Source organism: Lytechinus pictus, chromosome 16 (assembly GCF_037042905.1).
Source record: "Lytechinus pictus isolate F3 Inbred chromosome 16, Lp3.0, whole genome shotgun sequence".
NCBI lineage: Eukaryota > Metazoa > Echinodermata > Echinoidea > Temnopleuroida > Toxopneustidae > Lytechinus > Lytechinus pictus.
In genome coordinates, this window is record NC_087260.1 from 24,890,485 (window position 1) to 25,012,314 (window position 121,830).

At 35.8% G+C, this 121,830-nt stretch overlaps 5 protein-coding genes across 5 annotated transcripts; 4 read left to right on the forward strand and 1 right to left on the reverse strand.

Moving 5' to 3' along the window:
• The first annotated feature begins 12,403 nt into the window (after positions 1–12,403).
• LOC135156949 (uncharacterized) lies at positions 12,404–25,000 on the forward strand. Its single transcript, XM_064110969.1, has 5 exons — positions 12,404–12,428; positions 12,757–12,820; positions 13,805–14,109; positions 19,124–19,221; positions 24,893–25,000. The coding sequence occupies exons 1-5, from the start codon at positions 12,404–12,406 to the stop codon at positions 24,998–25,000; spliced, it is 600 nt and encodes a 199-aa protein (XP_063967039.1).
• Positions 25,001–26,842: 1,842 nt separating this feature from the next.
• LOC129279520 (uncharacterized) lies at positions 26,843–41,751 on the forward strand. The gene is made up of 10 exons (XM_064111397.1): positions 26,843–26,911; positions 27,500–27,543; positions 28,115–28,597; positions 30,156–30,394; positions 33,337–33,453; positions 34,035–34,185; positions 34,935–35,064; positions 35,828–36,120; positions 38,970–39,052; positions 39,734–41,751. The coding sequence occupies exons 3-9, from the start codon at positions 28,150–28,152 to the stop codon at positions 39,011–39,013; spliced, it is 1,422 nt and encodes a 473-aa protein (XP_063967467.1). The 5' UTR covers positions 26,843–26,911; positions 27,500–27,543; positions 28,115–28,149; the 3' UTR covers positions 39,014–39,052; positions 39,734–41,751.
• A 4,897-nt stretch (positions 41,752–46,648) lies between these two features.
• On the reverse strand, positions 46,649–49,069 carry LOC135156950 (uncharacterized). The gene is made up of 2 exons (XM_064110970.1): positions 48,923–49,069; positions 46,649–48,004 (listed from the first exon to the last, which is right to left on the reverse strand). Exons 1-2 carry the CDS (start codon positions 49,067–49,069, stop codon positions 47,354–47,356), a joined length of 798 nt encoding a protein of 265 aa, XP_063967040.1. The 3' UTR covers positions 46,649–47,353.
• Positions 49,070–50,352: 1,283 nt separating this feature from the next.
• On the forward strand, positions 50,353–73,249 carry LOC135156951 (uncharacterized). The gene is made up of 8 exons (XM_064110971.1): positions 50,353–50,433; positions 55,065–55,262; positions 57,080–57,231; positions 57,788–58,054; positions 58,630–58,740; positions 61,135–61,541; positions 72,521–72,709; positions 73,014–73,249. The coding sequence occupies exons 1-8, from the start codon at positions 50,353–50,355 to the stop codon at positions 73,247–73,249; spliced, it is 1,641 nt and encodes a 546-aa protein (XP_063967041.1).
• Positions 73,250–103,275: 30,026 nt separating this feature from the next.
• On the forward strand, positions 103,276–112,434 carry LOC129267890 (serine/threonine-protein phosphatase 6 regulatory ankyrin repeat subunit B-like). The gene is made up of 2 exons (XM_064111641.1): positions 103,276–107,923; positions 111,457–112,434. Exons 1-2 carry the CDS (start codon positions 103,346–103,348, stop codon positions 111,598–111,600), a joined length of 4,722 nt encoding a protein of 1,573 aa, XP_063967711.1. The 5' UTR covers positions 103,276–103,345; the 3' UTR covers positions 111,601–112,434.
• The last annotated feature ends 9,396 nt before the right edge of the window (positions 112,435–121,830 follow it).

The following is a 121,830-nucleotide window of genomic DNA, read 5'->3' on the forward strand; positions in this document are numbered from 1 at the left end:
GGCCATCTTGGATTTGACATGAAGATGACCTTATATTGCAAAAATAATAGAAATCGATTCTACACATAGTAGAGCGGATTAGCCGAACAATTGTGCAAATTATGACTAAAGCATGAAACTTTCACAAGTATTAGTATATTTTAAAGATGGGAGGTAAATTTATAAATGCCATTTTCGGCCGTTGTCATGGCAACGGATTAATTTCTCCAAAATAACATGCATTCCCATGTAAATGGTAAATAAACATGATATAGATGACCAAAATGATAATTTTCAGGCTCCCAATTGAATACATATGAAATTTAAAAATATTCAAGATCATCAAGAAAGTTCCAATTGGTCCGTTGCCATGGCAACGGCTTGTTTTTCCCCAGAAAAATAAATTTTTTGATTAAAAAAACGTTGTAGAATATGATTTATCTTTAATTTCCCCTAACTTTACAGTGCTTATCGAAGATATTTTGGTTGCTAAATGTGTAAATTACATTTCAAGCCATTGCCATGGCAACCAAATAACATCTAATTTACAAAAATAACATGTTTGACAAGACAATGGACAGGTGGAAAATACAAGTGTAATTAACTTAATCTGTATGCTTAAGATTTGACCCCCTCATTTGAACAAAAAATACAGAAAGTGTTCTGCAGGAGTTCTTTATAAAGATACAAATTAATGTTGCCTTGGTAAAGCTTGAATTAAATTTAAAAAGAAACAATTTTGCAAAGGACCTGTTGCCATGGCAACATCTTATTTCCCTCTAGAAAAGTAAAAATATTGCTAAAAATGTAAAATACATGTATAGTATGATCATCATTCCATTTTCCCTAATTTCAAGGTACTAATCGAGATATGTTTGTGACTAAATTTTATAAATATAACATCTTAAGCCATTGCCATGGCAACCAGATAACATCTAATAAAAAAACTAAAAAAAACATAGATGATAAGCTTATGAACAGGTGAACAATACAATAAAAATTAACATGTACATATGCGTAACGTTTGACCACCTCAATTAATTTAGGGGAAAATAATACAGTCAGTGTTCTGCATGAACTAAATTAGAATGATAAACATTGATGTTGCCTTGGTAATACTTGAATTCAACAATAAATATCAATATTCAAAATGGCCTGTTGCCATAGCAACAGATCATTTAGTACCAGTTTTGATTAAAAAAGGGACTGTAGAATCTGATTTTTCTTGCATTTCCCCTTATCTTTGTGTGCTAAACATCGATATGTTTGATGCAAAATGTATAAATAACATCTGAAGCTATTGCCATGGCAACCAGATAATATCTAATACAAAAAAATAGTGATTTGGATGACAAGATTTTGGACAGGTGGAAAATACAATTACAAATAACTCAATATGCGAAAGGTTTGGCCGGTCATTTAATTTTGAACAAAAATTTCAGTAAGAGTTCTGTATGAGTTCATCAGAATAAAAAAATTATGTTGCCTTGGTAATTCTTGAATTTAATGATAAATATTAGTGTTTCAAATGTCCCGTTGCCATGGCAACAGCTCATTCCCCCCAGAAAAGTATCATCTTTGATAAACAAAAAAATTGTAAAATCTAATTTTTATTTAATTTGCCCCAATTTTAGGGAGCTAAGCATATATATGCTTGCTGTAAATGAATAAATAACATCTTAATCCATTGCCATGGCAACCAATTAAGATATAATTTTTAAAACAAACTAACACAGTTGTAATGATAATGGACAGGTGGAGTGTAAAGTAAAGATTTACTTAATCTACATAAGGTTTGACTTTGACCAGTCATTAAGTTTTGAACAAAAAATAGAGTAAGTGTTCCGCATGAGTTCATTAGCATGATAAAAACTAATGTTGCCTTGGTAATGCTTGAATTTATTGATATTAACGTTTACAAATGTATGTTCTATTCCCATGGCAAGGGTCATTTTATTCCCCCTAAAATACCATCTTTGATAAAAAATACCTTGTAGAATTTTATTTTCCATTCAATTCTACTAAGTTTAGGGTGCCAAACATACACGTACATCTCTGTTGTTTAATGTATAAATAACATCTTAAGGCATTACCATGGCAATAAAATAACATTTAATTTACCAAAAAATAACATGGCTGACAAGATAATGGACAGGTGGAAAATACAATAAAATTAATTTAATATGCGTAAGGTTTGACCTCTTTTAATTTTTAAATCACATTAAGTGTTATGCATGATTTCTTACGATATGTTGATTTGGTAATGCTTGAACATAATGATAAATATCAATGTTGCCAATCGCCCTTAAAAGTACAAATTTTGATAAAAATAAAATGTTTATTTTATTTCCTTTTCCCTTGTTTGAGGGTGCTGAACATAAATATGCTAAATTATAAGCACCATCTTATTTCATTATATATACATGGCATCGAAATAAGACCTACAAAAATCATATCAGACTTTTTGGGGCTCAAATAAATTCCCGAAACTCTAATTTCGAGGCTGGTCAATTTCGTTCAAAGTATTCGCAGGCTGCCATTTTGAAGAAAGCGTCTTGGTGTGATTTGTGCTTTAAGGCCGTTCATCATATCAATATATAAGGGGATTATAGGCGTTGATAAATCAAAATCAAAAGTCTATCTGAGGAGTTGACATGGTCTTGAGCTCCTAATCAATGTGAATACAGTAAATCAACTTTTACATGGAAATCATTAAAATGTTGCTTTGTCTGACTGTTTTAGCATAATACTTGGCTCGAAATTTGATGGCAAAGAATTATCAAGTATCATCTGCTAGTACGCATTTTAATTTCTGCATATATCAGAAAATTGTTACTTTTTGAAAATTTCCATCATTTCTTGAAAATTGCAGAAAATTCAAAAAATTCCCTTCAAATTCCCGTTTATTCCCATGAAAAGATTCCATCAAGAAAATTCCCGGAAATTCTGCAACCCTTCTCCCCCCAAAAAAAATCATTACCAAGAAAAAAATAAAGAGAAAGTGAAAGAGAGATGGATAAAATATGATTATTTTACGAATACTATACCCGAAATCTTTTACAAAATTTTATTTTTGTAAAAAAAAATGAAAAATTTCGAAAGTTTTACTCTTTCGCTGGGCTAGCTGACAACTTTTAAAAATAAATTTTACTCAATACATCATATCTGGACCCCTCAAAATTACACTACAGATTTTGACGAAGAAGATTTTGAAATACTGTGATAATTTTTAAATTAACATAATTATGAATCTAATCAACATGAAGTATAATCTATTCACTGCTAATTTTACATTATAAGTAGACTTATCAAAATATCTAAATTTTTTAAGATACCCTTACTGGTTGAAAGGTTGACAAGAAAAATTAAGTACTCCAGGGTAACAGGAAAATCCAAGATGGTGCCCTCACTGGCTGCCGTAGGCTAAAAATCCACAACTCATCCATTACTTGATAAAATGGCTTTAATTTGTTTTTTATTCATTGGTTATTATCAAGGATCAATAGTACATATAGGGCCAAGTTACAGGGACAGCCAGTGGTCTGGAATGTCCAAAAACATAAGATGGCTTCAAAAAAATGAATCTAAAATGGTTGCTGATACCTAAAGCGGACGTAGCTCATTTCAATTTGGCCTAGGGGAAGTGATTTTGACTTTAAATCATTGGTTTCAAGAGTCTAATAATATTAGGACAAGTTACAACGACAGTCAAGTATGTCCGAAAATCCAATATGGCTTCCGAAAATAATTATAAAATGGCTGCTGGTACTTAAAAAAGGAATAGCTCATTTTATATTCACCTGTGAGATATGATTTTGGTGTCTAAACTATGATTTCAAAGGCGAATAATACATTCAGTTTCAGTTTCAGTTTAGTTTATTTCATTTCCATTTTCTGATAATAAACATAACAAACATATATATACATATGTATAAATGTACAAAACAAAATAAGTGTTATAAGTATACTTCAATAATCAATTAACAAATTCGTAGGAAATAGATGAAATGTATACAATTTTTGTTCAAGATACATTTTGATGATTAGACAAATTATAGATTACAGTTAGCATGTGAAAATGAAAATGAGGGACTTATTAAAAAGCGAAGCTTGTAATTGTAAGCCCCTTAGGATAAATTTGTAGTAATCTTAATCGTATGTAATTAAAAGTAAAGTAAGACAATCTAGACCATATATGAAGAACGGCAAAATAGGTTTGAAGGACATTAGGACAAGCTACACGGACAGTCGGTGGTCTTGTATGTCAAAAATTCCAAGATGGCTTCCAAAAAAGATATAAAACAATGTCTAATGTTGCTTACAAATAAACATAGTTTGTTGAATATCTGTCTGGGGAATATGATTTTGGTGTCTAAACCATACTTTAAAGGGTCAAGTAATGCATTAGGACAAGTTACACGGACAGTCGGTGGTTTGGTATGTTAAAAAACGCAAGATGGCTTACAAAATGGGGTCTAAAGTTGACTGTTGTTACTTAAAAATTGGCAGAGCTCATTCTATATCCGCCTGTGAGATGTGCTTCTGGTGTCTAAACCATATTTTTAAGAGTCAAATATAAATTAGGACATAGTTTGCTCAATATCTGTCTGGGGAATATGATTTTGATGTCTAAACCATAATCATAAAACCATGGTTTAATGCATTAGAACAAGTTACGAGGACAGTCAGTGGACTGGTATGTTAAAAAATCCAAGATGGCCTCCAAAATAGGGTCTAAATTGACTGTTGGTACTTCAATATGGACATAATATAGTTCATTAATAATATACATTGGGGATATGATTTTGGTGTCTACACTAGTATTTAAAGGGTCAAGTAATACTGTACATTTGGTCAAGTTGAAAGGACAGTCAGGTGTCATTATTGTGTAAAAAAATTCAAAGATGGCTTGAAAAATGGGGGTTATAATGTTACTAAAAAATGGACACCTGGGGATATTATTTTGGTGTCTACACTAGGGTTTCAAGGATCAAATTATACTTTGGGACTGGTTACAATTGTCCATTTTGCCTGAAAATCCAAGATGGCTTCCATAAATGGGTTCTAAAATGACGACTGTTACTTTGAAGTGGATGTAATATCCACTTGTGAGAAATAATTTTGGTGCCTACATTCAAAATGCAAGCAGGTAAGAGTTGGCAACAGCACCCATTGATGTAATTTTAGAATCTACCTTGGATTTTGGACAAAATTGATAACTAACCATCCTTGTTACTTGTCCTAATGTAATAGTGGACCCTTCATACCACATTGTAGACACCAAAAATGTTTCTCACATGTTGATGTATGAACTCAGATAATTTCTGAGTGATATAAGTCATTTTAGATGCCATTTTGAAAACCCTCTTGGATTTTTAGGATAAAATTGACAACTGGATATCATTGTAACCAGTCTAAACATATTTTTTAAACCTTGAAACCAAAGTGTGAACACCAAAATAATTTTTTCTTGGTGGATTTTAAATGAACTATGTCAATTTTTAAGTAACAGACTCCGATTAGACTCCAATTGTCGGAAGCCATCTTGGATGTTTAGACACACTGGATTACTGACTGTCCTTGTAACTTGTTCCAATGTACATGATGTATTTACTGACTTTTAAAACCATGGTTTAGATATCAAAATAATATGCCCTTGGCATATATTACACGAAATATGTCCATTTGTTAGTAACAGGAGCTATTCCATTTTTGGAGGCCACCTTGGATTTTTGGACAAACTTGACCACTGACTGTCCTTGTTACTTGTCCTAATGTATTATTTGACCCATTTAACCATGACATAAACATATTCCAGGATATCAAACAAACTACTTTTTTAATGCAGCAACAGCAATTTTAGACTCCATTTTTGGAAGCCATCTTGGATTTTTTTATATAATGGACAACTGACTGTCCATTCAACTTGTCATAGTGTATTATTTGACCATTGAAACCATGGTCTAGACACCAAAATCATATATCTCAGATTGATAGGAAATGACCTATATGTCCATTTATATATCAACAGCCATTTCAAACTCCATTTTTGGAAGCCGTCTTAGGGTTTTGGACACGTCAGACCACTGGCTGTCCTTGTAACTAGTCCCAATGTACTACTTCACCCTTAAAACCATCGCATAGAAACCAAATTAAGCCACTGAAATTAGATGTTATTTGGTTGTCATGGCAATGGCTTAAGTTATTTGTACATCAACAGCAAACATATCTATGCTTTGCACCCTAAAATTAGGGGAAATTTATGACAAAATGCAGATTTTAAACTGTTTTTTGATCAAATTTTGTGCTTTCCTTGGGAAAAAAGAGTCGTTGCCATGGCAACGGCCCATTTGCAACATTGATATTAATCATTAACTTCAAGCATTACCAAGGCAACCTCAAATTTCATTATTCTAATGAACTAATGCGAAACACTGTCATCTTTGTTCAAAATTAAATGACTGGGTCAAACCTTGAGTTAATTGTTATAAATTGCATTTTCCACCTGTCCATTATCATGTCAACCATGTTATATTTTTTCAAATTAGATGTTATTTGGTTGCCATGACAATGGATTTATATGTTATTTGCATGTTAACAGCAAACATATCTATTCTTACCCTAAAGTTAAGGGAAATGAAAGAAAAATCAGATTATACAGTCCTTTTTTAAAATCAAAACTGCTAATGTTCTTGGGTAAATGATCCGTTGCTATGGCAACAGGCCATTTGGAACATTGATATTTATCGTTGAATTCAAGTATTACCAAGGCAACATCAATGTTTATCATTTTAATTAGTTCATGCAGAACACTGACTGTATTATTTTCTCCTAAATTAGTTGAGTAGGTCAGACCTTACGAATGCACATTAAGTTAATATTCATTGTATCTTTCACCTGTTTTTAACCTTATCATCCACTTTAAAAAAAAATTAGATGTTATTTGGTTGCCATGGCAATGGCTTAAGATGTTATATTTATAAATTTAGTCACAAACATATCTCGATTACTACCTTTAAATTAGGGAAAATGGAATGATGATCATACCGTACATGCATTCTACATTTTATCAATATTTTTACCTTTCTAGAGGGAAATAAGCTGTTGCCATGGCAACGGGCCCTTTGTAAAATTGTTCCTTTTTAAATTTGATTCAAGCATTTCCAAAGCAACATAATATTTTATCTTTATAAAGAACTCCTGAAGAACAATTTTGTATTTTTTGTTCAAATGAGGGGGTCGAAACTTAAGCATACAGATTAAGTCAATTCCAATTGTATTTTCCACCTATCCATTGTCTTGACAACCATGTTATTTTTGTAAATTAGATGTTATTTGGTTGCCATGGCAATGGCTTGAAATGTAATTTACACATTTAGCAACCAAAATATCTTTGTTAAGCACTGTAAAATTAGGGGAAATTAAAGATATATCATAATCTACAACTTTTTTTAATCAAAATTTTTATTTTTCTGGGGAAAAACAAGCCGTTACCATGGCAACGGACCAATTGGAACTATCTTGATGATCTTGAATATTTTTAAATTTCGTATGTTTTCAATCGGGAGCCTGAAAATTATCATTTTGGTCATCTATATCATGTTAATTTACCATTTATATGGGAATGTATGTTATTTTGGAGAAATTAATCCGTTGCCATGGCAACGGCCGAAAATGGCATTTATAAATTTACCTCCCATCTTTAAAATAAATCTTATGGCATATACTAATACTTGTGAAAGTTTTATGCTTTAGTCAAAATTTGCACAATTGTTGTGATTTTTGGAGCTAATCCGCTCTACTAACACCCCTAAATCCATAAAAGGAGTTATTCCTCATCATTTTGGGGCATGGGGTTCAGAAGTTAGGTTTTTAAGATGGCATGTGGCGGCCATTTTGGATTTATGCAAATTAGCAAAATTGCCCAAAAGGGCAACTTTGGGCAACCAAACTGAATTTGTTCTAGGACCCCATAAAAACACGAATCAAGAAAAAACCTCATCGGAAAAAAACACATTTCTAGGCTCGAAAATGTCAAATCGACTAAAAGGACTTGGTTACGAGCATGCAAACCCTTTTGCCTTTGCAAAATTAATGACTAAATGTTATATTTCATCCATGGTTTGTCATTTACATGCATAGGTATGGATTTTACCGGTAAGCATCGATCAAGATTGGTTTGAAGAAATAAATAACATTTTGAGGAAGGATCTTCTGTGATATATACATCCTCCCATGAATGATCAATTAAAACCAAGACCCAAATTCACGAATTCCGCTATCACGTAAAGAACGCACAAATTTCTTTTTAATCTTATTTTGCAAGGACAAATTTTCTGAAGAAGGGCACCACAAAACACAATTATGATTACTCATACGTATTGGTGCAAGGATATGTGGATCTCTAAAGTGATTATAACAGTTGGAAATGATTTTGTTTAAAATATTGTTTCCTCTAGTTTTATTTACAATTCAGAAAATCAGCAGATCTACAAAGCCATCACCATACAAAAAGTATCTCTTTGCAAAAAGTGATTAACACTTGTAGCTATAAGCAATGAATAAGCAACGATACAAAAGAGGGACGTAACCTATAAAATAGTTTTAAAGGACACTTGTATTAAGATACTCTAAACCACTATTTTCTGCAATATGCAATAATTCCTTTTACAGCTCATCGCCTCAAAGCATATGTCAATGGAGACGAAATGCAATCTACAATAGAAGAGAAACACGTCGAGGTCACCATCTATGATGATTTTATGATTAATGGCAAGATACAACTTTGGGTACCATTCGATATTCACCGTCACGCCACGGGGAAACTGATGGCTTGCTCCCCTTTCCTTCCCGTTGATATGGTACAGGGCAATGATGTAACACTACGGATGTACATACACGAGGACATACCTTACATTGCTGAGGTAAACACTAATCTCGACTGTGAACTGTTTCTGAAAATCACTTAAGCAAAATATTCATATCTAATTGAGATCATATTGGTGAATAACTGCTGATGATTGGTTAATTCTGTTATGAAGTTCCAGAATGCTGTGTTCTAACCATAGACTTATAACGGCGAGTTTTTGTGACATAAAAACACAATGAGACGCATTATCAGTGATCAGTGGCGTACCCAGGATTTTCCAAAGAGGGGGCAAATTAGTCCGCTAAAAAAATTGACAAGCCAAAACAAAAAATAAAGAGGTCTCCAACCACAAATAAAGGACATTCCGTACCAGTATAAAAACATTGACAAGCAAAAAAAACACAAAGGTCTTCCTTCAACCGCAAATAAGGGACGTCTGGGATCAGTTGTGACTCGTCAGAGGGGGGGGGGGGGGGGCAGGGTTACGTCCCTTGCATGAGTTGTGACTCGTCAAGGGGGGGGGCAGTCTGCCCCCCCCCCCCTTAGGTACGCTAGTGTCAGTGATTTAGAGAAAATCGCACCCTGTAGAGCATTTCAAGTCAACAATTTTAACTGATAATTGTTAGAAACGTGCATCTGACTGGTGGGAGTAAATTTCCATCAGTAGAAATCACTACATGAAACACGCCCCTATTTACCTTTCCTTCCGAATAAAGATAGACATCGATATTGCATTGCTTATCATCATGTATTGCTACTTTAGATCAACGCATTAACCAAACACTGTATAATCAGGTATAATCACAGTTCAATAAATAATACAGTAATATGCCCCTTCCATGCCTCAATCCTGCCACAGCAAATCACACAATTAGTTTCTTAATTTTGACTTGCACTTATCCTGACTAGTAAACGATTTGATTATTATTATTGTAATCATTAAAATTATTTTGATTATCATATACGATTACTGTTAATATTATTATAGATATGATTCTATTATCATGATTTTTATAATTATACTTATTTAATATCATTCTATTTTTGTTTTCGTTGCTTTTTTCCCCTTTTACTTTTTCGTTTTCATTATTATTCAAAAAGAAAATCAAGGAAGAAGAGGGACATCTGTTAAACCGTCAGGTACATCCTAAAAGATGTTTTGCCCTTGAACCTGAATCAAGGGACCTACAGATAGAATGCAATGGAAGAAAGATGGTAATTTATATTCAGGATTTCATTTTTTTTCCTCGTTCAGAGGTACCTTATTCTTCATATTCCTTTCTCATTTTAACAATTCCTTCCGAGGCACATTGAGTTACAAAACAGGTTACATATAAACATGTAATAGACATCAACTGTTTAATCTAAAATGTAATAAAGATGAAATTTCTCTGTAACGTTTTAGCTCTTCGAACATTTGAATTAAATGAACATTGGATTTAAATCGCCATTTTACATAAAAAAGTATCTCTTTCTTGAACTCATACCAAATTGAATGTATATTAAAAGCTCTTCCTTGCATATAAGAATTGTTAATCATTCGTCTTTTTATGCTCATACAGAACCAATTTTTAAGTCTCAGAGGATTTTGAAATGTTATGACTTTTACAATTATGAGACTGCAATTTTTATGTACAAGTGTTATAAATATTTTTTTACCTCAGTCAATATGTAATTATTTTGTTTTAAATCGTAATGTACATATTTTATACAAACAGGGGCAATAATGATTTTCATATACCTAAAGTAAGAATAAAATTATTTCAAAACTCAATTTGTTATAGGGGACCATTAATTTGGAATACTTTATCAAAGGATCTTAAGGATAGTTGCTCTCTTAATGTTTTTAGGAGAAATTGTAAATATAAAATCATCACTACTTATTCATTTTTACGTAATTATTATTCTGATTTTTTGTTTGGGTTAGTTAGGTAGTTCTTTCCCCTTTTCTACAAAAATTGTTCAAATAATTTATTATTTTATTTGGGTCGGCCGTACATAAGGTTAACTTCTTTTTGGCTGCTACCCTTTCAGTATAATACTTTATTTATATCCATGTCTGATTTATTTCATGTTTGTACTATTTGTATTGTTTTTATACTGAGAAAAATAAATTGAATTGAATTGAATTGATAAATACATGACATAGGATTTGTATATTGCATACTGTGCAAATATCATAAACAAATCGCATACATTCGTAATTCCGAAGCTTCGTTATTCCGAATGTTCGGATATTCCGAAGGTTCGTTATTCGGAAGGTTCGTATTTCCGAAGGTTCGTAAGTCCGAAAACGAAATGAGGTTCGTCATTCCGAGGGTTCGTTAGTCCAAAAACAAAGTACGGTTCGTAATTCCGAAGGTTCGTTAATTCGAAAACGAAATGAGGTTCGTAATTCCGAAGGTTCGTTAGTCCGAAATTGTAATGATTAACGAACCTTATTTCGTTTTCGGATTAACGAACCTTCCGAACAACGAACCTTTTTTCGTTTTCGGACTAACGAACCTTCGGAACATCGAACCTTATTTCTTTTTTGGATTATCGAACCTTCGGAATAACGCCACAAATGTTCGGATTAATGAACCCTTTTACGTGTTCGGATTAACGAACATCGAGGTATAGGCAATTTACGTGTTTCGGAATTACGGACCTTCGGAATTACGAACCTTCGGAATTACGAAGTGTAACCAACAAATTAACCAACGTAAACTTGCGATCTTGAATTTTGTATCCAATGAACAACGTCGTTTCGGTAATAGGAATTGTAATTTTAAACATAAATTGCAGAGAATTCTTTATCCTTTTTCCAAAAATTGGCAACAAGATTATATTCTAACATAATATGAACAAAAGTTTCGTCTGCTTCACAGAACACACAATATGTGTCATTAGCTAATTTCCAACGACATTAATTGCTTTCATTATTCATTTTCTGCATCTTATTTTTCATTCTCTAAAAATAAAACTCAAACTATATGTTTAAGTTGATGCCATACATGTTTTATTATATATAAGAGAAAAAGGGTACACAACAAACCATTTCTTTTCGCTGTTTAGTTCCTTTTATTTATTGTTAATTTCGTTTTATTTAGTATTAAATTTATTTATACGCCTTAGGAAACATACAATGTCACAAGATGAAATTTATATCAAAATTCAGTTAAATTCCTTGATTGATATTATCTTTATTTTGTTAAAAGTTGATTCCGGTATATTTTAAAGAAATAACACTGGCTTTACAAACGTAATTTTACATAGAATTTGCTTGTCCTAATGTTTGCTGTAGATCTGCCTTATATGATTAAAATTTAAATGATGAAATACTACTTACTGTACATATCGTCAATGTTTACCATAATTTTACCAGAAATTCAAACGGATCTTGAATATACCCGTTGATTTTAAATATATATTTTCCAGATCATCTCTGCCAATGAGCTATTCAACCGACAGGAGACTCTAGTATCGATACCCGTTAAGACTGGCCCCAATACCAGAACGCAAATGATTAACATCTCAATGTCAACAAAAGAAAATAAAGATCCGATGACGAGCATGGCGTTTATGGCTATACGAACAGGTTTCAAATATTCTTTTTTCTTCTTTCTAATTCCTTACGATTATTGTTTACCAAATCTTAGACAGGTTTTAAAGAATTTTCATAAGGCTTTAAAGAATGAAAAGTAGCCTTTTTATACGTAACTAGTCCTGCGTTCCCTTTTTTTTTACTCTCGTTCTCATTCTAACAAAGAAATTCACTAGTGTAGGATCACAAATGTCAAGGTAGTTTGGATAAACATGTTATAAAAAGTAAGTACCTTTTACCTTAAGAATCCCCTCCCTCTTGCTTTACGTCTTTGTTATTAAGAAATTAACCTTGCTGACGAATTTGTCTGTTCTTTCTTTAGATTTCTCTACTGACAGGCAATCAACACTTGATGAGATAATCAGCGCTACAGATTCTGAGAGCCGGTAAAAATAGAAATAGTTGTAGTTGTAGATATTTAAGCAGATCGTTATAAATCATATAGCAAAATATGAAAAATGAATTAGACAAAGGATTTGTTACGGAGAAAAATAAACTTTTCATACAAATTAAAATTGTTAGCCTGAAGCATACTCAGTAATAACAACATATACAACCATGTACCTATTGCATAATGATCAGGAAAGAGTGAAACAATGTAGGGCCGAGGCGATTGATATAGTTGATGTTTGATATGATTAGAAAAGCAATACCAGTGGAAATATAAACTTATTTGATATTTCCTTCAATCGCTGACCCATTCACTGTTGTATGCCGCATTGTATCTCGGTAAATAAGTGTGCGTAACGTTTCACGCCTTAACTTATAATTTTACTCGATAGCCATCTATGGATAAAACATTTTGGGGATGATGTCACCACCCCCAAAAGTGGTACTTGTACTGGAATTTGTGTTCGTAATTCAAACTCCAAACTTACATTTATTTTGTTTTAGGAAGGGGGCTGAATGGTTCTGTGATAAACCGACTCAAAGCGGAAGATTCCCCGGGCAAAACTGATTGAATCTGAATACTCGGGATATGATCAATATTGCAATATTTCAACTTGTCTTTACCAATGTTTAAAGCATAAATAATACAAACTTAAATTTACTTTGCATTTTCGTTTTACATGTCTTTGTTATCATAAGCATTTCAATGATAGCTGATTATTCAAAGCTGTATAGGTCTACAGGCCAGTACGGGCCACAGAGAAACATTGTCAGTGCGAACGTCCAATACTTGAACAGAAGGCCCCGTCAGATCTCTCATACTGTCAAAAGTTGATCAAAGATGTAAATAACACGTTGTTGCATTATTAGACATCATGTGACATTACCGGTTGTAACAGCTAGGGGCTACTGCTGCGACCGGAACAGGGAAATGACACAAGGTACATTTTAATCTTTTCCATGTGTATCTTTTAACGCAGAGAAAAGGACTCCGGGGTTGAGGATGCCATCGCGGAGGATATGAACACAGATAAGTACTACCATCTAGGAATAGCACTTGGTCTGTCCTACGAAACACTTGACAGCATCCAAGCAAGTATTAGAGGACAAAAACTAGAAGCTGGGGCTTACACTTCAAATCAACGAGCTGCTATTATCATGATCCGCTACTGGAAACACTTACAGTATTCTGACTCCCAAGCAGATCATCATCTGAGAGAGGTGTGGTCATCTGTGACCAATTCAACAAAGTCAATCCCTCCTGTTGAGCAAGCTAACAGCTTAGGTATGCCATGGATGTTTCTTTATTGTATGAACACCGTATTGCTTTATGGTTTAAAGTGCAATGTATACCCATTCCTGAAGACACATACACGTACAAAAATAATGTCATATTATTAATGACTCTTGTAGCCCAGAGAGGCATGGACGTTATAGGTCAAAATAGAATAAAAAACCAAATGTAAAATCAACTTCATTTATCTCTGCACTGCAGTGCTACAAGGCATGCAGCATTTATAGAGTACTTCAAGACTTATTTATTTATGTTATTTTGTCCTCTAAAACTGAACGAAGATCTAGTATTAGAAATATAATGTAATGAAATATTTCATGTTTGTTTATTGTACACATTTTTTATTTGTTATGTGATAACCCATTGGTATTTTTGGCTTCCAACAGTAATATATAAATAAGTCAATAAAACCGGGATTTTAAAAATCAAATAATGCGAGCGCGAAGCCCGAGCTGATTTTTTTTTGACATTTTTACCTAAAGAATGGAAATTCTAAGCACATGTAACTGAAACAGATATAACTAAACAATTGATGCGAGCGCGAAGCGCGAGCGGAAATTTTCGAGGTTTAGACCTACTGAACGAGACACTTTATCCAAGTATTGTAAATCATGACAAGGAAGAGTAAGTGGGGATCTTCTGTTCATTAATAATGCGAGCGCAGAGCGCGAGGAGAATATTTTTATATACCTGAACTGATCGAAAAGGTACATGTTAAGGACTGCTTGCACTAAGCCATGATGACGTTACATATTTCAACAATCAAATAATGCGAGCGCAAAGCGCGAGCTGAAAGATTTTGATATTTCTACAAAAAGAATGTAAAATTTTAATCAATTTGTTTAATCGAGAACAGGATAGGTATATAACTAAACAATTGATGCGAGCGCGAAGCGCGAGCGGAAAAAAATGAGTCACTCTTTTCATGTTTTGTAAATCACGAAAAGAATGAGTAATAGGGAATCTTCCTGCATTAATAATGTGAGCACAAAGCGCGAGCAGAAAATTTTTGATATTGTGATCTGAAACTGGATAATGATTTTAATAGAGAACAAGTTGAGAAACTGAACAAACATGCGCGTGCGTGTTTCATATTTAGACCTAGAATCTAGGCATTCTAAATACATCTTTTATCATGATATTCCGATCTGAAAAAGAGTCAATTTCAGCTCTATATTTCAAGCACTTTGTAGGAAAATTGTGAAGTGGATATGGATCGCACTTAATAAAGAGCTGATATTTTTCATTATTATTACTTAGAATTTTAACATAGGACATGGACATCCTTAGGACATGCATATGAAAATGACTATCTTACTGTTCCTCTTGCTAAGCGGGAGATGAAACAAAAGGGACAATTTAATTATCAAATTAATATCTTATTCATAAATCTGATGATATAATGACCTGAAAACTGGACATTCCAAGCACTTTTGGAATTATAAATAGGATGCAACAGTTAATATATTTTAACCATTAATGCGAGCGCAAATCGCGAGCCAAAATTTTTGGTAAACTGTCATGGAAAAGGGGATTTTAAGTAGTTTGTTGTATATCAATATTTAGAGATACTCCAGGATAGGCCCCATGGAAACTTGACCAAACCTTGTTTTTTTATATAAACAATATTTTCTGATGGTTTCTTGTCAATTCGAGGATGCTGAGCATTTTCCGCAAATTGGCAAAATCCAATATGGCCGCCAAAATATGCAAATTACACACGAAAATCCTAAAATTGTCCGCACATTGGCTATGAAATGCATGAAATCGTGTGGCAGGGGTGAAATACTCTCTGAAAAAATAATTTTTTACAAAATATTTATTTTCCTGATATTCAAAATGGCCGCCATAGGCCCTTGTATACTCTATTATGTACAATATGAATAGGGAAAACTAATTTTCACAAAAATGAGCACTAAACCGCAAAAATTCGCGATATATGAACGAAGTAATATATGCAAATCATCATTACTAACGAGATATATCATTTATTATGTCATGTATGGGAACATTGCTGTATTCTTATATCTAAAATAGCCGCCACTGGCCCAAAGAGTATTATGTACAATGGCAATGGCCGGGGCCAAAAAAATGACGAGGGTGAACACTAAAATGCATATTATTAAGATATAAACGAGTGGAATACTGACTAAAAACATCATTGTTAATATGCCATTCATGTGATAAATGCTGTTTTTTTGAAATTCAAAATGGCCGCCATAGGCCCTTTATTTATCATGTAACAATGCGAATGGAGAAACTAATTTTCACACGAGTAAGAAACATAAAATGCATGTAATTGTGATCTACGAGTAAAATATTGTCTGACAACATGTTTTATAGCATGACATATCATTTTTTTTGTCATGCATGAGATAAATGCTGTATTATGAAATTCAAAATGGTCCCTATAGGTCCTAACAATATTATCTACAATGTGAATGGGGACATATAATTTTGTAAGAATTTGGATTTGCTTGACTATGACATCCATATGATCCTGTTGTATGAGTAAAATTCTATTTGAAAACATATATTTTTTTTAATTATAGCATTTCTTCTGCCATATAGGTGATAAATACTGAATTTTGACATTCAAAATAACCTCTACAAGCCCTAACTAAATTATGTAACATGCGAATAGGGAAACTAATTTTCACAAGAGTGAGAATAATAAAATGCATATAACTGTGATGTACGAGTAAAAATATTGTCTTAAACATGATTTCTAACTAAATACATCACATATTGGTCGTGGAGGTAATAAATGCTGTACTTTGAAATCCAAAATGGCTACTGCCATAGGTCCTTAAAGTATTGTGTACATTGTAACATGGGACATATAATTTTGACAGAATTTGGCTTTGCTTGACTCTAAATATTGCATATAATTCTGAATTGTGATGTAAGGGTGAAATATTGTCTAAAACCATGGTTTCTTACGAGATATATCATAATGTTGTGTAATTAAGGTGATAAATGCTGCATTTTTAAATTGAAAATGGCTACCATAGGCCCTTATCGTATACTATACAATTTGAGTGGAGACAAAATAATGTTCACAAAAAGGGCATATGGCAGCCATTTTGAATGTTGAAATACAGTATTTATCACCTAAATTACATAAGATATGATATATTTTGTTATAAATCATGTTTTCAGACAATATTTCACTCATACATCACCATTTGGCCAATCAAATCCAAATTCTGTTGAAATAATTTGTTCCCATTCACATTTTGCATAATACCGTAAGGGCCTGGAGCGGCCATTTTGACTTTCCAATAACAGTATTTATCACCTTACTGGCAGAATAAATGATATATCTTAATAGAAATTATGTTTTCAGACAATATTTTATTCATAGATCACTATTACGTGGATTTATGGTGCTCCCTCCTGTGAAAATTGGTTTCCCACTTTGCATTGTACATAATACTGTTGATGTCTATGGCGGCCATTTTGAAAGTCAAAATACAGTATTTAACACAAACTTGAAACCTGAATGATATATTTCGTTAGAAAATACGTTTTTAGACAGTATCCCATTAATTTATCACATATATATGCATCTTAGTGCTCACTCTTGTGATTTCTTTGCTCCTCTTTCTCATTGTGCATAATATTTTTAGGGCCTTTGGCAGCCATTTTGAATATCAAAATACAACATTGATCACATACATGGCATATTAATAATATATTTCGTTAACAATCATGTTTTTAGTCAGTATTCCACTCGTTTACTTTATTCTTAATACTATGCATTTTAGTGATCACTCTTGTGAATTTTTTGGCCCCCATTGCCATTGTACGCAATATATACTGTTTGGGCCAGTGGCGGATTTTTTAGATATCAAAATATGTTCCCATATATGACATAATAAATAATATTTCTCGTTAGTAATGATGATTCGCATATATTACTTCGTTCATACATCGCGATTTTTACAGTTTATGGCTCATTTTTGTGAAAAATTAGTTTTCCCTATTCATATTGTACATAATGGAGTATACAAGGGCCTTTGGCGGCCATTTTGAATATCAGGAAAATAAATATTTTGTCAAAAATTATTTCTTCAGAGAGTATTTCACTCCTGCCACACGATTTCATGCATTTCATAGCCAATGAGCGGACAATTTTAGGATTATCATGGGTAATTTGCATATTTTGGCGGCCATATTGGATTTTGGCAATTTGCGGAAAATGCTCAAGGTTACACGAGTGGCATCATTCACATTCGCAATCAGCACCCTCGAATTGACAAGAAACCATCAAAATATATTGTAAATATAAGAAAAACAAGGTTATGCCTCTTCTATCCTGGACTAAGATGCATAACTCGCCAATCAAAATGCGAGCGTGCGGCACTAGCTGGTACGTTTTGACAATCAGACATGAAAAGGGGTATTTTGAAAACTTGATGGAATAGACGAAAATAATAGGTACTTGACAAATAAAATTTTGCGAGCACGCAGCGCGAGTAGTAAATGTTTATATTCAGACCATATAATATAAATTTTTAGAGAGCACTTTTTAATCAATTTGTAAATCAAACAAAATAATGAAAGTTCGATTTCCGAGCTGAAGTATGTTTTGTATATTGAGTTCAAAATTTGATATTTTAAGCTCCAAATTGAGCAAGATATGTAAATCACCTAAAACGCAATGCGAGCGCGAAGCTCGAGCGAAGTTCGAGCGAAGCTCGAGCGAAAATTTTATTATAGGGACATGAAAATTTTTTTTTCATGATTATTTTCCCAGTCTTCCACTCATCTTATTTCATTCAATCGTCTTCGTCCTCTTGTGTTTCCCTTCTTTTACCCTCTATTTTCCTTTCTTTTTTTTTCTTTCTTTCCCCCTTTTTTTTCTTTTTTTTGCTCCGCCAATTGGGGGGGGGGCGGCCCCTCGGGCCCCCCTGGATCCGCCTTTGGTGTGTTGCTAGGCTTAAACAGATGTTGAAATTAATCATAGACACGATATCAATATGTTATCTTTTCTGTAAAGACGGGAAAGTTGGTTCTACTTTGGAAGAAAGCTTTGGAGACAAGCTATCTTACGCACGATCAATACCTGTTCCGAAAGAAAGTTTCTATGGGATAGAGGTGAGTGATCGTAATATGGATGGTAAATACGGTTTCTTCTGAGCCAAAGATTTAAGGTATAAATCTAAATCTCTACACTATAAAGCAAAAAGAGGGCATTAATAGTTAAGGTTGATGACCATTCTCTTTGATTTCCTGTTGTTGGTGCCCGGATAATTGTATGATGAAATCATAACTACCTGAACAATCTGGCAGTATATTACTTTGACAGCCAGCGGCAAACATAGCTAAAGGCCCGGCTACATTATTACATTTGAGCAACCGAGAAACAGGAGAGAAGCATTTACCTAGGTGATATGGTACGCTGTCATTTAATTAATTGCCCAGTTTGTCTAAATTTCACTTTGTCTACTACCCATTTTTTTTATTCACTTTGTAAAATATTAATTTGGTTCATAAACAGTTCATCTAATCATTAAAGGAGAATGAAACTCTTGGAGCAAGTTAGCTTTTGTGAAAACAGAAAAATCAAAAAATAAGATCAACAAAAGTTTGAGTAAAATAGGACTAGCAATAAAAGAGTTATGAGCATTTGAATGTCGAGATCACTAATGCTATGGAGATCCTCCCATTGGCAATGCGACCAAGATCTGTGATGTCACACACGTACAACTCTCCCATTTGGACACTGAAAATATACCACAAAACATTTCTTTTTGCTCATTCCAATCATATGACAAACGATTCATCAATGATATAATGTTGTGAAACCTCTGTACTTGTCATCTCATAAAGAGAACACCTCACCTTGTGATAGACTCTATAAAAGTGAGAATATAAGTGAAATAAGTACTAAAGTAATGAGGGAGTTGTACGTGTGTGATATCACAGATCTTGGTCGCATTGCCGATGGGAGGATCTACATGGCACTAGTGATCTCAATATTCAAATGCTCATAACTTTCTTATTATTCATTCAATCTTCCTCAAACTTTCAACAATGTGTTCCTTTGATTTTTCTCTTTGATATGGATTCAGCTGGTTTCAAGGGTTTCATTCTCCTTTAAGATCAAGAAGTGTAGGACCAAGTAGGTATCAACCAAAATAGGTGAAGCCTAAAAAAAAATTTAGCTAGTAGATGAATACGGATGTAGAAATATGATGAGACCATGTGGGATGACCAATTGGAAAGAAGACAAAGTGAGTGTAGAGTTAAAGTGTTAGTTTTCCCCTCTCTTTATCTAAGGAAAACACACACACCACCGACACGTGTACATTTTAGACTTGGACAGATCACACCACTCGTAGAAGAACGCACACAAACCGCCAACCCACACACACACACGCCAGAGACATATTCGACCGTAGGACCCACACCACCGCCCACCAGTGGCGCATCGTGGGTCACAGCATGGAGGGGGGGGCACCAGCAAAGAAATTTAGTTCACTTTATGGGCGTGCGAAGCGGGCTCAATTATAGCCAGGTATACTGATCTAATACAGACATTTTAAGGACTGACATTGGAATGATATGTATCTGACTGATCAAATAAGTATAAAGTGAGCGCGAAGCACGAGCTGAATTTTTTTCGATATTAAAACCTAAAAAGGGAGATTATTAGAAAAATTTTGTAAGCATGCAATACCCGTCTCACTAAATACACAATGCGAGCTGAATTTTTTGTATATATTGACATTTATGGATTTTTTTAAAGGAATGCATGAGAAGTATAGGCCTACATATCTCTCCAGAGTCGTCCAAGCGGGAGCTGATTTTTTTTTCTAGAATTACACCAAAACACATGAAGCACTATTGTAGTCATTGTAATCATGAACATGATACGTATTTCCTAATTTAATATAGCGAGCGCGAAGCGCGAGCTGAAATGAATTGATATTTAGACCTAAAGAGGGGCATTTTAAGGCTCGTAGGATTTCATTTAGACCATATGGAGGCCTATTTCACGAACCAAATATATTTAGGCCAGAAAAAAGGGATGTTTTAAAAATACTGTTATTAGGAATTCATGAAGAGCTGACGTATCTCATCAATCCACTAATCCGAACGTAAGCACGGTCTTGAAATGTTATATATTCAGACCTTAAAAGGGGACAATCACTTAAGTAGTCATGAAAAGGAAGCTATTGTCACTTCATGAAATAATAAAAGCTCGAAGTGTGAGGAAATATACAGGATTATTCATCTCATTAAACACACAATTGGAACAGCAGGAGTGATGAACACATTATGCCCCTTATATAATATAATATATGTAATATCATTATTTTCTTATTCTCCTCCCCTTACTTCATTTCTCTTTCCATCTTTTTTTTGGCCAGCCGATCGGGAGAAGGGCACGTGCCTCCCCCTCCCAACAACGATCGCATGGTCACATATTCATTAGATCAAATCACTCTTAGAAGAGCGCACGCACAACGCCCACACGTTAACATCTTCATTAGATCAGATCACTCGTAGAAGAACGCACACACAACGCCAACACGTTCACATATTCATTAGATCAGATCACTCGTAGAAGAATGCATACACAACGCCAACACGTTCACATATTCATTAGATCAGATCACTCGTAGAAGAATGCATACACAACGCCCACACGTTCACATATTCATTAGATCAGATCACTCGTAGAAGAATGCATACACAACGCCAACACGTTCACATATTCATTAGATCAGATCACTCGTAGAAGAATGCATACACAACGCCCACACGTTCACATATACATTAGATCAGATCAATCGTAGAAGAACGCACACACAACGCCCACATGTTCACATATTCATTAGATCAGATTACTGTAAGAAGAACGCACACACAACGTGCACACGTTCACATATTCATTAGATCATATAACTCGTAGGAGAACGCACACAAAACGCCCACATGTTCACTTATTCATTAGATCAGATCACTCGTAGAAGAACGCACACACACCGCCCACACGTTCACGTATTCATTAGATCAGATCACTCGTAGAAGAACATACACACACCGCCCACACGTTCACATTTTCATTAGATCAGATCACTCGTAGAAGAACGCACGCACAATGCCCACACGTTAACATCTTCATTAGATCAGATCACTCGTAGAAGAACGCACGCACAATGCCCACACGTTAACATCTTCATTAGATCAGATCACTCGTAGAAGAGCGCACGCACAACGCCCACACGTTAACATCTTCATTAGATCAGATCACTCGTAGAAGAACGCACACACAACGCCAACACGTTCACATATTCATTAGATCAGATCACTCGTAGAAGAATGCATACACAACGCCAACACGTTCACATATTCATTAGATCAGATCACTCGTAGAAGAATGCATACACAACGCCCACACGTTCACATATTCATTAGATCAGATCACTCGTAGAAGAATGCATACACAACGCCCACACGTTCACATCTTCATTAGATCAGATCACTCGTAGAAGAATGCATACACAACGCCAACACGTCCACATATTCATTAGATCAGATCACTCGTAGAAGAATGCATACACAACGCCCACACGTTCACATATTCATTAGATCAGATCACTCGTAGAAGAATGCATACACAACGCCCACACGTTCACATATACATTAGATCAGATCAATCGTAGAAGAACGCACACACAACGCCCACATGTTCACATATTCATTATATCAGATTACTGTAAGAAGAACGCACACACAACGTGCACACGTTCACATATTCATTAGATCAGATAACTCGTAGGAGAACGCACACAAAACGCCCACATGTTCACTTATTCATTAGATCAGATCACTCGTAGAAGAACGCACACACACCGCCCACACGTTCACGTATTCATTAGATCAGATCACTCGTAGAAGAACATACACACACCGCCCACACGTTCACATTTTCATTAGATCAGATCACTCGTAGAAGAACGCACGCACAATGCCCACACGTTAACATCTTCATTAGATCAGATCACTCGTAGAAGAACGCACGCACAACGCCCACACGTTAACATCTTCATTAGATCAGATCACTCGTAGAAGAACGCACGCACAATGCCCACACGTTAACATTTTCATTAGATCAGATCACTCGTAGAAGAACGCACGCACACCGCCCACACGTTCACATTTTCATTAGATCAGATCATTCGTAGAAGAACGCACGCACAATGCCCACACGTTAACATCTTCATTAGATCAGATCACTCGTAGAAGAACGCACGCACAACGCCCACACGTTAACATCTTCATTAGATCAGATCACTCGTAGAAGAACGCACGCACAACGCCCACACGTTAACATCTTCATTAGATCAGATCACTCGTATAAGAACGCACACACACCGCCCACACGTTCACATCTGCATTAGATCAGATCACTCGTAGAAGAACATACACACACCGCCCACACGTTCACATCTTAATTAGATCAGATCACTAGAAGAACGCAAACACCTCGCCCACCATAGCCGCCCACACGTAGACATCTTATAGAGATCTGGGCCCCGTCTTACAAAGAGTTACGATTGGTCCAATCAACCGTAACTCTATGGAAATCCATCAGGGTCAAAAAAAAAATTCTACAGTAATTTGCAAAATGTCCTTTGAAAACAAAGGAGAACACACCAAATTGTCCAGAAATCGATGAATTCATGGATATACATTCATATCTAGAAATTTTTTGAACAAACGTTGCGATTGATCGGATCAATCGCAACTCTTTGTAAGACGGGCCCCAGATCCCCCGTTGAAGAACGCACACACACCACCCACACTGATACATCTTAGAGAGATCACACCACTTGTAGAAGCACACCGCCCACGTGAAGTGTGATCTGGCTAAGATGTGATATGACTTGTAAAACATAATCATATTACACAGAAACCATCCATCTCTTTTACACATACATATCCTCTCAATGCCTTCAAAACAACAAACACAATTGCATATTGAATCAAACATTTTGAGGAAGACAGCGTGGCATAATTATGGTGGAAATTGTCTTGTAAGTTATGAGCGAGCGATGCAAGCCAGCAATACTTTTGCTCTAAAATTGAATATTCAATTTTGCGGTAGATCTTGGATTTTAACAATATCAAAAAGTTGATGTGGTCAACACTTTTCTTTCCCTTTCTCTCATTTACTCCTTTACACTTCGCTACGCTGATCATTGACAGGCACACAAACATTTATAAACGCACATCGGCCTCGAACATGCAGTCGCACGCTTATACACGAACAGCAACAGATATGTACATATTTGGTAAAATTGTTACCACCACGAGGTTAATTATGTGTCCAACCAAAAATATTTTACCCAATTACTGTCCAGTAAGGTTTAAAAAATTAGCAGCAATTACTGTAGAATGGGCAAAATCTTCATCACACTGGATAGATAAAAATGCCCAATGTTGGTTGGACACATAATTACCCTCATGGAGCACTATTACCCAATGTTCTTAGAGTGGTTCTGGAACATCCACACTCGGATACGCATACTCACACCCTCACCCGAATAGACACCCACTCGCACACTCACCTACTCTCTCTTTCCGTCTCTCATCATGTTAACTAGAAAATGATATTGATTAATTTGTATGTTTACTTTTTGTATGGCCGAGACTGATTTTATATTTTTAATTTCAAAAGTACTGATTTATTGTTATTATAATTTAACATATCGAACATACAATGACAAATTTTATGACATCTTCCTTTGTCAAGATCCCTGGTAACCTGAGCATCCTTGAAGCAAGAGGTCCTTGGGAGGAAAGATTTCAGTTTCGGCGAAGTAGAACTCCCAGTATCAGAAGCGACTCTTTGAGCAGGTAGCGAGGAATACACATTTTATTTTTGTTTTTGCTTTTTAACATGTTAAAAGCGTAAGCATCATTTGTAAACAGATAACACTGAGTAAATGATTTAATGTATTGAAATAAGTTCGTACAAAAAAATCTGAAAATATATTGGAAATTATGAAAAACAGATTCATTGGGAGGGAGATCTCTTAGGATTTACAGCAGCAAAGATTGTTTATGTGTTTTTGAAATTCTTCTCATGTAGTATCAGCACGTTGCAAGAGGACCAAGAAGAGGGCTTTCTACGAACTCGTAAGTTTGTTTGTCTCATACTGTAGTCATATTATCACTTGTGAAATAATCAAAAGTGTATTACCCATCTAAAAGAGAAATGTTTAATATTTTACTTCGTACAAAAAAGGGGTGAACAATTAGCTTCATGATCGATGCTTAGGTGAAAATAAAAGAAATACGCAGGTCTGATAGAATGACTCTACCTCGGGTTTGTTTAATAGTGATTTAAAACAATGAACCAATATCATTTTACTAATTTTGTATATCTTTTTTATCAGCTGATGCTTATTCCAGTGTAAGCAGATTGACATCATACTCTAGTCTGATAGGTCTACATGTCAGAAGGCCAAGGTATTCATTGTTCTGAACCAAGATGTTTGGTTACATTTTGTTTGCTTTCTTTTAGAAGTGGTGTATGCGTTCTTTAATCACGCTAATGTGACGTATTGTATACTATAGTGACCGTATTGGTTAAATTCATTTTTTAATTAGGATAGTAACGTATTATACGATGACATAGTGAGGATAAAGACGTGATTAAAAGATTGAGAATAAATGTATTTTCAAAATAATTATAGACCTTTTCGAGTGATTTTAATTTATCTCTGGGATTATTGATGAAATCGCGAGAGCCTCTCAGAATTTTTTTTTTTTTCAACGTAATAACACATTTATCAATGCCACAGGAGAGCACCTCTTACTGGTATGTTTACCTTTGTAGTCTGCAGCCTGCACATTTCCACATATAAAGCTCATCTACGCCCAGAATTGTGTGGAATTGGTCCCATTTAGCGCTTCTACCGGTGTGTGTGTGTGGGGGTGCATGTGCGAGCGCATGCGGGTGTGCGTGCACGTGTGTACCTGTGTTCCAGTGTGGCATGTTGGTCGCACATTTCAAAGGGTTAAAAGTTTAAACTTTTGTAATGTAGGAATACAGTTACTTATTAATTTTGTATTTTTCAGAGTTCCGAGTGTTCGGAGATACCATGAACGTGGTGAAGGAAAAGGTAGATATCTTTTTATATTCCATTTCCAAGATAGAGGAACCTGGCTCAGATCATAATGTAAAGCAAAGTACCTTTTCAAGGTTCTGGTACTCATCATATGTAATCAATGCTCTATTGCAAAACCCATACAAGTACTACATAATGAAATGGTATTCCCGAGGTACTCCTTTTTTGTCATGACTTCTTCATAGTGTATCTCGACGCTAAATAGGAGACACTCTGCTTGCTATACGAGGGTGAAAATGTCGAAAACCTTGTAGGAAGCATTCATGTTTTGCATTTTCGAAACAATCTTTAATGCATTATTTTTTTCTTTAAGCATAAATGAATATAATTTCATTTTCCTAGCTGATAAGATCCTCCAATGAATGAAATGACAAATGGTTGACTTTGAATCATATTCACAATTCATTCGTATACCTAGTACAAGTAAGATTATTTAAGAATGATTAATGAATCGCAAAAGAAAAGTATGGAATCATACAACTCTAAGAACACACCTTTAAAGTTCTATATTTGATCAAACCACTAACCAATGTAATATTACTAATTTTGTATACCTTTATTTCAGCTGATGATTATTCCAGTATAAGCAGGTTGACATCATATTCGAGTCTCATAGGTCTACGTGCTAGAAGGCCAAGGTATTCACTGTTCTTAATCAAGATATTTGCTTACATTTTGTTTGCTTTCCTTTGTATACGTGCTGTATGCGTTCTCTTATCACGCTAATGTAACGTATTGCATACTATCGTGACTGTGTTGGTAATTTTTTTTTATTAATTAGGATAGTAACCTATTATACGATGACATAATGAGGGTAAAGTATTTGACAGATTGAGAATAAATTATTTGAAAAATAATTATAGACATTTTCGAGTGATTTAAATTTATCTTTGGCATTATACTCAGAAAAAAAAAGTTCAACATAATAACACATTTATCAATGCCACAGGAGAGCACCTCTTACTTGTTTGTTTACCTTTGTAGTCTGCAGCAGGCACATTTTCACATATATTGCCCCTCTACGTCCAGAATGATGTGAAATTGATCCCATATAGCGCTTCTACCGGTGTGTGTGTGAGGGGGTGCGTGAGCGAGCGCATGCGGGTGTGCGTGCTCATGTGTACCTGTGTTCCAGTGTGGCATGTTGGTCGCACATTTCAAAGTGTTAAAAGTTGAACCTTTTATAATGTAGGGGTTACAGTTTTTAATTATGTTTCTTTTTTCAGAGTTCCAAGTGTTCTGAGATACCATGAACGTGATGAAGAAGAAGGTAGATATCTTTTTATATTCCATTTCCAAGAGAGACGAACCTGGCTCAGATCATAATGTAAAGCAAATATACGTTTTCGAGGTTCTGGTACTCATTATATGTAATCAATGCATTATTGGAAACCCATACAAGTACTACAGAATGAAATGGTATTCCCGAGGTACTCCTTTTTGTCATGACTTCTTCATATCTCGACGCTCAGCAGTAGAAACTCTGCTTGCTATACGAGGGTGAACATGTCGAAAACCTTGTAGGAAGCATTCATGTTATGCGTTTCGAAACAATCTTTATTGTATTTTTTTTCTTTTAGCATATGTGATTATCATTTCATTTTCCTAGCTGATAAGATCCTCTAAGGAATGAAATGACAAATGGTTGACTTTGAATCATATACGCAATTCATTCGTATACTTAATACAAGTAAGATTATTTAAGAATGATTAATGAATCGCAAAAGAAAAGTATGGAATCATACAACTCTAAGAACGCACCTTTAAACTTCTAATCCTTGATCAAACAGTAGGCCTACATTGACGACTAATCGTTATCAATAAATGATATTAATTTCAAGCAGGAGGATATTCCAAGCAAGACATAGTTAAATGGATGGAATCTGGGGAAGTAAAACCAGCGGATTCAGAACCGGACCGGTCAGCCGCAACGCCTTTAGATGACCAGAAAGGGGTAACAGAACCTGTTCATCGTATCTCGTCAATGAGCGGTCATCATGGTGAAGTCCCAGTTCAAGGCTTTGACAGTCAGGTGAATATCACTGATGATATCGGCATTATTCGGCTTGAAGAATATGGTATTGAAGTTCACGTTCCATCGGGTGAAGCTTACAGCGCAAAAGATATTACTGTGGATGTTATCGATGAGGTTCCACCTGAGTTGCTCACAGTACTGAAGGAAACTGAGGCTATCATTACCGTTGGTGTGAAGATGTCGCCTTCTGATGCATCATTTGAGAGACCAGTAAAAGTGACAATGCCACATTGTGGTGTGTTCCAAAAACCAGAATCTGCTCAAATCGTCACCTACTATCGCAAGAATGGTAAGGTCTGAACAATTTTTTTTACTTTCAAATATCAAAGAAAAGTCATATATTGTTTCATTTCAAATGACATACTGAATATACTGTATGTCTACCTACAAAATCTGATGGTTCTTATTAATATCCCGTCATGATTTTTGTTGTGTTGTATCTTATTCATGTTTCTTTGTATTATCTTTAAATGGAAATCAAACAAAGAATCAAATTTTATTTAACTGAATTGAGTGGTTTTTATATAGATATGAATTTAATCAATCATCAGGCAAATCATTTTACCGAGACTGAAATATGTGAAACGAAATCTCTATCATTTCAATCTTTATCAAGCTTTAACATGCATTGTCATGATTATTTTAGTTAGTGATGATAGTTGTTATTCACTCAATATCAGGGCCCTGGCCCCGAGAACGATTTTTGTCTCGTCTGCGACTATATATGATATGATATTTGATGTGGAGGGCCACAAAGTTCGATTTTGGGACCAATTCTGTTTTTAATTTATATCAGTGATATAGCAAATTCTTCCCCAATTCTTTCGTTTATTTTATATGCTAATGACACCAACATTTTATTATACCACAGAAATTTAGATGAATTGATTACTAGAATGAATTTGGAATTGAAAACTGTATCGTCGTGGTTTAAATGTAACACGTTATCTCTAAACATAAGTAAAACTCATTTTGTTTATTTTCAAACTTTTCATAGGAATAACTATTTTCCCAAAGACATTTCAATTGTTGATGAGCCCATAGATCAAAAAAAATATGTATACGCGGAAGATATATGATATGAATACTATAAAAAAAAGCTATATTTTTGTATAAAATATCATTACAAACTGCTTCCTCTTGTATTCACCGACTACTTTTCATATAATAACAGTTTACATTCATATCCTACACGAATCTGTCAAAATATTCACATAGAAATTTCTAGAACACTACTAGCACATAAAAGACTTGGACATCATGAGCCTGACATATGTAATACATTGCCAGATTCAAACAGTTCAGATTTTTTTCTTCTTTTAAAAAGGTATTATTATTATTGAATAAATATTCACAGAGTTAAATGAACACATTATTTCAAAAACAGGGGAAAAAATATCAAAATAAAACATACATTGTAAGGACCGAGCGTTTGTCTAAGTTTTTGAAATGTCATCATAACTTATAAAGTATGTAGACCTAGTGCATGAAACTTGGATATAAGAGTAATGAAGCATTATTAAACATTCTGCTTGAGTTTCTGGTCACATGGCTAAGGTCAAAGGCCATTTAGGGTCATTGAACTTTGGCCATGTCTGTGATATCTTTTAAAATTATCATTGTAACTTTGAAACTTCATGGAGCTAGTTCATAAAACTTGGACTCAAACGTATTCCGACCATGGGCCTCACAGACCTCTCTGAAATTCGATGAAGTGTCATTCCAGTGGGCATATCCTATAAAAATGCCAGGGCTTCTATTTTCAGAGTTAGTATATCGATTAATAAATTTGCCTTATTTTTTTTCATTTATTGTCTTTGATTTCATCATCATATTTGGACGAATAGCTTCAGACAGTTTTACGGCAATCCCTTCAAGCAAAAAGGGTCTGCAATGCATCGTTAGACAACGAGACCTAGATATCTACCTGAACCACTTCTCAGAATCCTGGATTGTAGCTCTTTTCACATGGGCATTCATTGGAAAACGAGTTATTTGCACTCCTTATATTCCGGTGTCAACCCCAAAGAATGCAAAGCATGTCTTGCGTTTGCATGTACGAGACGAAAACTTCCGAGAAAGAAAGGTAGGTCTCTCCTAATTTTCCTCTTTTTTTTTTTTACTGTATTCATCACATAATTTTATATAATATGACCTTAGACCTCAGCTCATTCCATCTACATGTGGACATTGATCCGCAAGTGTCCGCAACTGGCGTCGATCCAGGGCGATGAGGACTGCTTCGTTCCAAGTTGTGTTCCGATCAGTATTAAGGTTTAATTGTTTTCCACCATGTTAGATGCGGTCTCCCTCTTTTCCCTTTCTCTCCATCTGGTTTCCATGATACAGCTGTCCAATGCTGCTTTCTGGCATCCTCCGGACGTGACCAAGCCATGTCAGCCTTCGTTTTGTCATAACTTGGCTGAGTAACTTTTGGTTTGTTTGGTTCCTTATATCTTAATTTGTAATGTGTTCCCTCCATGAGATATTTAAGATCCTTCGTAAACATTTGTAATGAAAAGCATCTAGCCTTTGCCTGTCTCGTACCGCAATTTCCCAGGTTTCACTGGCATACAGGAGGATTGATAAGATGGTGGCTTCATACACCCTCACTCTAGTTTGTATTCGGATGTTCTTCACTTTTCAGACAGCATACATGCTCCCAAACATTGAGTGCACCTTGCCAATCCTTTAGTGATTCTCCTCTGAACATTTCCCACTGTTACTAATTGTGCTACCAAGGTATGGGTATTGGAATGAGATTGCCTCCTATATTGCCTCACCATCTATGGTTACTTGAGTTGTGTTCTGGCCAATTTCCATTGCCTTAAATTTCTTCATGTTGAATCTGAGACCAATCTTGTTCATTATCTCCTGTGTTTTATCTGTACTCATTTGTAATTTATTTTGTTTTTTTTTTCTTCAAAAAGTGCAATGTCGTCAGCGAAGTCGAGATCAAACAATTTACTTTGTCCATACGGTATACCTGTTTTGTTTTTTTGTTTTTTCGTTTGTTCTACACGTCTCATTCCATAGTCGCTGACAAGGAGGAACAGAAAGGATGACAGGATGTCTCCTTGTTTGTCTCCTGTGTTAATTTGTTGGTACAGCGTTCCCCCTTTCCATATGGATGCAGCTCTTACTGTCTGAGTAAAAACTTTCATGATCCCAATAATTTTGTCCGGAATTCCATAGGATTTAAGAATTGACCACATTGCTCTTCTGTTCACGCTATCGAAAGCTTGTTTGAAGTCAACAAACATGATTGACAGTGATCGTTGAAATTCCCTTGTCATCTATATCACTCTCTTTGTAGTATGTATTGCACCTGTAAAAGATCGACCCTCACGGAACCCAAACTGTTGTTCTCTGAGTTGTGGGTCCACTACCTAACACTTGCCATGATTTTACCTGTAACAGCTAGAAGCGTCACCCCTCCAATTTGCACAGTTTGTTAGATCACCCTTTTTGCTAGCCTTACTATTAGTCCTGTTTGCCATTCTTTTGGTATTTTTTCGTGTTGTCATATCAGGTTGCACAGGCTGCCATAGCTCTGCAATTGCAGTCTCGTCAAAATATTTAAGCATTTCTGGGTGAATTGCATCTAGTTCAAGTGCCTTATTGTTTTTATATCCCTTCAGGGCACGTTTGATCTCTTCTGTAGATATCCCATCAGTGTTGATATCCATATATTCTGTCTCTGTTGTATTTATATCGAATTCCTCTTCTTGGGAGAGTTGATTGATAATTTCTTTAAAGTGTTCCATCTATCTTTGTTTTACCCCTTCTGGTGTTTTAAGTGGTTCACCATCTTACCCTTTACTGACATTTCTTTCACAATCTTAAAACAGTTCTTATGTCATTTCTGGAAGCTGCATTTTCGGCTTCTTGGGCTTTGTCTTTATACCACTTGGCCTTGTCTCTGCACTTCTTCTTCACTGTTTTATCCAGTTTCTTGTATTTTTCTTCCTCTTCTGCTTTCCTAGAACTTAAGAAGACAATACCTTGTTCTCTGTTATTTCCTTTCATCAATGGACTTCCAGGTATCATCAGAGATCCACTGTTCTTTACGGTTCCCTCTTTGAAGTCCCACTGTTGATTTGGTGGCATCCTTAACTACCTCTTGAAAATGATTCCATACACCGTCTAGATCCTCTTCTAGGTCATCTCTTAATATCGCAAATCTATTCTGTAGTTCGAGTTTGATTTTTTATTGTATTTCTTTGTCTTTAAATTTTTCAACATCAAATTGTTTACTTCTTGTAACTTTCTTCTCCTGCCTTATGAATTTTATTTTCAACAGTCCCTTTAGTAGATAGTGGTCACTGTTTACGTCCGCCCCTCTAAAAGCACTGGTATCCTGGAGTAATGATTTCCAGCGCTGGCTGATACAGATAAAGTCGATTCCATTTGTTGTATACCCATCTGGCAAACGCCAAGTCTTTTTTGTGGATGTCTTTGTGCTTAAGAAATGTGTTTCCAATGCACAAGCTATTTTCTGCACACATTGTGAGAAGTCTTTCTCCATTATCTGCGGTACTGTCTCCTGTTGCATGTGGTCCTATTACCTTCTACCATCCTCTCATTGGCTGTCCAATCTTTGCATTAAAGTTTTCAATTACTAATAAAATGTCATGTTTAGGAACATCTTGTAGAACGTTGTCAAGCATCATTCTGATAGAATTCATCCATGTCTATAATATAATATGATAATATATTATATGATTTCAATTTGTCATACCGAAAATGTCCCACTTTCCTTTCTGCGTAAATGTGTTTCTTAACCCATCACTAAAATAACCTAACTTTCATGTAAATGTCTTAACTATCCAAACTACCTATCAGAGTAATAAATTAATGAAGGCCGAAATATACCTTATTATTGAGTTCATTTGATTCAACTTTGCTCTCAGCTCAGTGATCATGGTAATATACTGAATAAGAGGAGTATATAAATAGGGACAAAGATTATGGAGTTTAGATGTGATATTAATTGATTATTTTCTTTATATTTATAATTTCTATTAGATTGAGGAGGGATACAAGGCGGGTACCACAGGAAAGTATTTCTTAGTGAGATGGCGCTCTGGGGGACTACACATTACATGTACTTGCCCAGAAAGTAGCCTGAATGACAAGGTTAAGGTAATCTAACTAAAGTGTTTTTGGAAGTCGATTTGAATGTACAGGGCTTCGTGACATTTACTTTAATCAAAATCCCAATGGCAAATGAACAACTGAAGATCATTGGTGCATACGCATTTTGTTTAGAACGCTTACAAGGCACTTTTTAAAACTGTTATGATGGAATGTTATTACACCTCCTGAATATGTTAGTAGCGTTTTTGGAAACAAACATAAATTAGAATTGCTGGGGATAGTATTTCGATAGACCATACAGAAGTCCAGTATGAATATGCCAGTGTAATTAAATTAATTAATTTATTTTTAATAATTCTTTGAGGAGGTTGTTAGAAAATATGATTTTGCACATTTGCATTTAAATGACATTTTTCTTAATTGCTCTACGCACTACATTGTCCTACTCTTGCATTCGTACTTATGTTGGCATTTTTATTAGGCTGGCAATTTTGACTTTCTTGATACTTTTGGCTAGCCGAGTTTGTTTTCAATGGCATGATAGGTAACACCAGCAAATTCCAGATGTTTTCTACGTAGAATAAATCTGCTATTATTAGTAATTCCTTTCTTTTCTTTCTTTCCAGACCATAGATGGAAGCAAGATTACCCATTTGCCTGAGAACGAAGTGTCATTCATTGTTGATACTCGCAACTCAGAAGATGATTACATGATTTTAGAGTTCATCATAAAACAGAGCACAATAGAAAATATCTTAGTGAAAATTTGCCTCCAAGGTAAAAAAAAAAAAAAGTTTTTCATCCAATTGATTTACCAATATTCGTATATCGTTCACTGTTTGATAGCGGATGCCGACGAGAAATGATTTTATTTTAAACCTTATGTATGTAACAGCACATTATTTATAATTTCCAAAGGAACTAGAAAGTGATTAATAAATATTTCTTTTGAAAGCAATAGACCTGAAAAATTAAATTACTCAATATTATGCTTAAAGGCAATATCTAACTCCAATGAAAGAACAATTAATGAGTGGCTGTCTGTTCGTTATAAGGTGTGTGCCCATTATGATTGTTTATATACATAAATTCAAGGCGGTTTGATAACTGATTCTTTGTGTATCTTAGTTTTATTCATAATTTTTTATCAGAATTATGATCTTTGTTATCATATTCCTATCAATATTTTGTGATTACAATCACTTTCATTATGATTGTCATTATCATTCAATTAATATTTGAATTATCATTTTGTCATTACTGCCATCAATCATATTTGTTTCTTGTTATTATAGGTTATCATTAATTTTGTTACTTTTATTTCTTACTTATTCTTGTAATGTCATCATTTTAATCGTCTTTTGTTAATCCCTCATGAAGTCAATTCATAGATAACTGATAATACATCACAATCATTACGACATGATATTGATTGAAATAATCAGTGGCACATTCATCAAACGGATGTGTCAACTAAGCATTTTCATATAAGAACATGAACGTTTGGATAATATCACTTCTACTAGACCCAGTGGTAGGCGAGACAACTCAAGAGCAAGCTATCTCTACATCTCAGAGACCGGTCACAGCCACATCACCCGGTATTCAGCCTACTCCTAGAGGAGCGACCAGTGACGTTCCTACTTTGCACCACCGGTAAAAAAATATTTTGGGTAAAGTTTTAACCAGCAGGGCAATTATGTGTCCAACCAATTTGGGGCAGTATTTTACCCAATGCGGGATCGGAGCATATTGTCCAGTAAGGTTATAAAATAAGCAGCAAATACTTTAGAATGGGCAAAACTTTCAGCACACTGGATAAGTGAAAATGCACATTGTTAGTTGGACACATAATTACTCTTATAGAGCATTTTTACCCAATATTTTTAAAGTGTACTTTAAGTTTCTTGCCAACCTAAAATATTCATTCTAATAATTGTATCAAATATAATAAGAGGTATCCATCTCCCCCTCCCCATTAGGAAGTATTCGCAGTTTTAGCTGGGATTCTAGAACATCGTAAATGCATTGAAAAAAACCCGTCAAATCACAATGAACAGCAGAAAAGTCTTTGTCGAAAATTGGTGAACCGGGACAGTAGATCGTCTCGAGATTCGGAGCTGACGAAACTTTGCAAATAATGTCGTTTGTCAAGAGTCACCGACGACACTGCTGTTTTGATTTACCGATTTTCTACAAAGAATGGTTTGTCATGAAGGCTTTTGACAATAGATTATCTACGTTCCTGTAAGCGTCTGTGTAGCTGCTGCGAAAATTTCCAACTATACTACGCGCTGGTGAAGTACGTCAAAGACACACTCGAAATCAGCTTGGTCGCTCTACGCTCAAGTTCTTAAATATTTTATGTCGATTTAACGTTTTAACTTATAATACAATATCAGATATTTACTTTGACCAGTTTCTTTCAGGAAGGGTTGGCGGGACATGTACTAAGTGATGCCATATTGCTCGATCTTTCGAGGCGAATTGATTGCACGGTTTATCCAGTCAGTGATTTTGCTGTAGATCTGGGCTTTGATGGCGCCACTGCAACTTCTGCAGAGCAAATGTCAATACAGACTATGGATTCGCAGAGGAGATACAAAATTATTCTTGACAAGTTTGTCTTGAATAATGGAAGGGGTGCTCAGAAAATCATAGATGTATTCAAAGATAAGAAAAAGCAGCTCCTTGTAGACCTTATAAAAGAAGGTAAGCCTGTAAGATTTGCAACTGGAGTAAAGAAAAATCATGTACGTTTATCCCAAAATAAAAAAGCTTGAGTTTAAGAAGAAATGAAAATCGTTGGTTCCCTAACACAGTAAATAATACAATAATAATAATATTGATGACACTAATATTATTGTAATAACAACAGACATTTTTTTATAGCACCATCCATATAAATTATATGTTAACCGGGCTTTAGCTCGAGCTGCCTTCGAGTGCTCAATGCATTCAAGGAATTTATCCTGCCGGGTACCCATTTAACTCACCTGGGTTGAGTGCAGCGAAATGTTGGCAAAAATTTACTCAAGGAATACACGCCTTTGCTGGGATTCGAACCCATGACCCTGACGCTTTGTTATTAGGAAAATTTCGAGATTTAGTCCTATAATATTTACTGAACGAGACACTCTATTCATGTTTTGTAAATCATGAAAAGAATGAGTACTAATAATGCTAGCGCAAAGCGCAAGCAGAAAATTTTTATATACGTTTTGAACTGGCACCTGTTGAAAAGGTAACTGTTAAGGACTGCTTGCACTTAGCCATGAAGGCGTTACATATTTCAACAATTAAAAAATGCGAGTGCGAAGCGCGAGCTGAAAAATTTTGAACTTTCTAAAGAAAGAATGGAAAATTTTAATAATCAGTTTTTGTAATCGTGAACAGGATAGCTATATAATTTAATAATTGATGCGAGCGCGAAGTGCGAGCAGAACAAAATCGAGATTTAGACCTAAAAATGGGCCACTCTGTTCATGAAAAGGATGAGTAATATGAGGTCTTCCTACATTGATAATGCGAGCACAAAGCGCGAGCAGAAAAAATTTGATATTGTGATCTGAATCTGGATAATGATTTAAATAGAGAACAAGTCGAGTATCTGAATAAACATGCGCACGCGTGTTTCATATTTAGATCTAGAATCTAGGCATTCTAAATACATCTTTAATCATGAAATCATGAAACTTTGATATTCCGTTCTGAAAAGAGTCAATATCAGCTTTATATTTCAAGCACTTTGTAGAAAAATTGTAAGGTGGATATGGATCGCGCTTAAAAAAGAGCTGATATTTTCATTATTATTACTCTGAGTTTTGACATTGGACCGGGACATCCTTACGACATGTCATCATATGAAAATGATGACTATCTTCCTATTCCTCTTGCTAAGCGAGATGAAACAAAAGGGACAATTTGATTATTAAATTAATATATTTATTAATGCCTAATAAGGGCGCGAAATCTGATGATATTATGGCATAAAAACTGGACATTTCACTTTGTAATTATGAATAGGATGCATCAGTTAATATATTTTTAACCATTAATGCGAGCGCAAATCGCGAGCTAAAATTTTTGATAAACTGTCATGAAAAGGGGATTTTAAGTAGTTCGTTGTATAATCAATATTGAAAAATATATAACTCGCCAATCAAAATGCGAGCGTGCAGCGCGCTAGCTGATACGTCTTAACAATCAGACCTGAAAAGGGATATTTTGAAAACTTTATGAAATACACGAAAATAATAGGTACCTGATAAATCAAAATTTGCGAGCGCACAGCGCAAGCAGCAAATGTTAATATTCAGACCATAAAACTGACATTTTTACAGAGCACTTTTAAAAATCTATTTGTAAATCACACAAAATAATGAAAGTTCGATTTCCGAGGTGAAATATGTTTTGTATATTGACTTCCAAACTTGACATTCGAGCTCCATACTGAACAAGATATGTAAGTCATCTAACAGGCAATGCGAGCGCGAAGCGCGAGCGAAAATTTTATATAGTGGCACGAAAGATTCTTTTTATTTTCCAAGTCTTCCTCTCATCTTATTTTATGCACTCGTCGTCCTTCTCTTCTTTTTCTTCTCTTTCTTTCCCCTCCTTTTTTCCTTCTTTCTTTCCCTTTTTTTCCTTTTTGTGCTCCGCCAAGAGGGGGGGGGGGTGGGCCCCTCGCCCCCCTGGTCCGCCTACGGGGACAAGGGGCGGGCAAATTTGACAAGCAAAAAAAAGGTTATCATCCGAAAAGTAAGGTCATCTCGTCCCAAAATACATGTTTTATTTCGATTTAGAATGATGTATTTATTACCATCATAAAAAGCCAAAAATAGTAGGGGGACATTTGATATTGTGTCCCCCCTACTATTTTGAGTAGGGGGGACACGTCCCCCCTGGGATTTCCGCCCATGTCCAAAAGGCTCTCTGAGCCCTTGTTTTACACGTGAAGTTATTGAAGATTGGACGGCTACAGACAAAGATTATATCCTGAAATTTTCAGCTAACATTCCATGTTTGACAAGGGGTATCTTTTTAACAATACAAAAATATGGAGATATTTGATTTTGATTGGGCATCGGATCCGATGAAAACAAACTTTGAATTCGGTTTGTAAAGTTAGCCATTACAATAACTCACATTTTCATTTTGTATCCTTAACATATAATCATTTTAGGACATACACATTCATCTAGGAAGGCCTAATGAATAGGAATCGTGACTTCAAATTAAGTGGGATTTACCTTTGCTAACAAAAGGCTTTATTCATGGCAATGGTGCTGACGAGAACCATGATGATAATGATGATGATAATGGTGATGGTGTTGCATTGAATAAGTACCCATTCGAAAATCTAATTGATTATCTCTAGCACCCTGAAGCAACGATCATACATAAATAGTATTTGGGGAGTTAATAATTCACCTCCTGATGTAGTTATAGACTACAATTTTTATTATTAGGCCTATGCTCTTTTCAAGCCATCCTCAGAGAATTTACATTAAGTCTAAAAAAATATTAACTTGAAACATCATTTTGTTCTTTATTTGTAGCCATTGCAAAACAAGATGTACATAAAGAATCTGGAACTATCTAGGAATATGCACTTGTCGAAGATCGGAATGTACAAGAGCAGGTAAATAATATATTTCTTGGGCTCAAATTGAGATTTAAATGTCTGCATTATTTCTTTTGTAAACCACCGCCTTCCGGAGACGGTTCATGAAGTATCATGTTTTCGGATCGGTCCGTCAGTCCCGTTTCAGAACACATTAATTGTCCTATTTAAGTGCTAGTATAGCCCCCTTCAGTCATGATGAGGACCGACAATACAGAACGAATGAGAAACGACTTTTTTTTCTTCAAAGTAACCTCCACTGATAAAACCACATGTTTAAGGATGAATAAAATTTTGTTCCATAGGACAATAAGGAGAAAATTTCAAATTTCATATTATAACATACAAAAGAAATAGTGAGTGCATGGGTAATGTCATCAGCCTTCTCATTTGCATACCGACCAGGATGTGCATACGGAGTGCAAAATAAAGCGAAACTTATATCATGATTTCTTTAATTTGATTTTGATGAAATTTTCATTGTTATGCTTGTTGGATTTTTCATTTGATAATCCCTCACATGACTGGAAAAAATGCGTAGGCCATGCTTCCCCTGAACGTACAAATTCACTTCTATTCGTAGCACGACTCAAGTAGATTAGTTTGAGAAGAAGTGTCGGTCTTTCTTAAGTTGGAGGATCTGATTGAAAAAATATTTGCTCAAATTTTTTAGACGTTTTTTTTTCTTGTATATTTCAGCCCTTCTAGTGTTAGTAACGTAGAAGATATGTATATCGTGAAACTAGCAAAGCTAATTCAACCCCTGATTTTGAGGGGAGATCTACACGTCGCTCTAAATATTGATTACATCATGGCAGAGAAGATCAGGATGGAACATACCAATCTAGTACAGCAGTATGTAAATCTTCTGAAGAAATGGAAACTTACATTACCGAGGACCCTCATATCAATGAATTAAATAAGATCCTCATAGATATAGATGCAGGAGGACTCGTAGATAAGTACACCTAAAGACAGAGACGTATGAACAGAAGAGAGGGGGAGATGGGGGCGGGTGAGGCTGTGTGCGTGGGTGTGTGTGTGTGTCGGGGTGCATATACTATTGAATGCGGAATGTGATGACAATAATTCATGCAATAATGTGCCTATGCAGGTCCCTCTGCGAAGAAATTTCTTCTTGATGGAAATACATTACATAAGCTCAAATTTCATGTGCTACCTTGAATAAATTATATTAATCTATAAAAACTTGGTAATTGTACAAATGCTGGTTGTCACCAATTACTCGGCGAGCAGAGTAACAAGCAATTTTAGCAACGAATATTTTGTTCTTGTCCTAAAATTGAAATGAATAATTTCATTGAAGCACATTTTTACTAGAGTTCTTCTCATGTATATTTTTTGCGAAGTTAGCTGTTTCTTCCTTTCAATTTGATAATAATACTAGAATTTGATTGCGTTTAAAAGAGTAAGGCTGTTTAAAGTGAAGTTTGTTTGTATCAAGTATCGACATGAAATCTTATGAGTAAATGAAGTACAATACTTTGAAACATATCATTTGTTTTCATGAAGAATATAAATATCCGAAAAGCCTAATAGAACTTTAAAACATCTACAAGGCCTTACACCTACTTGAAAACACCTACAAGGCCTTACACCTACAGTCGGTGTAAATTTAATGTATTATAATCTCGAGCAATTGCTCTCTTATGTTTGTATGATATCTTATGATTATCAACTGTGTTCGAAATAAGAGAATTCGAACAAGGAAATAACATTTTTTTTTATTATAACGTCCGAAGTAGCATATATTGTACAGTATTACTTCGGACTCCAGTTGGCAGGAGGCTATTTTTGGTTTTGCCTTTATTTGTGATGAGTTGAGTATACCATGATACCAAAGGCTTAGATCCGGACACTGTCGGACGATAGCACATTTTCATGTACTAGCATGTTTGCGTGTGATTTTCAGGCCTTCTGATAACATTCCAAGCTGCATATTAAATGCTCAAATATTTTTTTTTCATTGGATTCAAGTTTTTAAATCAGGGCCTAAATCAACTCAGTACTTAAGCAAATTACTCGACTATCCTCCCCCAAGCATTCCAAGTAGCTTCTTCATTAGTTTTGTATATTCAATTAATTCAATGCTGCATTGGTCTTTCAATATTCTTTAATTTTCATTCGCATTTGTATGTTTATGTCTGTTTTTTTTTTATTGTAAATACATATAATGCGCTTTGTACCTTCCGAAGAAAAGGCGCTATAAAAATGTCCTTCATTACTATTGTTACTATATCGTTCCATTGTTTATTCATATTTATGTTTTATTATTTTTATGTTTTACTAATTCTTTGTGACTCTATGATACAAGGCACGATACCTTATAATTGCGTATCAGTCCAATTGCCTTGTATCTGTATCGTCGAGTCAGCAAAATACCAGGATTGGAACATCATGCTAACCAGAAGAGCACGCTACGTGTGGAGTGGCTCGAAGTATTAATTGAAATTTAGTTTATTTTTGAAAGAGTCCAAGGAAAATGACGTTGTACCAGGTAGGCCTATATACGCCACCAAAGTAAAATCTGCTCTGGTAATTTCAAATCTCCCCCCTCCCCCCCCCCCCCCATCGAGGGCTTCGTGGATCCGCCCCTGCCTTATCATCGTCTCTTATCCCTATTATCCCAAAGGCTCACAGGCCTAATTCATTTCACATAGACTCGTGTGTTAAAGTGGCACTTAACAAGAATTCATAAAAAAAATAAGGAAAAAATTCGAGGGCTGAATGTTTACTACCAGTGGATAGGATAAATGTCTGACATTCCATATCTGACCAGAAAAGGGTACCTCGACCGGCTCATTTTAAAAATAAATCAGCATTTACGAAGACTACACCTGACGGAACCAAATTCATCACTTGAGAGAGTAAAATGACCCTAATTCTTCCGCCAGTAAAAATATAGTTCCATAGTGGTGAAATATATTTCGAATTTTGAAAAAGTAAGTTCGTAGGTACCCTCCCTAGAATCAGTGTTAGATAATAATAATAATAATAATAGTTGGATTTATAAAGCGCTTTTTGCCAGAGGATACAAAGCGCTGCTATTATTACCCCGGCTTTAGCTCGAGCTACCATCACCGGCGCTCAGTGCATGCAAGGAATTACTCCTGCCGGGTACCCATTCACCTCACCTGGGTCGAGTGCAGCACAGTGTGGATAAATTTCTTGCTGAAGGAAAATACGCCATGGTTACGATTCGAACACACGATTGTCAGTCATATTCATTCATTTTTGTCAATCAGCAATATCAAATTTAAAAATTGAGCAATGGGTTGGCTCGAATGAATATCTTTTGCCTGCCAGTTGTGATTAGGCCCGTGCGACCCCAACTTCATCTTTCTCATTTACGTTCATTCTTCTCTTCTAATGTGTTTTCACTGATTTTGGGGATATAGAATAGAATAATAATGATTTATTAGCAATACATGATTGGCAGCCAGTGGCTGAAATATACATGTGTACAAAATATAAGAACATACATGTACTGTACAAAGATATTATACAAAGAGTAGATAATTTTTTTTTAAGCACTCAATACATAACTTACACAGAAAGATAACACAAAGATATTCGTTATAACCGATCAAGGAGGGAGTTCTGAGTGTAAATGAAATTATAAATCGCATTAAATCAAAATTTGCATAAATAGATAGAAAGAATACTTAGTGAAATCAAGTGCTAAAAAAGAGAAAATCATATTCAGGAGGTCAGTGATTCAGTTTTATTATAACCATTTTCCTTCTCGTGTTCCTATTCAGTGCAACCTTATACATGTTTTAGTTACTCGATCGTTCTTTTCACTTTCAACAATAAGATGTATTTAAACCAACGCGAGACAAAATGTTACACAAGCTTTTAGTTTACTCATAAGCCTTGTATCAGTTTCTTTGTTCATATTCTTTTGCAAAAAAATTAAGTACATTATTTGATAATAATATGCTATAGTCTTGATGAAGATATGTAATTTATGCTTGTATAATATTGTAAATATTTTCAAGAGAAATCAAATTTGTTATCTAAAATCTGACATCAGTTTTTTTTGCTACAATTATCGCATCTTTTTGCGTTAGCGTCATATATAATCATTAGACAAGTTAGAAGACAGTTAAACTCAATCTGTAATCCAGTGGTTAACTGTATTTTGAATATAACATTGCATAGCACCCTCATGCAGTACGTGGTGCTAAAAAGTTAGTGAACTCCACTAGAAAATGAACATAATAAAAGTATTCAAGTTTTGCCGTGTTTTAGCTATTTAATTGTGAAGTCAGGTGACAAAATGTTCCACTCAATAAAGTTTGTTTCTCTGGGCTCGCCGAACTATAGTGTTGTTGTATTCAACAGCATTAATGAGTGTATTTTGTGGCGGGGTTCACTAAACTTCCTAGCACCATTGTGCCTGATTCTTATAAGCGCTCCGTTGAATTGAGTTCAAGAAAGGACTGTTGCTTTTTATCCATTCATAATGTATGCATATTATATTGCTGATTTTCAGTGCATATTATATTGCTGATTTTCAGACTTCATATAATTATAAACTTTGAAATCATTAAGAAAAATACACCTCAATTGTTATGAGTATGTAATTCATAGTTGTTGAATTGTACTTTAAGTTCGAACCTGTACATATTTTTAAATGTTGAATTTGCATTGAATTACCATTCTGTTTATATAATATCGTATTAGGTTGTGATTCACACACGCTTTAATAATGTTTGAAAGAGTTGTATATATCTTCTCTGTCTTTCATAAGTAATGAATTGGGCTTTTCTGTTCAGGAAAGTCATTAGGAAGTCATTTTACGTCCCTACTCCCTATTGAGTATGAATTCTAAAGAACATTTTTGTACTTGCATGTATCTGCTCCTGTAAATTATGTTCACTAATCTGATGTATAGTAATGTTCTTATGTATCATGCGATCGTTGAAAGTCACAGGGTTATCTGATTGTAATTTTGTATCTGTAATTCAATTGTACATATATTTAGGTAGAAATAAAGTTTTCATTTGAGAGCAAAATCCCTTCAATAATGGCTGTTTGTCAGATGTTATTAGGCCATTTTATTGAATATCAATGAACAACTTATGTATGCCAACAATTTTTGTATCACACTAGAACAATGGGCCACATAAGTCTTCTCTCTTAAGCACAAGTCTGCACATAATGACAAATCACTGTAAAGACTGGTGAATATCATGTTTTTTTCTTGTGATAAAATAGTCAAAGGTAATATCATATTTCTATGTTATATAATTTGAATGATCATATCCAACACTTCATGAAATATAGACATAGGCTAGGATATTGTTTAAATATTTGTTTCTATTTTAAAATGATCTGCATATAGAACTTATAACTGTTATTGTTGTATTGCCGTTTAGGTCTTGTTGATGTCCTAGCACATTTTAGAAGCGAAAGAAACGCAGATTATTTTTGTCATTATTTAGCGTGGCCTGTGAGGCCACAAAATTGGATGGTTTTGCAAATACTTTTCTTTTGAGAAGAAAACACGTGGACAAATGATATGCCATTGCTCGCCGTTTAATTCCGTACGAGGCATCAAAACACAGAGGCAATATGCCTAAATAACATAAGAGGTGATAAACCTCAAAACAGTCTGAACAATGTCGTAAGACATAACGAAAAACTACATCTGTGGCATCCTATTAATCTTACTGAAAGATATGGTCACGTGATCGCCAGGAAGGGTAGTAACTCCTCCCTGGGACTGTTGATCACGTGACCCACCCGCAGGATAGTAGTTCCCACGGGTGTTTCCCTAAATCTTGGTAAACAACATCTTTGGAGCATATACTTTGATATCAATATTGGTGATCTGTCAGGTTTCAAACAAATTGTTTCTGAACAAAAAACCTTCTACACTTCTAAAGCAATGTATCATGACATGCTCATCCTTACCATTTACATATAAAAGTCATAATTAGCCACATAATGCTCTATGCTGCCTGTCCTTAAGTCCTACCCAACCTCCCAGCCATATTGTAGGCCTAGTCACTTTAATATGACTATCTGGACAGTGGACCTCTTTAAACCTGAGAATATAATATGTATGACATATAAAAGTATACATCTATCCTATGGCCATCTATTCAACAATGTTGTATATCTGCCTTCTTGATAAACTCGTAAGTGCCCTGCCCAACCTTCCAACCTTATGCAGGCCAAAAAAGTTACCTCCAGATGTCCTTGTTCCTAATCTAAAACATAAAATCATAAAATTCAATATCTCTCCCAACCTCCCAACCATGATGAATGACTGTCTAAATTCTGCCCAACCTCCCAGCCTTAATGCAGAAATCAATGTCTTTCCAACCTACCAACCATGCTGATCTACTGTCGTAACTCTGCCCAACCTCCCAACCATGATGACTGACTGTCTAAATTCTGCCCAACCTCCCAGCCTTAATGCAGAAATCAATGTCTTTCCAACCTACCAACCATGCTGATCTACTGTCGTAACTCTGCCCAACCTCCCAACCATGAGATGTTTAATAAGAATATCATAAATCGTGATACACAAAATTTCCTACACACGGTAATTCTCAACAGTAATTCAGCTCTACGCATGGACTAAGATATCAGCTTGTATGGTAACATATGTGCTAAAGTCACCGCTACACTGCATTGCCTCAGAAATATGCAACCCCCTTAACGATCCCGTGACTAAATTCTGTATTGACGCCGGGTCCTCCCATCCCGATAATATATTACCAATGTACCTGGGTGGGAGTGGAGGGGAAAAATTTGTTGCCTCGAAGGAATTTCAGACTGCAATGGCTTTATTACGTGCACACGTTACTAGTATATTCCACAACGCACATGTTTCCCGCTGTGATTAGATCACATGTTATCCGGTTAGTGATCACATGCACAATCTGTATCGATTTGGACTTTTACACATTATATTCCTCTATGAACCTAACACTTGTTTCTCTCAAAAATTTACTGATCACTGAAAATGATCATTACCTTTTGAGAAGAAAACACGTGGACAAATGATATGCCATTGCTCGCCGTTTAATTCCGTACGAGGCATCAAAACACAGAGGCAATATGCCTAAATAACATAAGAGGTGATAAACCTCAAAACAGTCTGAACAATGTCGTAAGACATAACGAAAAACTACATCTGTGGCATCCTATTAATCTTACTGAAAGATATGGTCACGTGATCGCCAGGAAGGGTAGTAACTCCTCCCTGGGACTGTTGATCACGTGACCCACCCGCAGGATAGTAGTTCCCACGGGTGTTTCCCTAAATCTTGGTAAACAACATCTTTGGAGCATATACTTTGATATCAATATTGGTGATCTGTCAGGTTTCAAACAAATTGTTTCTGAACAAAAACCTTCCACCCAATTAATATTTTTTTTTTTTTTTTTTTTTTTTTTTTTGCCCCGTCATAAGTCGCATGATTCTGGAGCATACATGAACTTGTCATGCTTGCAAATAAAGCTACCTAATATATTGGCATGGAGCTGCATTAAACACTTAACCTCACATGAATGGATGCAAAATGCCTATAAAAGGACGTTCCTTCTAGGGTAAACTAAAGCAACATCTAGTTGATATAATCATCTCAGAACTAAATGCATATAAGATGGAGGATACTGAGCACAATGGCCTGGATAAGGCATTACACACCATTTACAAACATTATCATGTAGCCCTTACAGCAAAACCTTCCAAAGACCATCAGTATCCTTTCAAAGAGTATAAACAAAACAGTATATTTTGCTCTCCTGTCTTAATTATCGTCCTTTCTTTCCCAGTTCGTTTTCGGTTCTCAAATTTATGCACGTCACCACAGGGACAGCCCCGTCTTGCGATTTCTGATCAACTAAGCAATTCCAAGAGTAAATAATGTATTGTACAACTACAATAAACAGGCTTTACCAAGCTGATTCATTCGAAAGAACTGGTTTGTCATAATTGACCTATACACTCTCCCGTGCAGTCCCTGCTTCTCACCCCTAAAATATGAAGAATAAAAAAGAATTGTTCGTCTATCTATTCATTCTATTCAGTTGTTCTTTCTTTCTTTTTACTTCCAAGTGTTATTATCCTCAATCCAGACACGTGCATATCATTATTGATAATAGCAAGGTAGTACTGTTGACGGTGCCCTTCACAAAGCCCGTAAAATGAAGTATGTACATAAACGACTAGAAACAATAAACGTAATAACACTAAGATACATTACAAAAGAAAAAAAACCTTGCCAGAAGCCTCGAGTTCTCAAAATGTTTCTCAAGCTCGTCTCCTCTCCATATCTAAACAAATCCTGCTTCCCTTGCTGCAGTTCTGAAACTGTCAATGAGAATGTCTGAACCCGAATCAGAGAGGTGCACTCTATCTCTATTGAAGAGGCTGTGGATTGTGGGGTCAAATTCATGTTTGATGATGGTGGTATCCGACATCCTGGCTAGTTTCCTCCTAGCGTATTTGTTAAGAGACTTACGAACTCCATCCAAGGCCTCCTGTGAATTAGAGCCTTGCTTGCGACCATAGTAGAAGAGCCGCGGTAACATACCAGACCAGGTGATATGGGTGTGCGGCATTCTCGTGCGTAGATCTTGGATGGCTGTGTCAATTGCCATCCTGCACCGGCAGACATCATACTGTCCGATGTCATTTGATCCTAAGTGGACAATAGCTAATGCAGGAGAAGTGCCGCATCTCAGCCGGTTAGAGACCATCCTGGGGAGATCCTGGAGCGTGGTGCCGCCTTGCCCATGCCAGCGGACCACGATACCTCGCTCTCCAAATTGCTGATAGTTGCGTTGTGAAGCTCGTTCTTTTGCTCTTCTGACCAGGCTATCCCCTACAATCCAGATCCAGTTTCCAGTCCCCTCTGCAATAAAAAAATGAGAGTTCCCGGAAGTAACATGTTCTACACATGTACACAGTGCACTGACATCTTTCTTGTCATATTACATTTATAGCTGATTGGCTATTATCTCTGTTATTGTACTTTGACAACTGATTGTAGTTAAGTTGATAAGTAGGTTAGGATGTATGATGTAAAGAGCTTTGAGAAAGTTTGAAAGGCACTATATGAATATTGAATTATTACTCATTATTGTCATCATGAACTTGGATATCCGTTCACACGCAAAGGGAAATTACAAATATGCACCCTATGCAGTATCCATTGTCTACATTGTTATTAGCCGGCTAGATATATCTTTATTATTATTGTGTTACTTCTGCTTACATACATGTTTAGACAAATTACAAATGTGCTCCCCATGTAGAAACCCACTACTCGGCTAACTGGATTCTACCTTTATTATTATTGTATAGTTATGAATAAATGTAATAATACGTGGATGAAACTGCGACCAAGTATAGCGAATTATAAGTATGCTTCCTGAGTAGTAACCACAGGAACCATCCATAATTGTTTGCCCATAGCTTACATAACCTTCCCACATAGTTAGCTGTGGTAGTTACAATGTCGCAATAGGTCACCTTAGGCTTATGTAACGTAGATAGGCATCACTACGCCATCTACCCATGGTCATAATTTGCTCGGGAGGTATACCCTTTAGGGCTGCCATTGTGGCTGCCCCAATGCGAAAGGAGTGTGTTCCATATTGGTTAGCCCCGACCCCCGACACAAACAGTGCCTTCTTCAAGTTCTTCAATACTGCATTGAACTGATACCTGGAAAGGGGGGAGCCATTCATATAGCAGAAAAGTGGCCCTCTCCCTTTAGGCCGTACCCGTAAGTACGTCTCCATAGCCTTGACAGGGCATGTGCCCTCTGTCTTATTTTCTTTGATTTTAAGCGTGGTACCCCTCCCGTATTGGTCTGTCTTTGAAAATCTAATCTGTACCAACATGAATTGTGAATTTTCTTCCTGACCCCATTGGATATCATCTATAGCCAATATCTTCCTCCCATCATCACTCTGACTCTGAACCGTGAATTCTCCAACCCTCAAGAAGCCAAAGAAAGCCAACAAAAATGCCGCTTGAAACATTATTGACTCATACCTTGAGATTTGCAGCCCCTGGGCGTTTGCCCTCTTTGTTTACCCACTGTTGATGAATGGGGGCAGGGCCCCTTGCCGAACACCACCCCCTACTACGTGGAGGAGCCACAACTCCCCGTTTATCTCCGCCCAGGAACCCCCTGTGGCATGAAATCGGTGCCGAAATTCTATATCGTAGTCCCTCCAATCATATCCGTAGTAGCGTGAAGCAGCAGAACGAATGAGGTGACAGTACTTCAGAATTTCATGAGTGTGTCGTGGATTTGCTGCCAGATAGACGCTCATGTATATTAGGAAGGCATTTGTCCAAATTTCAATGGACATGATTTTGTTTTTGGAGGGGGCATTGTAGGGCTTTAACACCCATTTTCCTTCCTCCTCGGCTATTGCCAGATTAGTTCTCTGTTCTGCTGCTTCGCGCAGTGTGTGGGAGGCTACATCTTGGGCGTTAACTAACAGATTTAGATTCACATACTCCCCCTTCCAAATCTTTTCTTTTATGCTTTGGGGAATAGATACACCCAGTGTGTCACCTACAGGGTTTAACGGGGAATGGTGAGGGTGGTGATAGCCTCTATTCATGTTCTCTGTGTTAGGTCTACGTTCTGTATTGATTATGGTTTGGTTATTTGGCCCTGTGGCCTCATTATCATGGACACAGTGTGAATTTTGAGTTAGGTCAGTTCTTATCTGAACACTAGGAGGTACAATTGCGGGGAAGGATGATGTGAATGGGGTCTCTCGTACCATCCCAGACTGACTTCGTTCTCTAATATTGTGCGATTCGTGACCTGTAATGTTATTATTAGTATGGCCAGGTACGCAGAACGAATCTGTATGATCTTGTATTTGTACTGACATGTATTCAGGTCGAGAAGGCTCACCTGCGGTATTATTACTAGTGCTGGGCCTGGGACAACTCTGAGTCTGACCCTGAGTGGATGGTAATTGCAGCACAGGCCCTTGTGAAGCTGCTGGCCTCTTATTAGCTGAACGGCTGGGTGAACGGCCGGATGAACGACCCTGCTCAACGTCAATGGGTTCTGGCGCTGCTCCTACTGCAGTGGCTGCGGGGGCCTGTCCGGGCTGCGAAATTATTTTTCCCACCGAGTTCTGCACCAAAATACGAACTCATTTGCATACAGCCAATCAGAGACGATTATTATAATGAGTTAAGAGTACGCATGCGCATGCTATCGCCCGTGGATATGTGTGGACTAAAAAGTTTGAAGTTTTAGAAGTTGAAGTTCAATCGATCTTTCTGGACAAAAATGTCCAAAATTGTATTGTGTCACACGTGCTCACATTCGACAGAGGCCGAGCCAGATCCCGAGCAAGTGAGCTGGTTAGAGGTAAGTTCAAATTTGTGATAAGATTGCAAGTTAACCAGAGTCTAGACACCAAATAAGTAGTACTAAAGTTAGACTAGTCTAACGTGTGCTACAGTACATAACCGCAAACCGTGTGAAACTTTTTTCGCGCTGCTTTTTGCACACACAACGTGCGCATATGGGGCCATTGGGGGGACGCGATCGCTGGGGGGACCTCCACCGTCCTCGACGACGCGACATCTGGCCATAGCCGTCTGTTTCGTGGAGTTTTTAAACATTTTAATTGTTTTTTTAATTTCTCATCGTACTCAGACGGCTCACTATATTGTGCAGCCACCATTCATGCAATTAGGTGTGAACAATGCAAAATCATTTTTTGTCTTTAAGTTTTAGTTTAATTAATGTTACAATTCAAACTGCTTCATCAGTTTTCAATCAATTCTCATGAAATTTGGCACACACATTGGTATTGAAGTAAAGATGGACAAGGCACTTTTTATGTGTGTTTCAGAAATTGTGTTGCCATGGTAACAAAATTTTATATGGCAAAATTTAGGTAAAAACCTTGCACTGTGAACTACTTCATCAGTTTTGAACCATTAATGCTCATGAAATAATTATGGCTCACACATTGGCCTTGAGGTAAAGATGAGCAAGAACCTTTTTTTGCATTTGTCAGAGAGTGCATTGCCTTGGTAACCACATATAGCCAGAAATTTGGGGAAAAGTCATTGTGGATCAATCTACTTCTCAGTTTTCAGCATGTGCTGATAAAAGTTGACACAAATATTCATTTTGGGTAAAGATTCATATTCAGTGTTAAAACGGAATCCAGCCTTGGTCATAATGTTTTGTGCATAAAAAAGGAGAAAAATAAGAATGGTGAAAGTTTGAAAGAAATCGGACAAGCAAAATAAAGTTATGGCTGCTTTAAAATTAATATCCCTAAGGCTAATAGTATGTAGAATTCAAATTGGGAACTGGGTAAGTAAATTATGACAAGGGATGAGGACGCAAGGACAACTTTCCCATAAGACTTGTACTTAATTATCAGGATTTTTGGTTTTCTCCTAAATCCATATTCCATTGGGGCTGTAATATAAACCTGGTAGTATAATGTTTTATGTCCACATGAAAGAAAGATATGATTATAGGTAAAACTTGAAAAAAGATATTTTAGCCAATTATTCCAGTACATGGAAGAATGGTCCTTGCCTTACATCACACATATGCAGTCAATTTGAAGTCTTCATGGGTATAGTGATTACCAATGTTTACAACTTTTATATATTCACAACTTTCTTTTGGTTTGTCCGATAGTGTTCAAACTTTGACCTATAAACTTGTCCGATTTTTAATTTTCCTCTAAAAACAAGTGTTTATTTGGGTTGGATTCCCCTTTATAATGTCATAATATAATAGCGCAGGGTATGAATCACCTTCAATATTATTTATAGGTTCTTTTTTGGGGGCAGAGAAGGTCCATAAAAACTGACAACATTAAAAATATAGAAGGTTAAAGTCCATGACCATTAGGAACTTAAACACTCTTAAAAAACACCCCTTCCATTTTTTTTGGGGGGGGGGGCTTTAGAAAATGGCCAGATAAAGAGTAAAAGCAATTTATTATGACTAGGAACTTAACCCCCCCAAAAAAAAATGGGGGGGGAGAAAAATCCTTTACACTTCAGCATATCAATTTAAAGCCTAAAACATTCTGCTTTGAAAAAAAAAATTGTTTCCGGTGTCCAATTAATCAATGTTTTATTTATCTTATACTCAGTCTTTGCTCATTTCAGTTCCTAGTCTGACTTTATTACATCACTTTTTGCACTTTTGAGCTTTACCATACCTTCTTGTTTTGTTTCCTCTCTTCCCCCTCTTTGTCTCCCTTTCTCAGTACATTTTTCTTTGCTATTTTAATTCATTATTATGTAGCAACAATACACCTACACCGAAATATAATACCATGACATTTTTTTTCTTCATAATCTATTAAACTCCATTTTGGCTACACTGTCGATACTATTAGCAATATTTAATGTCTAGTTTTGAAGAAATGACTGTCATGATATTATATTTTGGTAAAGGTACATCAAATTCAAATTCATTTTAACAAGGTTGCAGCATTCAGAATGGAATAACTGTTGATTGAAAAAAATGGATGTAGTTATTTTCAGAAAATCCTCTGTGAAAATCTTAGTTTTATCACTGAGTTTTCCCATTCCTGCAGTTACCACCATCTGAAAGGGATATGACTAGAATATAATTATATTTAGTGAAATAAAAGTTTTATCTACATATAATTCTATTCTAGTCATATCCCTTATAAGTTTGTTTTTACTCAAATGGAAAATTATTTGCACTTGTTTTTATGACAGTCAGAGTTTGCATCCAACAATTTTGCTACTGAAACATAATTTTAATTTCTTGACAATGGGAGATGTAGGATGTATAAAGCGGGGGCTGTGACAGAAATATACTGAAAAAATTAAATGAAAGAAAATATAAGACTAAAATCTATTGTGCACATCTGTATATTTTTTATATGGTATGTTATTGAGTCATGGATTTGCAAGTGAATTTCTAAAACAAGTGCAGAAATTTTTGTCTATATTTATATTTCTATAATTAGTTGCATGATTAAAGGTACACTTTAAAATATGTCAGAAAAAATATACTTGGAGAGAGAGGAAACAGGAGATGGTATGGTGAAGCTCAAAGTCAAGAGTGATTTGAAAGTTTTAAAAAAAGAGTAGGAACAGAATATGAATATGAATAAAAGACTGAGTAGGAGAATATAAATAAGCAATGGTTAATTGGGTAGCGTAAACAATTTTTTATCAAATATGGATGCATTAAACTTCAAATGAATGGTCTGAAGTGCAAAGGACTCTTCTTACCTTTTAAGGGGGGGGGGCATTTTCTGCTAAAAAAATATATCAGCCCCCTATTTTCCGGGGGGGGGGGATTAAGATTAAGTTCCTAGTCATAATCCTTTAACTTTTATGAGGTCATTTTCTAAAGACCCCCCCCCCCCCCGCTCAAAAAATAAGAGTAATGTCTAGCTTTAAAAATACAAAGACCCCTAAAGGGCAAAGATGTAGACTAGTTTGAGCATGGGGAGGTAGAACTACAAGTGGTATGGGGAGGGGTGAACATCTTGGGGAGGAGGAACTAAGGTTTGGAAAATCAGCTGGTGAAAGTAGAAGGGGCGCACATTTCGTTTTGCTTGCCAGTGTTGGAACTCCTCTGCCTTAGCGGAAGCTTAGTTTCACATTCACCCAGTGTACCTACAGCCTATGCCTTGAAGGGATGCGTTTTTTAAGAGTGTTTATTATTTTTAGGTTTCTAATGGCCACCGCCTTTAACCTTCTTTATTTTGATGTCAGATTTTAAGGACCAATCCCGCCCCTCCCCCCAAAACCTAGAAATATTAATGAAGGTGATTAATACCCCCACACTCTGGCGTGAACATTTTAATGCACAGAAGACATTTAGAATTTAATATGAATCATTACCCCAAGATGAATATTTCTTCCAACTTTTATGAGCACTGACTAAAAACAGGGGAAGTAGTTTGATCCACAATTAGTTTTCCTGCATTTCTGGCTATCATATGTGGCTACCCTCGCAATGCACTCTCTGACAAATGAAAAATGCAAATTTCACGAGAATTGGTTCAAAACTGATGAAAGTAGTTCAAATTGCAAGTTTTTTACCTAAATTTTGCCATATAATATGTTGTTACCATGGCAACACAATTTCTGAAACACACACAAAAAGTGCCTTGTACATCTTTACTTCAATACCAATGTGTGTGCCAAATTTCATGAGAATTGATTGAAAACCGATGAAGCAGTTTGAATTGTAAGTTTTTTTCCCAATTTTGATTACAAACAATTATATATTTAACTCGGAAAACAGAGGAGAAGAAGGGTATATGCCTGATAGAAGATATTCCTCCACACCCTGAGCAATGAAACTGAATTTTGAAAGAGCGGAAATGCAGATATATATATCTCTAATACCCCATTGGCTCTAACTCAATTGATTTTCTAAGATTATTCCTTCAGTACAAGGAAAATAGGGCGCAAAAAGGTGAAACTTCTGTGATTTATTTTCTTTTGCTTCTTTTTTGCCATTTATTTAAATTATATAAAAAAAGGATGATTTATTTGACTATCATCCTGTAGCGCTTCATTTTGAATGAACAAGAAACTTAAGTGCCATTCAAAATTTCAAACTGAGGGCACAAAACAGGACAGGAGATGAATGAGCAAGGAAATGAAGTTTAATAGAATTTGACTTTAAAAAATAGCGGGAGAATTAAGTTGCCTATATGGAGGTGATGGTAGAAATTGATATAAATATTTTACCCGCCTGGAGTCGACCCGACCAGAAGTTGCGAAATCAATTTGAAAAAAAAGAAAAAACTTCATATTTTTCGGACTAACCTTACTATGATTCCATGCCCTAATTTGTACATTTAAACTTTAACTGGAAACACACATAGCTGAGGAGGAAAAACAGGGTCAGAGAAAGGGTGAGGGGATACAAAGGAGAACTGCAATATTGCCTTTTAACCGCGCTCAGCGCGGAAGCAAAATTCGATTTAAGGTTACTAACTTCCACTTTTTGTTGAATTGCAGGAATTCTTGCCGGTCAACTACAAACATCATATTTGTAGTGTAAAGGAAGGAGTGGATGGAGTAAACATCACATTGAGGTTGGCTGTTTCGACCGAAGAAGGTGCTAAAAAATGGCTGGAATCCATGCAGAAGTCGTCTTTGGCAACTTTTCGAGTGGAAAGAACTCATCCTTCTTCTGGTGAAAAGGTGTTGTATAAGGTGTGTATAATTATAGGGTTTGGGGTCCTTTTACCTAATCTCATAATATTTGGAGGACTTGAATCCATGGGGGAAGGCTATTATACCCCCCCTCAGATCTTGGCGATGAATGCACCAATCGACACAAAAATCTCAAAAAATCTCATGAAAATTCATGTCTTCTAGTTGAAATACTTTCAAATGATGTATTTCATTATATAAGTGTCTTTCATTGTCATGAGAAATATTACTAATTTGCATAAATTAGGAATATGCATGAGAATCACGAAATTTTCTTATATCTAATGTATTTGGTTGTTCGTATTCTTTTGTATTTTATTGTTTTATTGTCTCACCTGCATAGCAGAGGGAGACTATAGGCGCCGCTTTTCCGACGGCGGCGGCGGCGGCGTCAACACCAAATCTTAACCTGAGGTTAAGTTTTTGAAATGACAGCATAACTTAGAAAGTATATGGTCCTAGTTCATGAAACTTGGACATAAGAGTAATCAAGTATCACCGAACATCCTGTGTGAGTTTCAGGTCACATGATCAAGGTCAAAGGTCATGTAAGGTCAATGAACTTTGGCCACGTTGGGGGTATTTGTTGAATTACCATCATATCTCTATAAGTGTATTGGTCTAGTTTATAAAACGTGGAAATAAGAGTAACCAAGTATCACTGAACATCTTGTGCGAGTTATAGTGCTGCTATATGCTGCTATATTGAATCGCGTGATGCAGGTGAGACGGCCAGAGGCATTCATCTTGTTTTATAAAATAAACTTCTGTAATAACAAAACTTTGGATATGAATTTCACAGAAACTTGTACAAAATGTGAGTTTTTTTGTGTGTCAAGTGATTTCCGACCTGTATATCACTTCTGCACGTACGACAGGTGAATACATCAAAGTATGCAAGACTCTAGAGAAAAAATCATGAAGTTTAAGAGTGAAATTCTGTTCAGTCTAGATGTAACACATACACACAAAAAAAATCAAAATCGGGGGGGGGGGGGCAAATGGCCCCCATTGGAATAGGGTTATTAAGCATTTGCATCAGCCACTGAAGGTGGGTCCGGAGACATTGTGTTATCGGTTGTCCTTCCCGTTTACCTGTAAAACCTCAAGCTCTCTTCTGTAGATGGAGAACTAAATTTCATGACAGTGCTTTAAAATGCAGGATAAATGTACATGTAGCCATGTGACATATTTGTCATGGTGATACATTGAAACCCATCTGTAAACCCATGGGAGAGAGAAAATGTCTTAAATGACAGGTGGTCTTTAATATGACCTGCCCATAAAATATTAAAATACAGGGCAGCCATGGAATTGAATAGGTTACCATGGTGATAAGTTAATTGCTATTCCTCAACTTGAATAACCTCAGAAAAAGTAGCTTTATTAATTTCAACTTTCATGGATCAAATTGTCAATGTTTACCCCATGCTTATTGCAATTTAGATAATTATGGAAATATGCTAATTAAAAATTGGCCTGAGGTTACCACTTTAGTAACCAAGTTATTACTTACAATCATTTAGATCACAAATCAAAAGAAAAAAAACTTGTACATGTACCTATGAACTTTTGCAGGTCATAGAATTATGAATTATATTTGTCTTTAGAAGGCTGTCCAGAGGTTACAAAATGTATGACTAATTGATTTTTAATGACTACGTTAAAATTGCTTGCAACTTGTCATACTTAGTAAATTTCAAGAATCAAGTTTGCACATGTTCCGGGTGTATAATTCTGTCAGCCCTTTTCAAATTTCGAAATGTCTAATGTCAAAATATTACAATTTGCTCAGGCATATTTTACACTCATTTCAGACTGAATTTCGCTGCCAACATAATACCAAACCAAGAACAGCAACAGCTAATCAACGCAGGGGGTCAAAGAACACATCTTGCCCAGCAGGCCTGAGTATTATTGTGAAAGTCAGCACCTTTGAAAGGTCGGATGGGAGAGTAAGGAAGAGCAGGTAATTTCATTTTGCATCCATTTTGTACAGGGTAAGATTGTACTGTTTGAAAATTTTTGCACCATATTTGATTTTACTACTACTCAAGTAAGTCCATTGTTTGACCTGGATAAAATTTCAACATAATTCCTTTCTGTTGTAACAGTAAATATCGAAAAAGGATCAAATAAAGGAAATATGAGTAATTTGCATGGATAAAACTTTAAATTTTTGCTCATAGGCTAATATGGTAACGCATTAATATGGATTTGAATTTATGGAGACATAAGGTAATGTATAAACTTAGACATAAGATTAATCCTGTATCATTGTATATCTTGCATGATCGAGTTTCAAGTCACATGACCAAGGTCAAAGGTCATTTAGGGTCAATTAACTTTGGCCAAGTTGGGGGTATCTGTTGAATTACCATCATAACTTTAAAGTTTATGGATCGGATTCATGAAACTTGGACATAAGAGTAATCAAGTATCACTAAACATCCTGTGTGAATTTCAGGGCACATAATTACTAAAGGTCAAAGGTCATTTGCTCTTTCTCTCTCTCTCTCTATAAGGTCATCTGATCCTCATTTGCCTGATCATCCGATGGTTGTGAAATTCAAGTCCACACATAACCACTTACTGAGGTCTGCAGATGCTTTGAAGCATAGGGATGTGAGTGAAGACGTCAAGGAAAAGTTCCTGGATTTGTTTAGTAAGGGCTACACTCCTTCAAAGGCACTGGCACTGCACAAATACGATCTTCAACTCCAGCACAATGACAACTACGTTTTCGTCAGTGCTGATAGAGCCATCACACCTGATTTGCATTATACTTACAGGTTAGTAGATAGAATGGACTGTTAAGTTCGAAAGTGTGTGATCTGATAATCCATTTTTATATTCAAATTTGTTGCACTTCAAGTATTACTGAACATCCTGTGCAAGTTTAAGGTCACATGATCAAGGTCAAAGGTCATTTAGGGTCAATGAACTTTGGTCAAATTGGGGTATTTGTTGAATTACCGCCATAACTTATAAAGTGTGTTGGTCTAGTTCATAAAACTTGGACATAAGAGTAATCAAGTATCACTGAACATCCTGTGCGAGTTATAGTAGTTTTCAAAATCAGCACTGCTGCTATATTGAATCGTGTGATGCAGGTGAGACTGCCAGAGGCATTCCACTTGTTACAGCAAGGTACTTATTTCTACAAGATTATTGGTCATATAGGTCCTAACATGCAGAAGCCAAAACAATTGTTTACTCCCTTCTTTCCATACCTGACATCAAAATATAGTCCCATTTTGATCGTATCCAGCGAGGGGATGTGACACTTTCCGGGGACACTTTGTGTTATCCTTGTTGTAAATTGTGTTTCTACATTTTCTCAACATGTGGTATTTTTTCCTTTCAGGTTATACTACCAGACATTCAAAAAGGAGTATGGTGAAGCCAAGGGAGAATTCGTCCTGAAAGAGTTGGAAAGGAGAATCAAGGATGGTTCGCTCGGGGATGGTGTAAAATTGTCCCTTGTTGGGCCAGAAGGATCACAAGCTGCCATTGCCATAGTTACACCACTAATGAGACGCGTCCATAAACTAATTAAACATTCAGCCGAATTAGTATTTATTGATGCCACTGGGAACATGGACCGCCAAGGATGTAGAGTTTTTTTGCTCTTGACCCACAGTTCTTGCGGAGGACTACCACTTGGAGTACTAATTACAACTAGTGAAAGCACAGAAACAGTGACAGAGGCACTGAATTTGTACAATTCACTATTGGATGACAGTGCATATTTTGGGCGTGGGAAGTCTGGGCCTGAGCTCTTCATGACAGATGACAGTACGTCGGAACGGCAATCACTTCATGCTGTCTACCCTAATGCCAATCTACTCCTTTGTGTCTTTCACATACTTCAAGCATATTGGCGTTTCTTGTGGGAAGCTAAGAATGCAGTTAGGAAGGAAGACAGGCCACATCTGTTTTCTTTGTTGAGGAACATGCTGTACTGTGACACTGTTGAAGCATTGGAGGCAAAGCACGAGGACATCATGAATGATGAAACCTTGGAGAAATATGCAAATGTACATAAGCATTTGGAGGACATCTATGCCAGAAAGATGACTTGGGCTGTGTGTTACCGAGCTGACCTGAACATTCGTAACAATAACACAAATAACTTCGCAGAATCTGCCATGCGCATAATGAAGGATCAGATCATTGAGAGGACCAAGGCCTATAATGTGATCCAGCTAGTGGACTTCATTGTCACAAGGCTGGAGACGTATTATGAAAGACGGCTTATCGATGTCTGTAACAACAGATTGGACAGGGTGCTCCAGTCTCGGTTTCTGCCAAGTATTGCCACTGGATCTGAGATTGATCCCAACAAAATCGTGAGGTTTGAGGACAGTCAGAGTGTGTTCTTCGTTCCTAGTGAGACGGATGATACAACAACATACATGGTGGATACTGCTCTCGGTGTGTGTGATTGCAGGAAAGGAATGACAGGTAAGACTTAATTTCATTTTTGTCACCACTGTAAAGCCCAAAATGTTTGTGTGCCCAAGATTTGACAGCAAATGTCTTAACCCTAATCCCATCGTGGGAGCTAGGGGCATTATGACCCCCCTGTCGATTTTTTTAAAGATAAATCTAGATGGATTATATTTTGACACCAAAATTCAAATCTGTCCGTTTTTGTCTCACCTGTACAGCAGAGTGAGACTATAAGGGCAACTTTTCCGACGTTTTTTTAAATGACAGCATAACTTATAAAGTATTTGGACCTAGTTCATGAAAGTTGGGCATAAGGTCAATCAAGTATTAGTGAACATCCTGCTTGAGTTTCAGGTCACATGACCAAGTTTAAAGGTCATTTAAGGTCAATGAACTTTGGCCAAGTTGGGCGTATTTGTTGAATTACCATCATAACTTTGAATATTTATGGATCTAGTTCATGAAACTTGGACATTAGATTAATCAAGTACCACTGAATATCCTGTGCGAGTTTCAGGTCACTTGACCATGGTCAAAGGTCATTTAAGGTCAATGAACTTTGGCCAAGTTCGGCGTATTTGTTGAATTACCATCATAACTTTGAATATTTATGGATCTAGTTCATGAAACTTGGACATAAGAGTTTAACCAAGTATCACTAAACATTTTGTGCGAGTTATAGTAGTTTTTAAAGTCAGCACTGCTGCTATATTGAATCGCGTGATGCAGGTGAGACCGCCAGAGGCATTTCACTTGTTTTTTATACGCACTGTTTAACGGGACCTACAATGAGAGTACACTGTAATTGGTAACAAAAACACAAAAACATATTTATGGGGCAGTATTTTGCAGGAGGGAACCAAAGCCCCGGTGGAAACTTTACATGAATTAGAGTCATCCTCTCAATCACATATTAAGATGTACTGATGGGTCTCTATATAGCTCTGCATGAGTCTCATCTGATATTATATATGGCTACTTTGACATTCTTTCTCTCTGTTTTTACAGGTGGCCCATGTAAACATCAGTACCTAGTTGTCAAGAAGTTCAACATCCAATGCTGCTGGAACTTCATTTCTGCCAATGATATATCAATGAGGAAACTGTTGTACGAGGTGGCTACAGGCAGAGCAAATGCCCCAGAAGAATGGTTTCTGTCTTTGAACCATCAAAGTGGAGAAGAACAAGCAGAAACCAACTTGATAATGGAGTCCATAAGCAATGCAACAAATGAAAATGATGGTGCTGATGACGACAGCATGGACTCGATGAACGATGGGGTAAACAGAAATGAAGGAGCTGTCTGCACAGATGTTGAGATTTCAGACAATGGACACGATGCTGTTACCAATCCACGGCTAGCAAGTTTACACTTGCAACGCTCTCTTCAAAACCAATTTGATACACGTGGTTGGACATCAAAATCAAGTGCTGAGGAGAATGGAAGTGACCCAAAACTCAATGAGCTACACAAGGCATTTCTTGCTTTACAGCAAAGCTACATAGGAGACAAAGAATTCCTTGGAGGACCAGTACAGAAATTCACCAAGAAACTTCTGGAACTAAATTCTGGAACGAATACTGCGCTAGCTTCCGCGCTTCACTGCTTTGGCCGTTACTCTGGGGTGGCAGGTGCTCTGGGCAAGAAAAGAAAATCTCTTGTCAGTATGAAGAAGATAGGTGTCCAGCCAATGGCATTGGCAAGGAGAAAGATGGTTGCCGGTGGCAGGCACCGCATTGGCGCTGGAAGACCATCTAAGGATTGTTTCACTAGGCGGAAAGAAACTGTGCCATTTAGTTCCCAGCATATGCCTACATGTAGACGTAAAGCTCAACACAACATAAGGGAATGTGTAAGAAATAATCAATCACTTGGCAAAACACATTCTGCAAAGTAATGGCCAAGCTTTACAGTGCGTATCAAAAAAATGTTTTTACACTTTGAAAAAGTTGTGGGAATTGAAAACTATACAAGATATATACAGTGCGTCCCACAAAAAATGAAACCGAGATTTACTGATGATTTATCATAATTTAATCACAAATACAATAAACAAATGACCTACCATTTTAAAGCTTAGAATCTCTTCTTTCATCTGAATTCACTTAGATTATTTCTCATTCACGCACAATGAGCAAAAACAATTTCAAATGGGGATACTAAAAAGTCACTTGGCGGGTCGTATCTGGGTGTTAAAAAGAAAACCACATTTTTGAAAAGTTAAATATCTGCTCTTTAATTTGATACCTCAATTACAGAAAAATGTTAAGAAATAGCAAAGTTCTAGTTATTTGAAATAAGGCTTGAATTTCAATAATTTCATGAAATATATAGGTTTTCAGGCTAGTGTTCAAACTCACTCGACACTCCGTTTTGTTGACGATCAGCCATGCATTAAGCCTTTTGTTAATGTGTGATAGCTTCTGTGGGAATCCGATGAAACACGTTTATATTATGAAATAATGGAAATACAAGCATATTGTTTCGAAGAATCATAACTTTTTTTAATTCTTGACCATTTCCTGTGATTATGGTATCAAATAAAAGAGCAGATATTGAACTTTTTAGTCATGTGATTTTCTTTTTGAAATTCAGATAATTTCGCGGCCCGCCAAATGAGTTTTTGGCATCCTTTCTTCGAATTGTTTTTGCTCACTCATACGTGAATGAGGAATAGTCTCAGTAATACAAGATGAAAGAGGAGATTCTAAGCTTTACATTGGTAGGTCATTTGTCTGTTTTATTAATGATCAAGTTATGATAAATCATTGCTAAATCTTGTTTCGTTTTTTCTGGGACGCACTGTATAATATTTTCACATACAATCTTGGGTTTTGGTCTCATCTATCCAATGAAAGTAAAAGTTTTTACAGAATGTTAGACTTGAGTGAGCATTGTCCATTTCTTTAGGATATTACTGGATTTTGTCTAGGTGTAAACTTTTTTTATACAAAAAATCCTGTAAAATTTTACATTTGTAATATCTTGAAGATTTTTCTACATTTTAACATTGGTATAGATCCATTTAAGCAAATGACGATATAACTCGAAAAATATTTCCGCGTGAGTGAGCACTAATTACTTTTGAAAAATTAGTGAAAAATGATTTGCGCAGAACTTTGAAATACATGTAGTTATGCGAATAAAAGTGGAATGAAAGTGGACCTTAGTCATGAAGAATACGTGAAATTTGGTAAGTAAAGTTGATTTGAAGATATTTTTACCTTTTTAAACTTGTTTCCTTGCCCAAAACACTTCGAAGAGTGCATTGCACCCCACCCCACTCCCACACACACCGAGGCCATTGTGACGATATTTGCTTTACATTGAGCTGTGATTTACATGAAATGGCTTAGGCTTGATTTTTCATTTTGTTAATCATTGTCAAGCTTGGGAAAAGTGTGCAGAAACAAGTAATTAATGAAAAATGAAATGTAAACCCACTTTAAATGATAAAAATTCAGTGAAAAAATGCTTGAGATGTCTGATATTAAATTTTGTTTAGAATCAGTGATGTCCTCAGATCCAACTTGCACAAAAGGGTAAAGATTGTGTTTACTAAGTGTTGAAATTTTAATTTGGGCTTCAATATTTATTTATAAAATGCTTGAATGTATCCGTTTTATTTCAATTGACTAAAAGTGCAAGGAAAGTGTATGAGAAATGTTTCGCAGGTTAAGTTTGATTTCGCCCTTTCCCCTTGACACAGCGTAAAAACAAGCATTTCTGCACAAACAGATTTCTGCGAGCTTTACAAAAATGGACAATGCTCAGTCAAGTGTAACATTCTGTCAAAACTTTTACTTTCATTGGATAGATGAGACCCAAACCCAAGATTTTATATGAAAAAATTACCCACATGTTGTATATTTTTTAATTCCCAGGGCTTTTTCAAAGTGTAAACTTTTTTTGATACGCACTGTATATGCACTGTATTGAAATAACTACCCTTAGTGATATTTTCCTTTCAAGTATGTTTTTGTTTTTACTTGTTAAAGATAAATTCCAGTTTTGGTCACGATCTCAAAATTACTTTTTAATAATGACCACCCAAGTGTCTGTTTGTATGAATAAAAAATATGTGCCAAAGGATTCTGGAAGAAATTGTGTAATTGCTGAGAAATAAGCAAAATAACCGCGGATTTGGTCACTTCCGTCGGGTCTTTATTTTAGCAATAATAACACACTGTCCCATGTGTGCCTATCTGTGTTGGTGATCTTCAGTGTGAACATTTTTTAGCGTAGAGTTCAAGATTTCACAAAGTTCAGTTTATGTAACTGTACCAGATCTAGATCCTCGGTGATATACTGACAATTAAGCCTGGTTTACAGACTTTCTCATGAAATCAGTGTTTACTGCAAGTACTGGCATTTCTCTTTAAGGATGTTCCACAGTTATGTTTGTGCGCATCACGATCTGCGCATATTTTACACACTGCATGCTGACGTCACAATGGATGAACTTGTGACTTAATCAGCTGTAGGTAATGTGAGCTGATTTTTCTCCTGCAGATCTGGGCCTCATCTTATAAAGAGTTACGATTGATCGATGAATCACAACTATGGACGGCCAACATGTTTTATGCATGTTTGTTCAAAATATTTTCTTACTATGGAGCACATTCATACATTGCAAGTATGAACGACCAGCACTGATTGGTTTCTAGTCAGTATTAAACAGTGCACGTGCAACGATGATCTTAATTGGTCATTGGTATTTAGCGATTGATTGCAAACCTTCGTGTTACGGAACCCTGCATGATGTGTTATTTTATGAAGCTAATAAACTGGAATTATTCCATTAACCATTTTTTCATTCCTCTACAATTTCAAAATAGTTTATCTGTAGTGCTGCAAAGTATGGTGAATTTGACCTCGAGTTTAAATAAATGGAAAAGGGGTTCAGATTTTTTTGTCACACAGATACTGCTTTTGGCAAGTTTTGGAGTGTTTTAAGATGCAAATTAACTCTAATAAGAGTGCTGATAGTTTCAAAACAAGCACATGAACCCATATTTTTTAATGTTTGCACCTCAAGTATATACCTTCCTCTGCAACTTTGCAAAGTTTGGTGAAAATTACATGGGTTTTAAATAAAGTGCAGCATTTCTTTTACTTCTCAAGTTTGTTATTTAGTATCTTTCACACAATTTCTAAGAACTGAGAGTGTTGTTAGACTTAAATGAGCAAACAATTGACAGCAATATAGATTATCCATCTTACGGATACAATTATCAATCATATTGCAAAATTTGATGATATTTTCATGGATATTGACTGAATAATAGGGCTTTATACTCATTACTGTGATCTCGTGAGGTCTAGAAATGCCAAATGCTTTTCGATTTGCAATTCTTAAGAACATCATCCATTGTGGGTTAACTTTGAAGTTCTATAGCAAAAAAATTAAGCATATGGACCCATGTTAATTTTTGCATATTTAGAACATTCAGTGCTAACGTTTCTATGTGGAAAGTATGATGAAAATGACATGGATTTTCAATGTTTCGGAGCAAGACTACGGAACCATTTGTATTTTAGACAGTATTATCACGCTATTTGCTTGTTTTCGGCACACTTGAGGAGGATTTCAATATTTTCATGCCAACTCGCAACAATTTGGACACTGAGGTCCGAATTTACAAAGGTGGTTTTGAAAACCCACAGTCGAGTCCATGGTTTATGCAGATTTTCTGTATGAATTACTCTTAATTAAGCACATTTTGGAGGCGTGTGTAAAATATTCCAATGTTGATGCGTGCTTTTGTCAATGGATGCCTGTTACCTTGGATATCCAAGCTATTTTATTAATTAGTCTACTTATTTTATTAACGAGTCCACTCTTCAAGCAGTGGACTCATTAATAAAATAGCGTATATATAACCATGGTAACAGGCATCGATTTTCACAATCTTGATGATATCAAGCATGGGTGGATTACTACTGGGATAAGAGAGCAATAATTAAACTCCGATTTCCAAACTGTAGATATATGAAACTTCAGACATATTGCAGCTTTTGACTTGTGATCTTACCCCACATAAGAGCTAGAGCAATATTGTTGAACAAACTGAGAATACAAAAAAACATTGAGAAGTTTATTTGAATAAGGTGATTCATAGAAATTAAAGCAATTTTGAAACAATTAAAGCATGCATGTATGGTAGCGGTAAATTAACATTGAGAAACAAAGTTGCCAATTTGAGATTCGCATGCACGTAGTGTTTTTATTTCTCAAAGTGCCCTTTAATACTTCCTCATTCCTTGTCAAAGTTCAAACTTTTATGCTCATGTTTATCTTTTGATTCTCCTTTCATATAATTCTTATTACTAAAGTATGATCCCTCTGAAATCAAATTGTATAAACCTGAATAAATGGTGAGCTGATTTAGGGACACTTGTTAAATCTTCTAATGCACATATATAAGTTGAGAAATTTAGGACCTGCAAAGTTTGATTTTTTCAAAAGGGGTTCTGACTAAATATGTGTTATCAAGTTGAGGAATTAAACTGAAATTTGGGAAGTAACATTTTATTGATGTAGATACATATTCTAAGTTCATGAACAAAAACAAAAGAGGTTTGTTGATACCCAGTTGGGAAATTGCTTTAGGGATATTTGAATATAGTATTGGTATAGTGTCCTAATATTTCTGTCTACCAGTGTATAGGATGAAAATATATGTGGTCTTGCGATAAATATTTAGTAATTATGTAGGTTTTGATTTTGTAAGTAACTGCCGTGGAAATTGTTATACTTTGTTTAAAGAGTGAAAGACTAGTGGACTTTGGTTTATTCATCCTCATGAGAGGGCAAGGTGTATACAATGAAAGTTTTTGTTTCTCAAATGTAGCTTTTATTAAATGCAAGGATGCACACTGTTGGTCAGCTGATTCCTTATACATTTACAATTATATGCTCATTTTCTCTTCCATGATGATGGTAGCGGTGTTGATAATGCTGATGAAAATGATGTTGATGGATCTTCTAGTGATGAGGAATTATGATTATGATAATCATGGTGACGCACTATAATGTTGATGTTCTTTATTGATGTTGATTTTGATGGGTTTTTTTGTCAATAATCGTGTTGATGATCGTGATGATGGTGCTAATTGTGATGGCAAAGGGCAAGATCACCCCAATAAAAGGAGAAATATCCAACAAGCATAACAAAAATTTCATCATCAGAATCACATGCAAAATAAAAAAAGTTATGACATTTTAAAGGTTCGCTTAATTTCGCAAAACATTTATATGCGCATCCTGGTCAGTATGCAGATGAGCAGATTGATGACGTCAATCACTCACTATTGATTTTGTATTTATCATATGAAAAATCTAATTTTCTCTTCATTGTCATGTGAAGAAGATTGTAATCGTGAATATGTGGACTGACCATCATGATTAAGTGAAGTTAATCCTTGTCAAATCTGCAAAAATTAAAATATTGTATAATTAATAATTAAATAATAACAAAAAAACACCCCAAAATAGTGAGGGACATCATAAACTCTCTCATTTGCATATCACCAAAGTTGCGCATATAACTGTTCTGTTAAATATAAGCAAAATTAGGAATTTAGGAATGTCAGAACTTTCTTATTTTACATCAAATTTTCAGTGATGAAATTTTCAGCATTTTTCCTTGTTTGATTTTGCTCTATCATTTACAACAATTTTCTGGGGTGGACTTGACCTTAAAGATGCTGGTGCTTCTGTATCACTAAGATGAATGATGACTATATGATGATTTTAATTATCTTTAGAATATCATTGTCACTCAATGCTACTCAAACAGCAAACCATTGGAGCTAAAAACTACCGGCCGTGTGGCCTTATATACCCCACTCTCCCAATCTCTAAATTAGAAATAACTATTACTGTGTCAGTATTGTCTCAATATTACAATTTTAATTCATTTACTATAAAGAGTAGTGTGATAGCGCGAAAGACGAGCTCTGTTCGTGGTTGATATTTGCTCGTGCTCATGCGCATGCGTACTCTCATTCATTCCCGACCGAGCGGAAAAAAAAATCAGGAAACGCTACCGTTTAAGTCCACGCGCATGCGTACTCTTAATCCGAAGACGCAATCATGAATATTCATATGTTGGTGCAGAACTCGGTGGGAAAAATAATTTCGCGTCCGGGCTCATTCCCCGTCGTACTCGTACTCGTAGGCCTACCGCTTCCCGGTGGAGCTACCGTCCGAGTTGTGTGTGAGGCAGCTGTCGTTTTTGTCTGGCGGGTGCCTCGACTTCTACCTCGTTTTGCCCGAGAACGCGTCTGAGCCGGTTCAGTGGTGGCCTTTCTCCTCTTCCCCATTGTTTTCCGATTCTGTTCGATTATGGAATGACTAAAATAGAAGACAAATATCGCTATTTCGTCGTTGGGGAAAACAAAACGTTGCGACCTCCTAATAAATTTGTTGCCTCGAAGGAATTTCAGACTGCAATGGCTTTATTACGTGCACACGTTACTAGTATATTCCACAACGCACATGTTTCCCGCTGTGATTAGATCACATGTTATCCGGTTAGTGATCACATGCACAATCTGTATCGATTTGGACTTTTACACATTATATTCCTCTATGAACCTAACACTTGTTTCTCTCAAAAATTTACTGATCACTGAAAATGATCATTACCATAATGTCGTAACCTTTTTCATTTGTTATTGTATTATCAATCTGGAGACTTTATATATATCTTTTTTAATATCTGGATTGCATTTGATTATTTCTTTCGTTATGCATAAAGGTGAGGGTTCAGAGCTGAATAATGTTATGCGAATTTTAAACATTATATATCATTAATTATTATAATCGATCAATTTTTACTCTAAAATGAACAAATAATAATAATGAACATGTGCTGAAATATGAATGATCAATGGACATAAACCTGTTATCACGATTTTAAATTCATATCATGATATTCAATCCAAATTTTTGGGCTGAGTATATTAAATCTAGATATTAGTTAAATATGTTATGTTAAATGCATATTTTCAATTTGATATATCACATGACAAACAGAATGCACTTTTCCAGAATCTTTCTCATAATAATAATAATAATAATAATAATGTAGTTCTTATATAGCGCATTTCAGACCTGAAAGGACTCTCAATGCACTTTACAAAAAATAAAAATTATACAGCATAATTCATATTGCATAATTTTAAACACAATAGTCCATGTATAACAATACTCGTTTTGTGAAATATTAACTTTTTTCGTCAAACACTCAGCATGAATGAGTGTATTTTGTGGCGGGGTTCACTAAACCTCCTAGCACCATTGTGTCTGATTCTTTATAAGCGCTCCGTTGAATTGAGTTCAAGAAAGGACTGTTGCTTTTTATCCATTCATAATGTACAATATTATATGGCTGATTTTCAGACCTCATATAATTATAAACTGTGAAATCATTTAGAAAAATACACCTCAATTGTTATGAGAATATGTATTTTGAATTCATATTTGTTGAATTGTAGATTATGTTCGAACCTGTACATATTTTGAAATGTTGAATTTTCATTTGTATTGAATTACCATTCTGTTTATATAATATTGTATTAGGTTGTGGTTCACATTGTTGTGTATAAGAAATATGATATTTCATGAATATTTATTACTTGGTCCACGCTTTGATAATGTTTGAAAGAGTTGTACATAATGATGTTACTGTTCTCTGTCTTTCATAAGTAATGAAATGGGCTTTTCTGTTTAGGAAAGTCATTAGGAATCATTTTACGTCGCTACTCCCTATTCAGTATGAATTCTAAAGAATATTTTTGTACTTGAATGCAGGTATCTGCCCATGTACATTATGTTCACTAATCTGATGTACAGTTATGTTCTTATGTATCACGTGATCGTTGAAAGTCACAGGGTTATGTGATTGTAATTTTGTATCTGTAATTCAATTGTACATATATTTAGGTAGACATAAAGTTTTCATTTGAGAGCAAAATCCCTTCAATAATGGCTGTTTGCCTGACGTTATTAGGCCATTTTATTGAATATCAATGAACAACTGTATATATGCCAACAATGTTTGCATCACTCTAGAGCATTGAGCCACATTAGTCTTCTCTCTTTGTTACAGGTATCCTTATGTGTTTCATAAGTATACATTTAATATAAATTTTTTTGTTTTTCAGTTGAACGACTGCACATAGGCCTATATTCATGTATATGTAAATACCTATTATCATGACTGAAATTCGTCCATTTCTAAATCATGGACGTCGAGTATTGATTTTAAGCAGAAGTCTGCACAAAATGACGAATCACTAGCTGTAAAGACCGGTGAATATTATATATTTTTTTCTTTTGATAAGATAGTCAAAGGTGATAGCATATTTCTATGTTATAAAATTTGAATGATCACATCCAACACTTCATGACATAGGCTAGGATATTTTTTTTTTAATATTTGTTTCTGTTTTGAAATGATCTGCACATATGTTTAGTTTTATGTAGAATTTATAACTGATATTGTTGTATTGCCGTTTAGGTCTTGTTAATGTCATAGCACACTTTCGAAGCGAAAGAAAATCAAATTATTTTTGTCATTATTATTTAGCGTGGTCTGTGAGGCCTTAAAATTAGATGGTTTGGCAAATGCTTTTTATAATGTCATAATTTTTTCATTTGTTATTGCATTACCGATGTTGAGACTTTTTTCTATTTTATATATCTGGATTGCATTTGATTACTTCTTCCTTTATGCATAAAGGTGAGGGTTCAGTATTAAATAATGTAATGCGAATTTTAAACATTGTATATTATGCATTATTATAATCGCTCAATGTTCACTCTAAAATGAACAAATAATAATAATCAACGAACATGTGCTGAAATATGAATGATCAATGTACATAATCATGTTATCATGATTTTAAAGTCATATCATGATATTCAAGCCAAATTTTGGGCTGAGTATATAGATCTAGATATTAGTAAAATATGTTATGTTAAATGCATATTTTCAATTTGATATATCACTTTAAACAGAATGCGCCTTTCCAGAAACTTTCTCGTTAAAATTACGATGAAGGATCAATGTATATATGTGGGTTTTCTTCAACATATATGATAATTTAGCGGTTGTCAATTCATATTGCATAAGTCTAGACACAATAGTCCATGTAGAACAGTATACTCGTTTTGTGAAATAGTTTTAATTAAAATGTAGCTATGTAGATTATATATTTTCAAGTGTTACATGATTCTCGTATGAAAATGCTTCTCGTCAAAATCAGGATTGCTCTTAAAATTGCGATCAGATTTAACATGTAATAGGCCTACAATTATTATAATTATTATTATTATTATTATTATTTTTTTTTTTTTTTTTTTTTTTTTGGGGGGGGGCTGTTGTCCCTATAACCAAACTCCCTGGTACCGCCCCCTGTATGTATACTCCTATTTCAACTTCAAGGAACAAAAGTTCTAAGAAGTATGACTCACACTTCCAGCCCCAGTCACTTGCACAGAGCATCACCACACCCCTTATAACAGAGAAAGTTTGATAGACAGTTACCTGTAGACCAATCAGAACAAGCTTAGATCCCTCCCACCTTAGATTGTTACACCCCCAAAACTAATGATATAAATAAGATTTCTTGATTATTAGAGAGAATACTAGACCCACACTCATCCACATAGACTGACATGACTGACTTCAAGACGTCCATCCGATATTATTTTAACTTAAGAATCTTAATCTTATACTTCGAAATTATTTTATTCATCGTCTCCTGTTTTATCTTAATCTTCATTGATATCTTCATGTACTTCGCATTGTAAACTGTAGCTGATTATTGATTATTAAATACCTTGTGATCTTAAACTGCGAATAACTTTCTTTAGAGTTCATCATTTATGTCCACTTAAGCTAACAAACACGACACTAAGATACAAAATGTGTGAACTTTCACATAATGTAACAGATATCTACTGCATGGCAAAATGCAAAAGTTAATTTCTTGAAAATGATAACTTTTATTTCACATATAGAATACAGGCCTACACACGTATGAACAACATTGGCTCCTGTCATAGCTGTACGCAGCACCAAAAGTGTGCACAAAAGCCTTCAATATTTAAGCGCCCAATCAAAGCTCCTGTGCCCTTGCTAACGCCGGTCACAGTGAGCGAAATTATTTTCCCACCGCAGTTGTGGAAGCCAATATGAATATTCATGATTTGCGTCTTCGGAAAAAGAGTACGCATGCGCGTGAATCAATTTGCCAGTGCGCGCGGTCGTCGTTACCTATACCGTGATCACGTTGCCACGAATGAATAAGCAATTTCAAATTACCGGTATCCTTTCATTAGTTTCATAGGCTCTACATGTTTAGACCTATATCTAGATCCAAATCTTAAGCACTTATCAAACTGCCAATGCTACATAGGCCCGGGCTAGCTTTAATTAAGGCTAGCGCATTTAAGTTTATCTCAAATCTGGACCTGTCTAATGCCGACTAATGTCCTGGTTATCTTCGAACTGGGTAATTCAGAACTTTACGTTTACTTACGTTAGACCAATTAGCTGAGTAGCCTTTATTTAATAGGTCTAGTCCGTATACAGAACTAGTCCTAGATCTAAATACATTTATCGTAGATCTAATCTAGTCTCTAGACCTTGATAGACTGTGATCTACGTTGCATCAGCATGGAACGTATTCTGACGTCAGGCAAAGTGAGCAGAACATGCACGTAAACTGTCTAGGCCTGTTGGTGGTACATTAGGAAAGTTTAATAGAAATAGTCCTGTACACACAGACTCTGAAGAAGATCAAGAAAGCCCTAGCAAAACTGTCCAGAGTGAGAATCCAGATGACGACATTGCTGATGACGACAATGCTAAATGTGATGAGGATATTACTGATAGTACTGAATGTGAGAATGAACAGAAGACTTGTGGTGATTTAGGAGAAAATAAAGAGAGCGGAACCTTGGAGAAAGCACAAGGTATGAAAAATCAGGCACCAATACTTAATAAGGAAGTTCAACTTGATAGACACTCTAGAAAAAGAGATAGAGATGACTTTGCAAGTAGTTCAGAGCATGAAGCCAACAAAGTCAGCCATTATCATGGATCAAGCACTAGTAGTAGATATGGCCAATATGGGTTTCGAGCAGTTAATGTTAGGCAGGAAAATTACAGGCACAATGAAAACTTGAATGAAAGTTATCCTGTAGAATATGGAAATCAACTGAAAGTAAGACTCAGCCATGGATCTGACCGTCATCATGATCATGTAAATGCTGAAAGACGTCATGGTGGTCAGTGGTCTCATGATCATAGAAGTGGCCATAACAAGGATGAAAGGCACCACAGAGATGATGGCAATTACAGAGAAAATCACCATCACTCAAGACACACCTACCCTCAACGAGAGGAGAGGCAAGATTACCACAGACACTCTCAAAGGGGTTATGGGAATCATAGACGAAGAGAGCACGGTTTTCGAAGGAGAAGGGATGATGACGATTGGGGGCGAGGTGTGAAGGAAGTCCAAGAACGGGGCACTTTCTTGGGGTTGGTGACGAAATCCAAAGAAGGATTAGTCTCACAGTTGTACAGTGTGTGTTCCTCAGCTCTTGAATTAGTGCGATCTGATCACCGTCAGTGGTGGCTATGACATTCATTCACTTCGGAATAGGTACATTATGTAACTTCTTCAGGTTCTTTTGTTTCGTCTACTTTATATATTTGTTTTCAACTGAATTGAGTTAACATTGCAGATACATGTATGTTTCTCAATAGTGGTTTTATTTTTTGATTCATTTCCAATGTCCATTTTCTTCAGAAATTATTTCAATTAATATCAAATCTGAAAAATAACTCATCTGTATTTTTTATTGTAATAGTAATTGTATGGAATTTAATTTCATTTCTTTATTTTCACATTTTACTGAATATTTTACCCGCAATGATTTACTTCCTGTGTTTCCTATGCTTTGTGTGAGCACAGGTCAATGGGTGATTTCAAGTTCGGTGTTGGTGTTGGTGTTGGTGTTGGTGTTGAGAGCGTAAAAAGGCCGCTGAACCGAGCTCCAACACCGAGCTGGGTTCAGAGGAATGATACCGATTGCGTTATCGATAGCACATGACGTCACGCCTCTGCGCTGCGCTGCTAAATCATCTCAACTTCACGCGAGAAGTCTCGACGACGAAAATGAAATCGGAGAGAAATGCATTGAATCCTCATCGTACAGAATACCAATGTTTTAATTAATTCAAGAATTCAAAAGAGTGAACATTATTCTTCATCAAAATATATACAGCTCAGATGATTTGTACTCATCTTAACTGTAAAAGCTAATTTTACGGGGATGTTTCATCGTGTTCGCCGCCTGTTCACGAGCTTGAGATTGCCAACACCAACACCAACACCGAACTTGAAATCATGATTTTCCCAATCCCTGGGGGTTGGTGTTGGTGAATGGGGAAATTGCACGTAGATCGTCAACACCAGCCGCAGTGCTGGGTTCAGCAGACGACATTCAACATCAGCATTCAACACGAACTGCCGGAAATACGTCATATTTTCCGAGGTCAATCCCAACACCAGCCTGATTTCAAGTACGGTGTTGTGGCTGGTGTTGGTGTTGTCACAACACCAACACCAGATTTCGACACCGTACTTGAAATCACCCAATGTATATTATTTGGCGATCATTTATGTTGGCTTCATCATTTGTGACTAATTGCTTATTAGCAATGGCCAATCCCAGTCATTGTTTATTAATAATTCTTACCATGAACCAATCAGAATCACTGTTTCATATTTGTCCAATTCATTACAAACCTTTATGGGTTAGTAGGCTGTCTGGATTGACGCAATTAATTCATAATTTGGTCCCTGTAATCATTGGGTTGTGGGTGGAGACATTATTTGCTCAAAATTACAAAGTTGCTTTTGAATATATGATCTGAAACCATGGTATATGTTGCTTTGATAATTCAGTGCACTCATATTTTGAGAACCCGTTCAATAATGAATGTTGGATTTTCTCGGTTACTTTTGGTTCAGCATTGCTGCATGCACTGCTTATGTAAACTTATTTTGCATAATAATAATAATAATAATGATAGCCAATTTTATATAGCGCTTTTCCCAAAATGGCTCAAAGCGTGGTACAGCATATTGCTACACCGGTCATTGGATTTATTTCAATTCTGCACGAAAAGTGCACAGTTTCCACTCCCTGGGGAGCATTCCTTGCATTCATCGCAGCCTCCTTATGGTGCTGGCAAATTCAAACATACAGTATCTTTCGCATCCTACCGGGTATAACGTGTACTTATTAAATCAAAACTTTTAATGGGATCATCATTGCCTTGGCATAGTAACAAGCATGTGTTGTATCATACGTAATAATATAATATGAATTCTGTATGTATTCCTTGTACTCTTTCTCAGTATAAAAATAAGTGTAAGTATAATTTCATGAAATTGAAGTGGTTTTAGGAAGCCTACCTCAATGCAGAACTGGGTAGCATTTCATAAAGTGACTTCAAGGATGTTTTATTTGACAGGGTATTTTTTATCTGATAGTTACCATAGTAACATTGTTTTTCAGCCAATCAAAATCAAGAAAATATTTCAGATAACAAATGATGATGAAATGCTCTCCAGGGATAAATCACCTTTCAACATTGTGTATGAAAATATCAGAGCCTATAATATCAAAAGCATTAATAAGCTTAAATTATCAGCTTTGTGTACCATTGGAAATGTAAAAGCATCGGTCTGTGTACCATAACTTGTTCTGCTGACTACGTTGGCTGAACTTAACCTCCCTATATAAATGTAGGAAAGAGATCATCTCAAATGACAGCAATTGATGATTCAATCTTCAGAACAGAAAGTACTTCATCTCTACCTGATGACTTGCAAACACTGAAAGGAGTGGTCCAGGCTGGAGATATTTCTATCTGAATAAATAGAGTAAAATTCACAAAGCAAAATGCTGAAAATTTGATCAAAATTGGACAAAAAATAACGAAGTTATTGAATTTTAAAGATTTGCATTTTTCCGGTGAAACAGTTCTAGGCATGTCTTTATGAATATTCATTAGATGGGCTGATGATGTCATATCCCCACTTGTAATTTTGTATTTCATTATATGAAATGAAGTTTATTCAAAATTTTTCTACCAAGAACTAAAACAATTTGATTGACAACTAATGAAGTGCATTAGGTATTTATTGCCGCAACTTTATGAAAAAAAAATGAAACATTTATGATTTTATGTAATAACATAAGAAACAAGAAAGTGGGGATGTGACATCATCAGCCCACCTAATGAATATTCATGAAGATGTGCATATAACTGTTTTCACAAAATATTGATAAAATTAAAAATTCAATAACTTTGTTATTTGTTATAAGATTTCGATGAAATATCAGCATTTTGCTCAGAGAATTTTACTCTATTTATTGAGATATCAATATTTTCAGCCCAGACCATCCCTTTAACACTTTATGCGTTCTGTATACAGGGCCCTGGGAAAGATGTTATAGGGAGTGCTGCTTTGGAAGGAAAACTTGACAAGCATGCACCCCCCCCCCCAAAAAAAAAGGGGGTTTTCTCTCCAAAGTGAAGGTGATTTTGATTATATTTTTACTTTTTAGCATCTTTAGCGACCCCATTTCCAGGAATACAAAAAATACAAAACCATCTCTCACCTTACGACAAGACTTACCTTTCAACAAAATTGCAAAATCTACCCTAGTATTAGTGGGGCTCTATTGTAATAATAAGAAACAAAAATATGATTTGAATCATATAATCATTATCAATTTTCCAAGTAATGATTAGCTATATATTTCTTATGGTAGTTTTTCATTTTGATATTTTTGTTTATTGTGTCATATTACGCATTCCCTTTTCCATTCATCATTAGCACCTCCCACTCCTGACATGTGCAAGCTGCTGTTAAAAGCTACTGAAATCATGAGATCTGATTGGCTAAGCTGATATGTGCCACAGAATTTGAATTTAATGTTGTTTAAGATTATTTAAAAGGGCCCAAAATATTTCTGTGGGGTATCAAAAGTGTAAGTTATTGATAGTTTTCTTCCGATGAAATCACAGTTGATAATTTGTAATGTTGTAATCATTTGTATTGAATTATGAGGTGCTGTTTAATTGCACACATTTAAAGTTCTGTTATCGCCCGTTGAAAAAACAACAACATAGCATTGAAGTCATTGATACTTACATTTTAATCAGTCTTTACTACCACAATAAAATAACGCAACACTGCACAGTCAACGGCCAATTGAAAGAATCCAATTCAAGTTACCACCAATGTTTGGGGGTATTCATTGGTCCAAGAATGTAATTTATTTTGGTAAATGTATGGGGTGTGATATTTTTTTTACAACAGGAGGATTGTGGAGTCAGCAACAATGGTTGCATCTTAATTATATTCTTTTGGATTTTAAGGATCGTATGATCAAATATTTTGGGGGGTTTCATTTGGTATGGGACTATCTGTGAGTAAATATGTCTGATTTTTTTTGTTTGAATACTTTTACATTTATGTAATTAAAAAGTTCATTTCAATTTCATTTTCAATTCTCTTAATAGTTCATCTTATAAATACCCTTAATAAATCATAGTACTTTTATTAATAATTGGTTGAATGTTTTGGTTACCAATAATATTTTACTTTCGTAATTGCTCAACTCTTTTAAATGAAATTTCATTTTCAAATACCTGATCAATATTTTGTGTATGTAACATTCAGAGTGTTAACCTATGTGTTTTAACACACATTTATTTGTCAAAATATTTGAGGAGTTTCAGAAGCAAGTGTACCCTTTGACATGATGCTGATTGTATATATTTATCATTTTGGAATTGGAGGATACAGCATAATGATGTACTTACATTACTGCTGCTGATGAATTAAATTCTAGTCTCGATTTGCCAAAATGAATTGTAGATGTCTTTCTGTTGAAGCGTATCAGTGAAATCTGGGGCCTGATTGGCATTTCACAAAGCTGTTTGTAAGTTATGAGCAACGTTACGAACGACTGGTGATCCTTTCTTGTAAAAAATGATACCAGATTTCAATTGGTGTTGAATTAATAGTAATAATATATGCGATTTGTTAGGCGCCATATCCATCTTGTAAGAGATGTTCAAGGCGCACAAGTGAAGGGGGGGGGTGGGCAAACAAAAACCAAGTAACCGAATATCATTGATAAAGTGCGTTATAGAGGTAAGTTTTAAGCTTAATCTTAAATGTTTAGACACGTTTGCTATCCCAGATCTCTCGTGGGAGGGAATTCCATAGTGAGGGCCCCGCATGGACGAATGCCCCCCCCCCCCCACTTTTAGTTCCTAAAAGGCTCATCAGTCGTTTGTAAACCTGCTTGTAACTTACATACGAACAGTATTACAAAGTACATCACCTGATTCCTAAACACTGTTGTGCAAAAAAATTACGCTAATAGGCCTACTTCAGAGTTACTGAAATCCTTGATTGACTTAACTTGTTACACATAGAAAGTCTACATTTATTATTATAACAAGTTTGTATGAAACAAGATGTGATGTCTTGAGCGGCTCTGGAACCAGGATCATTGGGTGAGGGGGAGGGGCACCTTTTCTTTAAAGATTTTCTGGCACTCCAATTACCCCCTTCCCCTTATATACTTCTCTATTATTGCCTTTATAATTTAAACTTTTCTCCATGGACCCGTCTCTCGTTCATGAGAGCATCATAGCGAATCTAGCATAGATAAGTATATAGAGATGGGAAGAAAAAGGTGGTAGACCAGAGAAAGAGAGAGAGAGATGGGGGGGGGGGGTCTGGCAGAGAGAGAGAAAAAAAGCAAGGGAATGCAAAGAAATAGAGTGGGGACAAAATGGGGAGAAAGCGACCCGGGGGGGGGCGGCAGTCAAATGTATTGCTGTACACATGCGTGACCAAATTATGTCCAAGCACCCGGCCCCCTTAACGAGTATTTCTCTGTGTGCAAAATAACCAACTAAAGTTTTTTCGTGGGCTTTATTTACACATTTTAGCCCCTAAACAAGTTGTCGCCAGAACATAGGACTCCGGGGAAAAAGCTTGGGTGAAAAACATACCCTAAATACGTTTGGCTAGTCTTGAAAAAAAAAAGCTTTGGAAAAAAAACATACTCTAAATACGTTTGACCCCGCATTTGACCATTGACCAGTCTTTCAAAACCACCCTTTTATTGTGAAAATTGGTGTTTTTGATACCCTTAACGAGAGCACACGCGGCCCGCGCCCAAACTTGTAAAAACACACCTTGAAACGCGTTTTTTTTTGGTCACGCATGTGTACAGCAATATATTTGACTGCCCTCCCCCCCCCTCTCGGGGAAAAGCGATGTGATTTAGGGGGAGGGGACAGCCAAATACAGAGCGAGAGAGGGGGGGGAGAGGGGAGAAAATGAAATATCCGACAGGAAAAAAAGAGAAGAGGCAATTGTTTTCACGGTAAACTGCACAATAATCAATATGGAAATACATCGGTAAATATGCAGGGCGGCGGAACCAAGGGGGTCGGGGGCAATTATTTTGTATCAGAGAAGAAGGTACATAAGGATTTTTTTTGGAATTTGAAGAAGATGCCCCCAAATTGGCGGATGAAATATAAACGTTATGTGTTCTAGTCTTTTCTGCTATTCATGAATTTTGAACATAGTTTTATTATTTTCATATTATGAGCCTCGTCCTGTAATAGGCTTTCATACCTTTAACTCCAACAGTAAATTGATTTGTGATCCCCTCTTTGATTTTCCATCAGTTCTTCTAATTCATTACGAGGTGTGTCAAAGATATAGTCCAAAGTCAGTCATATTATAATATAGCTTTTATCATAGAATGGAGGAAGGGAGTAATATACAGACTCGAATACGAAAAGCCCGATGCCTTTCTTCAAGAACATATATGGTTTATGAAGCGAAATAATTACGTTGAAGGATTGTTAACTATACAACTTTACATTGTGGGGTTTTCCTAAATATTATGTGGAATAAACCACTATTCTGATCTGCCAATACTTGTATGGCGTGTCACAGTTGGGAATTATTCTGCTGCATGTATTCCCAAATCGTTATGCATTTTGCCTTTCAACAAAAGACTGTTATGATTTTTCGAAGTTCATCTGCTACTACATGTATTATGAAATGACAAGCCATTAGATGTGTACTCTCATACGATGCATGTTGCATGCCCTTGGACTTTGGATCTTTGTCGATTTCAAACTACAGAGTGAGTCAGAAAAAACCCCACAAACCCACCCTAGTAAACTCATGGTTTTAATTGAAGAGGGAAAATCAAACCAGCTTAACAATGAAAATGTCACCAAAATCGGATGTAAAAGAAGAAAGTTATTACATTTTAAAGTTTTGCTTATATTTTTACAAATCGGTTATATTCACAACTCAGCGAAAAGCAAATGAGAAAGTTTGTGATATCCACTTTTTCTTAGGTTTTTTGTTATTTGAATTATACAATATTTAAATTTTACAGATTGGACAGTAATGACCAACATAACTAAACCACAAGATGTTAAACTGGTAATGTCACGTGTTCAGGGAACAATAAACTTTGCTTCACATGTTGACGATGAGAAATGAATTAAATATTACATATTTGGTATAATTAAATGCAAGAAATAATGAGTGGAATAATGTCATCAGTCACCCACTTGTATATACCGACCAGGATGTGAATATAACTGTTTAGTGAAATCGAGTGAAACTTTGAAATGTCATAATATATAACTTAATTATTTTACATCTGATTTTAATGAAATTTTCAGTGTAATGCTTCTTTAATTTGTTTTTATTATTTTTAATCAAATCACCTTTTTGTTGGGTGGATTTGTCATTTAATCATTGATTTATTGATATATCTTGGTAGAATTATCCTCCCTGCATATTTTGGCACCATGGATCTTTGCATGCATGAATTACTGATAGATGCCCCAGGGGGTACTTGAATTATAACATGATACCTTTGTGCCGCGCCATCTCGAAAATAGGGGGCTCTGAAACTAAATCTTGGTCTTAAAAATGGGTCTCTGGAACGGCTCTTGGACCAACGATTGCTAAAAATGCAATGCCCTAAAACGGACCACATAAAAAATGGGGGTCTCCGAGACGCTCTCTATAGAAGGTCCTAAAACTTTGCTCCACATTGCTGGGAGAAGAATGAAACAAAGTGTGAAAAAAAATTGTGTGTACACAGAAAGACACCTATACCTATCATTCCACAGATGCACACAGACACCCACCCCGCACTTAAAGGGATGGTCCGGGCTGAAAGTATTTATAGCTTAATAATTAGAGTAGAATTCACTGAGCAAAATGCCGACATTTTTATCAAAATCGGATAACAAATAACAAAGTTATTGAATTTTAAAATTTAGCAATATTTTGTGAAAACAGTCGTCATGAATATTCATTAGGTGGGCTGATGATGTCATATCCCCACTTGTAATTTTGTATTTCATTATATGAAATAAAGTTTATTCAAAATTTTTCTACCAAGAACTAAAATAATTTGATTGACAACTAATGAAGTGCATTAGGTATTTATCATTGCCACAACTTTATGAAAAAATGAAATATTTATGATTTTATGTAATAACATAAGAAACAAGAAAGTGGGGATGTGACATCATCAGCCCATGCACCTAATGAATATTCATAAAGATGTGCATATAACTGTTTTCACAAAATCTTGATAAAATTTAAAATTCAATAACTTTGTTATTTGTTATCCGATTTTGATGACATTTTTAGCAATTTGCTGAGATAATTTTACTCTATTTATTGAGATATCAATATTTTCTGCCCAGACCATCCCTTTAACACTTTATGCGTTCTGTATACAGGGCCCTGGGAAAGATGTTTAAATAGGGAGTGCTGCTTTGGAAGGAAAACTTGCCAAGCCAACCCCCCCCCAAAAAAAAAAAAAAATAATAATAATAATACAAATAAGGGGTTTCTCTCCTTACTGAAGGTGATTTTGATTTTATTTTTACGTTTTAGCATCTTTAGCGACCCCATTTCCAGGAATACAAAAAATACAAAACCATCTCTCACCTTACGACAAGACTTACCTTTCAACAAAAATGCAAAATCTACCCTAAAATTAGTGGGGATCTATTGTAATGATAAGAAATATAGAATATGATTTGAATCATGCAAGCATTATTTTTCCAAGTAATGATTACCTATATATTTCTTACTGTAGTTTTTCATTTTGATATTTTTGTTTGTCGTGCCATATTACACATTCCCTTTTCCATTCATTATTAGCACTTCCCACTCCTGACATGTGCAAGCTGCTATTATAAGCTACTGAAATCATGAGATCCGATTGGCTAAGCACAAATGTCACATAATTTGAAATTATTAAAATAATAAACTTATTCAAAAGGACCCAAAACATTGCTGTGGGTGTCAAAGTGTAAGTATTGATATTATTCTCTATGAAATCGCAGTTGATGATTGTTAATGTTCTTATAATTTGTATTGAATTATGAGGTGCTCTTTAATTGCATGCATTTAAGTTCTGTTTTCGCCCGTTGAACCCCCCCCCCCCCCCCCAAAAAAAAAAAAAAAAAAAAAAAAAAAAAAAAAAACTAACAAACATAGCTTTGATTCCATTGATGCTTACATTTTAACCAGTCATTACTACCACGATAACATAACGTAACACAGTCAACGGCCAATTGAAATGATCCAATTCAAGTTACCACCAATGTTTGGGTATTCATTGGTTCAATAATATCATTTATTTTGGTAAATGTATGGGGTGTGATTTTTTTTACAACAAGGGGAGTGCTAATCTGATGCTGATGGAATAAAAAACTCTGGTTGTATCTGAATTATATTCTTTTTGGCTTTTAAGGATCGTATGATCAAATATATTTGGGGGATTCATTTGATATGGGACTATCTGTGAGTAAACCTGTCTGATTTTGTTAAAATACCTTTACATTATATGTGATTAAAAATACATTTTCAATTTCATTTTGTTATTTTTTGTGGGTAGTCAATTCCCTTAATAGTACATCTTATAAATACCCTTAATAGTACTTTTATTAACAACAGGATGTACAGTATATTTTGGTTGTCAATAATATTTTACATTTAAAATTGCTCAACTCTAAAATGAAGTTTCATTTTCAAATACCTGATCAATATTTCTGTGTATGTAACATACAATGTTAACCTATGTGTTTTAACACACATTTATTTGTCAACATATTTGAGGAGTTTCAGAGGCAAGTGTACCATTTGACATGATGCTGATTGTATATATTTATCATTTTGTAAACTTGGAATTGGAGGATACACTGCAAAAACTCCGGTGTTGATTTAACACCAGCCCAGAATCTATATGTCCACACCAGAGAAGTATTGAAACAACACCATCAAACCGATGCTGTTTTAAATTGGTGTTGTATAAATACTTATCTGGTGTTAGACCAAAACGAAACTGGTGTTGTTTAACACTTCTCTGGTGTGGATATATATAGATTCTGGGCTGGTGTTGAATTAACAGCGTAATGATGTACTTACATTACTGCTTCATCATTTGTGACTAATTGCTTATTAGCAATGGCCAATCCCAGTCATTGTTGTTTATTAATAATTCTTACCATGAACCAATTGATTTGATTTGATTTATTTATTTCCGTTTCACAATTGTACATAATATGATAAACATAACATAACAAGGTCAAAAATACTACAAGACAAAATATAATATATATAACATAATCATAGATTTAAGGAACACAATTCAGTAAATAAAGATATCTCAAATGACATTTGTATTTAAAAGTAAAACGGAGGGACTTGCCGAAAAAAAGCAATGCTTGTACAAGAGACAAGCCCCTATCTTAGTTACATTACAAAATTACAACAAATAAATATTGGGTCTTAATAATAATTTTGTTTAAAAATAAATACAAACAATTTTTGTGCACTTGACAAAAACGTAACTGATGGATCGTGTGAGAAAAAAATACGTTTTACAATATTATAAGAGAGGGGGAGGTGAGGGGGGAGACAGGAGGGACAGAGGAGTGCAGTACACTAAGTAGAAAGAAAGAAGAAGGCGGGCAGCAGGAGCAGGTACTTTGGCTAATTGCAATTTTAAGAAGAAAATAATTAAACGAATAATATACATGACTATGTATATAATATGAGCGCATCAATCAGAATCACTGTTTCATATTTGTCCAATTCATTACAAACCTTGGTGGGTTAGTAGGCTGTCTGGATTGACGCAATTAATTCATAATTTGGTCCCTGTAATCATTGGGTTGTGGGCGGAGACATTATTTGCTCAAATTTACAAAGTTGCTTTTGGATGATCTGAAACCATGGTATATGTTGCTTTGATCATTCAGTGCACACATATTTTGAGAACCCGATCAATAATGAATGTTGATTTTTCTCGGTGACTTTTGGTTCAACATTGCTACATGCACTGCGTATTTGCATAATGTGAAGTAGTGTACTCATTAAATCAAAACTTATCTTGGGATCATCAATGCCTTAGCATAGTAACAAGCATGATCGGAGTGTCATATCATACGTAATACATATAATATGAATACTGTATGTACAGTACTCTTTCTCAGTACAAAACTAAGTGTAAGTTTATATGAAATTTAAGTGGTTTTAGGAAACCCACCGTAATGCAGAACTGGGTAGCATTTCATGAAGGGACTTCATGAATGTTTTATTTGACCATGGATCTATAGGTCCATGATTTGACAGAGTATTTTCTTATCTGATAGTTACCATAGTAACATTGTTTTTCAGCTAATTAAAATTAAGAAAATTTTTCAGATAACAAATGATGATGAAATCTCTCCAGGGATAAATCACCTTTCAACATTGTGTATGAAAAGATCGGAGCCCAAATATCAAAAGCATTACTAAGCCTATATTCCGGACCTTTCGTTTGAGGACGCGCACGCTTATTTACGACGTTAGTTGATTTTGGAAGAGACTTTTTGGGCCCGTCATCATGGTCGTCCTGCAATGCAAATTGTGTGACATGATATTTTTTTTTCGTTTCGCATCTGCGACGGAAACATTCAATATGCGTTTCGTGTGCAAAATTTTGGTTGCTACTATGGTAACAGCGATATATCTCATTGAGGACGACTTTCCAAAGCCACATTTGACTCCTCCTAGAGCTCGAGAGGCCGCCCGGGGGGCCCACTTCCATTGATTAGTGGATCCCAGGAGCGACCACGCGTAAAAGGGGACAGAGTGGGCAGGTACGTTACGTATAGGCCTATGTAACGTTATAAGGGTGTCAAAACGATGTTTAAAATGCTGACAAAAAAGGGATATCCAATACTTGTAGGGTTTCACAAGCCAAATTCTTGTTAAGAGATGCATTTTCATAATCTGGAAAAGAATTACTTCCCAGCTTGTTTAGGGTATTTTTCGAAACCCCATGGTCGTGCCTGGTATCCACTCATTAATGGAAGTGGTCCCCCCGGAATTTGAATCTAATCCCCATTTCTGGGGGAAGTAAAACATAATGCCCATTACATCGTGTGCGAGAGGCATATCGTTTGTGTAGAAGGAATAAACAAAAGAAACAAAAGAAACAAAAAGAAACGAGTTCAAATGTATTACATAATGGTGTGCACATATCAACTCACGCGAAATGTTCGGCTGGAGAGGTTGATCTGACCCATGAAATCAATTGCCAGTGATACACCAATAATCCACATTAAATGTAATATCGATTCGATGGACTGTAATGATCTATATCTAAGCCTTCATTCAGTAAGTTTTTCCTCACTCAATATGTACTCGATTTGTTTGAAAAACCACTTTCTTATCCATGTCATAATCTATTTTAGGTCTTCATTTCGAATATCTCAAACCATCAGTCGTAATATACATGCTATGTATGGTGCGAGTGTCGCAGAAAAGGATTTTGCACACGAAAAGCAGATCTGTAGGGCCTGTAACCCCCCTGTAACACAAAGTTTAGCATTGATTGTAGAGCAGTTTTCTACGTTTGATTCTATTGACTATAATGCACATTCAATCTTAAAAATCAAGTGTATGATTAAGCGTTAACTTTTGTGTTAGGGGACCCTAATATTAGCGTCCGTGAGGATTGCGAAAGGTCCCAATTATCAGCTTTTGTGTACCATTGGAAATGTAAAAGCATCGGTCTGTGTTCCTTAAGGACGTTCCACAGTTATATTTGTGCGCATTATGATCTGCGCATAGTTTACACTCTGCGCGCTTACGTCACAATGGATGAACAGGTATTAATTAGCTGCGGGTATGAGCTGATTTTTCTCATCTTCTGCACTTTAACTGCAGATCCGATGCGTTATTTCATGAAGCTAAAAAATTGAATTATTCCATGGACCATTCAAAAAAATATTCTCTACAATTTCAAAATACTTTACTCTGCAGTGCTGCCAAGAATCACGAATATTAGCCCGAGTTTGAATAAATGGTAGAGTGGTTTTGTTTTTTTCTTCACATAGATACTAAGCATTCGGCCCATTTTTGGTGTTTTAAAAAGCACATTTGCTCTAATAAAAATGCTGATAGTTTAAAAACAAGCATATGAACCCCTATTTTTTAATGTTTGTACCTCTTAGGTATACCTTCCTCTACAACTCTGCAAATTTTGGTGAAAATGACATGGATTTTAAATAAAGTGCAGCATTTATTGTACGTTTGTAGTTTTTTACTGAAATTTTACATTTTTCAGATTGGGATTTTGTTATCTTTTACGCCATTTTTAAGAACTGACAGTGCTGTTAAACTTAAAATTGCAAACAAATAGCACTATTAATAGATTCTCCATTGTAACGATACGATTATTAACTCTCTTGCGAAATTTGATGACTTTTTCATGTATTTTGAATGAGTAATGGAGGTTTAAACTCATTGTAGTAATATTGGGCGGTCTAAAAATGCCAAATTCTTTTGAATGCGCAATTCTTAAGAACATCAATTTGGGTGAACTTTGAAGCTCTATAGCAAAAATCAAGCACATGGACCCATGTTAATTTTTGCATATTTCGAATATTAAGGTTCTAAAGAATCTATGTGCAAAGTTAGGTGAAAATGACATGGATTTCACTTTAACCGTGGAACGTCCTTAAGTCGTTCTTCTGACTACGTTGGCTGAACTTAACTTCCCTATCTAAATGTAGGATAGAGATCATATGGGGATCAAATGACAATTGATGATTAAATCCTCAGAACAGAAGGCAATTCCTCTCTAACTGATGAATTGCATTCAATGTTTATGGTCGACCCCAAGACAATAACCCTTAACACTTTATGCACTCTGTATACAAGGCCCTGGGAAAGATGTTTTAGGGAATGCTTGTTTAGAAGGAAAACTTGACAAGCCAACCCCCCCCCAAAAAAAAAAAAAACAATATATATATATATATATTAATAATAAATATTGTGTGAAAGAAATGGATGAAGAGAACAATGGTAGGCGTAGCTTAAATCAAGGTTCCCCAGAGCTATCTACCCTTTTGGAAAAATTGGTGATGCCGAAAAAATGTCTCTGCCGGGAATCGAACCCGGGCCCCCAGCTTTGAACGCCGGTGCCTTAACCACTAGACCACAGAGGCACCGGCGTTCAAAGCTGGGGGCCCGGGTTCGATTCCCGGCAGAGACATTTTTTCGGCATCACCAATTTTTCCAAAAGGGTAGATAGCTCTGGGGAACCTTGATTTAAGCTACGCCTACCATTGTTCTCTTCATCCATTTCTTTCACACAATATTTAAATAAAAGAGTTGCCAAAGCTGTAGTACATGTATAACTTCACATATTAATAATAAATATATAAAAAATAAGGATTTTCTCTCCAAAGTGAAGGTGATTTTGATTAGATTTTTACTTTTTAGCATCTTTAGCGACCCCATTTCCAGCAGGGGCTGCTTATGGTGTATAACACATGCAGCAACTCCCAGATTTTTTTGGGGTGAGGCAGCCCCCCCCCCCCCGCCCCTCTATCCAGGGATATGTCTGTATGTGTATCTCTACATTGGTGTTACAAATATGGTGAGGTGTGTAGCAATTCAATTCAAGTCAGTCCAGATTACCCATATTTTAGGATTTTGCTTTGGTGTATATCATTACTTTCATAGCAAAGTGAGCAATAAAGCATGCTTACCATAATCTGGTCAAATACCTTGCCCAACTTCATCTAACATTTGACTTATAATATATGGCAGGTCAACTTAAAGAGACATATATGATGCATCTGTCCATTTCATTGCCTAGTAGAGCATGTTCTCAAACTTTTATTTTTTATTTGAATTCAGTCATGTCATTCTGTACTTCAATTAAAAGATACAAAACCATCTGTTACCTTATGACAAGACTTTCCTTTCAACAAAAATGCAAGATCTACCATAGCATTGGGGCAATTCTGTTGTGATAAAAAGAATGATTTGAATCATGCAATCATTTTTCCAAGTAATAATTAGCTTTATATTTTTCGAGGTAGTTATTAATTTATTTTGAGATTTTTGCGTGTGTCAAAATATGCATTCCATTTCCATTTATCTCTAGCACCTCCCCCTTCTGACATGTGCAAGCTGCTGTCATAAACTACTGAAATAATGAGATCCGATTGGCTAAGCACAAATGTGCCACAGAATTTGAATTTAATGTTGCTTTAAGTAAGATTATTTAAAAGAGTCCAACACATTTCTGTAGGGTATCAAAAGTGTAAGTTATTGATATTTTTCTTCCGATGAAATCGTAGTTGATAATTTGTAATGTTGTAATCATTTGTATTGAATTATGAGGTGCTGTTTAATTGCACATATTTAAGTTCTCTTGTCAACCGTTGAAAAAAGCTTGCATAAAAACATCGATGCTTACATTTTAATCAGTCATTGATACCATGATAACATAACCCAACACAGTCAACGGCCAATTGAAAGGATCCAATTCAAGTTAACACCAATGTTTGGGGTATTCATTGGTTCAAGAATATCATTTAGTTTGGTAAATGTATGGGATGTGATTTTTTTACAACAAGGGGAGTGCTAATCTGATGCTTGTAGAGTCAGCAACAATGGTTGCATCTGAATTATATTCTTTTGGATTTTAAGGATCGTTTGATCAAATATTTTTGGGGGTTTCATTTGGTATGGGACTCTGTGAGTAAACATGTCTGATTTTTAAAAATACGTTTACATGTGATTAAAAAGTTCATTTCAATTTCATTGTTATTTTTGTGGGTAGTCAATTCCCTTAATAGTTCATCTTATAAATAAATACCCTTAAAAGATAATAGTACTTTTATTAATAGTGGATAGAATGTTTTGGTTACCAATAATATTTTACTTTCGTAATTGCTCAACTCTTTTAAATGAAATTTCATTTTCAAATACCTGATCAATATTTTTGTGTATGTAACATACAGTGTTAACCTATGTGTTTTAACATACATTTATTTGTCAAAATATTTGAGGAGTTTCAGAAGCAAGTGTACCCTTTGACATGATGCTGATTGTATATATTTATCATTTTGTAAACTTGGAATTGGAGGATACAGCGTAATGATGCAATTACATTACTGATGCTGATGAATTAAATTCTCGTCTCGATTTGCCAAAATGAATTCTAGATGTCTTTCTGTTGAAGCATATTGGTGAAATCTGAGGCCTGATGGGCATTTCACAAAGCTGTTTGTAAGTTATGAGCAACTTTACGAACGACTGGTGATCCTTTCTTGTAAAAAGTGATACACACCATATTTTCATTGGTGTTGATTTAATATATGCGATTTTAGGTGCCATATCCATCTTGTAAGAGAAGTTCAAGACGCACATGTGAAGGAGGGGGGGGGGGCAAAAAACAAAAAAACAAGTAACAGAAAATCATTGAAGAGGTAAGTTTTAAGCTTAATCTTAAGTGTTTAGACACGTTTGCTATCCCGGATCTCTCGTGGGAGGGAATTCCATAGTGAGGGCCCTGCATGGATGAATGCCCCCCTCACTTTAATTCCCAAAAGCTTCATCAGTCGTTTGTAAACCTGCTTGTAACTTACATGTATGAACAGTGTTATAAAGCACATCACCTGATTCATAAACACTGTTATAAAAAATACACTAATACTTCAGAGTTACTGCAATCCTTGATTGACTTAACTTGTTATACATAGAAAGTCTACATTTGTTATTATAACAAGTCTTTATGAAACAGGATTGTGATGTCTTGAGCGGCCCTGGATCCAGGATCATTGGGTGAGGGGGGGGGGTGGGGATGGTACTTTTACTTCAAATATTTTCTGGCACTCCAATTACCCTCTTCCCCTTATACACTTCTCTACTATTGCCTTTATAATTTAAACTTATCTCCATGGATCCGTCTCTCGTTCATGAGAGCATCATAGCGAATGTATAGAATCGATCGATAGTATATAAGAGAAGATGGGAAGAAAGAGATGGTAGACAATGGAAAGGGAGGGGGTTCAGGCAGAGAGAAAGAGAGAGAGAGAGAAGAAAGCAAGGGAATGCAGAGAAAGGGGAGGGAAGGGGTAGGACTGCCAAAGAAACAGAGAGGGGACAAAATGGGGAGAAAGCGACCCGGGGGGGGGGGGCGGCGGCAGTAAAATGTATTGCTGTACACATGCGTGACCAAATTATGTCCAAGCACCCGGCCCCCTAAACGAGTATTTCTCTGTGTGCAAAATAACCCCCTCAAGTTTTTTCGTGGGCTTTATTTACACATTTTAGCCCCTAAACAAGTTGTCGCCAGAACATATGACTCCGGGGAAAAGCTTGGGGAAAAAAAACATACACTAATTACGTTTGCCTAGTCTTAAAAAAAAGCTTTGGAAAAAAAACATACTCTAAATACGTTTGACCCCGCATTTGACCATTGACCAGTCTTTCAAAATCACCCTTTTTTGTGAAAATCGGTGTTTTTAATAGCCTTAACGAGTGCACACGCGGCCCGCGCCCAAACCTGTAAAAACACACCTTGAAACGCGTTTTTTTCTTGGTCACGCATGTGTACAACAATATATTTGACTGCCCCCCCTCCCCGGGGAAAGCGATGGGTTTTAGGGAGAAGGGGGAGGGGAGACAGCCAAATACAGAGCGAGAGTGAGGGGGGGAGGGGAGGAGGAGAAAAGGAAATATCCACAGGAAAAACAGAGGAGAGGCAATTACTTAATTGTTTTCACGGTCAACTGCACAATAATCAATGTGAAAATACATCTAGGTAAATATGCTGGGCGGCGGAACCAAAGGGGGGGGCAGTTATTTTGTATCAGAGAAGAAACGTACATAAGGATTTTTGTTGGAATTTAAAGAAGATGCCCCCAAATTGGCGGATGAAATACAAACGTTACGTGTTCTAGTCATTTCTGCTATTCATGAATTTCGAACATAATTTTATTATATTCATACGGGCCTCGTCCTGTAAGGCTTTCATTCCTTTAACTCCAACAGTAAATTGATTTGTGATTCCCTCTTTGATTTTCCATCAGTTCTTTTAATATATTACGAGCTGTGTCAAAGGTATAGTCCAAAGTCAGTCAAATTATAATATAGCTTTTATCATAGAATGAAGGGAGTAAAATACAGACTCGAATACGAAAAGCCCGATGCTTTTTTCAAGAACATATATGGTTTATGAAGTGAAATAATTATGTTGAAGGATTGTTAACTATACAACTCTACATTGTGGAGTTTTCCTAAATATTATGTGGAATAAACCACTATTCCAATACTTGTATGACGTATCACAATTTGGAATTATCTTGCTGCATGTATTCCCAAATCGTTATGCATTTTGCCTTTCAACAAACGGCTGTTATGAGTTTTTCGAAGTTCATCTGCTACTACATGTATTATGAAATGACATGCCATTGTATGTGTACTCTCATACGACGCAGGTTGCGTGCCTTTGGACTTTGGATCTTTGTCGATTCCAAACTACAGTGAGTCAGAAAAAACACCCCATGAACCCACCCTAGTAAACTGATGGTTTAAATGAAGAGGGAAAAATCAAACCAGCTTAACAATGGAAATATCATCAAAATCAGATGTAAAATAAGAGAGTTATGACATTTTAAAATTTTGCTTATATTTTCACAAATCAGTAATATGCAAAACTCAGTGAAAAGAAATGAGAGAGTTGATGATGTCCTTATTTTTTTTTTAATTTGAATTAAAAATATTTCAATTTTACAGATTGGACAGTAATGACCAACATGACTAAATCGTAAGATGTTAAACCGACTGGTAATTCGACATGTTCAGGGAAGAATAAAAATTTGCTTCACGATGAGAAATCAATTAAAATATTACATATTTCGTATAATTAAATACAAGAAAAAGTGTTTTACGCCATCGGTCCCTCTTTTGCATACTGACCAAGATGTGAATATAACCGTATCGTGAAATTAAATGAAACTTTGAAATGTCATAATATATAAGTTTATTATTTTACATTTCATTTAAATGAACTATTCAGTGTATGCTTATTTAATTTTTCTATTTTTAATCAAATCACCTTTTTGTTGGGTGGACTTGTCATTTAATCATTGATTTATTGATATATTATCTTGGTAGAGTTATCCTTCTTGCATATTTTGGCACCTTTGATCTTTGCATGCACGAATAACTGAGAGACGAATTCTAACATGATACCTGTGCCGCGCAAGCCCGAAAATAGGGGGCTCTGGAACTAAATCTTGGTCTTAAAAATGGGTCTCCGGAACGGCTCTTGGACCAACGATTGCTAAAAATGCAATGCCCTGAAACGGACCACATTAGTAAAAAAATTGGGGTCTCCGAGACGCTCTCTATAGAAGGTCGTCAAACTTTGCTCCACATTGCTGGGAGAAGAATGAAACAAAGTGTGAAAAAAAATTGTGTGCACACAGAAAGACACCTACCTATCATTCCACAGATGCACACAGACACCCACCCCGCACTTAAAGGGATGGTCCGGGCTGAAAGTATTTATAGCTTAATACATAGAGTAGAATTCACTAAGCGAAATGCCAAAATTTTCATCAAAATCGGATAACAAATAACAAAGTTATTAAATTTTAAAGTTTAGCAATATTTTGTGAAAACAGTCATCATGAATATCTATTAGGTGGGCTGATGATGTCATATCCCCACTTGTAATTTTGTGTTTCATGATATGAAATAAAGTTTATTCAAAATTTTTCTACCAAGAACTAAAATGATTTGATTGACAACTAATTAAGTGCATTAGGTATTTATTGCCGCAACTTTATGAAAAAAATGAAACATTTATGATTTTATGTAATAACATAAGAAACAAGAAAGTGGGGATGTGACATCATCAGCCCACCTAATGAATATTCATGAAGATGTGCATATAACTGTTTTCACAAAATATTGATAAAATTTAAAATTCAATAACTTTGTTATTTGTTATCCGATTTTGATGAAATTTTCAGCAATTTGCTTTGAGAATTTTACTCTATTTATTAAGATATCAATATTTTCTGCCCAGACCATCCCTTTAACACTTTATGCGTTCTGTATACAGGGCCCTGGGAAAGATGTTTCAATAGGGAGTGTTGCTTTGGAAGGAAAACTTGACAAGCCACCCCCCCAAAAAAAAAAAATAATAATAACAATAAAAATAAGGGGTTTCTCTCCTTAGTGAAGGTGATTTTGATTTTATTTTTACGTTTTAGCATCTTTAGCGACCCCATTTCCAGGAATACAAAAAATACAAAACCATCTCTCACCTTACGACAAGACTTACCTTTCAACAAAAATGCAAAATCTACCCTAGTATTAGTGGGGCTCTATTGTAATGATAAGAAATATAGAATATGATTTGAATCATGCAAGCATTATTTTTCCAAGTAATGATTACCTATATATTTCTTACGGTAGTTTTTCATTTTGATATTTTTGTTTGTCGTATCATATTACACATTCCCTTTTCCATTCATTATTAGCACTTCCCACTCCTGACATGTGCAAGCTGCTGATATAAGCTACTGAAATCATGAGATCCGATTGGCTAAGCACAAATGTCACATAATTTGAAATTATTTAAATAATAAGCTTATTCAAAAGGACCCAAAACATTGCTGTGGGTGTCAAAGTGTAAGTATTGATATTATTCTCTATGAAATCGCAGTTGATGATTGTTAATGTTCTTATAATTTGTATTGAATTATGAGGTGCTGTTTAATTGCACGCATTTAAGTTCTGTTTTCGCCCGTTGAACCCCCCCCCCAAAAAAAAAAAAAAAAAAAAACAAACATAGCTTTGAATCCATTGATGCTTACATTTTAACCAGTCATTGATACCATGATAACATAACCTAACACAGTCAACGGTCAATTGAAAGGATCCAATTCAAGTTAACACCAAAGTTTGGTTATTCATTGGTTCAAGGTTATCATTTAGTTTGGTAAATGTATGGGGTGTGATATTTTTTTTTACAACAGGAGGAGAGCTAATCTGATGCTGATGGAATAAAAAAACTCTGGTTGTATCTGAATTATATTCTTTTTAGATTTTAAGGAGTGTATGATCAAATATATTTGGGGGATTCATTTGATATGGGACTATCTGTGAGTAAACATGTCTGATTTTTAAAAATACGTTTACATGTGATTAAAAAGTTCATTTCAATTTCATTGTTATTTTTGTGGGTAGTCAATTCCCTTTATAGTACATCTTATAGATACCCTTAATAGTACTCTTAATAACAACAGGATGTATGTTTTGGTTGCCAATAATATTTTACATTCGAAATTGATCAACTCTTAATGAATGAAATTTCATTTTCAAATACCTGATCAATATTTTGTGTATGTAACATACAGTGTTAACCTATGTGTTTTAACACACATTTATTTGTCAAAATATTTGAGGAGTTTCAGAAGCAAGTGTACCCTTTGACATGATGCTGATTGTACATATTCTTGGAATTGGAGGATACACTGCAAAAACTCCGGTGTTGATTTAACACCAGCCCAGAATCTATATGTCCACACCAGAGAAGTATTGAAACAACACCATCAAACCGATGCTGTTTTAAATTGGTGTTGTATAAATACTTATCTGGTGTTAGACCAAAACGAAACTGGTGTTGTTTAACACTTCTCTGGTGTGGATATATATAGATTCTGGGCTGGTGTTGAATTAACAGCGTAATGATGTACTTACATTACTGCTTCATCATTTGTGACTAATTGCTTATTAGCAATGGCCAATCCCAGTCATTTTTGTTTATTAATAATTCGTACCATGAACCAATCAGAATCACTGTTTCATATTTTTCCAATTCATTACAAACCTTGGTGGGTTAGTAGGCTGTCTGGATTAAAGCAATTAATTCATAATTTGGTCCCTGTAATCATTGGGTTGTGGGCGGAGACATTATTTGCTCAAATTTACAAAGTTTGGATGATCTGAAACCATGGTATATGTTGCTTTGATCATTCAGTGCACACATATTTTGAGAACCCGTTCAATAATGAATGTTGGATTTTCTCGGTTACTTTTGGTTCAGCATTGCTGCATGCACTGCTTATGTAAACTTATTTTGCATAATAATAATAATGATAATGATAGCCAATTTTTATATGGCGCTTTTCCCAGAATGGCTCAAAGCGTGTTACAGCATATTGTTACCCCGGTCATTGAATTTATTTCAATTCTGCACGAAAAGTGCACATTTTCCACTCCCTGGGGAGCATTCCTTGCATTTATCGCAGCCTCATTATGGCGCTGGCAAATTCAAACTTACAATATCTTTCGCATATCCTACCGGGTATAACGTGTGCTTTTTTAATCAAAGCCTTATCATAGTAACAAGCATGAATTGAGTGTCGTACCATACGTAATACGTATAATATGAATACTGTATGTATTCCTTGTACTCTTTCTCAGTATAAAAAAAAGTGTAAGTATAATTGCATGAAATTCAAGTATAAAGCTAAAAGAAGCTGTGTGTGCTATGAACGCCTAGCTTAGCCGGGTAATATAGGAGCGCCTTGAGCACCTAACAAGGTGGATATGTGCGCAATATAAATACCCTATATTATTATTATTATTATAAGTTTAAACTATAAATGTGTGAAAACTAAAGTGGTTTTAGGAAACCCACCGTAATGCAGAACTGGGTAGCATTTCATGAAGGGACTTCATGAATGTTTTATTTGACCATGGATCTATAGGTCCATGATTTGACAGAGTATTTTCTTATCTGATAGTTACCATAGTAACATTGTTTTTCAGCTAATTAAAATCAAGAAAATATTTCAGATAACAAATGATCTCCAGGGATAAATCACCTTTCAACATTGTGTATGAAAATATCAGAGCCTATAATATCAAAAGCATTACTAAGCCTATATTATCAGCTTTTGTGTACCATTGGAAATGTAAAAGCATCGGTCTGTGTACCATAAGTCGTTCTGCTGACTACGTTCCCTTTATAAATGTAGGATAGAGATCATATGGGGGTCAAATGACAGAACATGATGATTAAATCCTCAGAACAGAAGGCAATTCCTCTCTACCTGATGAATTGCATTTAATGTTTATGGTCGACCCCAAGACAATAACCCTTAACACTTTATGCACTCTGTATACAGGGCCCTGGGAAAGATATTTTAGGGAATGCTGGTTTCGAAAGAAAACTTTACAAGCTACCCCCCCCCCCCCCAAAAAAAAGGGGGGTTTTCTCTCCAAAGTGTAGGTGATTTTGATTAGAATTTTACTTTTTAACATCTTCAGCAACCCCATTTCCGGGAGGGGCTGCATTTGGTGTATAGCACATGCAGCAACTCCTGGAATTTTTTTTTTTTGGGGGGGGGGGTGAGGCACCCCACCCCCCTCTTTCCAATGAGCCCTATATTTGTATGTGTATCTTTACATGGGTGATAAAAAGTGTGCAGTCAATTCAAGTCAGTCCAGATTACCCATACTTTGGGATTTTGCTTTGTGTATATCATTACTTTTATAGCAAAGTGAGCAATAAAACATGCTTACCATAATCTGGTCAAATGACTTGCCAAACTTCATCTAACATTTGACTTAAAACGTATGGCAGGTCAACTTAAAAAAGAGACATGGTGCATCTTTCAATTTCATTGCCTGGTACATGTAGAGCATGTTTTCATTCTTTTTATATTTTATTTGAATTCAGACATATCATTCTGTACTTCAATTAAAAGATACAAAACCATCTGTTACCTTATGACAAGACTTACCTTTCAACAAAAATGCAAAATCTACCCTAGTATTAGTGGGGCTCTATTGTAATAAGAAATATGATTTGAATCATGCAATCATTATCATTTTTCCAAGTAATGATTAGCTATAAATTTCTTACGGTAGTTTTTCATTTTGATATTTTTGTTTTCCATGCCATATTACGCATTCCCTTTTCCATTCATCATTAGCACCTCCCACTCCTGACATGTGCAAGCTGCTGTTATAAGCTACTGAAATCATGAGATCTGATTGGCTAAGCACGAATGTTGTCACATAATTTGAAATTATTTAGATAATAAGCTTATTCAACAGTTCAAAAGGGCCCGAAACATTTATGTTGGTGTCAAAGCGTAAGTTATTGATAGTATTCTCTATGAAATCACATTTGATGATTGTTAATGTTCTTGTAATTTGTATTGAATTATGAGGTGCTGTTTAATTACACAACTTTAAGTTCTCTTGTCAACCGCTGAAAAAAGTTTGCATTGAAAACATTGCTGCTTAATACATTTTAATCAGTCATTGCTACCATGATAACATAACCCAACACAGTCAACAGCCAATTGAAAGGTTCCAATTCAAGTTAACACCAATGTTTGAGTATTCATTGGTTCAAGATTATCATTTATTTTGGTAAATGTATGGGGTGTGATATTTTTTTTTTACGACAGGAGGAGTGCTCATCTGATGCTTCTGGAGTCAGCAACAATGGTTGCATCTGAATTATATTCTTTTGGATTTTAAGGATCGTTTGATCAAATATTTTGGGGGGTTTCATTTGGTATGGGACTCTGTGAGTAAACATGTCTGATTTTTTTAAATACGTTTACATGTGATTAAAAAGTTCATTTCAATTTCATTGTTATTTTTGTGGGTAGTCAATTCCCTTAATAGTTCATCTTATAAATACCCTTAATAAATTAATAGTACTTTTATTAATAATGGGTTGAATGTCTTGGTTACCAATAATATTTTACTTTCGTAATTGCTCAACTCTTTTAAATGAAATTTCATTTTCAAATACCTGATCAATATTTTTGTGTATGTAACATACAGTGTTAACCTATGTGTTTTAACATACATTTATTTGTCAAAATATTTGAGGAGTTTCAGAAGCAAGTGTACCATTTGACATGATGCTGATTGTATATATTTATCATTTTGTTAACTTGGAATTGGAGGATACAGCTGCGTAATGATGTAATTACATTACTGATGCTGATGAATTAAATTCTAGTCTCGATTTGCCAAAATGAATTGTAGATGTCTTTTTGTTGAAGTATATCGGTGAAATCTGAGGCCTGATGGGCATTTCACAAAGCTGTTCGTAAGTTATGAGCAACTTTACTAACGACTGATGATCATTTCTTGTAAAAAAATGATTCGAGATTTTCATTGGTGTTGATTTAATAATAATACTGTATGCGATTTCTTAGGCGCCATATCCATCTTGTATGAGATGCTCAAGGCGCACAACAAGTGAAGGGGGGGGGGGGCAAAAAAACCTGCTTGTAACTTACATGTACGAACAGCATTATAAAGCACATCACCTGATTCATAAACACTGTTATAAAAAATACACTAATACTTCAGAGATACTGCAATCCTTGGTTGACTTAACTTAATATACATAAGAAAGTCTACATTTATTATAATAACAAGTCTTTATGAAACAAGATGTGATGTCTTGAGCGGATTTGGATCCAGGATCATTGGGTGAGGGGGGGGGGGGCATCTTTTCTTCAAAGATTTTCTTGCACTCCAATTACCCCCTTCCCCTTATACACTTCTCTATTATTGCCTTTATAAATTAAAGTGTTCTCCATGGATCCGTCTCTCGTTCAAGAGATCATCATAGCGAATGTAGCATAGATAAGTATATAAGAGAAAGATGGGAAGAAAGAGGTGGTAGACCAGAGAAAGAAAGGGGGGGTCTGGCAGAGAGAGAGAAAAAAGCAAGGGAATGCAGAGAAACAGAGAGGGGACAGAATGGGGAGAAAGCGACCGGGGGGGGGGGGGGCGGCGGCAGTCAAATGTATTGCTGTACACATGCGTGACCAAATTATGTCCAAGCACCCGGCCCCTAAACGAGTATTTCTCTGTGTGCAAAATAACCCCCTAAGCAAGTTTTTTCGTGGGCTTTATTTACACATTTTTGCCCCTAAACAAGTTGTCGGAATTGCTTGGGGAATTGGCTAATCTTAAAAAACTGTTTGGAAAAAAAATACCCTAAATACGTTTGTCCCCGCATTTTACCATTGACCAGTCTTTCAAAACCACTCTTTTTGTGAAAATCGGTGTTTTTGATACCCTCGACGAGTGCACGCACGGCCCGCGTCCAAAACTGAAAAAACACGCATGTGTACAGCGATATATTTCAGCCCCCCCCCCCGGGGGGAAAGCGATGGGTTTTAGGGAGAAGGGGGAGGGGACAGCCAAATACAGAGCGAGAGTGGGGGGGGGGGGTGGGGAGAGGGGAGGAGGAGAAAAGGAAATATCCGACAGGAAAAAAAGAGAAGAGGCAATTACTCAATTGTTTTCACGGTAAACTGCACAATAATCAATATGGAAATACATCGGTAAATATGCAGGGCGGCGGATCCAAGGAGGAGGGCAATTATTTTGTATCACAGAAGAAAGTACATTAGGATTTTTGTTGGAATTTGAACAAGATGCCCCCAAAATAGCGGATGAAATATAAACGTTATGTGTTCTAGTCTTTTCTGCTATTCATGAATTTTGAACATAGTTTTATTATATTCATATTATGGGCCTCGTCCTGTAATAGGCTTTCATACCTTTAATTCCAACAGTAAATTGATTTGTGATCCCCTCTTTGATTTTCCATCAGTTCTTCTAATTCATTACGAGATGTGTCAAAGATATAGTCCAAAGTCAGTCATATTATAATATAGCTTTTATCATAGAATGAAGGAAGGGAGTAATATACATACTCGAATACGAAAAGCCCGATGATATGCCTTTCTTCAAGAACATATATGGTTTATGAAGCGAAATAATTACGTTGAAGGATTGTTAAATATACAACTCTACATTGTGGGGTTTTCCTAAATATTATGTGGAATAAACCACTATTCTGATCTGCCAATACTTGTATGGCGTGTCACAGTTTGGAATTATTCTGCTGCATGTATTTGCAAATCGTCATGCATTTTGCCTTCCAACAAAAGACTGTTATGATTTTTCGAAGTTCATCTGCTACTACATGTATTATGAAATGACATGCCATTGCATGTTTACTCTCATAAATTGCAGGTTGCGTGCCTTTGGACTTTATATCTTTGCTGATTTCAAACTACATAGTGAGTCAGAAAAAACACCCCATAAACCCACCCTAGAAAACTCATGGTTTTAATTGAAGAGGGAAAATCAAACCAGCTTAACAATGAAAATTTCATCAAAATCGAATGTAAAAGAAGAAAGTTATTACATTTTAAAGTTTTGCTTATATTTTTACAAATCGGTTATATGCACAACTCAGCGAAAAGCAAATGAGAAAGTTTGTGATATCCCTTTTTCTTAGGTGTTTTGTTATTTGAATTATACAATATTTACATTTTACAGATTGGACAGTAATGACCAACATAACTAAACCACGAAATGTTAAACTGGTAATGTCACATGTTCAGGGAACAATAAACTTTGCTTCACATGTTGACGATGAGAAATGAATTAAATATTACATATTTGGTATAATTAAATACAAGAAATAATGAGTGGAGTAATGTCATCAGTCCCCCACTTGCATACCGACCGGGATGTGAATATAACTGTTTCGTGAAATTGAGTGAAACTTTGAAATGTCATAATATATAACTTAATTATTTTACATCTGATTTTAATGAAATGTTCAGTGTAATGCTTCTTTAATTTTTTTTTATTATTTTTAATCAAATCACCTTTTTGTTGGGTGGATTTGTCATTTAATCATTGATTTATTGATATATCTTGGTAGAATTATCCTCCCTGCATATTTTGGCACCATGGATCTTTGCATGCATGAATTACTGATAGATGCCCCAGGGGGTACTTGAATTATAACATGATACCTTTGTGCCGCGCCATCTCGAAAATAGGGGGCTCTGGAACTAAATCTTGGTCTTAAAAATGGGTCTCCGGAACGGCTCTTGGACCAACGATTGCTAAAAATGCAACGCTCTGGAACGGACCACATAAAAAATGGGGGTCTCCGAGACGCTCTCTATACAAATTTGCTCTACATTGCTGGGAGAAGAATGAAACAAAGTGTGAAAGAAATTGTGTGCACACAGAAAAACACCTACCTATCATTCCACAAAACAAACACACACACCCATTCCGCACATAACACATCACACCTCTAGCACAAACACATCCACCCATACACCCTCCCACACCCATGTACGCACACGCTTCCTAAACACTTCATTAACAGTGTTTACATTTCCCCATATCTCTATATTGGCTATGTCTCTGTTTGGAAGCAGTTACTTATGTTGAGTACTTTACAAGTGTGTTTGGGTGGGGTTGGTGGTGTGTGTGTGTGTGAGGTGATGTGAATGTGTAAGGGTTTAAAGGGATGTGTGTGTGCCTCACAGTGCCTGTGTGTGCAATGATGGGGTAGATGCCTGCACACAATTTGTAACCTTTTTCAAACTTGTGTGATTTTTCAACTGGCAACTTAGTGCAATGAGATTTTACGACCGTAATATTGTATCGCAGTCAGTCATATGTGCATGCAAATATTTCCATAAAAATGGTACCTGAGTATGCGTGGCGAATATCTCTATCAAAACATATCAATAAATCAAGAATGATATGTTCATACTTCAGACAAGATAACTAAACTGATGGGACATTTTTTTCTGACTCACTCTGTATACAGAGTATCTCTGATGACACTCCTCGGTTGAGAGGACATGAATACATATTTTGATTTTTTTTTATATTAAAGAAAAAAAGTCATGACTTTATCACATATTACTATTTACAGGAATATTTGATACTCATCGTACAATTTTACAATCGTGATAAGAGCAGTGCGCACGGAATTGTTGGAATCTAGATTCTGGAACTGCATGGAGACATTCATTTGGATACTCGCTTTTGGAACCTTAATTGAACCTCGGATAGAATTCTAGATAGGGGCCTCTAATATCAACAGGGATCAAGATAGAATAAAGCTATTTCTTGGTTAACATTATTGACGTGAGAGTTAAAAGTAGATGAGTTGTCGGGCAATTAGGCACTTAGTTCTTGAAAAATCTTGAGATTCATATTTTTGCCTCATATTAATGCGAGTCAAGTGGAATCGTTGGAGAATTCTAGACGTACATATGGCATTAGCAATACGGTACCGGTACACGTCGGTGAATGGATTCGGTCTTCTCAGGAGATAGAAGGCATTTACTGACCCTGTATCATTAGGGCCGAACGTATTTTTAAACAATGACGTCATCTGTGAGCTCAGAACGACGATAGGCGGATGTGTTCTTATCCACATGATTTGCTATAGGCCTAATAATTAAGGCTAGTAAACCACGTGTGCTTTCAAAAATCCTTTATTCTAGCCATGACTTGTGAGATGCGAGTACTCAGCTTCTAGCTTTTCCTGATTCTGCCATTTTGACGACAATAAGCAAATTAAACCATTATAGGCTTATATTAAGATTAACATCAGTTTATTCTGGAGAATGTGTGTAAATCTCTCGGATCATATGCCTCAATATAGATGTTTGCGTGAAACGATCTTCTTAAAATATCCCGGATAAATATAACTTCTTGTTTAACAGGTTTACCACCTATAGACCTACGTTTTTCTGAAGAAGTTGCTGACAGGGATTCCTCACATTGTGAATAAGACGTTTATCGCAGAAGCTACGGAAGGAAATGCTTTGAAGACAACATCTACTCTTGAGGATAAGGCAATGGGTGTCGATCATCCAGGAACAGAGAGAGCTGATCTCCATAAACACTCCTCCAAATCGATTTAAATTGTTGTATTGCATGGAATAACTTCATCAATATCCAAAAATATAACCTTGGTTATCAGGTCATACACCTACATTCGTTGACCAGGATTGATCCGAAAAAGGAACTTATCGCAGGTGTAGGAGATGTTATGAAGACAATATCTTTGAGGATGAAGAAATTTGTGTCAATTAGGTGGAAAAAAAGTTAAATCTAAATGGGGAGACATTCGTCCAGATCGGTTTAAATTGTCGTTTGCATAAAACATATTCACAAATATGCTTGACAATTACATCAACTTTTGGTTATCAACCTACATCTTTCTTTGACCGGAACTGATCACATCATGAACAAGGCGCTTATTGCAGCAGTGAAGGAAGGGGATGTTGTGAAGACAAGATCCATTCTTGAGGATGAGGCACTTATTGCTATAAGCCAGGATGAGGTAGAAGATACAGATGGGAAGACAATCCTCCACATCGCTTCAGAAGAAGGGCATATCGAGTTGGTAAAATACATCATTGACTTGAGGGATAAGTTTATTCAGCAGAGCGGGAATGATGGCAATCGTCCTCAAGATAAGTCTCAGAGTCGTCTTCGGAATCTCGCTCAATATCTGGATATCAATGAGAGTGATAATAATGGTTTTACACCTCTCTACCTTGCCTCACGGTTCGGTCATTTAGATGTGGTTGAGTGTTTAGTCAGACATGGAGCAGACGTAAACAAAGCAACATCAGATGGCGATACACCCCTTTGTATTTCATCAAATAACGGTCATCATGATGTAGTTAAATGCCTCGTAAGTTCAGGGGCAGATGTAAACAAGGGCGGGAAGGGTGGAGCAACACCTCTACATAACGCATCAGACAATGGTCATTATGACATTGTGCATTATCTCATTTCTAAAGGAACGAACCTGAATAGCGTGGATGACCTTGGCCAAGCGCCTTTACACCTATCCTCAGAGAGTGGTCACTTTGATATTGTAAAACACCTCATTGATGAGGGTGCAAACATCAAGGCAGAAAATAATAAGGGGATTTCACCACTACACGTGGCTGCACAGGAAGGTCATTATGATATCGTGGAATGTCTAGTGAAAGCAGTAGTAGATGTCAATAAATCAGATGAATATGGATGGACCCCTCTTCATGTAGCGTCACAGAATAACCACATAGATATTGTAAAATATCTCATTGCTGAGGGTGCAAATATTAACGCAGAAAGTAATAATCAGATCTCGTCCATCTATCTGGCTTCAATGAGAGGTCATCTTGATATTGTTAAATGTCTGGTGAATGCAGGAGCAGAGGTCAATAAATCGACTGAAGATGGACGGACACCTCTTCATGTGGCGTCAGAAAACAATCACATAGATATTGTAATATATCTCATTGCTGAGGGTGCAAATGTTAACGCAGAAAGTAATAATCAGATCTCATCCATCTATCTGGCTTCAAAGAGAGGTCATCTTGATATTGTTAAATGTCTGGTGAATGCAGGAGCAGATGTCAATAAATCGACTGAAGATGGACGGACACCTCTTCATGTGGCGTCACAGAATATTCACATAGATATTGTGAAATATCTCATTGCTGAGGGTGCAAACATTAACGCAGAAAGTAATAATCAGATCTCATCCATCTATCTTTCTTCAATTGACGGTCATCTTGATATTGTTAAATGTCTGGTGAATGCAGGAGCAGATGTCAATAAATCGACTAAAGATGGATGGACACCTCTTCATGTGGCGTCAGGATATAATCACATAGATATTGTAAAATATCTCATTGCTGAGGGTGCAAACATTAACGCAGAAAGTAATGATCACATATCATCCGTCTATTTGGCTTCACAGAACGGTCATCTTGATATCGTTAAATGTCTGGTAAACGCAGGAGCAGATGTCAATAAATCGACTGAAGATGGACGGACACCTCTTCATGTAGCGTCACAGAATAATCACATAGATATTGTTAAACATCTCATTGCTGAGGGTGCAATCCTGAATGTAATGGGTAAGGAAGGCTTTACACCCTTATTTCTGGCTTCATTAAATGGTCATCTTGAAGTTGTTAAATGTTTAGTGAATGAAGGAGCAGATGTGAACCAAAGAGGAATGTATCGTTGGACAGCTCTCGACCAGGCTTCACATAAAGGACATATAAACATAGTGAAATACCTTATTTCTAACGGAGCTAAATTCAATGGCACAGATAGCAATAACCCTTCACCATTACATTTAGCATCGCATGGAGGTCATCTGGACGTTGTAAAATACCTCATCACCAAGGTAGAAGATCTGAACTCATTAGATGATAAGGGAGTTACACCACTGTATGTCGCTTCACTGGGAGGACATCTTCATATCGTTGAATGTCTGGTGAATGCAGGAGCAGATGTTAATAAATCGACTGAAGATGGACGGACACCTCTTTATGTGGCGTCAAAGCATAATCACATAGATATTGTAAAATATCTCATTGCTGAGGGAGCGAACGTCAACGCAGAAGTTGATTGGAAGATTTCTCCCTTATATCTTGCGTCAGAGAACGGTTACATTGATATCGTTAAATGTCTCGTGAAAGCAGGAGTAGATGTCAATAAATCGAAAGAGAATGGATGGACACCTCTTTTTATGGCCTCGGCAAATAATCACATAGATGTTGTCAAATATCTCATTGCACATGGTTCAAACATTAACGCAGAAAGTAATGATCACATATCATCCGTCTATTCGGCTTCACAGAACGGTCATCTTGATATTGTTAGATGTCTGGTTAATGCAGGAGCAGATGTCAATAAATCGACTGAAGATGGACGGACACCTCTTCATGTAGCGTCAGAAAACAATCACATAGATATTGTAAAATATCTCATTGCTGAGGGTGCAAACATCAACGCAGAAAGTAATAATCAGATCTCATCCATCTATCTGGCGTCTGAGAACGGTCATCTTGATATCGTTAAATGTCTGGTAAACGCAGGAGCAGATGTCAATAAATCGACTGAAGATGGACGGACATCTCTTCATGTAGCGTCACAGAATAATCACATAGATGTTGTCAAGTATCTCATTGCACATGGTGCAAACATTAACGCAGAAAGTAATGATCACATATCATCCGTCTATTCGGCTTCACAGAACGGTCATCTTGATATTGTTAGATGTCTGGTTAATGCAGGAGCAGATGTCAATAAATCGACTGAAGATGGATGGACATCTCTTCATGTAGCGTCACAGAATAATCACATAGATATTGTCAAGTATCTCATTGCACATGGTGCAAACATTAACGCAGAAAGTAATGATCACATATCATCCGTCTATTCGGCTTCACAGAACGGTCATCTTGATATTGTTAGATGTCTGGTTAATGCAGGAGCAGATGTCAATAAATCGACTGAAGATGGATGGACATCTCTTCATGTAGCGTCACAGAATAATCACATAGATGTTGTCAAGTATCTCATTGCACATGGTGCAAACATTAACGCAGAAAGTAATGATCACATATCATCCGTCTATTTGGCTTCACAGAACGGTCATCTTGATATCGTTAAATGTCTGGTAAACGCAGGAGCAGATGTCAATAAATCGACTGAAGATGGACGGACACCTCTTCATGTAGCGTCACAGAATAATCACATAGATATTGTTAAACATCTCATTGCTGAGGGTGCAATCCTGAATGTAATGGGTAAGGAAGGCTTTACACCCTTATTTCTGGCTTCATTAAATGGTCATCTTGAAGTTGTTAAATGTTTAGTGAATGAAGGAGCAGATGTGAACCAAAGAGGAATGTATCGTTGGACAGCTCTCGACCAGGCTTCACATAAAGGACATATAAACATAGTGAAATACCTTATTTCTAACGGAGCTAAATTCAATGGCACAGATAGCAATAACCCTTCACCATTACATTTAGCATCGCATGGAGGTCATCTGGACGTTGTAAAATACCTCATCACCAAGGTAGAAGATCTGAACTCATTAGATGATAAGGGAGTTACACCACTGTATGTCGCTTCACTGGGAGGACATCTTCATATCGTTGAATGTCTGGTGAATGCAGGAGCAGATGTTAATAAATCGACTGAAGATGGACGGACACCTCTTCATGTGGCGTCAAAGCATAATCACATCGATATTGTTAAACATCTCATTGCTGAGGGTGCAATCCTGAATGTAATGGATAAGGAAGGATTCACATCCTTATTTCTGGCTTCATTAAATGGTCCCGTTGAAGTTGTTAAATGCTTAGTGAAAGCAGGAGCAGATGTCAATAAATCGACTGAAGATGGACGGACACCTCTTCATGTGGCGTCACAGAATAATCACATAGATATTGTAAAATATCTCATTACTGAGGGTGCAAACATTAACGCAGAAGATGATGAGGGGAGATCGCCCGTATACACGGCTTCAAAGAACGGTCATCTTGATATCGTTGAATGTCTAGTCAATGCAGGAGCAGATGTCGATAAATCGGATGAAGATGGATGGACACCCCTTCATGTAGCTTCATATAACAATCATATAGACATTGTAAAATATCTCATTGCCAACGGAGCAAACATCAACATAATGGATACCAACCAGATGACAGTACTATGTTTCGCTGCATGGCAAGATCATTTTGAAATTGTTGAATCTCTAGTGAATGCAGAAGCTGATGTTAACATGGCCACAAAGGATGGCAAAACAGCTCTTCATGCTGCCTCACATAGAGGCTATCTAAATATCATACAATATTTCATTACGCATGGGGCAGATAAAGAGGCACGTGATAATAACGGTTGGACAGCTTCTCATCTTGTTGCAGCGAATGGTCACTTAGAGTGTTTGAAATATCTCCTGAGGAACAGAACTACCGATGAAGTTGATGATAGTCACAACGCTCTTGGTGGAAATATACAGGTATTTGTATGCACCTAACTACCAGCGGCGTAACAGGGGTCGGTGGCCAGGGGGGGGGGGGGGGGCAAGAGCAAAAAAAATTCCCGGTCATATCATGGGATGAACAGGCATATAATGGTGTAATGAGGCGACTAATTTGAGAAGGCCAGATATTGCGTATCGGGCAGAATTTATCTTTTAAAAAAAGCTGCGAGCGAGCAAAAATTTTGACCTTTTTAATAAAAAAATCAAATTTTGTGATAAATTTTGACATGATATCCAAAGAATAAAATATTTCATCCTTCTCTCTTTAGATTCCAATTTTTTTGTGGTCTGTCCACCACTGTGAACAGGATTCTTTGCGGTAGTAGCGAGAGGAGTAACCCCCCCCCCAAAAAAAAAAAAAAAAAGAGGGGTGCAGTATAGGACATGTACTGTGCTAAAAAGGCTGCTTTATATAAGTCCCGAGCGAGCGAAGCGAGCAAGAAAAAAATTATATTCAGTAAATAAAATCATATCCTACACTTGTCCTTTGCTTTTCTTTCCTCCTTTTTTTGTTCTTGTTTGTAGAACTTTTTGGGGTCTTGGCCCAGCTCTTCCATACGCAGTGCTGTGCGGTCGGGGTCCGGGGCGGACCCCCCGGAACTTCTTGATATCAAAGCCATTTAAACCTCGCAAATTTTAATCAAATCGCGGGCATATACAGAATATAGCTTTTACACAACAAATTTATTCAACCCAGTTGCGTAATGAACCAGATATCACGAGGGGGCAAAACATAGCAATGTGGGACAAATTTGTAAAAAGTCGCCAGCGTGCAAAGCGAGCTGGAAAAAAAGCCTATTGAAATTAAATTATAATTATGTGATAGATTTGTCCATTTTATTCAGCAAGAACAAATTTCATTGTTTCCATTCATTTCATTATACGTTGTCTCCTATAATTTTTTTTCTTCCTCTTGGGTGTGGAACCAAGACCCCCCGCGCCTGTATGCCAGTTAATTGAACGTGATTGAAGGGGGGCATTATAGAGTCATTTGAAGGATATAAATGAGGAGCCCCTACTGCGCTTATTTGCATAAAATTTAGCAAGCTTATAGTACAATGTTGTATGCAGTCCATCTTTCTTCCCGCTCTTTAATTTCAATCACCGGCAGCCCGGTTGTGTTATCATTTTTTTCTTGTTCCTTTTCTTTGTTTTCCAATTAAGCTTTTGATTGATTACATTCTACCTTCGTTTCCCGCTATCGTTGCCATTTTGTCATCATTTCCCACCGTACTATTGCATTACATAGGCCTATTTTCTACGTTTTCTTTTCCCTTTTCTTTTCCTCCTTCCTTTTCCCCTTCCTTCCCCTTTCCCTTTTGTTCTCCCTCTTTTTTTTCTTTTTCCCGTTTTTCTTTTATTTTCCCGATGAAATCCGCCCCCCCGCCTGTTACGCCACTGCTAACAACACAAAAAAAAATGTAAGTCCCCTTTAAACAAACATCAATAAATTCCGAACTACTGGGAGTTTTTAATATAATTTTACATGAGCGTGTAGGAAATTTTATAAGCTACCATCTTAGTGAATGTTATGGACATATTTTATGTCATGCTTCAATGAGCACCGCCAGAAGGCAAAACTGTCACCTTTTTAAAAGTTACAAGCCAAATATCATGACTTTGATTCCATTTTGTTGGTACACATTCTCATCATGCATGTCATGAGAAATCGACAGAAAGCTTGTGAAAGCTGATTTCTCAAAGATGATACAACTTTTGTTGATAAATTTCACGGTTGAATAAGCACAAGTCAAAATTTGCTATAATTGGATTTTTTTTACACATTTCTTTCGACAAAAATTATCGAATATGATGACATTTATTTGTGGAAAGACGCATACATTCGTAATTCCGAAGCTTCATTATTCCGAAGGTTCGTTATTCCGAAGGTTCGTTTTCCCGAAGGTTCGTAATTCCAAAGGTTCGTTTGTCCGAAAACGAAATGAGGTTCGTATGTCCGAAGGTTCGTTAGTCCGAAAACGAAGTGAGGTTCGTGATTCCGAAGGTTCGTTAATCCGAATAAGAAATGAGGTTCGTAATTCCGAAGGTTCGTTAGTCCGAAAACTAAATGATTAACTAACCTTATTTCGTTTTCGGACTAACGAACCTTCGGAACAACGAACCTTATTTCGTTTTCGGATTAACAAACCTTCGGAACAACCGACCTTATTTCGTTTTCGGATTAACGAACCTTCGGAACATCGAACCTTATTTCGTTTTCGGATTATCGAACCTTCGGAATAACGCCACAAATGTTCGGATTAACGAACCCTTTTACGTTTTTCGGATTAACGAACATCGAGGTATAGGCAATTTACGTGTTTCGGAATTTCGAACCTTCGGAATTACGAAGTGTAACCGTGAAAAGAGTATCTTTCCAATTTTAACATTTCACAAAAAGTACGATTTTCAAATATCATAGGCAAGTATTGTTTCATTTTGTGAACTGATATTATCTTATCAACTTTTCTTTGCGTTATGTTCATGACCAATTAACGTGCTTCAAGTTCAAAGGCGTTTAATTAAACATTCACGCTTGAATGAACATGTGGAATGCGAATGGTTCCTTTTTTTACGTTATTGGAAAAATGCAATTGCTTACGATGGATATCTGTCACATATCTTCTTGCATACTTGATTTGATTTTTATGAAAATCTCGATGTGTAATGCTTCAGTGAGCACGCAATATTCGAAACTTATGCAAATAAGAAAGTTCAAGGCCTTGGCCCCGCTCTGTGCCGTATCGAATGATTATTTTGGTGTACGCGCCTTTTGGATAGCGTCACTTTGAAGTCATGTGCGAAGTTTCATGAACAATCTGTTGGCAAAAGTAACAAAAAACGCCCATGAAACAAACCCTCATTTGACTTTTTGTCTTGCCCACCAGAGGTAAAGGCGAGACTTAGGGATCGAAATGTCGTCCGTCCGTCACAAACCTAATGACACATAACTCCACAACCGTAAGTCGCTTTTCAACCACACTTAGATGGTAGATGGACTTGGGTGACCTGCATGTTAATTATGCTGCAGTCGAGGTCACATGGAAAGTTCAAGGGTCATTTTCAGGTCAACGTTAAATTTTACATGCAAGACTCTTATGACACGTAACTCCACAACCGTAAGTCACTTTTCAACCAAACTTGGATGGTAGATGGACTTAGGGAACCTTCATGTTATGCTGCAGTCGGAGGTCACATGATATAAAGGTAAAAGGTCATTTTCAGGTCAACCTTAAAGTTTACATGCAAGACTCTCTTATGACACCTAACTCCGCAACCGTAAGTCACTTTTCAACCAAACTTGGATGGTAGATGAACTTGGGGGACCTGCATGTGATGCTGCAGTCGGAGGTCACATGGTAAGGTCAAATGTCATTTTCAGGTCAATGGTAAAGTTTACATGCAAGACTCTCTTATGACACCTAACTCCGCAACCGTAAGTCACTTTTCAACTAAATTAATTGCATATTCATTAATCTTTGTTCTTTTTCTGCATCATAACCTAACAGACGTTAAATGGTGTCACACCACTAATGGTTGCAGCGAGGGGAGGACATGAAGAATGTGTTCGGATGTTGCTTGATAACGACGCAGACATAGAGGCAACGGATAATGAAGGGTGGACAGTCCTCCAACATGCAGCAGCAAGGTAAACAACATAATTATATAGATAAAGATTACTAAATATCCAGGCCCATAACCAGGAATTATTGCTGGGGTTCTTTATTACAGAAAAAGTAAACCCTTTTTTTACAAGTTCCATACCCAAGGGCGAATCCAGCTTCGCCAATAGGGGGTGGGGCGAAAAATATTTCACTCTCATTTTCTCTGATCGGCCGCGTAAAGCTGTTAGGGGGTAATTTTTAAATAGGACTAACATTCTTTAAAACCATAGTAGCTTTGTTCTTACTAATAAGATAAATTTAGTAGGCCTACCTCACACGGCCTATATGCGAGCCAGCGCGGTCTCAAATTTTGGGATATTTCATGAATATTGACATAAAAATTGAATATTTTGACCATTTTTGTAATAAAACAATTGTGTTTAATTGTATTCAAAGAATTGTTGCGAGCGCGAGTTCAAAATTTTGATATAGGCCTACTGATCTGAAAATGACAGATTATAGTGACCCATGAAGAGGATACATATCTCACCAATCAAATAATGCAAGCGCGAAGCACGAGCTAAAATTTGTTATTCTTACCTGTAAAATGGATTTTCTAAGCACTTTTTTTTATCATGACTCGGATTATCTAATACTTAGCAATTGATGCGAGCGCGAAGCGCGAACTGAAAATTTTTCATTTTTGAGCTGAAAATTTGATATTCACAGTATCAATTATAATCATAAACAGGTTAGGTATCTAACTAAACAATTGATGCGAGCGCAAAGGGCGAGCTGAAAAATATTTTTGATATTCTGACTTTAAAAATGATATTCTAAGAATTATTTGTAATCATGATCATGATGGATATCTGGTCATTCAAATAAAAAATAAAAAATAAAAAAGTTGGTGTAATTCATCTAAGTCATATAAAACAAATCCCTTCGTGTCATTAGGTTTGAGAGTTTGTACTTTTTGATGAAAATGTAACACAATTTTTTATTTATGTGCTTATGAATAAATATGATTATAAATAAGTGTTTGGTATCGTAAAATAGCCTTAAAACGGACATACTGAAGCTATTCGACATGCACTCATCGGAGTAAAATCGCATTAATGACTAAAACGCTAGAGCAAATCAATATTGATATCTAATATTTTATTTATGTTATATATATATATTGTTTCACTTAAGCATTCTAGTCATTTATGCGATTTTACTCTGATGAGACCATGTCAAAAAGCTTCAATATGTCCGTTTTTAAGGCTATTTTACGAAAATATGATGATACATAGCGCCATGACGGACGCGTGCGCTGTAGAAGAGCCCACAATTATTATCATTATCATTATATATCATAATCATAATCATTATTATCATTATTATTTTTATCATTATTATTATTATTATCGTTATTATTAGTAGTAGTACTATTATTATCATTATCATTATTGCTGTTATTATTACTGAAGAGAATCGTAAAATGATTTTTTTTTAATCTGTTGACATGCATGGAAGCCGGACATTTTCATCACTTTTTCTAGCCATGAATAAGATTGATATCTTACAATTTATGCGAGCGCGAAGCGAGATTAAATTTGTTTGTTAGATTTACACCGCCAAATTGGACATTATGAACTTTTTCTAATAATGAAAAAGATTGGTATTTTCACTAAATGAATGGTTCGAGCACGAAACACGATCCAAATAATTCGATATTTTGATCTGAAAATTTTACATTTTAACTTTTTTTAAAGGAGAACACACTGTATAACCCAATAAACAATTATAGCGAGCGTAAACGTTCGGCCAGAAATATTCAATCTTTTGACTAAAGAGACCCTTTTAAGCGCTGATTTCTTTTACTAACTCTTTCTTTCGTCTCTCTCTTTTCTCTCCGTTTTCGTACTCTTTCCCCCCCCCCCTTTTTTTTCCTTTTGTTTCTGCTCTTGGCGAGCGGAGGGGTTCCGCGTTACCCAGGGAATCCCTTGGTTACTGGCCTGATATCAAAATAATTCAAAACTGTTTGAACTCTATGTGACATGGATGTACAATTTATATATTTTTTACTATCTATATTTTAACTTGATTTCACCGACATGGTTTGATTTCCTTTTCACCCTTCGTGAGAACATTGATAATGAATAAGTCAGTGATTGTATAGAATCAAATTAGGTCATCGAGGTAGTACCTCGATGACCTAAGGTACGTATATCAGCTGGACCATAACATCAATGCCAAGTTGCCAACCCATTTCGGTGGATTCATAATACGGTGTGCCATCTATCGGCTGCAGGATCGGCTGCAGCAGACAGGCAAAAAATATAGGTTTTCCAGGTCAAATGTCCACTGATTGGAACCAATCGTCCATGTAGGTAATTTAGATGTCCGTGCCCGGGGGGGGGGGAGGGCACTTCCATTGACGAGTGGATACCATGCGCGACCATGGGGTCTCGAAAAGCACCCGAAACACTTAGTTTCCAAATTCTGAAAATGCACCCCTTAATATATATTGGCGTCTGAAATCCTACCTTTTACAAGTATTGGAAACAAAACGATACTCTTGGCAAATATTCCCTGAAATGAACCCCTAAACAAGTACAGTGATGGGTCCGTCGGTCGTCGGTTTTATCTTTACACACCATTTGGTTTAGTACGGCCCCATGCACCTTCTAATAAATGGGTAAATGGGTACCTGGCAGGAATTTATTCCTTGAAACGCAGCGCGCGTAACAGCTGCACTGATAAAGCCAGGGTAATGCTGCATATACTGTAGAGCGCTACAAAGTAAGTATTAAGCGCTATATAAGCAAGTATAATTATTATTCTACACCTCGCGCAAATCGGACTCTAAACACGTAGTGCTGGGGCAAAAAGGAAATCCTTTATAAAACATTTTAATTTTGTTTTATCACCCCCGCAAATATGACCCTGAACACGTAGCTTTCCTAGCGAAATAGATACCCTTTTCAATATCATTTTTGTGTTTTTGACACCCTTATCACGTTACGTACGTAACGTGCCCTATCTTGAAAAAGACATCCTTTTTACGTGTTTTTTTGGTCGCGCATGGTATCCACTCGTAAATGTAAGTGCCCATACCCCCCCCCCCCGGTGTCCGTGTTCATGAGCGAATGTCCGCATTAGAATAGGGATGTCCGATTAGGGAAATCAAATGTCCATGTAGGTTCAAAGTGTCCATATAGCTGTTTGAAATATCCTATTAGCGAAACCAAAAGTCACATAGAGAACTAAATGTCCAAATAGAGAGAGTTATATCCCACTTGGAAAATCACTTCGTATAGGGATCTCAATTGTCAACAGTTTGAAATGATGATTTTACTCGAACATCATAACTTCTTATTTTCAATCTTTCTCTTTTTTCACGTTTTTTTTAAAGGAATTTTTCAAAAGTGCCATTTTAACACACAAGTCTATATGGAATGTTTTACGCGCGTGGCACATGTATGTAATATAGGCAAATTCCCTAGATAGTGGATGGCATACCCGCCAAAACTCAGTAGCAAACAATTTCTCACTGATATCAAAATGCGCGTCCCGCGATATGTTTAGTCATCAAGTGGTGCAAAAGATGGATTTAATGGCTTAGCAAGGCTATATCAGGTAAAGTTAGTAGGTCTGTGTATGTAAGCCTAGGATAGGAATGTATGTAGTCTGGTCAATGTATAGATTCTAGGCCTCTTTATGTTCTGATTCATCATTTTGTTTGTGTTGGTGTACATCACCTACTTAATGTTAGAAAGACCTTTACAAATTGTTCATTTTAAAGGAAGGGAGTCTCGCGAGGAGATAGAACGTTGAGAACTTTACTGAAGAGAAGAGTGATACCTTCAAGAAGCCCCCCCCCCTCTTTATAAGACATGCCATCTATCATATTCTCTCTTTATAAGACATGCCATCTATCATATTCTCTCTCTATCTTTTTCTATCCCTAGGAAGATTTTGATAAAAACTAAAGGTCATATGCAAATGTACTAAAGTATTATGTTCTCATTCTTTTGTTGTTTCCTCATTCAATCTCATGTATATTTGGGAATTATGTTGGGGCAAGTTCTGGTATCTTAATATGTACACAAAATTTACATAATTTACACCTTTATATTACAAGGAGAATAGGGGCCTATATTGTCAATACATTCACTGTTGGGCTATATGCAGGTAGGATATGTAGACATCCATATATAGTGAATATAACATGTATGAGTAACACATTAAAATGGGTCATTGCATAGAAAATAGGCATTTTCAATGCATTTCTTTGTGCTAGTTTGAGTGTACAGATATAAAAGAATAGCAAAGTAGCTATTTAAAAAAATAAAATTCATAGTTCATATAATATAGGTTTTATGAGCCTAATTACAACAGGAAGGTTAAAGATATTCGTTCGACCCAACCCATTCTATTTTTTTTTAAATTTGATATTACTGATTGACAAAAGTGTATGAATAAAATTGATAATCTAACACTGATTCTAGAAATGATAACTACTTAACTTCCTTTGCCCAAATTGAGAAGATATATCAATGACTTTGAAACAATTTTTTGACTGGCGGAAGAAATAGGGCTATTTTACTGTTTCAGTTGATAAATTTGATCCCATCATATATAGTTATCTTCATAAATGGCGATTTATTCTGAAATGAGCTGGCTACGATACCCTTCTCTGGTCAGATATGGAATGTCAGATATATATCCTATTCAATGGTAGTAAACATTTCACCCTCTAATTCCACGTTTATTTTTAGGAATTTTTCAAAAATGCCATTTTAACACACAAGTCTATAGGGAATGTTTTACGCGCGTGACACCAGCAGCTAGAAATTTTGCCTGTCTGCTGCAACCGATAGATGGCGCAACATATTGTAAATCGCACAGGGGGCATTCTACGGAATATTTTGAAGTTAAAGGGGAATCCAGCCTTGGCCATAAAATGTTGTGTTGGGAAGGAGAAAAATAAATTAAACAGAATGGTGAAAGTTTGAAAGAAATCGGACAAGCAATAAGAAAGTTATAGCTGCTTTAGAATTAAGATCACTAATAGTATGTAGATTTCAAATTGGCAACTGGGTAAGTAAATTATGACAAGGGGCAAGGACAACTTTCCCTTAGGCCATGTACTTTATTATCAGGGATTTGTGGTTTTCTCCTAAGTACCCATTCCCCTGGGGCAGTAATCTAAATATAACCCAGGTAGTGTGTTGTTTAATGTCCTCATGAAAGAAAAATATAATTTGAATTAAAACTTTTGGGAAAAATTACATTTTAGCCATAATATGTATTGGAGTACATGGAAGAGTAGTCCTTGCCTTACATCACTATGACATCCCATATGCGGCCAATTTGAAGTCTCCATGAGTATAATGATTACCAATGTTTACAACTTTTAAAAATTCATAACTTTCTTGTTGTTTGTCCAATATTGTTCAAACTTTCACCTATCAACTTGTCTGATTTTTCTTTTTCTTATAAAAACAAGTTTTTATTTGGGTTGGATTCCCCTTTAATAGAGGAGTAAGGCAGGAGGATCCACTCCATATTTATTTATCATAGCGATTGAATTATTAGCTCATTATATTAGGAGAAATGTTAATATTAAATGGATAGGATTTGGGAAAAGGGAAATAAAACAGGTTCTGTATGCAGACGACATTACATTGTTTTTAAAAGATATGAACTCGATCCAGAGAGTAAAGAAAATATTCTCAGATTTTGAAAATTTAACTGGATTGAAGATTAATATGGATAAACTTTTTATGGTTGGGAGAAGAAAGAGATAGACCTGGTTTACCACTTCTTGGACATTGGTTGCAACATATTAAAATCTTTGGGGGTATATTTCGCACGGGATTGTTAAGTCAAAGATGACTTGAACTATAAGGAATCTTGAGTAAAATAAAAAAAACTTATTGGTTGGTGGAAGCAAAGAGATCTTACGATGTATGGTAAAATAAAACTTTTGAAAATGCATTTTCAAAATTAAATTATATTTCTTCCCTGATGACAGTCCCAAAAGACGTTTTTTTTTAGGAAATAGAAAAAAATTCTTTTAATTTTATTTGGGGAGGAAGAGATAGAATAAAACGCAAGGTTCTATATCAAGACTATTCTGTTGGAGGACTGAGAGCTCCAAATTTTGAGGTCTTTGTTAAGACCCAACGAATAATGTGGATTAAACGTTTGCTAGATGGAGGGAAACGTTCGGGTTGGAAAGCAACCTTCGAATATTTTTTTAGCTTTTTAGGTGGTCGAATCATATTTCTGTGTGATTATGATACGAGTAGAATGAATCTGAAAGGTATACCATTATTTTACATAGATATGCTGAAGGCATGGCACGAATTAGATAAGTGTAGACATTGTGGATGGAAAAGTAATCCCATTATTTTTAATAACAAGCGTATATGCCTCAATAATAAGACCTTTTTAGGTGGTCTGTCATGACAGATCACCTCTAAATTTCGTCAGAATTTTCTTTATTTTTATTATTTATTTTTAATGGCTATATATTTGTCGCCAAGATATCTCGTATTTGACTATGTCGATTTAATTGAATTTCAAGGCATCTATAGGGTCTGTCATGGAAACGCCAAAATAAGCTTTTCAAGGTCATCAAGTCATGATGACGTCATCTAGACGCCATTTTGTAAAATCACATTATCAATTATTAAAAAACAATCAAATTCACATGACATAAACTTCAGATTAAGGGTCATCAGGTCATGTCATCAAAGGTCACCTGGAGGTCACGACGCGCGCGTCAAAATTTTAAAATGCTCAAAATCACTTTTTGACCAAAACAGAGTACGTTTCAGGTCAATTTAAGCATTTCAAAAAATTGCGCGCGCAAACGTATGCGCGCGCGTTTCCGTGCGTAACACCTTAACGCAACTCAGAAACACCGTTTTTTATATCATTGCATTGATAATATAATTTTGAGCAATTTGATACCTTGATCAACCTTCTACGACCATTATTAAGGAAATGAACACCCGTTAAAGTTTGCAGCACGTGTGCGCGCGAGCTCTCACTATATGCCATATATGGGCAAAAACATGCCTATAGAAAATCCACTGTAGCTCTTCAGAACGCATGGGGACCCCCAATTTTATGAATTAAAGTATGAATTAGAGATATAATTTCATGTCTCATTTGACCCTCAATTATATTATGACGTCATCAAAATGGCGTCGGAAGTCAAAATATCCATTTTGCGTATTATGACGTCATTATAATTATGCAAATCTGGCTCTAACTCCGTGAATATTGGTCAATTTTCACCCAATTTTTGATATGTCGTAGCTTAGGTCTTACTCTTTCTGAATTAGTGCCTTTAAGTTTATTTTTAATGTTGATAAACAGATCATCCTCAAAAATTGCAAATAATAAAGGCATGTCATTTTTACTCATTTTGCGTGTAATCTCTATGGGACATGACTTTTCCTCAAAACTAGATTCTACATTCTTCTATTTCGTAAGCCATATCTCCAATTTTTGTTGCCAGTTATCCCTGAGCTTTTAGTATGTTGTAGCTGAGATTCTAAACTTTCGGCACTGTACCCTCCATTATTTTGATCAGATGCCGGGATCATGCCCGTATTTCACTTGCAAGATTGGATTTGAGATTCTCGTGTTTTGCTTACGTGTAAAGTCTATGGGAAATATTCTAGCTCAATCGGTTAGGCGTCAGACTTGCTTCTCATTCCATCATGCGGGCAGGGGTTCGAGTCCGCGGGTGAACATTATTTATTATTTTTTTTTTTTTTAGCTATCTTGCCCACGATCAATTATAAGAATTCTAACAAATAATAGCTAAAATATTGCAAAATAAAACAGATTATAATTACTTTTTTTTATATATTATATCTATTTACCTATCTACCTACATGACATATCTATCTCTCTGTCTAATATATATCTATCTGTTTGAATATGTCCCTCTCTCTTTATCTATCCATATGTCTGTCTGTCTATCTACCTACATTGTATATCTATCTGTCTGTCTATCTATCTCTCTCTCTCTCTCTCTCTCTCTGTGTCTAATATATATGTATCTATCTGTTTAGATATGTCTATCTATCTATCCATCTATCTGCCTGTCTCTATCTATCTATCTATCTATCTATTTATCTATCTATCTATCTATCTGTCTATCTGTCTGTCTGTCTCTCTCTCTATCTATCTTTTTATCTATATATCTATCTATCTATATGTCTGTCTCTCTATTTATCTATATGTCTGTCTCTCTATCTATCTCTGTCTCTCTATCAATCTATATGTCTGTCTCTGTATCTATCTATATGTCTATCTATCTATATATCTATCTATCTATCTATCTATCTATCTATCTATCTATCTATCTATCTATCTATCTATCTATCTATCTATATGTCTGTCTCTCTATCTATCTATATTTCTGTCTCTCTGTCTATCTATATGTCTGGCTATCTATATATATATATATGTCTGTCTATCTATATATCTATATGTCTGTCTCGATATCTCTCTATATGTCTGTCTCTCTATCTATATATATGTCTGTCTATCTATCTGTCTGTCTCTCTTTCTATCTATATGTTTATCTATGTTTTATTAATATAACCACCTATCATCTCTCTCTCTATCTATCTATATATCTATCAATATATCTATCTGTCTATAAGTCTGTCTCTCTATATATCTATATGTCTGTCTCTCTATCTATATGTCTGTCTCTCTATCTATCTATATGTCTATGTTTTATTAATATAACCACCTATAATTTATCTCTCCATCCATCACTCCATCCATCTATATATATAATTATCTTTCTTATATGTATCTGTTTGATTATGTAAATCTGTTTGTCTATCTATTTTTCAATCTAATATCTGTTTAAATATTTTTTTTAATGTTTATCTATCTATACGACAGACCACCTAATTCGTCCGCATGACGAATTAAAATCTAGTTTTATATTGAATTATTTCAGAAAGGTATAGTAAAGGTCTCGGATATAATATAGTTGGAGGTCAATTAAGACCAGCTTCATACTGGTATAATCTGAAATTTTCATCTGAAAACTTGCTCAAAATTCAAAAGATATTTTCAATAATAACAAAAGAGTGGATACAAGGTGATTTTATGGAAATAGATACAGACAACTTTGAAATTCAATTAATGATATGTGGGCATGTTCAGAAACTACGTGATATAAAATCTAAATGAATATATGACCACTTCATTGAAAATTTTCAAATTGATTATGTATTTCATGTTACAGATGGGCAATCCGAATATGATTTGGGAATGGGGGAACTGAAATAATTATTTCTGAGACTGAAATGTGCAATGCTATGCAATGAACACAGAGAATTTCAATACAATTTACAAGGGGCTGTGTACACGAAAAGGGAACTTTTTAAATTTGCTTTTGAGACAGATAATTTGTGTTCCTTTTGTAAAAACAGAAGTTGAGTCTTACCAACATTTATTTTTTTGTTGTCCTGAAGTTAAGCGATTATGGGAAGAGATGAGTAAAATATTTCAACTGAATGAACTTGGCAGAAAATGACAGTTGGAAAACAATTTTCATGGGGATATCTGGAAATACTACAAGAGTAGCTTTAATAAACTGTATTATATAATTAAGTATATTGTTTTAGTTCAAGAAAACAGGGAATATTGCCAATCGTACAGCAAGTGACACATTTGGTTAAAGAGTATAGAGATACGGAATATCAAATAGCGTTTAAAAAGGGGAAGCTGGGGTGCACTTAAGGAAATGGGAACAAATCAATGCATACCTTTCTTAAAGGAGAATGAAACTCTTGGAGCAAGTTAGCTTTTGTGAAAGCAGAAAAATAAAAGAATAAGATCAACAAAAGTTTGAGGAAAATAGGACTAGCAATAGAAGAGTTATGAGCATTTGAATGTCGCGATCACTAATGCTATGGAGATCCTCCTATTGGCAATGCGACCAAGATCTATGATGTCACAGATGAACAACTCTCCCCTTTTGGACACTGAAAATATACCCCAAAACATCTCTTTTTGCTCATTCTAACCATATGACAAACAATTCATCAATGATATAATGTTGTGAAACCTCTGTACTTGTCCTCTCATAAAAAGAACACCTCACCTTGTGATAGACTCTATAAAAGTGAGAATATAAGTGAAATAAGTACTAAAGTAATGAGGGAGTTGTACGTGTGTGACATCACAGATCTTGGTCGCATTGCCAATGGGAGGATCTACATGGCATTAGTGATCTCA

Bases quoted from the DNA above. Each gene is read 5' to 3' on its own strand.
- LOC129267890 (XM_064111641.1), top strand. From the start codon at position 103,346: ATGAACAAGGCGCTTATTGCAGCAGTGAAGGAAGGGGATGTTGTGAAG. The intron at 107,924-111,456 runs GTATTTGTATGC...ATAACCTAACAG, and splicing joins CTCTTGGTGGAAATATACAG to ACGTTAAATGGTGTCACACC.
- LOC135156951 (XM_064110971.1), top strand. From the start codon at position 50,353: ATGTCCAAAATTGTATTGTGTCACACGTGCTCACATTCGACAGAGGCC. The intron at 58,741-61,134 runs GTCCCTTGTTGG...ACGTGGTTGGAC, and splicing joins CTCGGGGATGGTGTAAAATT to ATCAAAATCAAGTGCTGAGG. The intron at 61,542-72,520 runs GTAAAGCTCAAC...CTGTACACACAG, and splicing joins GCATATGCCTACATGTAGAC to ACTCTGAAGAAGATCAAGAA.
- LOC135156950 (XM_064110970.1), bottom strand. From the start codon at position 49,069: ATGTTTCAAGCGGCATTTTTGTTGGCTTTCTTTGGCTTCTTGAGGGTT. The intron at 48,005-48,922 runs GTACAGATTAGA...TAATATGACAAG, and splicing joins AAAATTCACAATTCATGTTG to AAAGATGTCAGTGCACTGTG.
- LOC135156949 (XM_064110969.1), top strand. From the start codon at position 12,404: ATGGCGTTTATGGCTATACGAACAG. The intron at 12,821-13,804 runs GTAAAAATAGAA...CTTTTAACGCAG, and splicing joins GCTACAGATTCTGAGAGCCG to AGAAAAGGACTCCGGGGTTG. The intron at 14,110-19,123 runs GTATGCCATGGA...TTTTCTGTAAAG, and splicing joins TGAGCAAGCTAACAGCTTAG to ACGGGAAAGTTGGTTCTACT.
- LOC129279520 (XM_064111397.1), top strand. From the start codon at position 28,150: ATGGAATCTGGGGAAGTAAAACCAGCGGATTCAGAACCGGACCGGTCA. The intron at 28,598-30,155 runs GTAAGGTCTGAA...TTGGACGAATAG, and splicing joins CACCTACTATCGCAAGAATG to CTTCAGACAGTTTTACGGCA. The intron at 34,186-34,934 runs GTAAAAAAAAAA...CACTTCTACTAG, and splicing joins AGTGAAAATTTGCCTCCAAG to ACCCAGTGGTAGGCGAGACA.